Source organism: Schistocerca serialis, chromosome 6, assembly GCF_023864345.2.
Source record: "Schistocerca serialis cubense isolate TAMUIC-IGC-003099 chromosome 6, iqSchSeri2.2, whole genome shotgun sequence".
NCBI classification, from domain to species: Eukaryota; Metazoa; Arthropoda; class Insecta; order Orthoptera; family Acrididae; genus Schistocerca; species Schistocerca serialis.
This window is the reverse complement of record NC_064643.1, coordinates 18,159,473-18,303,651: the sequence shown is the minus strand read 5'-3', so window position 1 is coordinate 18,303,651 and position 144,179 is coordinate 18,159,473.

Genomic DNA, 144,179 nt, shown 5'->3' with positions numbered 1-144,179 from the left:
GGAAAGGTTCAATTCATAGACAGTAAGAAGAGCCAGTCCTCTTGTACTTGAGTCGGCATTGTGCCTTTTGTATTTAATTCCGATGCAATTTCTGTGTTTCATCGTCAATAAGAAGGTCAGAGGGATACAGTTAACCTGAAGTGATGCATTGGAATCTATAACTAGTGTCACAGGAATGGTTCAAAACATAGACAGTAAGAAGAGTCAGTTTTCTTTTACCTAACCCGGCATTGTGCCTTTTCTATTTAATTCCGATGCACTTTCTGTGTTTCGTCGTCAATAAGAAGGGCCAAGGGATACAGTAAACCTGAAGTGATGCATCGGAATCTAAAACCGGTCTCACAGGAAAGGTTCAAAACATAGACAGTAAGAGGAGCCAGTCTTCTTGAACTTGAGTCATCATTGTGCCTTTTGTATTTAATTCTGATGCAATTTCTGTGTTTCATCGTCAATAAGAAGGTCAATGGGATACAGTAATCCAGAAGTGAAGCATCGGAATCTATAACTAGTGTCACAGGAATGGGTCAGAACATAGGCAGTAATAAGAGTCTGTCTTCTTGTACTTTAGTCGGCATTGTGCCTTTTGTTAGTATTCTGATGCAATTTCTGTGTTTCATCGTCAATATGAAGGTCAGAGGGATACAGTAAACCTGAAGTGAAGCATCGGAATCTATAACTAGTGTCTCAGGAATTGTTCAAAACATGGACAGTAAGAAGAGTTAGTTTTCTTGTACTTATGTCGGCATTGTGCCTTTTGTATATAATTGCGATGCAATTTCTGTGTTTCATCGTCAATAAAATGGTCAAAGGGATGCAGTAAACCTGAAGTGAAGCATCGGAATCTATAACTAGTGTCACAGGAGTGGTTCAAAACATAAACAGTAAGAAGCGTCAGTTTTCTTGTACTTAAGTCGGCATTGTGCCTTTTGTATTTAATTCCGATGCAATTTATGTGTTTCATCGTCAATAAGAAGGTCATAAGGATAAAGTAATCCTGAAGTGAAGCATCGGAATCTGTAACTAGTGTCACTGGAATGGTTCAAACCATAGAGAGTAAGAAGAATCAGTCTTCTTATACTTAAGTCGTCATTGTGCCTCTTGTATATAATTCCGATGCAATTTCTGTGTTTCACCGTCAATATAAAGGTCAGAGGGATACAGTAAACCTGAAGTGAAGCATCGGAACCTATAACTAGTGTCACAGAAATGGTTCAAGACACAGACAGTAAGAAGAGCCAGTCTTCTTGCACTTGAGTCGGCATTGTGCCTTTTGTATTTAATTCCTATGCAATTTCTGTGTTTCCCCGTCAATAAGACGGTCGGAGGGATACAGGAAACCTGAAGTGAAGCATCGGAAACTATAACTAGTGTCACAGGAATGGTTCAAAACATAGAGAGTAAGAAGAGTCAGTCATTTTGTACTTAAGCCGGCATTGTGCCTTTTGTATTTAATTCCAATGCATTTCCTGTGTTTTATCGTCAATAAGAAGGTCAGAATGATACAGTAAAGCTGAAGTGAAGCATCGGAAACTATAACTAGTGTCACAGGAACGGTTCAATAGATAGACAGTAAGAAAGGTCAGTCTTCTTGTACTTAAGTCGGCAATGTGCCTTTCGTATTTAATTCCGATAAAATTTCTGTGTGTCATCGAAAATACGTAGATCAGAGGGATACACTATACCTGAAGTGAAGCATTGGAATCTATAACTAGTGTCACAGGAATGGTTCAAAACATAGACAGTAAGAAGAGTCTGTTTACTTGTACTCAAGTCGGCATTGTGCCTTTTGTATTTAATTCCGATGCAATTTCTGTGTTTCATCGTCAATAAGAAGGTCAGAGGGATACAGTAAACCTTAAGTGAAGCATCGGAATCTGTAACTAGTGTCACAGGAATGGTTCAAAACATAGACAGTAAAAAGAGTCAGTCTTCTTGTACTTATGTCGGCATTGTGCGTTATGTATTTTATTCCGATGCAAATTCTGTGTTTCATCGTCAATAAGAAGGTCAGAGGGATACTTTAAACCCTGAAGTGATGCCACGGAATCTATAACTAGTGTCACAGGAATGGTTCAAGACATAGACTGTAAGAAGAGACAGTTTTCTTGTATTGAAGTCGGCATTGTGCCTTTTCTATTTACTTCCGATGCAATTTCTGTGTTTCGTCGTCAATAAGAAGATCCAAGGGATACAGTAAACCTGAAGTGAAGCATCGGAATCTAAAACCGGTCTCACAGGAAAGGATCAAAACATAGACAGTAAGAAGAGCCAGTCTTCTTGTACTTGAGTCGGCATTGTGAGTTTTCTTTTAATTCCGATGCAATTTCTGTGTTACATCGTCAATAAGACTGTCAGAGGGATACAACAAACCCAAAGTGAAGCATCGGAATCTGTAACTAGTGTCACAGGAATGGTTAAAAACATAGACAGTAAGAAGAGTCAGTTTTCTTGTACTTAAGTCGGCATTGTGCCTTTTCTATTTAATACTGATGCACTTTCTGTGTTTCGTCGTCAATAAGAAGGGCCATGGGATACAGTATACCTGAAGTGAAGCATCGCAATCTAAAACCGGTCTCACAGGAAAGGTTCAAATCATAGACAGTAAGAAGAGCCAGTCTTCTTGTACTTGAGTCGGCATTGTGCCTTTTGTATTTAATTCCGATGCCATTTCTGTGTTTCATCGTCAATAAGAAGGTCAGAGGGATACAGTAAACCTGAAGTGAAGCATCGGAATCTATAACTAGTGTCACAGAAATTGTTCAAAACATAGACAGTAAGAAGAGTCAGTCTTCTTGTACTTATGTCGGCATTGTGCCTTTTGTTTGTATTCCGATGCAATTTCTGTGTTTGATCGTCAATAAGAAGGTCAGAGGGATACAGTAAACCTGAAGTGAAGCATCGGATTTTATAACTAGTGTCACAGGAATGGTTCAAAACATAGACAGTAAGAAGAGTCAGATTTCTTGTACTTAAGTCGGCATTGTGCCTTTTGTATTTAATTCCGATGCAATTTCTGTGTTTAATCGTCAATAAGAAGGTCAGAGGGATACAGTAAACCTGAAGTGAAGCATCGGAATCTATAACTAGTGTCACAGGAATGGTTCAAGACATAGACAGTAAGAAGAGTCCGTTTTCTTGTACTTAAGTGGGCATTGGGCCTTTTGTATTTTATTCCGATGCCATTTCTGTGTTTCATCGTCAATATGAATGTCAGAGGGATACAGTAAACCTGAAAAGAAGCATCGGAATCTATAACTAGTGTCACAGGAATAGTTCAAATCATAGACAGTAAGAAGAGTCAGTTTACATGTACTTAATTCGGCATTGTGCCCTTTGTATTTAATTACGATGCATTTTCTGTGTTTCATCGTCAATAAGAAGGTCAGAGGGATACAGTAAACCTGATGTGAAGCATCGGAATCGATAACTAGTGTCACAGGAATGGTTCAAAGCATAGACAGTAAGAAGAGTCAGTTTACTTGTACATAAGTTGGCATTGTCAGTTTTGTATTTCATTCCAATGGAATTTCTGTGTTTTATTGTCAATAAGAAGTTCAGAGGGATACAGTAAACCTGAAGTGAAGCATCGGAATCTGTAACTAGTGTCACAGGAATGGTTCAAACATAGACAGTAAGAAGAGTCAATTTTCTTGTACTTAAGTGGGCTTTGGGCCTTTTGTATTTAATTCCGATGCACTTTTTGTGTTTCGTCGTCAATAAGAAGGGCCAAGGGATACAGTAAACCTGAAGTGAAGCATCGGAATCTAAAACCGGTCTCACAGGAAAGGTTCAAATCATAGACAGTAAGAAGAGCCAGTCTTCTTGAACCTGAGTCGGCATTGTGCTTTTGTATTTAATTCCGATGCAATTTTTGTGTTTCATCGTCAATACGAAGGTCGGAAGGGATACAGTAAACCTGAAGTGAAGCATCGGAATCTATAACTAGTGTCACAGGAATGGTTCAAATCATAGGCAGTAATAACAGTCAATCTTCTTGTACTTAAGTAGGCATTGTGCCTTTTGTTAGTATTCTGAAGCAATTTCTGTGTTTCATCGTCAATATGAAGGTCAGAGGGATACAGTAAACCTGAAGTGAAGCATCGGAATCTGTAACTTGTGTCACAGGAGTGGTTCAAAACATAAACAGTAAGAGGAGTCAGTTTTCTTGTACTTAAGTCGGCATTGTGCCTTTTGTATTTAATTCCGATGCAATTTCTGTGTTTCATCGTCAATAAGAAGGTCACAGGGATACAGTAAACCTGAAGTGAAGCATCGGACTCTATAACTAGTGTCACAGGAGTGGTTCAAAACATAAACAGTAAAAGGCGTCAGTTTTCTTGTACTTAAGTTGGCATTTTGCCTTTTGTATTTAATTCCGATGCAATTTCTAAGTTTCATCGTCAATAAGAAGGTCAGAGGGATACAGTAAACCTGAAGTGAAGCATCGGAATCTATAACTAGTGTCACAGGAATTGTTCAAATCATAGACAGTAAGAAGAGTCAGTTTACTTGTACTTAATTCGGCATTGTGCCTTTTGTATTTAATTACGATGCTATTTCTGTGTTTCATCGTCAATAAGAAGGTCAGAGGGATACAGTAAACCTGAAGTGAAGCATCGGAATCTATAAATAGTGTCACAGGAATGGTTCAAAGCATAGACAGTAAGACGAGTCAGTTTACCTGTACTTAAGTTGGCATTGTGAGTTTTGTATTTCATTCCGATGCTATTTCTGTGTTTCATCGTCATAAGAAGGTCAGAGGGATACAGTAACCCTGAAGTGATGCATCGGAATCTATAACTATTGTCACGGGAATGGTCCAAAACACAAACAGTAAGAAGCGTCAGTTTTCTTGTACTTAAGTCGGCATTCTGCCTTTTGTATTTAATTCCGAGGCAATTTCTGTGTTTCATCGTCAATAAGAAGGTCAGAGGGATACAGTAAACCTGAAGTGAAGCATCGGAATCTATAATTAGTGTCACAGGAATGGTTCAAAACACAGACAGTAAGAAGAGTCAGTTTCCTTGTACTTAAGTCGGCATTGTGCCTTTTGTATTTAAATCTGATGCAATTTCTGTGTTTCATCGTCAATAAGGTCAGAGGGATACAGTAAACCTGAGATGAAGCATCGGAATCTATAACAAGTGTCACAGGAATGGTTCAAAGTATAGACAGTAAGAAGAGTCAGTTTTCTTGTACTTAAGTCGGCATTGTGCCTTTTATATTTAATTTCGATGCAATTTCTGTGTTTCATCGTCAATAAGAAGGTCAGAGGGATACAGTAAACCTGAAGTGAAGTATCGGCATCTATAACTAGTGTCACAGGAATGTTTCAAAGCATAGACAGTAAGAAGAGTCAGTTTTCTTGTACTTAAGTTGGGATTGTGCCTTTTGTATTTAATTCCGATGCAATTTCTCTGTTTCATCGTCAATAAGAAGGTGAGAGGGATACAGTAAACCTGAAGTGAAGCATCGGAATCTATAACTAGTGTCACAGGAATGGTTAAAAACATAGAGAGTAGGAAGAGTCAGTTTTTTTGTACTTAAGTCGGCATTGTGCCTTTTGTATGTAATTCCGATGCAATTTCTGTGTGTCATCGTAATAAGAAGGTCAGAGGGATACAGTATACCTGAAGTGGAGCATCGGAATCTATAACTAGTGTCACCGGAATGGTTAAAACCATAGACAGTAAGAAAAGTCAGTTTACTTGTACTTAAGTCGGCATAGTGCCTTTTGTATTTAATTCCCATGTAATTTCTGTGTTTCATCGTCAATAACAAGGTCAGAGGGATACAGTAAACCTGAAGTGAAGCATCGGAATCTATAACTAGTGTCAGAGGAGATGTTCAAAACATAGACAGTAAGAAGAGTCAGATTTCTTGTACTTAAGTCGGCATTGTGCCTTTTGTATTTAATGCCGATTAAATTTCTGTGTTTCATCGTCAATAAGAAGGTCAGATGGATACAGTAAACCCGAAATGAAGCATCGGAATCTATAACTAGTGTCACAGGAATGGTTCAAAACATAGACAGTAAGAAGAGTCAGTTTTCTTTTTCTTAAGTCGAAATTGTGCTTTTCGTATTTAATTCCGATACAATTTCTGTGTTTCATCGTCAATAAGAAGGTCAGAGGGATACAGTAAACCTAAAGTGAAGCATCGGAATCTATAACTAGTGTCAAAGGAGATGTTCAAAACATGGACAGTAAGAAGAGTCAGATTTGTTGTACTTAAGTCGGCATTGTGCCTGTTGTATTTAATGCCGATTAAATTTCTGTGTTTCATCGTCAACAAGAAGGTCAGAGGGATACAGTAAACCTGAAGTGAAGCATCGGAATCTATAACTAGTGTCACAGGAATGGTCCGAAGCATAGACAGTAAGAAGAGTCAGTTTTCTTTTACTTAAGTCGGCATTGTGCCTTTCGTATTTAATTCCGATGCAATTTCTGTGTTTCATCGTCAATAAGAATGTCAGAGGGATACAGTATTCCTGAAGTGAGACATCGGAATCTATAACTAGTGTCACAGGAATGGTTCAAAACATAGGCAATAAGAAGAATCAATTTTCTTGTACTTAAGTCGGCATTGTGCCTTTTGTATATAATTCCGATGCAATTTCTATGTTTCATCGACAATAAGAAGGTCAGAGGGATACAGCGAACCAGAAGTGAAGCATCGGAATCTATAACTAGTGTCACAGGAATGGTTCAAAACATAGACAGTAAGAAGAGTCAGTCTTCTTGTACTTAAGTCGGCATTGTGCCTTTTGTATTCAATTCCGATGCAATTTCTCTGTTTCATCGCCAATACAAAGGTCAGAGGGTTACAGTAAACCTGAAGTGAAGCATCGGAATCTATAACTAGTGTCACACAAATGGTTCAAATCATAGACAGTAAGAAGAGTCAGTTTACTTGTGCTTAAGTCGGCATTGTGCCTTTTGTATTTAATTCCGATGCAATTTCGGTGTTTCATCGTCAATAAGAAGGTCAGAAGGATACAGTAAACCTGAAGTGAAGCATCAGAGTCTATAACTAGCGCCACAGGAATGGTTCAAAGCATAGACAGTAAAAGAGTCAGTTTTATTATAATGAAGTCGGCATTGTGCCTTTTGTATTTAATTCCGATGCAATATCTGTGTTTCATCGTCAATAAGACGGTCAGAGTGATACAGCAAACCTGAAGTGAAGCATCGGAATCTCTAACTAGTGTCACAGCAATGGTTGAAAACATAGACAGTAAGAGGAGTCAGTTTTCTTGTATTTAAGTCGGCATTGTGCCTTTTCTATATAATTCCGATGCAATATCTGTGTTACGTCGTCAATAAGAAGGGCCAAGGGATACAGTAAACCTGAAGTGAAGCATCTGAATCTAAAACCGGACTCACAGGAAAGGTTCAAAATATAGACAGTAAGAAGAGCCAGTCTTCTTGTACTTGAGCCGTCATTGTGCCTTTTGTATTTAATTCCGATGCAATTTCTGTGTTTCATCGTCAATAAGAAGGTCAGAGGGATACAGTATACCTGAAGTGAAGCACCGTAATCTATAACTAGTGTCACAGGAATGGTTCAAAACATGGACATTAAGAAGAATCAGTTTTCTTGACCTTAAGTCGGCAATGTGCCTTTCCTATTTAATTGCGATGCAATTTCTGTGTTCCGTCGTCAATATGAATGTCCAAGGGATACAGTAAACCTGAAGTCAAGCATCGGAATCTAAAACTGGTCTCACAGGAAAGGTTCAAAACATAGACAGTAAGAAGAGCCAGTCTTCTTGTACTTGAGTGTGCATTGTGCCTTTTGTATTTAATTCCGATGTTATTTCTGTGATTGTTCGTCAATAAGAAGGTCAGAGGGATACTGTAAACCTGAAGTGAAGCATCGGAATCTAAAACCGGTCTCACAATAAAGGTTAAAAACATAGACAGTAAGAAGAGCCAGTCTTCTTGTACTTGGGTCGGCATTGTGCTTTTCTATTTATTTCCGCAGCAATATCTGTGTTTCGTCGTCAATAAGAAGGTCAGAACGGTACAGGGAACCTGAAGTGATGCGTCGGAATCTATAACTGGTCTCACAGGAATGGTTCAAAACATAGACAGTAAGGAGAGTCAGTTTTCATGTACATATGTCGGCATTGTGCCTTTTCTATTTAATTCCGATGCAGTTTCTGTGTTTCGTCGTCAATAAGAAGGTCCAAGGGATATAGTAAACCTGAAGTGAAGCATTGGAATCTAGAACCGGTCTCACAGGAAAGGTTCAAAACATAGACAGTAAGAAGAGCCAGTCTTCTTGTACTTAAGTCGGCATTGTGCTTTTCTATTTAATTCGGATGCAATTTCTGTGTTTAATCGTCAATAAGAAGGTCAGAGGGATACAGTGAACCTGAAGTGAAGCATCAGAATCTATAACTAGTGTCACAGGAATGGTTAAAACCATAGACAGTAAGAAGAGTCGGTTTTCTTGTACTTAAGTCGGCATTGTGCATTTTCTGTATAATTCCGATGCAATTTCCGTGTTTCATCATCAATTACTGGGTGGGAGGGATACAGTACACCTGAAGTGAAGCATCGGAATCTATAACTAGTGTCACAGGAATGGATCAAAGCATAGACAGTAAGAAGAGTCAGTTTTCTTGTATTTAAGTCGGCATTGTGCCTTTTCTATACAAATCCGATGCAATTTCTGTGTTTCGTCGTCAATAAGAAGGGCCAAGGGATACAGGAAACCTGAAGTGAAGCATCGGAATCTAAAACCGGCTCACAGGAAAGGTTCAAAACATAGACAGTAAGAAGAGCCAGTCTTCTTGTACTTGAGTCGGCGTTGTGCCTTTTGTATTTAATTCCGATGCAATTTCGGTGTTTCATCGTCAATAAGAAGGTAAGAGGGATACAGTAAACCTGAAGTGAAGCTTCGGAATCTATAACTAGTGTTACAGGAATAGTTCAAAACATAGACAGTAAGAAGAGTCAGTCTTCTTGTACTTAAGTCGGCATTGTGCCATTTGTTTATATTCCGATGCAATTTCTGTGTTTCATCGTCCATATGAAGGTCAGAGGGATACAGTAAACCTGAAGTGAAGCATCGGAATCGACAACTAGTGTCACAGGAGTGGTTCAAAACACAAACAGTAAGAAGCGTCAGTTTTCTTGTACTTAAGTCGGCATTGTGCCTTTTGTATTTAGTTCCGAGGCGATTTCTGTGTTTCATCGTCAATAAGAAGGTCAGAAGGATACAGTAAACCTGAAGTGAAGCATCGGAATCTATAACTAGTGTCACAGGAATGGTTCAAAACGCAGACAGCAAGAAGAGTCAGTTTCCTTCTACTTAAGTCGGCATTGTGCCTTTTGTATTTAATTCCGATGCAATTTCTGTGTTTCATCGTCAATAAGGTCAGAGGGATACAATAAACCTGAGATGAAGCATCGGAATCTATAACAAGTGTCACAGGAATGGTTCAAAGAATAGACAGTAAGAAGAGTCAGTTTTCTTGTACTTAAGTCGGCATTGTGCCTTTTATATTTAATTTCGATGCAATTTCTGTGTTTCATCGTCAATAAGAAGGTCAGAGGGATACAGTAAACCTGAAGTGAAGTATCGGCATCTATAAATAGTGTCACAGGAATGTTTCAAAACATAGACAGTAAGAGGAGTCAATTTTCTTGTACTAAAGTTGGCCTAGTGCCTTTTGTATTCAATTCCGATGCAATTTCTGTAATTCATCGTCAATAAGAAGGTCAGAGGGATACAGTAAACCTGAAGTGAAGCATCGGAATCTATAACTAGTGTCACAGGAATGGTTAAAAACATAGAGAATAGGAAGAGTCAGTTTTCTTGTACTTATGTCGGCGTTGTGCCTTTTGTATGTAATTGCGATGCAATTTCTGTTTGTCATCGTCAATAAGAAGGTCAGAGGGATACAGTATACCTGAAGTGGAGCATCGGAATCTATAACTAGTGTCACAGGAATGGCTAAAACCATAGACAGTAAGAGAAGTCAGTTTACTTGTACTTAAGTCGGCATAGTGCCTTTTGTATTTAATTCCCATGTAATTTCTGTGTTTCATCGTCAATAAGAAGGTCAGAGGGATACAGTAAACCTGAAGTGAAGCATCGGAATCTATAACTAGTGTGAAAGGAGATGTTCAAAACATAGACAGTAAGAAGAGTCAGATTTCTTGTACTTAAGTCGGCATTGTGCCTTTTGTATTTAATGCCGATTAAATTTCTGTGTTTCATCGTCAATAAGAGGGTCAGAGGGATACAGTAAACCTGAAGTGAAGCATCGGAATCTATAACTAGTGTCACAGGAATGGTTCAAAACATAGACAGTAAGAAGAGTCAGTTTTCTTTTACTTAAGTCGGCATTGTGCCTTTCGTATTTAATTCCGATGCAATTTCTGTGTTTCATCGTCAATAAGAATGTCAGAGGGATACAGTAAACCAAAAGTGAAGCATCGGAAACTATAACTAGTGTCAAAGGAGATGTTCAAAACATGGACAGTAAGAAGAGTCAGATTTGTTGTACTTAAGTCGGCATTGTGCCTTTTGTATTTAATGCCGATTAAATTTCTGTGTTTCATCGTCAATAAGAAGGTCAGAGGGATACAGTAAACCTGATGTGAAGCATCGGAATCTGTAACTAGTGTCACAGGAATGGTCCAAAACATAGTCAGTAAGAAGAGTCAGTTTTCTTTTACTTAAGTCGGCATTGTGCCTTTCGTATTTAATTCCGATGCAATTTCTGTGTTTCATCGTCAACAAGAAGGTCAGAGGGATACAGTATTCCTGAAGTGAGGCATCGGAATCTATAACTAGTGTCACAGGAATGGTTCAAAACATAGGCAATAAGAAGAATCAATTTTCTTGTACTTAAGTCGGCATTGTGCCTTTTGTATATAATTCCGATGCAATTTCTATGTTTCATCGACAATAAGAAGGTCAGAGGGATACAGTGAACCTGAAGTGAAGCATCGGAATCTATAACCAGTGTCACAGGAATGGTTCAAAACATAGACAGTAAGAAGAGTCAGTCTTCTTGTACTTAAGTCGGCATTGTGCCTTTTGTAGTCAATTCCGATGCAATTTCTCTGTTACATAGTCAATACGAAGGTCAGAGGGTTACAGTAAACCTGAAGTGAAGCATCGGAATCTATAACTAGTGTCACACAAATGGTTCAAATCATAGACAGTAAGAAGAGTCAGTTTACTTGTACTTAAGTCGGCATTGTGCCTTTTGTATTTAATTCCGATGCAATTTCGGTGTTTCATCGTCAATAAGAAGGTCAGAAGGATACAGTAAACCTGAAGTGAAGCATCGGAGTCTATAACTAGTGCCACAGGAATGGTTCAAAGCATAGACAGTAAGAAGAGTCAGTTTTACTATAATGAAGTCGGCATTGTGCCTTTTGTATTTAATTCCGATGCAATTTCTGTGTTTCATCGTCAATAAGACGGTCAGAGTGGTACAGCAAACCTGAAGTGAAGCATTGGAATCTGTAACTAGTGTCACAGCAATGGTTCAAAACATAGACAGTAAGAGGAGTCAGTTTTCTTGTATTTAAGTCGGCATTGTGCCTTTTCTATATAATTCCGATGCAATATCTGTGTTACGTCGTCAATAAGAAGGGCCAAGGGATACAGTAAACCTGAAGTGAAGCATCTGAATCTAAAACCGGACTCACAGGAAAGGTTCAAAATATAGACAGTAAGAAGAGCCAGTCTTCTTGTACTTGAGTCGTCATTGTGCCTTTTGCATTTAATTCCGATGCAATTTCTGTGTTTCATCGTCAATAAGAAGGTCAGAGGGATACAGTAAACCTGAAGTGAAGCATCGGAATCTATAACTAGTGTCACAGGAATGGTTCAAAACATGGACACGAAGAAGAATCAGTTTTCTTGACCTTAAGTCGGCATTGTGCCTTTTCTATTTAATTCCTATGCATTTCCTGTGTTTCGTCGTCAATATGAAGGTCCAAGGGATACAGTAAACCTGAAGTCAAGCATCGGAATCTAAAACTGGTCTCACAGGAAAGGTTCAAAACATAGACAGTAAGAAGAGCCAGTCTTCTTGTACTTGAGTGTGCATTGTGCCTTTTGTATTTAATTCCGATGTTATTTCTGTGTTTGTTCGTCAATAAGAACCTCAGAGGGATACTGTAAACCTGAAGTGAAGCATCGGAATCTAAAACCGGACCCGCAGGAAAGGTTCAAAACATAGACAGTAAGAAGAGCCAGTATTCTTGTACTTGAGTCGGCATTGTGCTTTTCTATTTATTTCCGCAGCAATTTCTGTGTTTCGTCGTCAATAAGAAGGTCAGAACGATACAGGGAACCTGAAGTGATGCGTCGGAATCTATAACTGGTCTCAAAGGAATGGTTCAAAACATAAACAGTAAGAAGAGTCAGTTTTCATGTACTTAAGTCGGCATTGTGCCGTTTCTATTTAATTCCGATGCAGTTTCTGTGTTTCGTCGTCAATAAGAAGGTCCAAGGGATATAGTAAACCTGAAGTGAAGCATTGGTATCTAGAACCGGTCTCACAGGAAAGGTTCAAAACATAGACAGTAAGAAGAGTCAGTCTTCTTGTACTTAAGTCGGCATTGCGCCTTTTGTATTCAATTCCGATGCAATTTCTCTGTTTCATCGTCAAAACGAAGGTCAGAGGGTTACAGTAAACCAGAAGTGAAGCATCGGAATGTATAACTAGTGTCACACAAATGGTTCAAATCATAGACAGTAAGAAGAGTCAGTTTACTTGTACTTAAGTCGGCATTGTGCCTTTTGTATTTAATTCCGATGCAATTTCGGTGTTTCATCGTCAATAAGAAGGTCAGAAGGATACAGTAAACCTGAAGTGAAGCATCGGAGTCTATAACTAGTGCCACAGGAATGGTTCAAGGCATAGACAGTAAGAAGAGTCAGTTTTATTATAATGAAGTCGGCATTGTGCCTTTTGTATTTAATTCCGATGCAATTTCTGTGTTTCATCGTCAATAAGAAGGTCAGAGGGATACATTAAACCTGAAGTGAAGCATCGGAATCTATAACTAGTGTCACAGGAATGGTTAAAAACATAGAGCATAGGAAGAGTCAGTTTTCTTGTACTTAAGTCGGCATTGTGCCATTTGTATGTAAATGCGATGCAATTTTTTGTGTCATCGTCAATAAGAAGGTCAGAGGGATACAGTATACCTGAAGTGGAGCATCGGAATCAATAACTAGTGTCAAAGGAGATGTTCAAAACATAGACAGTAAGAAGAGTCAGATTTCATGTACTTAAGTCGGCATTGTGCCTTTTGTATTTAATGCCGATTAAATTTCTGTGTTTCATCGTCAATAAGAAGGTCAGAGGGATACAGTAAACCAGAAGTGAAGCATCGGAATCTATAACTAGTGTCACAGGAATGGTTCAAAACATAGACAGTAAGAAGAGTCAGTTTTCTTTTACTTAAGTCGGCATTGTGCCTTTCGTATTTAATTCCGATGCAATGTCTGTGTTTCATTGTCAATAAGAAGGTCAGAGGGATACAGTAAACCTAAAGTGAAGCATCGGAATCTATAACTAGTGTCAAAGGAGATGGTCAAAACATGGACTGTAGAAGAGTCAGATTTGTTGTACTTAAGTCGGCATTGTGCCTTTTGTATTTAATGCCGATTAAATTTCTGTGTTTCATCGTCAATAAGAAGGTCAGAGGGATACAGTAAACCTGATGTGAAGCATCGGAATCTATAACTAGTGTCACAGGAATTGTCCAAAGCATAGTCAATAAGAAGAATCATTTTTCTTGTACTTAAGTCGGCATTGTGCCTTTTGTATTTAATTCCGAGGCAATTTCTGTGTTTCATCGTCAATAAGAAGGTCAGAGGGATACAGTAAACCTGAAGTGAAGCATCGGAACCTATAACTAGTTTCACAGGAATGGTTAAAACACAGACAGTAAGAAGAGTCAGTTTCCTTGTACTTAAGTCGGAATTGTGCCTTTTGTATTTAATTCCGATGCAATTTCTGTGTTTCATCGTCAATAAGGTCAGAGGGATACAGTAAACCTGAGATGAAGCATCGGAATCTATAACAAGTGTCACAGGAATGGTTCAAAGTATAGACAGTAAGAAGAGTCAGTTTTCTTGTACTTAAGTCTGCATTGTACCTTTTATATTTAATTTCGATGCAATTTCTGTGTCTCATCGTCAATAAGAAGGTCAGAGGGATACAGTATACCTGAAGGGAAGTATCGGCATCTATAACTAGTGTCACAGGAATGTTTCAAAACATAGACAGTAAGAAGAGTCAGTTTTCTTGTACTTAAGTTGGCATTGTGCCTTTTGTATTTAATTCCGATGCAATTTCTGTGTTTCATCGTCAATAAGAAGGTCAGAGGGATACAGTAAACCTGAAGTGAAGCATCGTAACCTATAACTAGTGTCACAGGAATAGTTAAAAGCATAGAGAGTAGGAAGTGCCAGTTTTCTTGTACTTAAGTCGGCATTATGCCTTTTGTATTTAATTCGGATGCAATTTCTGTGTGTCATCGTCAATAACAAGGTCAGAGGGATACAGTATACTTGAAGTGGAGCATCGGAATCTGTAACTAGTGTCACAGGAATGGTTAAAACCATAGACAGTAAGAAAAGTCAGTTTACTTGTACTTAAGTCGGCATAGTGCCTTTTGTATTTAATTCCCATGCAATTTCTGTGTTTCATCGTCAATAAGAAGGTCAGACGGATACAGTAAACCTGGAGTGAAGCATCGGAATCTATAACTAGTGTCAAAGGAGATGTTCAAAACAGAGACAGTAAGAAGAGTCGGATTTGTTGCACTTAAGTCGGCATTGTGCCTTTTGTATTTAATGCCGATCCACTTCCTGTGTTTCGTCGTCAATAAGGAGGGCCAAGGGATACAGTAAACCTGAAGTGAAGCATCGGAATCTACAACTAGTGTCACAGGAGTGGTTCAAAACACAAACAGTAAGTAGCGTTAGTTTTCTTGTACTTAAGTTGGCATTGTGCCTTTTGTATTTAATTCCGAGGCAATTTCTGTGTTTCATCGTCAATAAGAAGGTCAGAGGGATACAGTAAACCTGAAGTGAAGCATCGGAATCTATAACTAGTGTCACAGGAATGGTTCAAAACACAGACAGTAAGAAGAGTCAGTTTCCTTGTACTTAAGTCGGCATTGTGCCTTTTGTATTTAATTCCGATGCAATTTCGGTGTTTCATCGTCAATAAGGTCAGAGGGATACAGTAAACCTGAGATGAATCATCGGAATCTATAACAAGTGTCACAGGAATGGCTCAAAGTATAGACAGTAAGAAGAGTCAGTTTTCTTGTACTTAAGTCGGCATTGTGCCTTTTATATTTAATTTCGATGCAATTTCTGTGTTTCATCGTCAATAAGAAGGTCAGAGGGATACAGTAAACCTGAAGTGAAGTATCGGCATCTATAACTAGTGTCACAGGAATGTTTCAAACATAGACAGTAAGAAGAGTCAGTTTTCTTGTACTTAAGTTGGTATTGTGCCTTTTGTATTTAATTCCGATGCAATTTCTGTGTGTCATCGTCAATAAGAAGGTCAGAGGGATACAGTATACCTGAAGTGGAGCATCGGAATCTATAACTAGTGTCACAGGAATGGTTAAAACCATAGACAGTAAGAAAAGTCAGTGTACTTGAACTTAACTCGGCATAGTGCCTTTTGTATTTAATTCCCATGTAATTTCTGTGTTTCATCGTCAATAAGAAGGTCAGAGGGATACAGTAAACCTGAAGTGAAGCATCGGAATCTATAACTAGTGTCAAAGGAGATGTTCAAAACATACACAGTAAGAAGAGTCAGATTTCTTGTACTTAAGTCGGCATTGTGCATTTTGTATTTAATGCCGATTAAATTTCTGTGTTTCATCGTCAATAAGAAGGTCAGAGGGATACAGTAAACCTGAAGTGAATCATCGGAATCTATAACTAGTGTCACAGGAATGGTTCAAAACATAGACAGTAAGAAGAGTATGTTTTCTTTTACTTAAGTCGACATTGTGCCTTTCGTATTTAATTCCGATGCAATTTCTGTGTTTCATCGTCAATAAGAAGGTCAGAGGGATACAGTAAACCTAAAGTGAAGCATCGGAATCTATAACTAGTGTCAAAGGAGATGTTCAAAACATGGACAGTAAGAAGAGTCAGATTTGTTGTACTTAAGTCGGCATTGTGCCTTTTGTATTTAATGCCGATTAAATTTCTGTGTTTCATCGTCAATAAGAGGGTCAGAGGGATACAGTAAACCTGAAGTGAAGCATCGGAATCTATAACTAGTGTCACAGGAAAGGTCCAAAACATAGACAGTAAGAAGAGTCAGTTTTCTTTTACTTAAGTCGGCATTGTGCCTTTCGTATTTAATTCCGATGCAATTTCTGTGTTTCATCGTCAATAAGAAGGTCAGAGGGATACAGTATTCCTGAAGTGAGGCATCGGAATCTATGACTAGTGTCACAGGAATGGTTCAAAACATAGGCAATAAGAAGAATCAATTTTCTTGTACTTGAGTCGGCATTGTGCCCTTTGTATATAATTCCGATGCAATTTCTATGTTTCATCGACAATAAGAGGTTCAGAGGGATACAGTGAACCTGAAGTGAAGCATCGGAATCTATAACTAGTGTCACAGGAATTGTTCAAAATATAGACAGGAAGAAGAGTCAGTCTTCTCGTACTTAAGTCGGCATTGTGCCTTTTGTATTCAATTCCGATGCAATTTCTCTGTTTCATCGTCAATACGAAGGTCAGAGGGTTACAGTAAACCTGAAGTGAAGCATCGGAATCTATAACTAGTGTCACACAAATGGTTCAAATCATAGACAGTAAGAAGAGTCAGTTTACTTGTACTTAAGTCGGCATTGTGCCTTTCGTATTTAATTCCGATGCAATGTCTGTGTTTCATCGTCAATAAGAAGGTCAGAGGGATACAGTAAACCTAAAGTGAAGCATCGGAATCTATAACTAGTGTCAAAGGAGATGGTCAAAACATGGACAGTAGAAGAGTCAGATTTGTTGTACTTAAGTCGGCATTGTGCGTTTTGTATTTAATGCCGATTAAATTTCTGTGTTTCATCGTCAATAAGAAGGTCAGAGGGATACAGTAAACCTGATGTGAAGCATCGGAATCTATAACTAGTGTCACAGGAATGGTCCAAAACATAGTCAGTAAGAAGAGTCAGTTTTCTTTTACTTAAGTCGGCATTGTGCCTTTCGTATTTAATTCCGATGCAATTTCTGTGTTTCATCGTCAACAAGAAGGTCAGAGGGATACAGTATTCCTGAAGTGAGGCATCGGAATCTATAACTAGTGTAACAGGAATGGTTCAATACATAGGCAATAAGAAGAATCATTTTTCTTGTACTTAAGTCGGGATTGTGCCTTTTGTATTTAATTCCGAGGCAATTTCTGTGTTTCATCGTCAATAAGAAGGTCAGAGGGATACAGTAAACCTGAAGTGAAGCATCGGAACCTATAACTAGTTTCACAGGAATGGTTAAAACACAGACAGTAAGAAGAGTCAGTTTCCTTGTACTTAAGTCGGCATTGTGCCTTTTGTATTTAATGTCGATGCAATTTCTGTGTTTCATCGTCAATAAGGTCAGAGGGATACAGTAAACCTGAGATGAAGCATCGGAATCTATAACAAGTGTCACAGGAATGGTTCAAAGTATAGACAGTAAGAAGAGTCAGTTTTCTTGTACTTACGTCTGCATTGTGCCTTTTATATTTAATTTCGATGCAATTTCTGTGTCTCATCGTCAATAAGAAGGTCAGAGGGATACAGTATACCTGAAGGGAAGTATAGGCATCTATAACTAGTGTCACAGGAATGTTTCAAAACATAGACAGTAAGAAGAGTCAGTTCTCTTGTACTTAAGTTGGCATTGTGCCTTTTGTATTTAATTCCGATGCAATTTCTGTGTTTCATCGTCAATAAGAAGGTCAGAGGGATACAGTAAAACTGAAGTGAAGCATCGTAACCTATAACTAGTGTCACAGGAATGGTTAAAAGCATAGAGAGTAGGAAGTGCCAGTTTTCTTGTACTTAAGTCGGCATTATGCCTTTTGTATTTAATTCGGATGCAATTTCTGTGTGTCATCGTCAATAACAAGGTCAGAGGGATACAGTATACTTGAAGTGGAGCATCGGAATCTGTAACTAGTGTCACAGGAATGGTTAAAACCATAGACAGTAAGAAAAGTCAGTTTACTTGTACTTAAGTCGGCATAGTGCCTTTTGTATTTAATTCCCATGCAATTTCTGTGTTTCATCGTCAACAAGAAGGTCAGACGGATACAGTAAACCTGAAGTGAAGCATCGGAATCTATAACTAGTGTCAAAGGAGATGTTCAAAACAGAGACAGTAAGAAGAGTCGGATTTGTTGCACTTAACTCGGCATTGTGCTTTTGTATTTAATGCCGATTAAATTTCTGTGTTTCATCGTCAATAAGAAGGTCAGAGGGATACAGTAAACCTGAAGTGAAGCATCGGAATCTATACCTAGTGTCACAGGAATGGTTCAAAACATAGACAGTAAGAAGAGTCAGTTTTCTTTTACTTAAGTCGGCATTGTGCCTTTCGTATTTGATTCCGATGCAATTTCTGTGTTTCATCGTCAATGAGAAGGTCAGAGGGATACAGTAAACCTGAAGTGAAGCATCGGAATCTATAACTAGTGTCAAAGGAGATGTTCCAATCATGGACAGTGAGAAGAGTCAGATTTCTTGTACTTAAGTCGGCATTGTGCCTTTTGTACTTAATTCCGATCCACTTTCTGTGTTTCGTCGTCAATAAGGAGGGCCAAGGGATACAGTAAACCTGAAGTGAAGCATCGGAATCTACAACTAGTGTCACAGGAGTGGTTCAAAACACAAACATTAAGAAGTGTCAGTTTTCTTGTACTTAAGTTGGCATTGTGCCTTTTGTATTTAATTCCGATGCAATTTCTGTGTTTCGTCGTCAATAAGGTCAGAGGGATACAGTAAACCTGAGATGAAGCATCGGAATCTATAACAAGTGTCACAGGAATGGTTCAAAATATAGACAGTAAGAAGAGTCAGTTTTCTTGTACTTAAGTCGGAATTGGGCCTTTTATATTTAATTTCGATGCAATTTTTGTGTTTCATCGTCAATAAGAAGGTCAGAGGGATACAGTATACCTGAAGTGAAGTATCGGCATCTATAACTAGTGTCACAGGAATGGTTAAAACCATACACAGTTAGAAAAGTCCGTTTACTTGTACTTAAGTCGGCATAGTGCCTTTTGTATTTAATTCCCATGCAATTTCTGTGTTTCATCGTCAAAAAGAAGGTCAGAGGGATACAGTAAAGCTGAAGTGAAGCATCGGAATCTATAACTAGTGTCACAGGAAAGGTTCAAAGCATAGACAGTAAGAAGATCCAGTCTTCTTGTACTTAGTTCGGCATTGTGCTTTTCTATTTAATTCGGATGCAATTTCTGTGTTTAATCGTCAATAAGAAGGTCAGAGGGATACAGTAAACCTGAAGTGAAGCATCGGAACCTATAACTAGTGTCACAGGAGGGGTTCAAAACACAAACAGTAAGAAGCGTCAGTTTTCTTGTACTTAAGTCGGCATTGTGCCTTTTGTGTTTAATTCCGAGGCAATTTCTGTGTTTCATCATCAATTAGAGGGTCGGAGGGATACAGTAAACCTGAAGTGAAGCATCGGAATCTATAACTAGTGTCACAGGAATGGATCAAAGCATAGACAGTAAGAAGAGTCAGTTTTCTTGTACTTAAGTCGGCATTGTGCCTTTTCTATAAAATCCGATGCAATTTCTGTGTTTCGTCGTCAATAAGGGCCAAGACATACAGTAAACCTGAAGTGAAGCATCGGAATCTAAAACCGGACTCACAGGAAAGGTTCAAAACATAGACAGTAAGAAGAGCCAGTCTTCTTGTACTTGAGTCGACATTGTGCCTTTTGTATTTAATTCCGATGCAATTTCTGTGTTTCGTCGTCAATAAGAAGGTCAGAGGGATACAGTAAATCTGAAGTGAAGCTTCGGAATCTATAACTAGTGTCACAGGAATAGTTCAAAACATAGACAGTAAGAAGAGGCAGTCTTCTTGTACTTAAGTCGGCATTGTGCCTTTCGTATTTAATTCCGATGCAATGTCTGTGTTTCACCGTCAATAAGAAGGTCAGAGGGATACAGTAAACCTAAAGTGAAGCACCGGAATCTATAACTAGTGTCAAAGGAGATGGTCAAAACATGGACAGTAGAAGAGTCAGATTTGTTGTACTTAAGTCGGCATTGTGCCTTTTGTATTTAATGCCGATTAAATTTCTGTGTTTCATCGTCAATAAGAAGGTCAGAGGGATACAGTAAACCTGATGTGAAGCATCGGAATCTATAACTAGTGTCACAGGAATGGTCCAAAACATAGTCAGTAAGAAGAGTCAGTTTTCTTGTACTTAAGTCGGCATTGTGCCTTTTGTATTTAATTCCGAGGCAATTTCTGTGTTTCATCGTCAATAAGAAGGTCAGAGGGATACAGTAAACCTGAAGTGAAGCATCGGAACCTATAACTAGTTTCACAGGAATGGTTAAAACACAGACAGTAAGAAGAGTCAGTTTCCTTGTACTTAAGTCGGCATTGTGCCTTTTGTATTTAATTCCGATGCAATTTCTGTGTTTCATCGTCAATAAGGTCAGAGGGATACAGTAAACCTGAGATGAAGCATCGGAATCTATAACTAGTGTCACAGGAATGTTTCAAAACATAGACAGTAAGAAGAGTCAGTTTTCTTGTACTTAAGTTGGCATTGTGCCTTTTGTATTTAATTCCGATGCAATTTCTGTGTTTCATCGTCAATAAGAAGGTCAGAGGGATACAGTAAACCTGAAGTGAAGCATCGTAACCTATAACTAGTGTCACAGGAATGGTTAAAAGCATAGAGAGTAGGAAGTGCCAGTTTTCTTGTACTTAAGTCGGCATTATGCCTTTTGTATTTAATTCGGATGCAATTTCTGTGTGTCATCGTCAATAACAAGGTCAGAGGGATACAGTATACTTGAAGTGGAGCATCGGAATCTGTAACTAGTGTCACAGGAATGGTTAAAACCATAGACAGTAAGAAAAGTCAGTTTACTTGTACTTAAGTCGGCATAGTGCCTTTTGTATTTAATTCCCATGCAATTTCTGTGTTTCATCGTCAATAAGAAGGTCAGACGGATACAGTAAACCTGAAGTGAAGCATCGGAATCTATAACTAGTGTCAAAGGAGATGTTCAAAACAGAGACAGTAAGAAGAGTCGGATTTGTTGCACTTAAGTCGGCATTGTGCTTTTGTATTTAATGCCGATTAAATTTCTGTGTTTCTTCGTCAATAAGAAGGTCAGAGGGATACAGTAAACCTGAAGTGAAGCATCGGAATCTATACCTAGTGTCACAGGAATGGTTCAAAACATAGACAGTAAGAAGAGTCAGTTTTCTTTTACTTAAGTCGGCATTGTGCCTTTCGTATTTGATTCCGATGCAATTTCTGTGTTTCATCGTCAATGAGAAGGTCAGAGGGATACAGTAAACCTGAAGTGAAGCATCGGAATCTATAACTAGTGTCAAAGGAGATGTTCCAATCATGGACAGTGAGAAGAGTCAGATTTCTTGTACTTAAGTCGGCATTGTGCCTTTTGTATTTAATGCCGATCCACTTTCTGTGTTTCGTCGTCAATAAGGAGGGCCAAGGGATACAGTAAACCTGAAGTGAAGCATCGGAATCTACAACTAGTGTCACAGGAGTGGTTCAAAACACAAACAGTAAGAAGCGTCAGTTTTCTTGTACTTAAGTTGGCATTGTGCCTTTTGTATTTAATTCCGATGCAATTTCTGTGTTTCGTCGTCAATAAGGTCAGAGGGATACAGTAAACCTGAGATGAAGCATCGGAATCTATAACAAGTGTCACAGGAATGGTTCAAAATATAGACAGTAAGAAGAGTCAGTTTTCTTGTACTTAAGTCGGAATTGGGCCTTTTATATTTAATTTCGATGCAATTTTTGTGTTTCATCGTCAATAAGAAGGTCAGAGGGATACAGTATACCTGAAGTGAAGTATCGGCATCAATAACTAGTGTCACAGGAATGGTTAAAACCATAGACAGTTAGAAAAGTCCGTTTACTTGTACTTAAGTCGGCATAGTGCCTTTTGTATTTAATTCCCATGCAATTTCTGTGTTTCATCGTCAATAAGAAGGTCAGAGGGATACAGTAAACCTGAAGTGAAGCATCGGAATCTATAACTAGTGTCACAGGAAAGGTTCAAAGCATAGACAGTAAGAAGATCCAGTCTTCTTGTACTTAGTTCGGCATTGTGCTTTTCTATTTAATTCGGATGCAATTTCTGTGTTTAATCGTCAATAAGAAGGTCAGAGGGATACAGTAAACCTGAAGTGAAGCATCGGAACCTATAACTAGTGTCACAGGAGTGGTTCAAAACACAAACAGTAAGAAGCGTCAGTTTTCTTGTACTTAAGTCGGCATTGTGCCTTTTGTGTTTAATTCCGAGGCAATTTCTGTGTTTCATCATCAATTAGAGGGTCGGAGGGATACAGTAAACCTGAAGTGAAGCATCGGAACCTATAACTAGTGTCACAGGAATGGTTCAAAACACAGACAGTAAGAAGAGTCAGTTTCCTTGTACTTAAGTCGGCATTGTGCCTTTTGTATCTAATTCCGATGCAATTTCTGTGTTTCATCGTCAATAAGGTCAGAGGGATACAGTAAACCTGAGATGAAGCATCGGAATCTATAACAAGTGTCACAGGAATGGTTCAAAGTATAGACAGTAAGAAGAGTCAGTTTTCTTGTACTTAAGTCGGAAGTGTGCCTTTTGTATTTAATGACGATTGAATTTCTGTGTTTCATCGTCAATACGAAGGTCAGAGGGATACAGTAAACCTGAAGTGAAGCATCGGAATCTGTAACTAGTGTCACACAAATGGTTCAAATCATAGACAGTAAGAAGAATCAGTTTATTTGTACATAAGTCGGCATTGTGCTTTTTGTATTTAATTCCGATGCAATTTCGGTGTTTCATCGATAATAAGAACGTCAGAGGGATACAGAAAACCTGAACTGAAGCATCGGAATCTATAACAAGTGTCACAGGAATGGTTCAAAGTGTAGACAGTAAGAAGAGTCAGTTTTCTTGTACTTAAGTCGGAAGTGTGCCTTTTATATTTAATTTCGATGCAATTTCTGTGTTTCATCGTCAATAAGAAGGTCAGAGGGATACAGTATACCTGAAGTGAAGTATCGGCATCTATAACTAGTGTCACAGGAATGGTTACAACCATAGACAGTAAGAAAAGTCAGTTTACTTGTACTTAAGTCGGCATAGTGAAATTTGTATTTAATTCCCATGCAATTTCTGAGTTTCATCGTCAATAAGAAGGTCAGAGTTATACAGTAAACCTGAAGTGAAGCATCGGAATCTATAACTAGTGTCACAGGAATTATTCAAAACATAGACAGGAAGAAGAGTCAGTTTTCTTTTACTTAAGTCGGCATTGTGCCTTTCGTATTTAATTCCGATGCAATTTCTGTGTTTCATCGTCAATGAGAAGGTCAGAGGGATACAGTAAACCTGAAGCGAAGCATCGGAATCTATAACTAGTGTCAAAGGTGATGTTCAAAACATGGACAGTAAGAAGAGTCTGATTTCTTGTACTTAAGTCGGCATTGTGCCTTTTGTATTTAATGACGATTGAATTTCTGTGTTTCATCGTCAATAAGAAGGTCAGAGGGATACAGTAAACCTGAAGTGAAGCATCGGAATCTATAACTAGTGTCACAGGATTGGTTTCTAAACATAGACAGTAAGAAGAGTTAGTTTTATTTTACTTAAGTCGGCATTGTGCCTTTTGTATTTAATTCCGATGCAATTTCTGTGTTTCATCGTCAATAAGGAGGTCAGAGGGATACAGTATTACTGAAGTGAGGCATCGGAATCTATAACTAGTGTCACAGGAATGGTTCAAAACATAGACAATAAGAAGAATCAATTTTCTTGTACTTAAGTCAGCATTGTGCCTTTTGTATATAATTCCGATGCAATTTCTATGTTTCATCGACAATAAGAAAGTCACAGGGATACAGTGAACCTGAAGTGAAGCATCGGAATCAATAACTAGTGTCACAGGAATGGTTCAAAACATAGACAGTAAGAAGAGTCAGTCTTCTTGTACTTAAGTCGGCATTGCGCCTTTTGTATTCAATTCCGACGCAATTTCTCTGTTTCATCGTCAATACGAAGGTCGGAGGGTTACAGTAAACCTGAAGTGAAGCATCGGAATCTGTAACTAGTGTCACACAAATTGTTCAAATCATAGACTGTAAGAAGAGTCAGTTTATTTGTACTTAAGTCGGCATTGTGCTTTTTGTATTTAATTCCGATGCAATTTCGGTGTTTCATCGTCAATATGAAGGTCAGAGGGATACAGAAAACCTTAAGTGAAGCATCGGAGACTATAACTAGTGCCACAGGAATGGTTCAAAACATAGACAGTAGGAAGAGTCAGTTTTATTAAAATTAAGTCGGCATTGTGCCTTTTGTATTTAATTCCGATGCAATTTCTGTGTTTCATCGTCAATAAGACGGTCAGAGTGATACAGAAAACCTGAAGTGAAGCATTTGGAATCTATAACTAGTGTCACAGCAATGGTTCAAAACATAGACAGTAAGAGGAGTCAGTATTCTTGTATTTAAGTCGGCATTGTGCCTTTTCTATATAATTCCGATGCAATATCTGTGTTACGTCGGCAATAAGAAGAACCAAGGGATACAGTAAACCAGAAGTGAAGCATCGGAATCTAAAACCGGACTCACAGGAAAGGTTCAAAATATAGACAGTAAGAAAAGCCAGTCTCCTTGTACTTAAGTCGTCATTGTGCCTTTTGTATTTAATTCCGATGCAATTTCTGGGATTCATCGTCAATAGGAAGGTCAGAGGGATACAGTAAACCTGAAGTGAAGCATCGGAATCTATAACTAGTGTCACAGGAATGGTTCAAAACATGGACATTAAGAAGAATCAGTTTTGTTGACCTTAAGTCGGCATTGTGCCTTTTCTATTTAATTCCGATGCAATTTCTGTGTTTCGTCGTCAATATGAAGGTCCACGGGATGCAGTAAACCTGAAGTCAAGCATCGGAATCTAAAACTGGTCTCACAGGAAAGGTTCAAAACATAGACAGTAAGACGAGTCAGTTTTCTTGTACTTGAGTCGTCATTGTGCCTTTTGTATTTAATTCCGATGCATTATCTGTGTTTCATCGTCAGTAAGAAGGTCAGAGGGATACAGTAAACCTGAAGTCAAGCATCGGAATCCAAAACTGGTCTCACATGAATGGTTCAAAATATAGACAGTAAGAAGAGCCAGTCTTCTTGTACTTGAGTCGTTATTGTGCCTTTTGTATTTAATTCCGATGCAATTTCTGTGTTTCATCGTCAATAAGAAGGGATACAGTAAACCTGAAGTGAAGCATCGGAGTCTATAACTAGTACCACAGGAGTGGTTCAAACCATAGGCAGTAAGAAGAGTCAGTTTTCTTATAATTAAGTCGGCATTGTTCCTTTTGTATTTAATTCCGAAGCAATTTCTGTGTTTCATCGTCAATAAGACGGTCAGAGTGATACAGCAAACCTGAAGTGAAGCATCGGAATCTATAACTAGTGTCACAGTAACTGTTCAAAACATAGACAGTAAGAAGAGTCAGTTTTCTTGTACTTATTTCGGCATTGTGCCTTTTCTATTTAATTCCGATGCAATTTCTGTGTTTCGTCGGCAATAAGAAGGTCCAAGGATTATAGTAAACCTGAAGCGATGCATCGGAATCTAAAACCGGTCCCACAGGAAAGGTTCAAATCATAGACAGTAAGAAAAGCCAGTCTTCTTGTACTTGAGTCCGCATTATGCCTTTTGTATTTAATTACGGTGCAATTTCTGTGTTTCATCGTCAATAAGACGGTCGTAGGGATACCATAAACCTGAAGTGGAGCATCGGAATCTATAACTAGTGTCACAGGAACTGTTCAAACATAGACTGCAAGAAGACTTAGTTTCCGTATGCTTATGTCGGCATTGTACCTTTTCTATTTAATTCCGATGCGATTTCTGTGTTTCGTCGTCAATAAGAAGGTCCAAAGAATACAGTAAACCTGTAGCGAAGCATCGGAATCTAAAACCGGTCTCACAGGAAAGGTTCAAAGCATAGACAGTAAGAAGAGCCAGTCTTCTTGTACTAGAGTCGGCATTGTGCCTTTTTATTTAATTCCGATGCAACTTCTGTGTTTCATCGTCAATAAGAAGGTCAAGAGGCATACAGTAAACCTGAAGTGAACCATCGGAATCTATAACTAGTGTCACAGGAATGGTTCAAACCATAGACAGTAAGAAGAGTCAGTCTTCTTGTACTTAGGTCGGCATTGTGCATTATGTTTGTATTCCGATGCAATTTCTGTGTTTCATCGTCAATAAGAAGGTCAGAGGGATAAAGTAAACCTGAAGTGATGCATCGGAATCTATAACTAGTCTCACAGGAATGGTTCAAAACATAGACAGTAAGAAGAGTCAGTTTTAATGTACTTAAGTCGGCATTGTGCCTTTTCTATTTAATTCCGATGCAGTTTCTGTGTTTCGTCGTCAATAAGAAGTGCAAGGGATACAGTAAACCTGAAGTGAAGCATTGGAATCTACAGCCGGTCTCACAGGAAAGGTTCAAAACATAGACAGTAAGAAGAGCCAGTAAACTTGTACTTGAGTCGGCTTTGTGCCTTTTGTATTTAATTCCGATGCAATTTCTATGTTTCATGGTCAATAAGACGGTCAGAGGTATACAGTAAACCTGAAGTGAAGCATCGGAATCTATAACTAGTGTCACAGGAGTGGTTCAAAACATAGACTGTAAGAAGAGTCAGTTTTCTTGTACCTAAGTCGGCATTGTGCTTATCTATTTAATTCCGATGCAATTTCTGTGTTTCGTCGTCAATACTAAGGTCCAAAGGATACAGTAAACCAGCAGTGAGGCTTTGGAATCTATAACTAGTGTCACAGGATTGGTTTAAAACATAGACAGTAAGAAGAATCAGTTTTCTTATACTTACGTCGGCATTGTGCATTTTGTATTTAATTCCGATGCAATTTCTGTGTTTCCTCGATAATAAGAACGTCAGAGGGATACAGAAAACCTGAACTGAAGCATCGGAATCTATAACAAGTGTCACAGGAATGGTTCAAAGTGTAGACAGTAAGAAGAGTCAGTTTTCTTGTACTTAAGTCGGAAGTGTGCCTTTTATATTTAATTTCGATGCAATTTCTGTGTTTCATCGTCAATAAGAAGGTCAGAGGGATACAGTATACCTGAAGTGAAGTATCGGCATCTATAACTAGTGTCACAGGAATGGTTACAACCATAGACAGTAAGAAAAGTCAGTTTACTTGTACTTAAGTCGGCATAGTGAAATTTGTATTTAATTCCCATGCAATTTCTGAGTTTCATCGTCAATAAGAAGGTCAGAGTTATACAGTAAACCTGAAGTGAAGCATCGGAATGTATAACTAGTGTCACAGGAATTATTCAAAACATAGACAGTAAGAAGAGTCAGTTTTCTTTTACTTAAGTCGGCATTGTGCCTTTCGTATTTAATTCCGATGCAATTTCTGTGTTTCATCGTCAATGAGAAGGTCAGAGGGATACAGTAAACCTGAAGCGAAGCATCGGAATCTATAACTAGTGTCAAAGGTGATGTTCAAAACATGGACAGTAAGAAGAGTCTGATTTCTTGTACTTAAGTCGGCATTGTGCCTTTTGTATTTAATGACGATTGAATTTCTGTGTTTCATCGTCAATAAGAAGGTCAGAGGGATACAGTAAACCTGAAGTGAAGCATCGGAATCTATAACTAGTGTCACAGGATTGGTTTCTAAACATAGACAGTAAGAAGAGTTAGTTTTATTTTACTTAAGTCGGCATTGTGCCTTTTGTATTTAATTCCGATGCAATTTCTGTGTTTCATCGTCAATAAGGAGGTCAGAGGGATACAGTATTACTGAAGTGAGGCATCGGAATCTATAACTAGTGTCACAGGAATGGTTCAAAACATAGACAATAAGAAGAATCAATTTTCTTGTACTTAAGTCAGCATTGTGCCTTTTGTATATAATTCCGATGCAATTTCTATGTTTCATCGACAATAAGAAAGTCACAGGGATACAGTGAACCTGAAGTGAAGCATCGGAATCAATAACTAGTGTCACAGGAATGGTTCAAAACATAGACAGTAAGAAGAGTCAGTCTTCTTGTACTTAAGTCGGCATTGCGCCTTTTGTATTCAATTCCGACGCAATTTCTCTGTTTCATCGTCAATACGAAGGTCGGAGGGTTACAGTAAACCTGAAGTGAAGCATCGGAATCTGTAACTAGTGTCACACAAATTGTTCAAATCATAGACTGTAAGAAGAGTCAGTTTATTTGTACTTAAGTCGGCATTGTGCTTTTTGTATTTAATTCCGATGCAATTTCGGTGTTTCATCGTCAATATGAAGGTCAGAGGGATACAGAAAACCTTAAGTGAAGCATCGGAGACTATAACTAGTGCCACAGGAATGGTTCAAAACATAGACAGTAAGAAGAGTCAGTTTTATTAAAATTAAGTCGGCATTGTGCCTTTTGTATTTAATTCCGATGCAATTTCTGTGTTTCATCGTCAATAAGACGGTCAGAGTGATACAGAAAACCTGAAGTGAAGCATTTGGAATCTATAACTAGTGTCACAGCAATGGTTCAAAACATAGACAGTAAGAGGAGTCAGTATTCTTGTATTTAAGTCGGCATTGTGCCTTTTCTATATAATTCCGATGCAATATCTGTGTTACGTCGGCAATAAGAAGAACCAAGGGATACAGTAAACCAGAAGTGAAGCATCGGAATCTAAAACCGGACTCACAGGAAAGGTTCAAAATATAGACAGTAAGAAAAGCCAGTCTCCTTGTACTTAAGTCGTCATTGTGCCTTTTGTATTTAATTCCGATGCAATTTCTGGGATTCATCGTCAATAGGAAGGTCAGAGGGATACAGTAAACCTGAAGTGAAGCATCGGAATCTATAACTAGTGTCACAGGAATGGTTCAAAACATGGACATTAAGAAGAATCAGTTTTGTTGACCTTAAGTCGGCATTGTGCCTTTTCTATTTAATTCCGACGCAATTTCTGTGTTTCGTCGTCAATATGAAGGTCCACGGGATGCAGTAAACCTGAAGTCAAGCATCGGAATCTAAAACTGGTCTCACAGGAAAGGTTCAAAACATAGACAGTAAGAGGAGTCAGTTTTCTTGTACTTGAGTCGTCATTGTGCCTTTTGTATTTAATTCCGATGCATTATCTGTGTTTCATCGTCAGTAAGAAGGTCAGAGGGATACAGTAAACCTGAAGTCAAGCATCGGAATCCAAAACTGGTCTCACATGAATGGTTCAAAACATAGACAGTAAGAAGAGCCAGTCTTCTTGTAATTGAGTCGTTATTGTGCCTTTTGTATTTAATTCCGATGCAATTTCTGTGTTTCATCGTCAATAAGAAGGGATACAGTAAACCTGAAGTGAAGCATCGGAGTCTATAACTAGTACCACAGGAGTGGTTCAAACCATAGGCAGTAAGAAGAGTCAGTTTTCTTATAATTAAGTCGGCATTGTTCCTTTTGTATTTAATTCCGATGCAATTTCTGTGTTTCATCGTCAATAAGACGGTCAGAGTGATACAGCAAACCTGAAGTGAAGCATCGGAATCTATAACTAGTGTCACAGCAATGGTTCAAAACATAGACAGTAAGAGGAGTCAGTTTTCTTGTATTTAAGTCGGCATTGTGCCTTTTCTGTATAATTCCGATGCAATTTCTGTGTTTCGTCGTCAATAAGAAGGTCCAAGGTATACAGTAAACCTGAAGTGAAGCATCGGTATCTAAAACCGGACTCACAGGAAAGGTTCAAAACATAGACAGTAAGAAGAGCCAGTCTTCTTGTACTTGAGTCGTCATTGTGCCTTTTGAATTTAATTCCGATGCAATTTCTGTGTTTCATCGTCAATAAGAAGGCCAGAGGGATACAGTAAACCTGAAGTGAAGCATCGGAATCTTTAACTAGTGTCACAGGAATGGTTCATAACATGGACATGAAGAAGAATCAGTTGTCTTGACCTTAAGTCGGCATTGTGCCTCTTCTATTTATTTCCGATGCAATTTCTGTGGTTCGTCGTCAATATGAAGGTCCAAGGGATACAGTAAACCTGAAGTCAAGCATCGGAATCTAAAACTGGTCTCACAGGAAAGGTTCAAATCATAGACAGTAAGAAGAGCCAGTCTTCTAGTACTTGAGTGTGCATTGTGCCTTTTGTATTTAATTCCGATGCAATTTCTGTGTTTGATCGCCAATAAGAAGCTCAGAGGGATACAGTAAAACTGAAGTGAAGCATCGGAATGTATAACTAGTGTCACAGGAATGGATCAAAGCATAGACAGTAAGAAGAGTCAGTTTTCTTGTACTTAAGTCGGCATTGTGCCTTTTGTATTTAATTCCGATGCAATATCTGTGTTTTATCGTCAATAAGAAGGTCAGAGGGATACAGTAAACCTGAAGTGATGCATCGGAATCTATAACTAGTCTCACAGGAATGGTTCAAAACATAGACAGTAAGAAGAGTCAGTTTTCATGTACTTAAGTCGGCATTGTGCCTTTTCCATTTAATTCCGATGCAGTTTCTGTGTTTCGTCGTCAATAAGAAGATCCAAAGGATATAGTAAACCTGAAGTGAAGCATTGGAATCTAAATCCGGTCTCACAGGAAAGGTTCAAAACATAGACAGTAAGATGAGCCAGTCTTCTTGTACTTAAGTCGGCATTGTGCATTTTCTGTATAATTCCGATGCAATTTCTGTGTTTCATCGTCAGTAAGAAGGGATACAGTAAACCTGAAGTGAAGCATCGGAATCTATAACTAGTGCCACAGGAAATGTTCAAAGCATAGACAGTAAGAAGAGTCACTTTTCTTATAATTAAGTCGGCATTGTGCTTTTTTTGTTTGATTCCGATGCAATTTCTGTGTTTCATCGTCAATAAGAAGGTGAAAGTGTTACAGTAAACCTGAAGTCAAGCATCGGAATCTATAACTAGTGTCACAGGAATTGTTCAAAACTTAGACAGTAAGAAGAGTCAGTTTTCTTGTACTTATGTCGGCATTGTGCCTTTTCTATTTAATTCCGATGCAATTTCTGTGTTTCGTCGGCAATAAGAAGGTCCAAGGATTACAGTAAACCTGAAGCGATGCATCGGAATCTAAAACCGGTCCCACAGGAAAGGTTCAAATCATAGACAGTAAGAAGAGCCAGTCTTCTTGTACTTGAGTCCGCATTGTGCCTTTTGTATTTAATTACGGTGCAATTTCTGTGTTTCATCGTCAATAAGACGGTCGTAGGGATACAATAAACCTGAAGTGGAGCATCGGAATCTATAACTAGTTACACAGGAATGGTTCAAACATAGACTGTAAGAAGACTCAGTTTCCGTATGCTTATGTCGGCATGGTACCTTTTCTATTTAATTCCGATGCGATTTCTGTGTTTCGTCGTCAATAAGAAAGTCCAAAGAATTAAGTAAACCTGTAGCGAAGCATCGGAATCTAAAACCGGTCTCACAGGAAAGGTTCAAAGCATAGACAGTAAGAAGAGCCAGTCTTCTTGTACTAGAGTCGGCATTGTGCCTTTTTATTTAATTCCGATGCAACTTCTGTGTTTCATCGTCAATAAGAAGGTCAAGAGGCATACAGTAAACCTGAAGTGAACCATCGGAATCTATAACTAGTGTCACAGGAATGGTTCAAAACATAGACAGTAAGAAGAGTCAGTCTTCTTGTACTTGGGTCGGCATTGTGCATTATGTTTGTATTCCGATGCAATTTCTGTGTTTCATCGTCAATAAGAAGGTCAGAGGGATAAAGTAAACCTGAAGTGATGCATCGGAATCTATAACTAGTCTCACAGGAATGGTTCAAAACATAGACAGTAAGAAGAGTCAGATTTAATGTACTTAAGTCGGCATTGTGCCTTTTCTATTTAATTCCGATGCAGTTTCTGTGTTTCGTCGTCAATAAGATGTGCAAGGGATACAGTAAACCTGAAGTGAAGCATTGGAATCTACAGCCGGTCTCACAGGAAAGGTTCAAAACATAGACAGTAAGAAGAGCCAGTAAACTTGTACTTGAGTCGGCTTTGTGCCTTTTGTATTTAATTCCGATGCAATTTCTATGTTTCATGGTCAATAAGACGGTCAGAGGTATACAGTAAACCTGAAGTGAAGCATCGGAATCTATAACTAGTGTCACATGAGTGGTTCCAAACATAGACTGTAAGAAGAGTCAGTTTTCTTGTACCTAAGTCGGCATTGTGATTATCTATTTAATTCCGATGCAATTTCTGTGGTTCGTCGTCAATACTAAGGTCCAAAGGATACAGTAAACCAGCAGTGAGGCTTTGGAATCTATAACTAGTGTCACAGGATTGGTTAAAAACATAGACAGTAAGAAGAATCAGTTTTCTTATACTTAAGTCGGCATTGTGCATTTTGTATTTAATTCCAATGCAATTTCTGTGTTTCCTCGATAATAAGAACGTCAGAGGGATACAGAAAACCTGAACTGAAGCATCGGAATCTATAACTAATGTCACAGGAATGGTTCAAAACATAGAAAGTAAGAAAAGTGAGTTTTCTTGTACTTAAGTCGGCAATGTGCCTTTTGTATTTAATTCCGATGCAATGTCTGCGTTTCATCGTCAATAAGAAGGTCAGAGGGGTACAGTAAACCTGAAGTGAAGCATGGGAATCTATAACTAGTGTCACAGGAATGGTTAAAACCATAGACAGTAAGAAGAGTCAGTTTTGGTGTACTTAAGTCGGCATTGTGCCTTTTCTATTTAATTCCGATGCAATATCTGTGTTTCATCGTCAATAAGTAGGTCGGAGGGATACAATAAACGTGAAGTGAAACATAGGAATCTATAACTAGTGTCACAGGAAAGGTTCAAAGCATAGCCAGTTAGAAGAGTCAGTTTTCTTGTACTGAAGTTGGCATTGTGCCTTTTTTAATTAATTCCGATGCAATTTCTGTGTTACATCGTCAATAAGAAGGTCAGAGGGATACAGTAAAACCTGAAGTGAAGCACCGGAATCTATAACTAGTGTCACAGGAATGGTTAAAACCATAGACAGTAAGAAGAGTCAGTTTTCGTGTACTTAAGTCGGCATTGTGCCTTTTCTATTTAATTCCGATGCAATATCTGTGTTTCATCGTCAATAAATAGGTCTGAGGGATACAGTAAACGTGAAGTGAAACATCGGAATCTATAACTAGTGTCACAGGAAAGGTTCAAAGCATAGACAGTAAGAAGAGTCAGTTTTCTTGTACTTAAGACGGCAATGTGCCCTTTGTATTTAATTCCGATGCAATTTCTGTGTTTCATCGTCAATAAGAAGGTCAGAGGGATACAGTAAACCTGAAGTGAAGCATCGGAATCTATAACTAGTGTCACAGGAATGGTTAATACCATAGACAGTAAGAAGAGTCAGTTTTCTTGTACTTAAGCCGGCATTGTGGCTTTTGTATTTAATTCCGATGCAAATTCTGTGTTTCATGGTCAATAAGACTGTCAGAGGGATACAGTGGACCTGAAGTGAAGCATCGGAATTTATGTGTAGTGTCACAGGATTGGTTCAAAACATAGACAATAAGAAGAGTCAGTTTTCTTGTACTTAAGTCAGCATTGTGCCTTTTGTATTTAATTCCGATGCAATTTCTGTGTTTCATCGTCAATAAGAAGGTCAGAGGGATACAGTAAACCTGAAGTGATGCATCGGAATCTATAACTAATGTCACAGGAATGGTTCAAAACATAGCCAGTTAGAAGAGTCAGTTTTCTTGTACTTAAGTTGGCATTGTGCCTTTTTTAATTAATTCCGATGCAATTTCTGTGTTACATCGTCAATAAGAAGGTCAGAGGGATACAGTAAAACCTGAAGTGAAGCACCGGAATCTATAACTAGTGTAACAGGAATTGTTAAATCCATAGACAGTAAGAAGAGTCAGTTTACTTGTACTTAAGTCGGCATTGTGCCTTTTCTGTTTAATTCCGATGCAATTTCTGTGTTAGAACATCAATAAGAAAGTCGGAGTGGTACAGTAAACCTGAAGTGAAGCATCGGAATCTATAACTAGTGTCACAGGAATGGTTCAAAACATAGACAGTAAGAAGAGTCAGTTTTCTTGTACTTAAGTCGGCATTGTGCCTTTTGTTTGTATTCCGATGCAATTTCTGTGTTTCATCGTCAATAAGAAGGTCAGACGGATACAGTAAACCTGAAGTGAAGCATCGGAATCTATAACTAGTGTCACAGGAGTGGTTCAAATCATAGACAGTAAGAAGAGTCAGATTTCTTGTACTTAAGTCAGCATTGTGCCTTTTCTGTTTAATTCCGATGCAAATACTGTGTTTCATCATCAATAAGAAGGTCGGAGGGGTACAGTTAACCTGAAGTGAAGCATCGGAATCTATAACTAGTGTCACAGGAATGGTTCAAAACATAGACAGTAAGAAGAGTCAGTTTTCTTGAACTTAAGTCCGCATTGTGCCTTTTGTATTTAATTCCAATGCAATTTCTGTGTTCCATCGTCAATAAGAAGGTCCAAGGGATTCAGTAAACCTGAAGTGAAGCATCGGAATCTATAACTAGTGACACAGGAATGGTTCAAAGCATAGACAGCAAGAAGAGTCAGTTTTCTTAAAGTTAAGTCGGCATTGTGTCTTTTGTGTTTAATTCCGATGCAATTTCTGTGTTTCATCGGCAATAAGAAGATGAGAGGGATACAGTAAACCTGAAGTGAAGCATCGGAATCTATAACTAGTGTCACAGGAATGGTTCGAACCATAGACAGTAAGAAGAGTCAGTTTTCTAGAACTTAAGGTGACATTGTGCCTTTTCTATTTAATTCCGATGCAATTTCAGTGTTTCGTCGTCAATAAGAGGGTCCAAGGGATACAGTAAACCTGTAGTGAAGCATTGGGAATCTAAAACTGGTCTCACAGGAAAGGTTCAAACATAGACAGTAAGAAGAGCCAGTCTTCTTGTACTAGAGTCGGCATTGTGCCATTTGTATTTAATTCCAATGCAATTTCTGTGTTTCATCGTCAATAAGAAGGTCAGAGGCATACAGTAAACCTGAAGTGAACCATCGAAATCTATAACTAGTGTCACAGGAATGGTTCAAAGCATAGACAGTAAGAAGAGTCAGTCTTCTTGTACTTAAGTCGGCATTGTGCCTTTTGTTTGTATTCCGATGCAATTTCTGTATTTTATCGTCAATAAGAAGGTCAGAGTGATAGAGTAAACCTGATGTGAAGCATCGGAATCTATAACTAGTGTCACAGGAGTGGTTCAAAACATAGACAGTAAGAAGAGTCTGTTTTCTTGTACTTACGTCGGCATTGTGCTTTTCTATTTAATTCCGATGCAATTTCTGTGTTTCGTCGTTAATAAGAAGGTCCAAGGGATACAGTAAACCTGAAGTGATGCATCGGAATCTATAACTAATGACACAGAAATGATTCAAATCATAGACAGTAAGAAGAGTCAGTTTTCTGTACTTAAGTCGGCATTGTGCCTTTTTTAATTAATTCCGATGCAATTTCTGTGTTTCATCGTCAATAAGAAGGTCCGAAGGATACAGTAAACCTGAAGTGAAGCATCGGAATATATAACTAGTGTCACAGGACAGGTTAAAACCATAGACAGTAAAAAGAGTCAGTTTTCTGGTACTTAAGTCGGCATTGTGCCTTTTCTGTTTAATTCCGATGCAAATTCTGTGTTTCATCATCAATAAGAACGTCGGAGGGGTACAGTAAACCTGAAGTGAAGCATCGGAATCTATAACTAGTGTCACAGGAATGGTTAAAACCATAGACAGTAAGAAGAGTCAGTTTTCTTGTACTTAAGTCAACATTGTGCCTTTTCTGTTTAATTCCGATGCAAATTCTGTGTTTCAACATCATTAAGAAGGTCGGAGGGGTACAGTTAACCTGAATTGAAGCATCGGAATCTATAACTAGTGTCACAGGAATGGTTCAAAACATAGACAGTAAGAAGAGTCAGTTTTCTTGTACTTATGTCGGCAATGTGACTTTTGTATTTAATTCCGATGCAATTTCTGTGTTTCATCGTCAATAAGAAGGTCCAACGGATACATTAAACCTGAACTCAAGCATCGGAATCTAAAACTGGTCTCACAGGAGAGGTTCAAAACATAGACAGTAAGAAGAGCCAGTCTTCCTGTACTTGAGTCGTGACTGTGCCTTTTGTATTTAATTACGATGCAATTTCTGTGTTTCATCGTCAATAAGACGGTCAGAGGGATATAGTAAACCTGAAGTGAAGCATCGGAATCTAAAACCTGTCTCACAGGAAAGGTTCAAATCATAGACAGTAAGAAGAGCCAGTCTTATTGTACTTGAGTCGGCATTGTGCCTTTTGTATGTAATTCCGGTGCAATTTCTGTGTTTCATCGTCAATAAGACGGTCAGAGGGATACATTAAACATGAAGTGAAGCATCGGAATCCATAACTAGTGTCACAGGAATGGTTCAAATCATAGAGAGTAAGAAGAGTGAGTTTCCGTTTGCTTATGTCGGCATTGTGCCTTTTGTATTTAATTCCGATGCAATTTCTGTATTTCATCGTCAATAAGAAGGACATAGGGATACAGTAAACCTGAAGTGAAACATCGGAATCTATAACTAGTGTCACAGGAATGGTTCAAAACATATACAGTAAGAAGAGTCAGTCTTCTGTACTTGAGTTGGCTTTGTGCCTTTTGTATTTAATTCCGGTGCAGTTTCTGTGTTTCATCGTCAATAAGACGGTCAGAGGGATACATTAAACCTGAAGTGAAGCATCGGAATCTCTAACTAGTGTCACAGGAATGGTTCGAACCATAGACAGTAAGAAGAGTCAGTTTTCTTGAACTTAAGTCGACATTGTGCCTTTTCTATTTAATTCCGATGCAATTTCAGTGTTTCGTCGTCAATAAGAAGGTCCAAGGGATACAGTAATCTTGTAGTGAAGCATCGGAACCTAAAACTGGTCTCACAGGAAAGGTTCAGAACATAGACAGTAAGAAGAGGCAGTCTTCTTGTACTAGAGTCGGCATTGTGCCTTTTGTATTTAATTCCTATGAAATTCCTGTGTTTCATCGTCAATAAGAAGGTCAGAGGGATACAGTAAACCTGAAGTGAACCATCGGAATCTATAACTAGTGTCACAGGAATGGTCCAAAGCATAGACAGTAAGAAGAGTCAGTCTTCTTGTACTTAAGTCGGCATTGTGCCTTTTCTTTGTATTCCGATGCAATTTCTGCGTTTCATCGTCATTAAGAAAGTCAGAGCGATGCAGTATACCTGAAGCGAAGCATTGGAATCTAAAACCGGTCTCACAGGAAAGGTACAGAATATAGACAGTAAGAAGAGCCAGTCTTCTTGTACAAGAGTCGGGATTGTGCCTTTTGTATTTAATTCCGATCAATTTTTGTGTTTCATCGTCAATAAGAAGGTCAGAGGGATACAGTAAACCTGAAGTGAAGCATCGGAATCCATAACTAATGTCACAGGAGCGGTTCAAAGCATAGACAGTAAGAAGAGTAAGTTTTCTTGTACTTAAGTCGGCATTGTGCCTTTTGTAATTAATTACGATGCAATTTCTGTGTTTCATCGTCAATAAAAAGGCCAAAGGGGTACGGTAAAACCTGAAGTGAAGCATCGGAATCTATAACTAGTGTCACAGGAATGGTTCGAACCATAGACAGTAAGAAGAGTCAGTTTTCTTGAACTTAAGTCGACATTGTGCCTTTTCTATTTAATTCCGATGCAATTTCAGTGTTTCGTCGTCAATAAGAAGGTCCAAGGGATACAGTAATCCTGTAGTGAAGCATCGGAATCTAAAACTGGTCTCACAGGAAAGGTTCAAAACATAGACAGTAAGAAGAGCCAGTCTTCTTGTACTAGAGTCGGCATTGTGCCTTTTGTATTTAATTCCTATGCAATTCCTGTGTTTCATCGTCAATAAGAAGGTCAGAGGGATACAGTAAACCTGAAGTGAACCATCGGAATCTATAACTAGTGTCACAGGAATGGTTCAAAGCATAGACAGTAAGAAGAGTCAGTCTTCTTGTACTTAAGTCGGCATTGTGCCTTTTGTTTGTATTCCGATGCAATTTCTGCGTTTCATCGTCATTAAGAAAGTCAGAGCGATGCAGTATACCTGAAGCGAAGCATCGGAATCTAAAACTGGTCTCACAGAAGAGGTTCAAACATAGACAGTAAGAGGAGCCAGTCTTCCTGTACTTGAGTCGTGACTGTGCCTTTTGTATTTAATTCCGATGCAATTTCTGTGTTTCATCGTCAATAAGAAGGTCAGAGGGATATAATAAACCTGAAGTGAAGCATCGGAATCTAAAACCGGTCTCACAGAAAAGGTTCAAATAATAGACAGTAAGAAGAGCCAGTCTTATTGTACTTGAGTCGGCATTGTGCCTTTTGTATTTAATTCCGGTGCAATTTCTGTGTTTCATCGTCAATAAGACGGTCAGAGAGATACAGTAAACCTGAAGTGAAGCATCGGAATCCATAACTAGTGTCACAGGAATGGTTCGAATCATAGCAGTAAGAAGAGTGAGTTTCCGTGTGCTTAAGTCGGCATTGTGCCTTTTCTATTTAATTCCGATGCAATTTCTGTGTTTCGTCGTCAATAAGAAGGTCGGAGGGATACAGTAAACCTGAAGTGAAGAATCGGAATCTATAACTAGTGTCACGGGAATGGTTCAAGACATACACAGTAAGAAGAGTCAGTTTTCTTGTACTGAAGTCGGCATTGTGCCTTTTGTATTTAATTCCCATGCAATTTCTGTACTTCATCGTCAATAAGAAGGTCATAGGGATACAGTAAACCTGAAGTGAAACATCGGAATCTATAACTAGTGTCACAGGAATGGTTCAAAACATAGACAGTAAGAAGAGTCAGTCTTCTTGTACTTGAGTTGGCTTTGTGCCTTTTGTATTTAATTCCGATGCAATTTCTGTGTTTCATCGTCAATAAGAGGGTCAGAGGGATACAGTAATCCTGAAGTGAACCATCGGAATCAATAACTCGTGTCACAGGAATGGTTCAAAACATAGGTTGTAAGAAGAGTCAGTCTTCTTGTACTTAAATCGGCATTGTGCCTTTTGTTTGTATTCCGATGCTATTTCTGTGTTTTATCGTCAATAGGAAGGTCAGAGTGATAGAGTAAACCTGATGTGAAGCATCGGAATCTATAACTAGTGTCACAGAAGTGGTTCAAAACATAGACATTAAGAAGAGTCAGTTTTCTTGTACTTACGTCGGCATTGTGCTATTCTATTTAATTCCGATGCAATTTCTGTGTTTCATGGGCAATACGACGGTCAGAGGGATACAGTAAACCTGAAGTGAAGCATCGGAATCTATAATAAGTGTCACAGGAGTGGTTCAAAACATAGACAGTAAGAAGAGTCAGTTTTCTTGTACTTAAGTCGGCATTGTGCTTTTCTATTTATTTCCGATGCAATTTCTGTGTTTCGTCGCCAATAAGAACGTCCAAGGGGTACAGTAAACCTGAAGTGAAGCATCGGAATCTATAACTAGTGTCACAGGAATGGTTAAAACATAGACAGAAAGATGAATCAGTTTTCTTGTACTTAAGTCGGCATTGAGCTTTTCTGTTTAATTCCGATGCAATTTCTGTGTTTCGTCGTCAATAAGAAGGTCCATGGGATACAGTAAACCAGAAGTGAAGCATCGGAATATATAACTAGTGTCACAGGATAGGTTAAAACCATAGACAATAAGAAGAGTCAGTTTTCTGGTACTTAAGTCGGCGTTGTGCCTTTTCTGTTTAATTCCGATGCAAATTCTGCGTTTCATCATCAATAAGAAGGTCGGAGGGGTACAGTAAAAATGAAGTGAAGCATCGGAATCTATAACTAGTGTCACAGGAATGGTTTAAAACATAGACAGTAAGAAGAGTCAGCTTTCTTGTACTTAAGTCTGCATTGTGCCTTTTGTATTTATTTCCGATGCAATTTCTGTGTTCCATCGTCAATAATAAGGTCCAAGGGATTTAGTATACCTGAAGTGAAGCATCGGAATCTATAACTAGTGTCACAGAAGTGGTTCAAAGCATAGACAGTAAGAAGAATCATTTTTCTTGTACTTAAGTCAGCATTGTGCCTTTTGTATTTAATTCCGATGCAATTTCTGTGTTTCATCGTCAATATGAAGATCAGAGGGATACAGTAAACCTGAAGTGAAGCATCGGAATCTATAACTAGTGTCACAGGAATGGTCAAAACCATAGACAGTAAGAAGAGTCAGTTTTCTTGTACTTAAGTCGGCATTGTGCCTTTTCTGTTTAATTCCGATGCAATTTCTGTGTTACATCATCAATAAGAAGGTCGGAGGGGTACGGTAAACCTGAAGTGAAGCATCGGAATCTATAACTAGTGTCACAGGAAAGGTTCAAAACATAGACAGTAAGAAGAGTCAGTTTTCTTGTACTTAAGTCGGCATTGTGCCTTATGTATTTAATTCCGATGCAATTTCTGTGTTTCATCGTCAATAAGAAGGTGCAAGGGATACATTAAACCTGAAGTCAAGCATCGGAATCTAAAACCGGTCTCACAGGAGAGGTTCAAAGCATAGACAGTAAGATGAGCCAGTCTTCTTGTATTTAGTCTTTATTGTGCCTTTTGTATTTAATTCCGATGCAATTTCTGTGTTTCACGTCAATAAGAAGGTCAGAGGGATACAGTAAACGTGAAGTGAAACATCGGAATCTATAACTAGTGTCACAGGAATGGTTCAAAACATAGACAGTAAGAAGAGTCAGTCTTCTTGTACTTGAGTTGGCATTGTGCCTTTTGTATTTAATTCCGATGCAATTCCTGTGTTTCATCGTCAATAAGAAGGCCAGAGGGATACAGTAAACCTGAAGTGAAACATCGGAATCAATAACTCGTGTCACAGGAATGCTTCAAAACATAGACAGTAAGAAGAGTCAGTCTTCTTGTCCTTAAGTCGGCATTGTGCCTTTTGTATGTGTTCCGATGCAATTTCTGTGTTTCATCGTCAATAAGAAGGTCAGAGGGAAACAGTAAACCTGAAGTGAAGCATCGGAATCCATAACTAGTGTCACGGGAGTGGTTCAAAACATAGACAGTAAGAAGAGTCAGTTTTCTTGTACTTACGTCGGCATTGTGCTTTTCTATTTAATTCCGTTGCAATTTCTGTGTTTCATGGGCAATAAGACGGTCAGAGGGATACAGTAAACATGAAGTGAAGCATCAAAATTTATAATAAGTGTCACAGGAGTGGTTCAAAATATAGACAGTAAGAAGAGTCAGTTTTCTTGTACTTAAGTCGGCAATGTGCTTTTCTATTTAATTCCGATGCAATTTCTGTGTTTCGTAGTCAATAAGAAAGTCCAAGGGGTACAGTAAACCTGAAGTGAAGAATCGGAATCTATAACTAGTCACAGGAATGGTTAAAGACATAGACAGTAAGAAGAATCAGTTTTCTGTACTTAAGTCGCCATTGTACCTTTTTTAATTAATTCCGATGCAATTTCTGTGTTTCATCGTCAATAAGATGGTCAGAGGGATACAGTATACCTGAAGTGAAGCATCGGAATATATAACTAGTGTCACAGGAATAGTTAAAACCATAGACAGTAAGAAGAGTCAGTGTTCTTGTATTTAAGTCAACATTGTGCCTTTTCTGTTCAATTCCGATGCAAATTCTGTGTTTCATCATCAATAAGAAGGTCGGAGGGGTACAGTAAACCTGAAGTGAAGCATCGGAATCTATAACTAGTGTCACAGGAATGGTTCAAAACATAGACAGTAAGAAGAGTCAGTTTTCTTTTACTTAAGTCTGCATTGTGCCTTTTGTATTTAATTCCGATGCAATTTCTGTGTTTCATCGTCAATAAGAAGGTCGGAGGGATACAGTAAACCTGAAGTGAAGCATCGGAATCCATAACTAGTGTCACAGGAATGGTTAAAAGCATAGACAGTAAGAAGAGTCAGTTTTCTTGTACTTAAGTCGGCATTGTGCCATTTCTATTTAATTCCGATGCAATTTCCGTGTTCATCATCAATAAGAAGGTCGGAGGGATACAGTAAACCTGAAGTGAAGCTTCGGAACCTATTACTAGTGTCACGGGAATGGTTCAAAACATAGACAGTAAGAGGAGTCAGTTTCCGTGTACTTAAGTCGGCATTGTGCCTTTTGTATTTGATTCCGATGCAATTTCTGTGTTTAATCATCAATACGAAGGTCAGAGGGATACCGTAAACCTGAAGTGAACCATCGGAATCTATAACTAATGTCACAGGAATAGTTCAAAACATAGACAGTAATAAGAGTCAGTCTTCTTGTACTTAAGTCGGCAATGTGCCTTTTGTTTCTATTCCGATGCAATTTCTGTGTTTCATCGTCAATAAGAAGGTCAGAGGGATACAGTAAACCTGAAGTGAAGCATCGGAATCTGTAACTAATGTCACAGGAAAGGTTCAAAACATAGACAGTAAGAAGAGTCAGTTTTCTTGTACTTAGGTCGGCATAGTGCCTTATGTATTTAATTCCGATGCAATTTCTGTGTTTCATCGTCAATAAGAAGGTGCAAGGGATACATTAAACCTGAAGTCAAGCATCGGAATCTAAAACCGGTCTCACAGGAGAGGTTCAAAGCATAGACAGTAAGATGAGCCAGTCTTCTTGTATTTAGTCTTTATTGTGCCTTTTGTATTTAATTCCGATGCAATTTCTGTGTTTCACGTCAATAAGAAGGTCAGAGGGATACAGTAAACGTGAAGTGAAACATCGGCATCTATAACTAGTGTCACAGGAATGGTTCAAAATATAGACAGTAAGAAGTGTCAGTCTTCTTGTACTTGAGTTGGCATTGTGCCTTTTGTATTTAAATCCGATGCAATTTCTGTGTTTCATCGTCAATAAGAAGGTCAGAGGGATACAGTAAACCTGAAGTGAAACATCGGAATCAATAACTCGTGACACGGGAGTGGTTCAAAACACAGACAGTAAGAAGGGTCAGTTTTCTTGTACTTACGTCGGCATTGTGCTGTTCTATTTAATTCCGATGCACTTTCTGTGTTTCATGGGCAATAAGACGGTCAGAGGGATACAGTAAACATGAAGTGAAGCATCAAAATCTATAATAAGTGTCACAGGAGTGGTTCTAAATATAGACAGTAAGAAGAGTCAGTTTTCTTGTACTTAAGTCGGCATTGTGCTTTTCTTTTTAATTCCGATGCAGTTTCTGTGTTTCGTCGTCAATAAGAAAGTCCAAGGGGTACAGTAAACCTGAGGTGAAGAACCGGAATCTATAACTAGAGTCACAGGAATGGTTAAAGACATAGACAGTAAGAAGTATCAGTTTTCTTGTATTGAAGTCAGCATTGAGCTTTTATATTTATTTCCGATGCAATTTCTGTGTTTCGTCGTCAATAAGAAGGTTCAAGGGATACAGTAAACCTGAAGTGAAGCATCGGAATCTATAACTAATGACACAGGAATGGTTCAAAACATAGACAGTAAGAAGAGTCAGTTTTCTGTACTTGCCATTGTACTTTTTTAATTAATTCCGATGCAATTTCTGTGTTGCATCGTCAATAAGAAGGTGAGAGGGATACAGTAAACCTGAAGTGAAGCATCGGAATGTATAAGTAGTGTCACAGGAATGGTTCGAACCATAGACAGTAAGAAGAGTCAGTTTTCTTGAACTTAAGTCGACATTGTGCCTTTTCTATTAAATTCCGATGCAATTTCAGTGTTTCGTCGTCAATGAGAAAGTCCAAGGGATACAGTAAACCTGAAGTGAAGCATCGGAATCTAAAACTGGTCTCACAGGAAAGGTTCAAAACATAGACAGTTAGAAGAGGCAGTCTTCTTATACTTGGGTCGGCATTGAGCCTTTTCTTTTTAATTCCGATGCAATTTCTGTGTTTCATCGTCAATACGAAAGTCAGAGGGATACAGTAAACCTAAAGTGAAGCATCGGAATCTATAACTAGTGTCACAGGAATGGTTCAAGGCATAGACAGTAAGAAGAATCATTTTTCTTGTACTTAAGTCAGCATTGTGCCTTTTGTATTTAATTCCGATGCAATTTCTGTGTTTCATCGTCAATAAGAAGATTAGAGGGATACAGTAAACCTGAAGTGAAGCATCGGAATCTATAACTAATGTCACAGGAATGGTTCAAAGCATAGACAGTAAGAAGAGTCAGTTTTCTTGTACTTAAGTCGGCATTGTGCGTTTTTTAATTAGTTCCGATGCAATTTCTGTGTTTCATCGTCAATAAGAAAGTCAGAGATATACAGTAAACCTGAAGTGAAGCATCGGAATCTATAACTAGTGTCACAGGAATGGTTAAAACCATAAACAGTATAAGAGTCAGTTTTCTTGTACTTAAGTCGGCATTGTGGCTTTTCTGCTAAATTCCGATGCAATTTCTGTGTTACATCATCAATAATAAGGTCGGAGGGGTACGGTAAACCTGAAGTGAAGCATCGGAATCTATAACTAGTGTCACAGGAAAGGTTCAAAGCATAGACAGTAAGAAGAGTCAGTTTTCTTGTACTTAAGTCGGCATTGTGCCTTATGTATTTAATTCCGATGCAATTTCTGTGTTTCATCGTCAATAAGAAGGTGCAAGGGATACATTAAACCTAAAGTCAAGCATCGGAATCTAAAACCGGTCTCACAGGAGAGGTTCAAAGCATAGACAGTAAGATGAGCCAGTCTTCTTGTATTCAGTCTTTATTGTGCCTTTTGTATTTAATTCCGATGCAATTTCTGTGTTTCACTTCAATAAGAAGGTCAGAGGGATACAGTAAACGTGAAGTGAAACATCGGAAACTATAACTAGTGTCACAGGAATGGTTCAAACCATAGACAGTAAGAAGAGTCAGTTTTCTTGTTCTTAAGTCGGCATTGTGCCTTTTCTATTGAATTCCGATGCAATTTCTGTGTTTCGTCGTCAATGAGAAAGTCCAAGGGATACAGTAAACCTGAAGTGAAGCATCGGAATCTAAAACCGGTCTCACAGGAAAGGTTCAAAACATAGACAGTAAGAAGAGACAGTCTTCTTGTCCTTAAGTCGGCATTGTGCCTTTTGTTTGTATTCCGATGCTATTTCTGTGTTTCATCGTCAATAAGAAGGTCAGAGGGAAACAGTAAACCTGAAGTGAACCATCGGAATCTATAACTAGTGTCACAGGAATGGTTCAAAGCACGACAGTAAGAAGAGTCAGTCTTCCTTTACTTAAGTCGGCATTGTGCCTTTTGTTTGTATTCCGATGCAATTTCTGCGTTTCATCGTCATTAAGAAGGTCAGAGCGATGCAGTATGCCTGAAGCGAAGCATCGGAATCTAAAACCGGTCTCACAGGTAAGGTACAGAACATAGACAGTAGGAAGAGCCTGCCTTCTTGTACTAGAGTCGGGATTGTGCCTTTTGTATTTAATTCCGATGCAATTTCTGTGTTTCAATGTCAATAAGAAGGTCAGAGGGATACAGTAAACCTGAAGTGAAGCATCGGAATCCATAACTAGTGTCACAGGGATGGTTAAAAACATAGACAGTAAGAAGAGTCAGTTTTCTTGTACTTAAGTCGGCATTGTGCCTTTTGTATTTGATTCCGATGCAATTTCTGTGTTTAATCATCAATAAGAAGGTCAGAGGGATACCGTAAACCTGAAGTGAACCATCGGAATCTATAACTAATGTCACAGGAATAGTTCAAAACATAGACAGTAATAAGTGTCAGTCTTTTTGTACTTAAGTCGGCATTGTGCCTTTTGTTTCTATTCCAATGCAATTTCTGTGTTTCATCGTCAACAAGAAGGTCAGAGGCATACCGTAAACCTGAAGTGAAGCATCCGAATCTAAAACTAGTGTCACAGGAATGGTTCAAAACATAGGCAGTAGGAAGAGTCAGTCTTCTTGTACTTAAGACGGCATTCAGCTTTTTGTATTTAATTCCGATGCAATTTCTGTGTTTCATCGTCAATAAGAAGGTCAGAGGGATACAGTAAAACTGAAGTGAAGCATCGGAATCTATAACTTGTGTCACAGGAGTGATTCAAAACATAGACAGTAAGATGAGTCAGTCTTCTTGTACTTAAGTAGGGCATTGTACCTTTTGTATTTAATTCCGATGCAATTTCTGCGTTTCATCGTCAATAAGAAGGTCAGCTGGAGACAGTAAACCTGAAGTGAAGCATCGGAATCTATAACTAGTGTCACAGGAATGGTTCAAAACATAGACAGTAAGAAGAGCCACTCTTCTTGTATTTGAGTCGGCATTGTGCCTTTCGTATTTAATTCCGATCAATTTTCTGTGTTTGATCGTCAATAAGAAGGTAAGAGGGATACAGTAAACCTGAAGTGAAGCATCGGAATCTATAACTAGTGCCACAGGAATGATTCAGAAAATACACAGTAAGAAGAGTCAGTCTTCTTGTACTTAAGTCGGCATTGTGCCTTTTGTATATAATTCCGATGCAATTTCTGTGTTTCATCGTCAATAAGAAGGTCAGAGGGATACTGTAAACCTGAAGTGAAGCATCGAAATCTATAACTAGTGTCACAGGATTGGTTCAACACATAGACAGTAAGAAGAGCCAATCTTCTTGTGGTTGAGTCGGCATTGTTCCATTTGTATTTAATTCCGATGCAATTTCTGTGTTTCATCGTCAATAAGAAGGTCAGAAGGATACAGTAAACCTGAAGTGAAGCATCGAAATCTATAACTAGTGTCACAGGAATGGTTAAAAACATAGACAGTAAGAACAGTCAGTTCTCTTGTACTAAGGTCGGCATTGTGCCTTTTGTATTTCATTCCGATGCAATTTCTGCGTTTCATCGTCAATGAGACGGTCAGAGGGATACAGTAAACCTGAAGTGAAGCATCGGAATCTATAACTAGTGTCACAGGAATGGTTAAAAACATAGACAGTAGCAAGAATCAGTTTTCTTGTACTTAAGTCGGCATTGTGCCTTTTGTATTTAGTTCCGATGCAATTTCTGTGTTTTATCGTCAATAAGAAGGTCAGAGGGATACAGTAAACCTGAAGTGAAGCATCGGAATCTATAACTAGTGTCACAGGAATGTTTCGTAACATAGACAGTAAGAAGAGTCAGTTTCTTGTACTTAAGTCGGCATTGTGCCTTTTGTATTTAATTCCGATTCAATTTCTGTGTTTCGTCGTCAATAAGAAGGTCCAAGGGATACAGTAAACCTGAAGTGAAGCATCGGAATCTAAAACTAGTGTCTCAGGAATTGTTCAAATCATAGACAGTAAGAAGAGTCAGTTTTCCTGTACTTAAGTCGACATTGTGCCTTTTCTATTTACTTCCGATGCAGTTTCTGTGTTTCGTTGTCAATAAGAAGGTCCAAGGGATACAGTAAACCTGAAGTGAAGGGCCGGAATCTAAAACCGGTAACCCAGGAAAGGTTCAAAACATAGACAGTAAGAAGAGCCTGTCTTCTAGTACTTGAGTCGGCATTGTGCCTTTTGTATTTAATTCCGATGCAATTTCTGTGTTTCGTCGTCAATAAGAAGGTCCAAGGGATGCTGTAAACCTGAAGTCAAGCATCAAAATCAAAGACTGGTCTCACAGGAAAGGTTCAAAACATAGACAGTAAGAAGAATCAGTTTTCTTGTACTTAAGTCGGCATTGTGCCTTTTGTATTTAATTCCGATGCAATTTCTGTATTTCATCGTCAATAAGAAGGTCAGAGGGATACAGTAAGCCTGAAGTGAAGCATCGGAATCTATAACTAGTGTCACAGGAATGGTTCAAAGCATAGACAGTAAGAAGAGTCAGTCTCCTTGTACTTAAGTCGGCATTGTGCCTTTTCTATTTAATTCCGATGCAATTTCTGTATTTTTCGTCGTCAATAAGAAGGTCCAAGGGATACAGTAAACCTGAAGTCAAGCATCGGAATCTAAAACCGGTCTCACAGGAAAGGTTCAAAACATAGGCTGTAAGAAGAGCCGGTCTTCTTGTGCTTGAGTCGGCATTGTGCTTTTGAATTTAATTCCGATGCAATTTCGGTGTTTCATCGTCAATACGACGCCAGAGGGATACAGTAAACCTGAAGTGAAGCATCAGAATCTATAACTAGTGTCACAGGAATGGTTCAAAACATAGACAGTAAGAAGAGTCAGTCTTCTAGTACTTGATTTGGCTTTGTGCCTTTTGTATATAATTCCGGTGCAATATCTGTGTTTCATCGTCAATACGAAGGTCAGAGGGATACAGTAAAACTGAAGTGAAGCTTCGGAATCTATAACTAGTGTCACAGGAATGGTTCAAAGCATAGACAGTAAGAAGCGTCAGTCTTCTTGTACTTAAGTCGGCATTGTGCCATTTGTATTTATTTCCGATGCAATTTCTGTGTTTCATCGTCAATAAGAAGGTCAGCTGGATACAGTAGTCCTGAAGTGAAGCATCGGAATCTATCACTAGTGTCACAGGAATGGTTCAAAACATAGACAGGAAGAAGAGCCAGTCTTCTTATACTCGAGTCGGCATTGTGCCTTTTGTATTTAATTCCGATGCAATTTCTGTGTTTCATCGTCAATACAACGGTCTGAGGGATACAGTAAACCTGATGTGAAGCATCGGAGTCTATAACTAGTGTCACAGGAATGGTTCAAAACATAGGCAGTAAGAAAAGTCAGTCTTCTAGTACTTGAGTCGGCATTGTGCCTTTTGTATTTATTTCCGATGCAATTTCTGTGTTTCATCGTCAATATGAAGGTGAGGGGGATACAGTAAACCTGAAGTGAAGCATCCGAATCTAAAACTAGTGCCACAGGAATGGTTCAAAACATAGGCAGTAGGAAGAGTCAATCTTCTTGTACTTAAGACGGCATTCTGCGTTTTGTATTTAATTCCGATGCAATATCTGTGTTTCATCGTCAATAAGAAGGTCAGAGGGATACAGTAAAACTGAAGTGAAGCATCGGAATCTATAACTTGTGTCACAGGAGTGATTCAAAACATAGACAGTAAGATGAGTCAGTCTTCTTGTACTTAAGTAGGGCTTTGTACCTTTTGTATTTAATTCCGATGCAATTTCTGCGTTTCATCGTCAATAAGAAGGTCAGCTGGATACAGTAAACCTGAACTGAAGCATCGGAATCTATAACTAGTGTCACAGGAATGGTTCAAAACATAGACAGTTAGAAGAGCCAGTCTTCTTGTACTTGAGTCGGCATTGTGCCTTCAGTATTTAATTCCGATCAATTTTCTGTGTTTGATCGTCAATAAGAAGGTAAGAGGGATACAGTAAACCTGAAGTGAAGCATCGGAATCTATAACTAGTGCCACAGGAATGATTCAAAACATAGACAGTAAGAAGAGTCAGTCCTCTTGTACTTAAGTCGGCATTGTGCCTTTTGTATATAATTCCGATGCAATTTCTGTGTTTCATCGTCAATAAGATGGTCCGAGGGATACTGTAAACCTGAAGTGAAGCATCGGAATCTATAACTAATGTCACAGGAATGGTTCAAAACATAGACAGTAAGAAGAGCCAGTCTTCTTGTGCTTGAGTCGGCATTGTTCCTCTTGTATTTAATTCCGATGCAATTTCTGTGTTTCATCGTCAATAAGATGGTCAGACGGATACTGTAAACCTGAAGTGAAGCATCGGAATCTATAACTGGTGTCACAGGAATGGTTCAAAACATAGACAGTAAGAAGAGTCAGTTTTCTTGTACTAAAGTCGGCATTGTGCCTTTTGTATTTAATTCCGATGCAATTTCTGTGTTTCATCCTCAATAAGAAGGTCAGAGGGATACAGTAAACCTGAAGTGAAGTATCGGAATCTATAACTAGTGGCACAGGAATGGTTCAAAATATAGAGAGTAAGAAGAGTCAGTCTTTTGGTACTTATGTCGGCATTGTGCCTTTTGTATTTAATTCCGATGCAATTTCTGTGTTTCGTTGTCAATAAGAAGGTCCAAGGGATACAGTAAACCTGAAGTGAAGCATCGGAATCTAAAACCGGTCTCACAGGAAAGGTTCAAAACATAGAAAGTAAGTAGAGCCAGTCTTCTTGTACTTTAGTCGGCATTGTGCCTTTTGTATTTAATTCTGATGCAATTTCTGTGTTTCATCGTCAATAAGAAGGTCAGAGGGATACAGTAAACCTGAAGTGAAGCATCGGAATCTATAACTAGTGTCACAGGAATGGTTCAAACATAGACAGTAAGAAGACTCTGTTTTCTTGTTCTAAAGTCGGCATTGTGCCATTTCTATTTAATTCCGATGCAATTTCTGTGTTTCGTCGTCAATACGAAGGTCCAAGGGATACTGTAAACCTGAAGTCAAGCATCAAAATCAAAGACGGGTCTCACAGGAAAGGTTCAAAACATAGACAGTAAGAAGAATCAGATTTCTTGTACTTAAGTCGGCATTGTGCGTTTTGTATTTAATTCCGATGCAATTTCTGTATTTCATCGTAAATAAGAAGGTCCAAGGGATACAGTAAACCTGAAGTGAAGCATCGGAATCTATAACTAGTGTCACAGGAATGGTTCAAAGCATAGACAGTAAGAAGAGTCAGCCTTCTTGTACTTAAGTCGGCATTGTGCCTTTTGTATTTAATTCCGATGCGATTTCTGTGTTTGATCGTCAATAAGAAGGTCCAAGGGATACAGTAAACCTGAAGTGAAGCATCGGAATCTAAAACCGAACTCACAGGAAAGGTTCAAAACATAGACAGTAAGAAGAGCCAGTCTTCTTGTACTTGAGTCGGCATTGTGCCTTTTGTATTTAATTCAGATGCAATTTCTGTGTTTCATCGTCAATAAGAATGTCAGAGGGAAACAGTAAACTTGAAGTGAAGCATCGGAACCTATAACTAGTGTCACAGGAATAGTTCAAAACATAGACGGTAAGAAGAGTTAGTTTTCTTGTACTTAAGTCGGTATTGTGCCTTTTCTATTTAATTCCGATGCAATTTCTGTATTTTTCGTCGTCAATAAGAAGGTCCAAGGGATACAGTAAACCTGAAGTGAAGCATCGGAATCTATAACTAGTGTCACAGGAATAGTTCAAAACATAGGCAGTAAGAAAAGTCAGTCTTCTAGTACTTGAGTCGGCATTGTGCCTTTTGTATTTAATTCCGATGCAATTTCTGTGTTTCATCGTCAATATGAAGGTGAGGGGGATACAGTAAACCTGAAGTGAAGCATCCGAATCTAAAACTAGTGTCACAGGAATGGTTCAAAACATAGGCAGTAGGAAGAGTCAGTCTTCTTGTACCTAAGACGGCATTCTGCGTTTTGTATTTAATTCCGATGCAATTTCTGTGTTTCATCGTCAATAAGAAGGTCAGAGGGATACAGTAAAACTGAAGTGAAGCATCGGAATCTATAACTTGTGTCACAGGAGTGATTCAAAACATAGACAGTAAGATGAGTCAGTCTTCTTGTACTTAAATAGGGCTTTGTACCTTTTGTATTTAATTCCGATGCAATTTCTGCGTTTCATCGTCAATAAGAAGGTCAGCTGGATACAGTAAACCTGAAGTGAAGCATCGGAATCTATAACTAGTGTCACAGGAATGGTTCAAAACATAGACAGTTAGGAGAGCCAGTCTTCTTGTACTTGAGTCGGCATTGTGCCTTTGGTATTTAATTCCGATCAATTTTCTGTGTTTGATCGTCAATAAGAAGGTAAGAGGGATACAGTAAACCTGAAGTGAAGCATCGGAATCTATAACTTGTGCCACAGGAATGATTCAAAACATAGACAGTAAGAAGAGTCAGTCTTCTTGTACTTAAGTCGGCATTGTGCCTTTTGTATATAATTCCGATGCAATTTCTGTGTTTCATCGTCATTAAGAAGGTCAGAGGGATACTGTAAACCTGAAGTGAAGCATCGGAATCTATAACTAGTGTCACAGGAATGGTTCAAAACATAGACAGTAAGAAGAGTCAGTTTTCTTGTACTAAAGTCGGCATTGTGCCTTTTGTATTTAATTCCGATGCAATTTCTGTGTTTTATCGTCAATAAGAAGGTCAGAGGGAACAGTAAGCCTGAAGTGAAGCATCGGAGTCTATAACTAGTGTCACAGGAATAGTTCAAAACATAGACAGTAAGAAGAGTTAGTTTTCTTGTACTTAAGTCGGCATTGTGCCTTTTCTATTAAATTCCGATGCAATTTCTGTATTTTTCGTCGTCAATAAGAAGGTCCAAGGGATACAGTAAACCTAAAGTGAAGCATCGGAATCTAAAACCGGTCTCACAGGAAAGGTTCAAAACATAGGCAGTAAGAAGAGTCAGTCTTCTAGTACTTGATTTGGCTTTGTGCCTTTTGTATATAATTCCTGTGCAATAACTGTGTTTCATCGTCAATACGAAGGTCAGAGGGATACAGTGAAACTGAAGTGAAGCTTCGGAATCTATAACTAGTGTCACAGGAATGGTTCAAAGCATAGACAGTAAGAAGCGTCAGTCTTCTTGTACTTAAGCCGGCATTGTGCCATTTGTATTTATTTCCGATGCAATTTCTGTGTTTCATCGTCAATAAGAAGGTCAGCTGGATACAGTAGTCCTGAAGTGAAGCAGCGGAATCTATAACAAGTGTCGCAGGAATGGTTCAAAACATAGACAGGAAGAAGAGCCAGTCTTCTTGTACTCGAGTCGGCATTTTGCCTTTTGTATTTAATTCCGATGCAATTTCTGTGTTTCAGCGTCAATACAACGGTCTGAGGGATACAGTAAACCTGATGTGAAGCATCGGACTCTATAACTAGTGTCACAGGAATGGTTCAAAACATAGGCAGTAAGAAAAGTCAGTCTTCTAGTACTTGAGTCGGCATTGTGCCTTTTGTATTTAATTCCGATGCAATTTCTGTGTTTCATCGTCAATATGAAGGTGAGGGGGATACAGTAAACCTGAAGTGAAGCATCCGAATCTAAAACTAGTGTCACAGGAATGGTTCAAAACATAGGCAGTAGGAAGAGTCAGTCTTCTTGTACTTAAGACGGCATTCTGCGTTTTGTATTTAATTCAGATGCAATTTCTGTGTTTCATCGTCAATAAGGTCAGAGGGATACAGTAAAACTGAAGTGAAGCATCGGAATCTATAACTTGTGTCACAGTAGTGATTCAAAACATAGACACTAAGATGAGTCAGTCTTCTTGTACTTAAGTAGGGCTTTGTACCTTTTGTATTTAATTCCGATGCAATTTCTGCGTTTCATCGTCAATAAGAGGGTCAGCTGGATACAGTAAACCTGAAGTGAAGCATCGGAATCTATAACTAGTGTCGCAGGAATGGTTCAAAACATAGACAGTTAGAAGAGCCAGTCTTCTTGTACTTGAGTCGGCATTGTGCCTTTAGTATTTAATTCCGATGAATTTTCTGTGTTTGATCGTCAATAAGAAGGTCAGAGGGATGCAGTAAACCTGAAGTGAAGCATCGGAATCTATAACTAGTGCCACAGGAATGATTCAAAACATAGACAGTAAGAAGAGTCAGTCTTCTTGTACTTAAGTCGGCATTGTGCCTTTTGTATATAATTCCGATGCAATTTCTGTGTTTCATCGTCATTGAGAAGGTCAGAGGGATACTGTAAACCTGAAGTGAAGCATCGGAATCTATAACTAGTGTCACAGGAATGGTTCAAAACATAGACAGTAAGAAGAGCCAGTCTTCTTGTGCTTGAGTCGGCATTGTTCCTCTTGTATTTAATTCCGATGCAATTTCTGTGTTTCATCGTCAATAAGAAGGTCAGACGGATACAGTAAACCTGAAGTGAAGCATCGGAATCTATAACTAGTGTCACAGGAATGGTTCAAAACATAGACAGTAAGAAGAGTCAGTTTTCTTGTACTAAAGTCGGCATTGTGCCTTTTGTATTTAATTCCGATGCAATTTCTGTGTTTCATCCTCAATAAGAATGTCAGAGGGACACAGTAAACCCGAAGTGAAGTATCGGAATCTGTAACTAGTGTCACAGGAATGGTTCAAAATATAGAGAGTAAGAAGAGTCAGTCTTTTGGTACTTATGTCGGCATTGTGCCTTTTGTATTTAATTCCGATGCAATTTCTGTGTTTCGTCGTCAATAAGAAGGTCCAAGGGATACAGTTAACCTGAAGTGAAGCATCGGAATCTAAAACCGGTCTCACAGGAAAGGTTCAAAACATAGAAAGTAAGTAGAGCCAGTCTTCTTGTACTTGAGTCGGCATTGTGCCTTTTGTATTTAATTCTGATGCAATTTCTGTGTTTTATCGCCAATAAGAAGGTCAGAGGGAAACAGTAAGCCTGAAGTGAAGCAGCGGAGTCTATAACTAGTGTCACAGGAATAGTTCAAAACATAGACAGTAAGAAGAGTTAGTTTTCTTGTACTTAAGTCGGCATTGTGCCTTTTCTATTTAATTCCGATGCAATTTCTGTATTTTTCGTCGTCAATAAGAAGGTCCAAGGGATACAGTAAACCTGAAGTGAAGCATCGGAATCTAAAACCGGTCTCACAGGAAAGGTTCAAAACAAAGGCAGTAAGAAGAGCCAGTCTTCTTGTGCTTGAGTCGGCATTGTGCTTTTGAATTTAATTCCGATGCAATTTCGGTGTTTCATCGTTAATACGACGGTCAGAGGGATACAGTAAACCTGAAGTGAAGCATCAGAATCTAGAACTAGTGTCACAGGAATGGTTCAAAACATAGACAGTAAGAAGAGTCAGTCTGCTAGTACTTGATTTGGCTTTGTGCCTTTTGTATATAATTCCGGTGCAATATCTGTGTTTCATCGTCAATACGAAGGTCAGAGGGATACAGTAAAACTGAAGTGAAGCTTCGGAATCTATAACTAGTGTCACAGGAATGGTTCAAAGCATAGACAGTAAGAAGCGTCAGTCTTCTTGTACTTAAGTCGTCATTGTGCCATTTGTATTTATTTCCGATGCAATCTCTGTGTTTCATCGTCAATAAGAAGGTCAGCTTGATACAGTAGTCCTGAAGTGTAGCATCGGAATCTATCACTAGTGTCGCAGGAATGGTTCAAAACATAGACAGGAAGAAGAGCCAGTCTCCTTGTACTCGAGTCGGCATTGTGCCTTTTGTATTTAATTCCGATGCAATTTCTGTGTTTCATCGTCAATACAACGGTCTGAGGGATACAGTAAACCTAATGTGAAGCATCGGAGTCTATAAGTAGTGTCACAGGAATGGTTCAAAACATAGGCAGTAAGAAAAGTCAGTCTTCTAGTACTTGAGTCGGCATTGTGCCTTTTGTATTTAATTCCGATGCAATTTCTGTGTTTCATCGTCAATATGTCCGCCCCAGTAGCTGAGTGGTCAGCGTGACGGATTGCCGTCCTCTGGGCCCGGGTTCGATTCCCGGCTGGGTCGGAGATTTTCTCCGCTCAGGGACTGGGTGTTGTGTTGTGTTCATCATCATTTCATCCCCATCCGGCGTGCAGGTCGCCCAATGTGGCGCCGAATGTAATAAGACCTGCGGTATGGCGCCCGGACCAGCCCCACGAGGGGCCTCCCGTCCAATGACGCCAAACGCTCATTTCCATTCCATTTCCATCGTCAATATGAAGGTGAGGGGGATACAGTAAACCTGAAGTGAAGCATCCGAATCTAAAACTAGTGTCACAGGAATGGATCAAAACATAGGCAGTAGGAAGAGTCAGTCTTCTTGTACTTAAGACGGCATTCTGCGTTTTGTATTTAATTCCGATGCAATTTCTGTGTTTCATCGTCAATAAGAAGGTAAGAGGGATACAGTAAACCTGAAGATAAGCATCAGAGTCTATAACTAGTGCCACAGGAATGATTCAAAACATAGACAGTAAGAAGAGTCAGTCTTCTTGTACTTAAGTCGGCATTGTGCCTTTTGTATATAATTCCGATGCAATTTCTGTGTTTCATCGTCATTAAGAAGGTCAGAGGGATACTGTAAACCTGAAGTGAAGCATCGGAATCTATAACTAGTGTCACAGGAATGGTTCAAAACATAGACGGTAAGAAGAGCCAGTCTTCTTGTGCTTGAGTCGGCATTGTTCCTCTTGTATTTAATTCCGATGCAATTTCTGTGTTTCATCGTCAATAAGATGGACAGACGGATACAGTAAACCTGAAGTGAAGCATCGGAATCTATAACTAGTGTCACAGGAATGGTTCAAAACATAGACAGTAAGAAGAGTCACTTTTCTTGTACTAAAGTCGGCATTGTGCCTTTTGTATTTAATTCCGATGCAATTTCAGTGTTTCATCCTCAATAAGAAGGTCAGAGGGATACAGTAAACCTGAAGTGAAGTATCGGAATCTATAACTAGTGTCACAGGAATGGTTCAAAATATAGAGAGTAAGAAGAGTCAGTCTTTTGGTACTAATGTCGGCATTATGCCTTTTGTATTTAATGCCGATGCAATTTCTGTGTTTCGTCGTCAATAAGAAGGTCCAAGGGATACAGTAAACCTGAAGTGAAGCATCGGAATCTAAATCCGGTCTCACAGGAAAGGTTCAAAACATAGACAGTAAGAAGACTCTGTTTTCTTGTTCTAAAGTCGGCATTGTGGCTTTTCTATTTAATTCCGATGCAATTTCTGTGTTTCGTCGTCAATAAGAAGGTCCAAGGGATACTGTAAACCTGAAGTGAAGCATCGGAATCTAAAACCGGTCTCACAGGAAAGGTTCAAAACATAGACAGTAAGAAGAGCCAGTCTTCTTGTACTTGAGTCGGCATTGTGCCTTTTGTATTTAATTCCGATGCAATTTCTGTATTTTTCGTCGTCAATAAGAAGGTCCAAGGGATACAGTAATCCTGAAGAGAAGCATCGGAATCTAAAACCGGTTTCACAGGAATGGTTCAAAACATAGACAGTAAGAAGAGTCAGTCATCTAGTACTTGATTTGGCTTTGTGCCTTTTGTATATAATTCCGATGCAATATCTGTGTTTCATCGTCAATACGAAGGTCAGAGGGATACAGTAAAACTGAAGTGAAGCTTCGGAATCTAAAACTATTGTCGCAGGAATGGTTCAAAGCATAGAAAGTAAGAAGAGTCAGTCTTCTTGTACTTAAGTCGGCATTGTGCCTTTTGTATTTAATTCCGATGCAATTTCTGTGTTTTATCGTCAATAAGAAGATCATCTGGATACAGTAGACCTGAAGTGAAGCATCGGAATCTATAACTAGTGTCACAGGAATGGTTCAAAACATAGACAGGAAGAAGAGCCAGTCTTCTTGTACTCGAGTAGGCATTGTGCCTTTTGTATTTTATTCCGATGCAATTTCTGTGTTTCATCGTCAATACGACGGTCTGAGGGATACAGTAAACCTGATGTGAAGCATCGGAGTCTATAACTAGTGTCTCAGGAATGGTTCAAAACATAGGCAGTAAGCAAAGTCAGTCTTCTAGTACTTGAGTCGGCATTGTGCCTTTTGTATTTAATTCCGATGCAATTTCTGTGTTTCATCGTCAATATGAAGGTCAGGGGGATACAGTAAACCCAAAGTGAAGCATCCGAATCTAAAACTAGTGTCACAGGAATGGTTCAAAACATAGGCAGTAGGAAGAGTCAGTCTTCTTGTACTTAAGACGGCATCCTGCTTTTTGTATTTAATTCCGATGCAATTTCTGTGTTTCATCGTCAATAAGAAGGTCAGAGTGATACAGTAAAACTGAAGTGAAGCATCGGAATCTATAACTTGTGTCACAGGAGTGATTCAAACATAGACAGTAAGACGAGTCAGTCTTCTTCTACTTAAGTAGGGCATTGTACCTTTTGTATTTAATTCCGATGCAATTTCTGCGTTTCATCGTCAATAAGAAGGTCAGATGTATACAGTTAACCTGAAGTGAAGCATCGGAATCTATAACTATTGTCACAGGAATGGTTCAAAACATAGACAGTAAGAAGAGCAAGTCTTCTTGTACTTGAGTCGGCATTGTGTCTTTCGTATTTAATTCCGATCAATTTTCTGTGTTGGATCGTCAAAAAGAAGGTAAGAGGGATACAGTAAACCTGAAGTGAAGCATCGGAATCTATAACTAGTGCCACGGGAATGATTCAAAACATAGACAGTAAGAAGAGTCAGTCTCCTTGTACTTAAGTCGGCATTGTGCCTTTTGTACATAATTCCGTTGCAAGTTCTGTGTTTCATCGTCAATAAGAAGGTCAGAGGGATACTGTAAACCTGAAGTGAAGCATCGGAATCTATAACTAGTGTCACAGGAATGGTTCAAAACATAGACAGTAAGAAGAGTCAGTTTTCTTGTACTAAAGTTAGCATTGTGCCTTTTGTATTTAATTCCGATGCAAATTTCTGTGTTTCATCCTCAATAGGAAGGTCAGAGGGATACAGTAAACCTGAAGTGAAGTATCGGAATCTATAACTAGTGTCACAGGAATGGTTCAAAATATAGAGAGTAAGAAGAGTCGGTCTTTTGGTACTTAAGTCGGCATTGTGCCTTTTGTATTTAACTTCGATGCAATTTCTGTGTTTCGCCGTCAATAAGAATGTTAGAGGGAAACAGTAAACCTGAAGTGAAACATCGGAATCTATATCTAGTGTCACAGGAATGGTTCAAAACATAGACAGAAAGAAGAGTCAGTCATCTTGTACTTAAGTCGGCATTATGCCTTTTGTATTTAATTCCGATGCAATATCTGTGTTTCATCGTCAATAAAAAGATCAGAGGGATACAGTAAACCTGAAGTGAAGCATGGGAATCTGTAACTAGTGTCACAGGAATGGTTAAAAGCATAGACAGTAGCAAGAATCAGTTTTCTTGTACTTAAGTCGGCATTGTGCCTTTTGTATTTAGTTCCGATGCAATTTCTGTGTTTTATCGTCAATAAGAAGGTCTGAGGGATACAGTAAACCTGAAGTGAAGCATCGGAATCTATAACTAGTGTCACAGGAATGTTTCGTAACATAGACAGTAAGAAGAGTCAGTTTCTTGTACTTAAGTCGGCATTGTGCCTTTTGTATTTAATTCCGATTCAATTTCTGTGTTTCGTCGTCAATAAGAAGGTCCAAGGGATACAGTAAACCTGAAGTGAAGCATCGGAATCTAAAACTAGTGTCTCAGGAATTGTTCAAATCATAGACAGTAAGAAGAGTCAGTTTTCTTGTACTTAAGTCGACATTGTGCCTTTTCTATTTACTTCCGATGCAGTTTCTGTGTTTCGTTGTCAATAAGAAGGTCCAAGGGATACAGTAAACCTGAAGTGAAGGGCCGGAATCTAAAACCGGTAACCCAGGAAAGGTTCAAAACATAGACAGTAAGAAGAGCCTGTCTTCTAGTACTTGAGTCGGCATTGTGCCTTTTGTATTTAATTCCGATGCAATTTCTGTGTTTCGTCGTCAATAAGAAGGTCCAAGGGATGCTGTAAACCTGAAGTCAAGCATCAAAATCAAAGACTGGTCTCACAGGAAAGGTTCAAAACATAGACAGTAAGAAGAATCAGTTTTCTTGTACTTAAGTCGGCATTGTGCCTTTTGTATTTAATTCCGATGCAATTTCTGTATTTCATCGTCAATAAGAAGGTCAGAGGGATACAGTAAGCCTGAAGTGAAGCATCGGAATCTATAACTAGTGTCACAGGAATGGTTCAAAGCACAGACAGTAAGAAGAGTCAGTCTCCTTGTACTTAAGTCGGCATTGTGCGTTTTGTATTTAATTCCGATGCAATTTCTGTGTTTGATCGACAATAAGAAGGTCCAGGGATACAGTAAACCTGAAGTGAAGCATCGGATTCTAAAACCGGTCTCACAGGAAAGGTTCAAAACATTGACAGTAAGAAGAGCCAGTCTTCTTGTATTTGAGTCGGCATTGTGCCTTTTGTATTTAATTCAGATGCTATTTCTGTGTTTCATCGTCAATAAGAAGGTCAGAGGGAAACAGTAAGCCTGAAGTGAAGCATCGGAGTCTATAACTAGTGTCACAGGAATAGTTCAAAACATAGACAGTAAGAAGAGTTAGTTTTCTTGTACTTAAGTCGGCATTGTGCCTTTTCTATTTAATTCCGATGCAATTTCTGTATTTTTCGTCGTCAATAAGAAGGTCCAAGGGATACAGTAAACCTGAAGTGAAGCATCGGAATCTAAAACCGGTCTCACAGGAAAGGTTCAAAACATAGGCAGTAAGAAGAGCCGGTCTTCTTGTGCTTGAGTCGGCATTGTGCTTTTGAATTTAATTCCGATGCAATTTCCGTGTTTCATCGTTAATACGACGGTCAGAGGGATACAGTAAACCTGAAGTGAAGCATCAGAATCTAGAACTAGTGTCACAGGAATGGTTCAAAACATAGACAGTAAGAAGAGTCAGTCTGCTAGTACTTGATTTGGCTTTGTGCCTTTTGTATATAATTCCGGTGCAATATCTGTGTTTCATCGTCAATACGAAGGTCAGAGGGATACAGTAAAACTGAAGTGAAGCTTCGGAATCTATAACTAGTGTCACAGGAATGGTTCAAAGCATAGACAGTAAGAAGCGTCAGTCTTCTTGTACTTAAGTCGTCATTGTGCCATTTGTATTTATTTCCGATGCAATTTCTGTGTTTCATCGTCAATAAGAAGGTCAGCTTGATACAGTAGTCCTGAAGTGTAGCATCGGAATCTATCACTAGTGTCGCAGGAATGGTTCAAAACATAGACAGGAAGAAGAGCCAGTCTCCTTGTACTCGAGTCGGCATTGTGCCTTTTGTATTTAATTCCGATGCAATTTCTGTGTTTCATCGTCAATACAACGGTCTGAGGGATACAGTAAACCTAATGTGAAGCATCGGAGTCTATAAGTAGTGTCACAGGAATGGTTCAAAACATAGGCAGTAAGAAAAGTCAGTCTTCTAGTACTTGAGTCGGCATTGTGCCTTTTGTATTTAATTCCGATGCAATTTCTGTGTTTCATCGTCAATATGTCCGCCCCAGTAGCTGAGTGGTCAGCGTGACGGATTGCCGTCCTCTGGGCCCGGGTTCGATTCCCGGCTGGGTCGGAGATTTTCTCCGCTCAGGGACTGGGTGTTGTGTTGTGTTCATCATCATTTCATCCCCATCCGGCGTGCAGGTCGCCCAATGTGGCGCCGAATGTAATAAGACCTGCGGTATGGCGCCCGGACCAGCCCCACGAGGGGCCTCCCGTCCAATGACGCCAAACGCTCATTTCCATTCCATTTCCATCGTCAATATGAAGGTGAGGGGGATACAGTAAACCTGAAGTGAAGCATCCGAATCTAAAACTAGTGTCACAGGAATGGATCAAAACATAGGCAGTAGGAAGAGTCAGTCTTCTTGTACTTAAGACGGCATTCTGCGTTTTGTATTTAATTCCGATGCAATTTCTGTGTTTCATCGTCAATAAGAAGGTAAGAGGGATACAGTAAACCTGAAGATAAGCATCAGAGTCTATAACTAGTGCTACAGGAATGATTCAAAACATAGACAGTAAGAAGAGTCAGTCTTCTTGTACTTAAGTCGGCATTGTGAATTTTGTATATAATTCCGATGCAATTTCTGTGTTTCATCGTCATTAAGAAGGTCAGAGGGATACTGTAAACCTGAAGTGAAGCATCGGAATCTATAACTAGTGTCACAGGAATGGTTCAAAACATAGACGGTAAGAAGAGCCAGTCTTCTTGTGCTTGAGTCGGCATTGTTCCTCTTGTATTTAATTCCGATGCAATTTCTGTGTTTCATCGTCAATAAGATGGACAGACGGATACAGTAAACCTGAAGTGAAGCATCGGAATCTATAACTAGTGTCACAGGAATGGTTCAAAACATAGACAGTAAGAAGAGTCAGTTTTCTTGTACTAAAGTCGGCATTGTGCCTTTTGTATTTAATTCCGATGCAATTTCAGTGTTTCATCCTCAATAAGAAGGTCAGAGGGATACAGTAAACCTGAAGTGAAGTATCGGAATCTATAACTAGTGTCACAGGAATGGTTCAAAATATAGAGAGTAAGAAGAGTCAGTCTTTTGGTACTAATGTCGGCATTATGCCTTTTGTATTTAATGCCGATGCAATTTCTGTGTTTCGTCGTCAATAAGAAGGTCCAAGGGATACAGTAAACCTGAAGTGAAGCATCGGAATCTAAATCCGGTCTCACAGGAAAGGTTCAAAACATAGACAGTAAGAAGACTCTGTTTTCTTGTTCTAAAGTCGGCATTGTGGCTTTTCTATTTAATACCGATGCAATTTCTGTGTTTCGTCGTCAATAAGAAGGTCCAAGGGATACTGTAAACCTGAAGTGAAGCATCGGAATCTAAAACCGGTCTCACAGGAAAGGTTCAAAACATAGACAGTAAGAAGAGCCAGTCTTCTTGTACTTGAGTCGGCATTGTGCCTTTTGTATTTAATTCCGATGCAATTTCTGTATTTTTCGTCGTCAATAAGAACGTCCAAGGGATACAGTAATCCTGAAGAGAAGCATCGGAATCTAAAACCGGTTTCACAGGAATGGTTCAAAACATAGACAGTAAGAAGAGTCAGTCATCTAGTACTTGATTTGGCTTTGTGCCTTTTGTATATAATTCCGATGCAATATCTGTGTTTCATCGTCAATACGAAGGTCAGAGGGATACAGTAAAACTGAAGTGAAGCTTCGGAATCTAAAACTATTGTCGCAGGAATGGTTCAAAGCATAGAAAGTAAGAAGAGTCAGTCTTCTTGTACTTAAGTCGGCATTGTGCCTTTTGTATTTAATTCCGATGCAATTTCTGTGTTTTATCGTCAATAAGAAGATCATCTGGATACAGTAGACCTGAAGTGAAGCATCGGAATCTATAACTAGTGTCACAGGAATGGTTCAAAACATAGACAGGAAGAAGAGCCAGTCTTCTTGTACTCGAGTAGGCATTGTGCCTTTTGTATTTTATTCCGATGCAATTTCTGTGTTTCATCGTCAATACGACGGTCTGAGGGATACAGTAAACCTGATGTGAAGCATCGGAGTCTATAACTAGTGTCTCAGGAATGGTTCAAAACATAGGCAGTAAGCAAAGTCAGTCTTCTAGTACTTGAGTCGGCATTGTGCCTTTTGTATTTAATTCCGATGCAATTTCTGTGTTTCATCGTCAATATGAAGGTCAGGGGGATACAGTAAACCCAAAGTGAAGCATCCGAATCTAAAACTAGTGTCACAGGAATGGTTCAAAACATAGGCAGTAGGAAGAGCCAGTCTTCTTGTACTTAAGACGGCATCCTGCTTTTTGTATTTAATTCCGATGCAATTTCTGTGTTTCATCGTCAATAAGAAGGTCAGAGTGATACAGTAAAACTGAAGTGAAGCATCGGAATCTATAACTTGTGTCACAGGAGTGATTCAAACATAGACAGTAAGACGAGTCAGTCTTCTTCTACTTAAGTAGGGCATTGTACCTTTTGTATTTAATTCCGATGCAATTTCTGCGTTTCATCGTCAATAAGAAGGTCAGATGTATACAGTTAACCTGAAGTGAAGCATCGGAATCTATAACTATTGTCACAGGAATGGTTCAAAACATAGACAGTAAGAAGAGCAAGTCTTCTTGTACTTGAGTCGGCATTGTGTCTTTCGTATTTAATTCCGATCAATTTTCTGTGTTGGATCGTCAAAAAGAAGGTAAGAGGGATACAGTAAACCTGAAGTGAAGCATCGGAATCTATAACTAGTGCCACGGGAATGATTCAAAACATAGACAGTAAGAAGAGTCAGTCTCCTTGTACTTAAGTCGGCATTGTGCCTTTTGTACATAATTCCGTTGCAAGTTCTGTGTTTCATCGTCAATAAGAAGGTCAGAGGGATACTGTAAACCTGAAGTGAAGCATCGGAATCTATAACTAGTGTCACAGGAATGGTTCAAAACATAGACAGTAAGAAGAGTCAGTTTTCTTGTACTAAAGTTAGCATTGTGCCTTTTGTATTTAATTCCGATGCAAATTTCTGTGTTTCATCCTCAATAGGAAGGTCAGAGGGATACAGTAAACCTGAAGTGAAGTATCGGAATCTATAACTAGTGTCACAGGAATGGTTCAAAATATAGAGAGTAAGAAGAGTCGGTCTTTTGGTACTTAAGTCGGCATTGTGCCTTTTGTATTTAACTTCGATGCAATTTCTGTGTTTCGCCGTCAATAAGAATGTTAGAGGGAAACAGTAAACCTGAAGTGAAACATCGGAATCTATATCTAGTGTCACAGGAATGGTTCAAAACATAGACAGAAAGAAGAGTCAGTCATCTTGTACTTAAGTCGGCATTATGCCTTTTGTATTTAATTCCGATGCAATATCTGTGTTTCATCGTCAATAAAAAGATCAGAGGGATACAGTAAACCTGAAGTGAAGCATGGGAATCTATAACTAGTGTCACAGGAATGGTTAAAAGCATAGACAGTAGCAAGAATCAGTTTTCTTGTACTTAAGTCGGCATTGTGCCTTTTGTATTTAGTTCCGATGCAATTTCTGTGTTTTATCGTCAATAAGAAGGTCTGAGGGATACAGTAAACCTGAAGTGAAGCATCGGAATCTATAACTAGTGTCACAGGAATGTTTCGTAACATAGACAGTAAGAAGAGTCAGTTTCTTGTACTTAAGTCGGCATTGTGCCTTTTGTATTTAATTCCGATTCAATTTCTGTGTTTCGTCGTCAATAAGAAGGTCCAAGGGATACAGTAAACCTGAAGTGAAGCATCGGAATCTAAAACTAGTGTCTCAGGAATTGTTCAAATCATAGACAGTAAGAAGAGTCAGTTTTCTTGTACTTAAGTCGACATTGTGCCTTTTCTATTTACTTCCGATGCAGTTTCTGTGTTTCGTTGTCAATAAGAAGGTCCAAGGGATACAGTAAACCTGAAGTGAAGGGCCGGAATCTAAAACCGGTAACCCAGGAAAGGTTCAAAACACAGACAGTAAGAAGAGCCTGTCTTCTAGTACTTGAGTCGGCATTGTGCCTTTTGTATTTAATTCCGATGCAATTTCTGTGTTTCGTCGTCAATAAGAAGGTCCAAGGGATGCTGTAAACCTGAAGTCAAGCATCAAAATCAAAGACTGGTCTCACAGGAAAGGTTCAAAACATAGACAGTAAGAAGAATCAGTTTTCTTGTACTTAAGTCGGCATTGTGCCTTTTGTATTTAATTCCGATGCAATTTCTGTATTTCATCGTCAATAAGAAGGTCAGAGGGATACAGTAAGCCTGAAGTGAAGCATCGGAATCTATAACTAGTGTCACAGGAATGGTTCAAAGCATAGACAGTAAGAAGAGTCAGTCTCCTTGTACTTAAGTCGGCATTGTGCGTTTTGTATTTATTTCCGATGCAATTTCTGTGTTTGATCGACAATAAGAAGGTCCAGGGATACAGTAAACCTGAAGTGAAGCATCGGATTCTAAAACCGGTCTCACAGGAAAGGTTCAAAACATTGACAGTAAGAAGAGCCAGTCTTCTTGTATTTGAGTCGGCATTGTGCCTTTTGTATTTAATTCAGATGCTATTTCTGTGTTTCATCGTCAATAAGAAGGTCAGAGGGAAACAGTAAGCCTGAAGTGAAGCATCGGAGTCTATAACTAGTGTCACAGGAATAGTTCAAAACATAGACAGTAAGAAGAGTTAGTTTTCTTGTACTTAAGTCGGCATTGTGCCTTTTCTATTTAATTCCGATGCAATTTCTGTATTTTTCGTCGTCAATAAGAAGGTCCAAGGGATACAGTAAACCTGAAGTGAAGCATCGGAATCTAAAACCGGTCTCACAGGAAAGGTTCAAAACATAGGCAGTAAGAAGAGCCGGTCTTCTTGTGCTTGAGTCGGCATTGTGCTTTTGAATTTAATTCCGATGCAATTTCCGTGTTTCATCGTCAATACGACGGTCAGAGGGATACAGTAAACCTGAAGTGAAGCATCAGAATCTATAACTAGTGTCACAGGAATGGTTCAAAACATAGACAGTAAGAAGAGTCAGTCTTCTAGTACTTGATTTGGCTTTGTGCCTTTTGTATATAATTCCGGTGCAATATCTGTGTTTCATCGTCAATACGAAGGTCAGAGGGATACAGTAAAACTGAAGTGAAGCTTCGGAATCTATAACTAGTGTCACAGGAATGGTTGAAAGCATAGACAGTAAGAAGCGTCAGTCTTCTTGTACTTAAGTCGGCATTGTGCCATTTGTATTTATTTCCGATGCAATTTCTGTGTTTCATCGTCAATAAGAAGGTCAGCTGGATACAGTAGTCCTGAAGTGAAGCATCGGAATCTATAACTAGTGTCACAGGAATGGTTCAAAACATAGACAGGAAGAAGAGCCAGTCTTCTTGTACTCGAGTCGGCATTGTGCCTTTTGTATTTAATTCCGTCGCAATTTCTGTGTTTCATCGTCAATACAACGGTCTGAGGGATACAGTAAACCTGATGTGAAGCATCGGAGTCTATAACTAGTGTCACAGGAATGGTTCAAAACATAGGCAGTAAGAAAAGTCAGTCTTCTAGTACTTGAGTCGGCATTGTGCCTTTTGTATTTATTTCCGATGCAATTTCTGTGTTTCATCGTCAATATGAAGGTGAGGGGGATACAGTAAACCTGAAGTGAAGCATCCGAATCTAAAACTAGTGTCACAGGAATGGTTCAAAACATAGGCAGTAGGAAGAGTCAATCTTCTTGTACTTAAGACGGCATTCTGCGTTTTGTATTTAATTCCGATGCAATTTCTGTGTTTCATCGTCAATAAGAAGGTCAGAGGGATACAGTAAAACTGAAGTGAAGCATCGGAATCTATAACTTGTGTCACAGGAGTGATTCAAAACATAGACAGTAAGATGAGTCAGTCTTCTTGTACTTAAGTAGGGCATTGTACCTTTTGTATTTAATTCCGATGCAATTTCTGCGTTTCATCGTCAATAAGAAGGTCAGCTGGATACAGTAAACCTGAACTGAAGCATCGGAATCTATAACTAGTGTCACAGGAATGGTTCAAAACATAGACAGTTAGAAGAGCCAGTCTTCTTGTACTTGAGTCGGCATTGTGCCTTTAGTATTTAATTCCGATCAATTTTCAGTGTTTCATCGTCAATAAGAAGGTAAGAGGGATACAGTAAACCTGAAGTGAAGCATCGGAATATATAACTAGTGCCACAGGAATGATTCAAAACATAGACAGTAAGAAGAGTCAGTCTCCTTGTACTTAAGTCGGCATTGTGCCTTTTGTATATAATTCCGATGCAATTTCTGTGTTTCATCGTCAATAAGATGGTCAGAGGGACACTGTAAACCTGAAGTGAAGCATCGGAATCTATAACTAGTGTCACAGGAATGGTTCAAAACATAGACAGTAAGAAGAGCCAGTCTTCTTGTGCTTGAGTCGGCATTGTTCCTCTTGTATTTCATTCCGATGCAATTTCTGTGTTTCATCGTCAATAAGATGGTCAGACGGATACAGTAAACCTGAAGTGAAGCATCGGAATCTATAACTGGTGTCACAGGAATGGTTCAAAACATAGACAGTAAGAAGAGTCAGTTTTCTTGTACTAAAGTCGGCATTGTGCCTTTTGTATTTAATTCCGATGCAATTTCTGTGTTTCATCCTCAATAAGAAGGTCAGAGAGATACAGTAAACCTGAAGTGAAGTATCGGAATCTATAACTAGTGTCACAGGAATGGTTCAAAATATAGAGAGTAAGAAGAGTCAGTCTTTTGGTACTTATGTCGGCATTGTGCCTTTTGTATTTAATTCCGATGCAATTTCTGTGTTTCGTTGTCAATAAGAAGGTCCAAGGGATACAGTTAACCTGAAGTGAAGCATCGGAATCTAAAACCGATCTCACAGGAAAGGTTCAAAACATAGAAAGTAAGTAGAGCCAGTCTTCTTGTACTTTAGTCGGCATTGTGCCTTTTGTATTTAATTCTGATGCAATTTCTGTGTTTCATCGTCAATAAGAAGGTCAGAGGGATACAGTAAACCTGAAGTGAAGCATCGGAATCTAAAACCGAACTCACAGGAAACGTTCAAAACATAGACAGTAAGAAGAGCCAGTCTTCTTGTACTTGAGTCGGCATTGTGCCTTTTGTATTTAGTTCAGATGCAATTTCTGTGTTTCATCGTCAATAAGAAGGTCAGAGGGAAACAGTAAACTTGAAGTGAAGCATCGGAATCTATAAGTAGTGTCACAGGAATAGTTCAAAACATAGACAGTAAGAAGAGTTAGTTTTCTTGTACTTAAGTCGGCATTGTGCCTTTTCTATTTAATTCCGATGCAATTTCTGTATTTTTCATCGTCAATAAGAAGGTTCAAGGGATACAGTAAACCTGAAGTGAAGCATCGGAATCTAAAACCGGTCTCACAGGAAAGGTTCAAAACATAGGCAGTAAGAAGAGCCGGTCTTCTTGTGCTTGAGTCGGCATTGTGCTTTTGAATTTAATTCCAATGCAATCTCGGTGTTTCATCGTCAAACGACGGTCAGAGGGATACAGTAAACCTGAAGTGAAGCATCAGAATCTATAACTAGTGTCACAGGAATGGTTCAAAGCACAGACAGTAAGAAGCGTCAGTCTTCTTGTACTTAAGTCGGCATTGTGCCATTTGTATTTATTTCCGATGCAATTTCTGTGTTTCATCGTCAATAAGAAGGTCAGCTGGATACAGTAGTCCTGAAGTGAAGCAGCGGAATCTATAACTAGGGTCGCAGGAATGGTTCAAAACATAGACAGGAAGAAGAGCCAGTCTTCTTGTACTCGAGTCGGCATTGTGCCTTTTGTATTTAATTCCGATGCAATTTCTGTGTTTCATCGTCAATACAACGGTCTGAGGGATACAGTAAACCTAATGTGAAGCATCGGAGTCTATAACTAGTGTCACAGGAATGGTTCAAAACATAGGCAGTAAGAAAAGTCAGTCTTCTAGTACTTGAGTCGGCATTGTGCCTTTTGTATTTAATTCCGATGCAATTTCTGTGTTTCATCGTCAATATGAAGGTGAGGGGGATACAGTAAACCTGAAGTGAAGCATCCGAATCTAAAACTAGTGTCACAGGAATGGTTCAAAACGTAGGCAGTAGGAAGAGTCAGTCTTCTTGTACCTAAGACGGCATTCTGCGTTTTGTATTTAATTCCGATGCAATTTCTGTGTTTCATCGTCAATAAGAAGGTCAGAGGGATACAGTAAAACTGAAGTGAAGCATCGGAATCTATAACTTGTGTCACAGGAGTGATTCAAAACATAGACAGTAAGATGAGTCAGTCTTCTTGTACTTAAATAGGGCTTTGTACCTTTTGTATTTAATTCCGATGCAATTTCTGCGTTTCATCGTCAATAAGAGGGTCAGCTGGATACAGTAAGCCTGAAGTGAAGCATCGGAATCTATAACTAGTGTCACAGGAATGGTTCAAAACATAGACAGTTAGAAGAGCCAGTCTTCTTGTACTTGAGTCGGCATTGTGCCTTTGGTATTTAATTCCGATCAATTTTCTGTGTTTGATCGTCAATAAGAAGGTAAGAGGGATACAGTAAACCTGAAGTGAAGCATCGGAATCTATAACTTGTGCCACAGGAATGATTCAAAACATAGACAGTAAGAAGAGTCAGTCTTCTTGTACTTAAGTCGGCATTGTGCCTTTTGTATATAATTCCGATGCAATTTCTGTGTTTCATCGTCATTAAGAAGGTCAGAGGGATACTGTAAACCTGAAGTGAAGCATCGGAATCTACAACTAGTGTCACAGGAATGGTTCAAAACATAGACAGTAAGAAGAGTCAGTTTTCTTGTACTAAAGTCGGCATTGTGCCTTTTGTATTTAATTCCGATGCAATTTCTGTGTTTCATCCTCAATAAGAAGGTCAGAGGGACACAGTAAACCTGAAGTGAAGTATCGGAATCTATAACTAGTGTCACAGGAATGGTTCAAAATATAGAGAGTAAGAAGAGTCAGTCTTTTGGTACTTATGTCGGCATTGTGCCTTTTGTATTTAATTCCGATGCAATTTCTGTGTTTCGTCGTCAATAAGAAGGTCCAAGGGATACAGTAAACCTGAAGTGAAGCATCGGAATCTAAAACCGGTCTTACAGGAAAGGTTCAAAACATAGAAAGTAAGTAGAGCCAGTCTTCTTGTACTTGAGTTGGCATTGTGCCTTTTGTATTTAATTCTGATGCAATTTCTGTGTTTTATCGTCAATAAGAAGGTCAGAGGGAAACAGTAAGCCTGAAGTGAAGCATCGGAGTCTATAACTAGTGTCACAGGAATAGGTCAAAACATAGACAGTAAGAAGAGTTAGTTTTCTTGTACTTAAGTCGGCATTGTGCCTTTTCTATTTAATTCCGATGCAATTTCTGTATTTTTCGTCGTCAATAAGAAGGTCCAAGGGATACAGTAAACCTAAAGTGAAGCATCGGAATCTAAAACCGGTCTCACAGGAAAGGTTCAAAACATAGGCAGTAAGAAGAGCCAGTCTTCTTGTGCTTGAGTCGGCATTGTGCTTTTAAATTTAATTCCGATGCAATTTCGGTGTTTCATCGTCAATACGACGGTCAGAGGGATGCAGTAAACCTGAAGTGAAGCATCAGAATCTATAACTAGTGTCACAGGAATGGTTCGAAACATAGACAGTAAGAAGAGTCAGTCTTCTAGTACTTGATTTGGCTTTGTGCCTTTTGTATATAATTCCTGTGCAATAACTGTGTTTCATCGTCAATACGAAGGTCAGAGGGATACAGTGAAACTGAAGTGAAGCTTCGGAATCTATAACTAGTGTCACAGGAATGGTTCAAAGCATAGACAGTAAGAAGCGTCAGTCTTCTTGTACTTAAGTCGGCATTGTGCCATTTGTATTTATTTCCGATGCAATTTCTGTGTTTCATCGTCAATAAGAAGGTCAGCTGGATACAGTAGTCCTGAAGTGAAGCAGCGGAATCTATAACTAGTGTCGCAGGAATGGTTCAAAACATAGACAGGAAGAAGAGCCAGTCTTCTTGTACTCGAGTCGGCATTGTGCCTTTTGTATTTAATTCCAATGCAATTTCTGTGTTTCGGCGTCAATACAACGGTCTGAGGGATACAGTAAACCTGATGTGAAGCATCGGACTCTATAACTAGTGTCACAGGAATGGTTCAAAACATAGGCAGTAAGAAAAGTCAGTCTTCTAGTACTTGAGTCGGCATTGTGCCTTTTGTATTTAATTCCGATGCAATTTCTGTGTTTCATCGTCTATATGAAGGTGAGGGGGATACAGTAGACCTGAAGTGAATCATCCGAATCTAAAACTAGTGTCACAGGAATGGTTCAAAACATAGGCAGTAGGAAGAGTCAGTCTTCTTGTACTTAAGACGGCATTCTGCGTTTTGTATTTAATTCAGATGCAATTTCTGTGTTTCATCGTCAATAAGGTCAGAGGGATACAGTAAAACTGAAGTGAAGCATCGGAATCTATAACTTGTGTCACAGTAGTGATTCAAAACATAGACAGTAAGATGAGTCAGTCTTCTTGTACTTAAGTAGGGCTTTGTACCTTTTGTATTTAATTCCGATGCAATTTCTGCGTTTCATCGTCAATAAGAAGGTCAGCTGGATACAGTAAACCTGAAGTGAAGCATCGGAATCTATAACTAGTGTCACAGGAATGGTTCAAAACATAGACAGTTAGAAGAGCCAGTCTTCTTGTACTTGAGTCGGCATTGTGCCTTTAGTATTTAATTCCGATGAATTTTCAGTGATTGATCGTCAATAAGAAGGTAAGAGGGATGCAGTAAACCTGAAGTGAAGCATCGGAATCTGTAACTAGTGCCACAGGAATGATTCAAAACATAGACAGTAAGAAGAGTCAGTCTTCTTGTACTTAAGTCGGCATTGTGCCATTTGCATATAATTCCGATGCAATTTCTGTGTTTCATCGTCATTTAGAAGGTCAGAGGGATACTGTAAACCTGAAGTGAAGCATCGGAATCTATAACTAGTGTCACAGGAATGGTTCAAAACATGGACAGTAAGAAGAGCCAGTCTTCTTGTGCTTGAGTCGGCATTGATCCTCTTGTATTTAATTCCGATGCAATTTCTGTGTTTCATCGTCAATAAGAAGGTCAGACGGATACAGTAAACCTGAAGTGAAGCATCGGAATCTATAACTAGTGTCACAGGAATGGTTCAAAACATAGACAGTAAGAAGAGTCAGTTTTCTTGTACTAAAGTCGGCATTGTGCCTTTTGTATTTAATTCCGATGCAATTTCTGTGTTTCATCCTCAATAAGAAGGTCAGAGGGACACAGTAAACCCGAAGTGAAGTATCGGAATCTATGACTAGTGTCACAGGTATGGTTCAAAATATAGAGAGTAAGAAGAGTCAGTCTTTTGGTACTTATGTCGGCATTGTGCCTTTTGTATTTAATTCCGATGCAATTTCTGTGTTTCGTCGCCAATAAGAAGGTCCAAGGGATACAGTAAACCTGATGTGAAGCATCGGAATCTAAAACCGGTCTCACAGGAAAGGTTCAAAACATAGAAAGTAAGTAGAGCCAGTCTTCTTGTACTTGAGTCGGCATTGTGCCTTTTGTATTTAATTCTGATGCAATTTCTGTGTTTTATCGCCAATAAGAAGGTCAGAGGGAAACAGTAAGCCTGAAGTGAAGCAGCGGAGTCTATAACTAGTGTCACAGGAATAGTTCAAAACATAGACAGTAAGAAGAGTTAGTTTTCTTGTACTTAAGTCGGCATTGTGCCTTTTCTATTTAATTCCGATGCAATTTCTGTATTTTTCGTCGTCAATAAGAAGGTCCAAGGGATACAGTAAACCTGAAGTGAAGCATCGGAATCTAAAACCGGTCTCACAGGAAAGGTTCAAAACAAAGGCAGTAAGAAGAGCCAGTCTTCTTGTGCTTGAGTCGGCATTGTGCTTTTGAATTTAATTCCGATGCAATTTCGGTGTTTCATCGTCAATACGACGGTCAGAGGGATACAGTAAACCTGAAGTGAAGCATCAGAATCTAGAACTAGTGTCACAGGAATGGTTCAAAACATACACAGTAAGAAGAGTCAGTCTTCTAGTACTTGATTTGGCTTTGTGCCTTTTGTATATAATTCCGGTGCAATATCTGTGTTTCATCGTCAATACGAAGGTCAGAGGGATACAGTAAAACTGAAGTGAAGCTTCGGAATCTATAACTAGTGTCACAGGAATGGTTCAAAGCATAGACAGTAAGAAGCGTCAGTCTTCTTGTACTTAAGTCGTCATTGTGCCATTTGTATTTATTTCCGATGCAATTTCTGTGTTTCATCGTCAATAAGAAGGTCAGCTGGATACAGTAGTCCTGAAGTGTAGCATCGGAATCTATCACTAGTGTCGCAGGAATGGTTCAAAACATAGACAGGAAGAAGAGCCAGCCTTCTTGTACTCGAGTCGGCATTGTGCCTTTTGTATTTAATTCCGATGCAATTTCTGTGTTTCATCGTCAATACAACGGTCTGAGGGATACAGTAAACCTAATTTGTAGCATCGGAGTCTATAACTAGTGTCACAGGAATGGTTCAAAACATAGGCAGTAAGAAAAGTCAGTTTTCTAGTACTTGAGTCGGCATTGTGCCTTTTGTATTTAATTCCGATGCAATATCTGTGTTTCATCGTCAATAAGAAGGTCAGAGTGATACAGTAAAACTGAAGTGAAGCATCGGAATCTATAACTTGTGTCACAGGAGTGATTCAAAACATAGACAGTAAGATGAGTCAGTCTTCTTGTACTTAAGTAGGGCATTGTACCTTTTGTATTTAATTCCGATGCAATTTCTGCGTTTCATCGTCAATACGAAGGTCAGCTGTATACAGTTAACCTGAAGTGAAGCATCGGAATCTATAACTATTGTCACAGGAATGGTTCAAAACATAGACAGTAAGAAGAGCCAGTCTTCTTGTACTTGAGTCGGCATTGTGTCTTTCGTATTTAATTCCGATCAATTTTCTGTGTTGGATCGTCAAAAAGAAGGTAAGAGGGATACAGTAAACCTGAAGTGAAGCATCGGAATCTATAACTAGTGCCACGGGAATGATTCAAACATAGACAGTAAGAAGAGTCAGTCTTCTTGTACTTAAGTCGGCATTGTGCCTTTTGTACATAATTCCGTTGCAAGTTCTGTGTTTCATCGTCAATAAGAAGGTCAGAGGGATACTGTAAACCTGAAGTGAAGCATCGGAATCTATAACTAGTGTCACAGGAATGGTTCAAAACATAGACAGTAAGAAGAGTCAGTTTTCTTGTACTAAAGTTAGCATTGTGCCTTTTGTATTTAATTCCGATGCAATTTCTGTGTTTCATCCGCAATAGGAAGGTCAGAGGGACACAGTAAACCTGAAGTGAAGTATCGGAATCTATAACTAGTGTCACAGGAATGGTTCAAAATATAGAGAGTAAGAAGAGTCGGTCTTTTGGTACTTAAGTCGGCATTGTGCCTTTTGTATTTAACTTCGATGCAATTTCTGTGTTTCGCCGTCAATAAGAAAGTTAGAGGGAAACAGTAAACCTGAAGTGAAACATCGGAATCTATATCTAGTGTCACAGGAATGGTTCTAAACATAGACAGAAAGAAGAGTCAGTCATCTTGTACTTAAGTCGGCATTATGCCTTTTTTATTTAATTCCGATGCAATATCTGTGTTTCATCGTCAATAAAAAGATCAGAGGGATACAGTAAACCTGAAGTGAAGCATATGAATCTATAACTAGTGTCACAGGAGTTGTTCAAAACATAGACAGTAAGAAGAGCCAGTCTTCTTGTACTTACGTCGGCATTGTGCCTTTTGTATTTAATTCCGATGCAATTTCTGTGTTTCATCGTCAATAAGAAGGTCAGAGGGATACAGTAAACCTGAAGTGAAGCATCGGAATCTATAACTAGTGTCACAGGAATGGTTCAAAATATAGACAGTAAGAAGAGTCAGTTTTATTGTACTTAAGTCGGCATTGTGCCTTTTGTAATTAATTCCGATGCAATTTCTGTGGTTCATCGTCAATAAGAAGGTCAGCTGGATACAGTAAACCTGAAGTGATGCATCGGAACCTATAACTAGTGTCACAGTAGTGGTTCAAAACATAGACAGGAAGAAGATTCGGTTCTCTTGCACTTAAGTCGGCATTGTGCCTTTTCTATTTAATTCCGATGCAATTTCTGTGTTTCGTCGTCATTAAGAAGGTCCAAGGGATACAGTAAACCTGAGGGGAAGCATCGGAATATAGAACCGGTATCACAGGAAAGGTTCAAAATATAGACAGTAAGAAGAGCAAGACTGCTTGTATTTCACTCTTCATTGTGCCTTTTGTATTTAATTCCGATGCAATGTCTGTGTTTCATCGTCAATATGAACGTCAGAGGGATACAGTAAACCTGAAGTGAAGCATCGGAATCTATAACTAGTGTCACAGGAATGGTTTAAAACATAGACAGTAAGAAGAATCAGTTTTCTTGTACTTAAGTCGACATTGGGCCTTTTGTATTTAATTCCGATGCAATTTCTGTGTTTCATCGTCAATAAGAACGTCAGAGGGATACAGTGAACCTGAAGTGATGCATCGGAATCTATAACTAGTGTCACAGTAGTGGTTCAAAATATAGACAGGAAGAATATTCAGTTCTCTTGCACTTAAGTCGGCATTGTGCCTTTTCTATTTTATTCCGATGCAATTTCTGTGTTTCGTTGTCATTAAGAAGGTCCAAGGGATACAGTAAACCTGAAGTGAAGCATCGGAATATAGAACCGGTATCACAGGAAAGGTTCAAAATATAGACAGTAAGAAGAGCAAGACTGCTTGTACTTCACTCTTCATTGTGAGTTTTGTATTTAATTCCGATGCAATTTCTGTGTTTCATCGTCAATAAGACTGTCAGAGGGATACAGTAAACCTGAAGTGAAGCATCGGAATCTATAACTAGTGTCACAGGAATGGTTCAAAGCATAGACAGTAAGAAGAGCCAGTCTTCTTGTACTTGAGTCGGCATTGTTTCTTTTGTATTTAATTCCGACCAATTTTCTGTGTTTGATCGTCAATAAGAAGGTCAGAGGGATACAGTAAACCTGAAGTGAAGCATCGGAATCTAAAACTAGTGTCACAGGAATTGTTCAAATCATAGACAGTAAGAAGAGTCAGTTTTCTTGTACTTAAGTCGACATTGTGCCTTTTGTATTTAATTCCGATGCAATTTCTGTGTTTAGTCGTCAATAAGACGGTCAGAGGGATACAGTAAACCTGAAGTGAAGCATCGGAAACTTTAACTAGTGTCACAGGAATGGTTAAAAACATAGACAGTAAGAAGAATCAGTTTTCTTGTACTTAAGTCTGCATTGTGCCTTTTGTATTTAATTCCGATGCAATTTCTGTGTTTCAGCGTCAATAAGAAGGTCAGAGGGATACAGTAAACCTGAAGTGAAGCATCGGACTCTATAACTAGTGTCACGGGAATGGTTCATAACATAGACGGTAAGAAGAGTCAGTTTTCTTGTACTTAAGTCGCCATTGTGCCTTTTGTATTTAATTCCAATGCAATTTGTGTGTTTCGTCGTCAATAAGAAGGTCCAAGGGATACAGTAAACCTATAGTGAAGCATCGGAATCTAAACCGGTCTCACAGGAAATGTTAAAAACATAGAAAGTAAGTAGAGCCAGTCTTCTTGTACTTGAGTCGGCATTGTGCCTTTTGTATTTAATTCTGATGAAATTTCTGTGTTTCATCGTCAATAAGAAGGTCAGAGGGATACAGTAAACCTGAAGTGAAGCATCGGAATCTATAACTAGTGTCACAGGAATGGTTCAAACATAGGCAGTAAGAAGACTCTCTTTTCTTGTTCTAATTTCGGCATTGTGCCTTCTCTATTTAATTCCGATGCAATTTCTGTGTTTCGTCGTCAATAAGAAGGTCCAAGGGATACTGTAAACCTGAAGTCAAGCATCAAAATGAAAGACTGCTCTCACAGGAACGGTTCAAAACATATACAGTAAGAAGAATCAGTTTTCTTGTACTTAAGTCGTAATTGTGCCTTTTGTATTTAATTCCGATGCAATTTCTGTATTTCATCGTCAATAAGAAGGTCAGAGGGATACAGTAAACCTGAAGTGAAGCATCGGAATCTATAACTAGTATCACAGGAATGGTTCAAAGCGTAGACAGTAAGAAGAGTCAGTCTCCTTGTACTTAAGTCGGCATTGTGCGTTTTGTATTTAATTCCGATGCAATTTCTGTGTTTGATCGTCAATAACAAGGTCGAGGGATACAGTAAACCTGAAGTGAAGTATCGGAATCTAAAACCGGTCTCACAGGAAAGGTTCAAAACATAGACAGTAAGAAGAGCCAGTCTTCTTGTACTTGAGTCGGCATTGTGCCTTTTGTATTTAATTCAGATGCAATTTCTGTGTTTCATCGTCAATAAGAAGGTCAGAGGGAAACAGTAAACCTGAAGTGAAGCATCGGAGTCTATAACTAGTGTCACAGGAATAGATCAAAACATAGACAGTAAGAAGAGTTAGTTTTCTTGTACTTAAGTCGGCATTGTGCCCATTCTATTTAATTCCGATGCAATCTCTGTATTTTTCGTCGTCAATAAGAAGGTCCAAGGGATACAGTAAACCTGAAGCGAAGCATCGGAATCTAAAACCGGTCTCACAGGAAAGGTTCAAAACATAGGCAGTAAGAAGAGCCAGTCTTCTTGTGCATGAGTCGGAATTGTGCGTTTGAATTTAATTCCGATGCAATTTCGGTGTTTCATCGTCAATACGACGGTCAGAGGGATACAGTAAATCCGAAGTGAAGCTTCAGAATCTATAACTAGTGTCACAGGAATGGTTCAAAACATAGACAGTAAGAAGAGTCAGTCTTCTAGTACTTGATTTGGCTTTGTGCCTTTTGTATATAATTCCGGTGCAATATTTGTGTTTCATCGTCAATACGAAGGTCAGAGGGATACAGTAAAATTGAAGTGAAGCTTCGGAATCTATAACTAGTGTCACAGGAATGGTTCAAAACATAGACAGTAAGAAGCGTCAGTCTTCTTGTACTTAAGCCGGCATTGTGCCATTTGTATTAACTTCCGATGCATTTCTGTGTTTCATCGTCAATAAGAAGGTCAGCTGGATACAGTAGTCCTGAAGTGAAGCATCGGAATCTATAACTAGTGTCGCAGGAATGGTTCAAAACATAGACAGGAAGAAGAGCCAGTCTTCTTGTACTCGAGTCGGCATTGTGCCTTTTGTATTTAATTCCGACGCAATTTCTGTGTTTCATCGTCAATACAACGGTCTGAGAGATACAGTAAACCTGATGTGAAGCATCGGAGTCTATAACTAGTGTCACAGGAATGGTTCAAAACATAGGCAGTATGAAAAGTCAGTCTTCTAGTACTTGAGTCGGCATTGTGCCTTTTGTATTTAATTCCGATGCAATTTCTGTGTTTCATCGACAATATGAAGGTGAGGGGGATACAGTAAACCTGAAGTGAACCATCCGAATCTAAAACTAGTGTCACATTAATGGTTCAAAACATAGGCAGTGGGAAGAGTCAGTCTTCTTGTACTTAAGACGGCATTCTGCGTTTTGTATTTAATTCCGAGGCAATTTCTGTGTTTCATCGTCAATAAGAAGGTCAGAGGGATACAGTAAAACTGAAGTGAAGCATCGGAATCTATAACTTGTGTCACAGGAGTAATTCAAAACATAGACAGTAAGATGAGTCAGTCTTCTTGTACTTAAGTAGGGCATTGTACCTTTTGTATTTAATTCCGATGCAATTTCTGCGTTTCATCGACAATAAGAAGGTCATCTGGATACAGTAAACCTGAAGTGAAACATCGGAATCTATAACTAGTGTCACAGGAATGGTTCAAAACATAGACAGTTAGAAGAGGCAGTCTTCTTGTATTTGAGTCGGCATTGTGCCTTTAGTATTTAATTCCGATCAATGTTCTGTGTTTGATCGTCAATAAGAAGGTAAGAGGGATACAGTAAACCTGAAGTGAAGCATTGGAATCTATAAATAGTGCCACAGGAATTATTCAAAACATAGACAGTAAGAAGAGTCAGTCTTCTTGTACTTAAGTCGGCATTGTGCCTTTTGTATATAATTCCGATGCAATTTCTGTGTTTCATCGTCAATAAGAAGGTCAGAGGGATTCTGTAAACCTGAAGTGAAGCATCGGAATCTATAACTAGTGTCACAGGAATGGTTCAAAACATAGACAGTAAGAAGAGCCAGTCTTCTTGTGCTTTAGTCGGCATTGTTCCTCTTGTATTTAATTCCGATGCAATTTCTGTGTTTCATCGTCAATAAGAAGGTCACAGGGAAACAGTAAACCTGAAGGGAAGCTTCGGAATCTATAACTAGTGTCACAGGAATGGTTCAAAACATAGACAGTAAGAAGAGTCAGTTTTCTTGTACTAAAGTCGGCATTGTGCCTTTTGTATTTAATTCCGATGCAATTTCTGTGTTTCATCCTCAATAAGAAGGTCAGAGGGATACAGTAAGCCTGAAGTGAAGTATCGGAATCTATAACTAGTGTCACAGGACTGGTTCAAAATATAGAGAGTAAGAAGAGTCAGTCTTTTGGTACTTAAGTCGGCATTGTGCCTTTTGTATTTAATTCCGATGCAATTTCTGTGTTTCGTCGTCAATAAGAAAGTCCAAGGGATACAGTAAACCTGAAGTGAAGCATCGGAATCTAAAACCGGTCTCACAGGAAAGGTTCAAAACATAGAAAGTAAGTAGAGCCAGTCTTCTTGTACTTGAGTCGGCATTGTGCCTTTTGTATTTAATTCTGATGCAATTTCTGTGTTTCATCGTCAATAATAAGGTCAGAGGGATACAGTAAACCTGAAGTGAAGCATCGGAATCTATAACTAGTGTCACAGGAATGGTTCAAACATAGACAGTAAGAAGACTCTGTTTTCTTGTTCTAAAGTCGGCATTGTGCCTTTTCTATTTAATTCCGATGCAATTTCTGTGTTTCGTCGTCAATAATAAGGTCCAAGGGTATACTGTAAACCTGAAGTCAAGCATCAAAATCAAAGACTGGTCTCACAGGAAAGGTTCAAAACATAGACAGTAAGAAGAATCAGATTTCTTGTACTTAAGTCGGCATTGTGCCTTTTGTATTTAATTCCGATGCAATTTCTGTATTTCATCGTCAATACGAAGGTCAGAAGGATACAGTACAACTGAAGTGAAGCTTCGGAATCTAAAACTAGTGTCACAGGAATGGTTCAAAGCATAGACAGTAAGAAGAGTCAGTCTTCTTGTACTTAAGTCGGCATTGTGCCATTTGTATTTAATCCCGATGCAATTTCTGTGTTTCATCGTCAATAAGAAGGTCATCTGGATACAGTAGACCTGAAGTGAAGCATCGGAATCTATAACTAGTGTCACAGGAATGGTTCAAAACATAGACAGGAAGAAGAGCCAGTCTTTTTGTTCTCGAGTCGGGATTGTGCCTTTTGTATTTAATTCCGATGCAATTTCTGTGTTTCATCGTCAATACGACGGTCTGAGGGATACAGTAAACCTGATGTGAAGCATCGGAGTCTATAACTAGTGTCACAGGAATGGTTCAAAACATAGGCAGTAAGCAAAGTCAGTCTTCTAGTACTTGAGTCGGCATTGTGCCTTTTGTATTTAATTCCGATCCAATTTCTCTGTTTCATCGTTAATATGAAGGTGAGGGGGATACAGTAAATCCGAAGTGAAGCATCCGAATCTAAAACTAGTGTCACAGGAATGGTTCAAAACATAGGCAGTAGGAAGAGTCAGTCTTCTTGTACTTAAGACGGTATTCTGCTTTTTGTATTTAATTCCGATGCAATTTCTGTGTTTCATCGTCAATAAGAAGGTCAGAGGGATACAGTAAAACTGAAGTGAAGCATCGGAATCTATAACTTGTGTCACAGGAGTGATTCAAAACATAGACAGAAAGATGAGTCAGTCTTCTTGTACTTCAGTAGGACATTGTACCTTTTGTATTTAATTCCGATGAAATTTCTGCGTTTCATCGTCAATAAGAAGGTCAGCTGTATACAGTAAACCTGAAGTGAAGCATCGGAATCTATAACTAGTGTCACAGGAATGGTTCAAATCATAGACAGTAAGTAGAGCCAGTCTTCTTGTACTTGAGTCGGCATTGTGTCTTTCGTATTTAATTCCGATCAATTTTCTGTGTTTGATCGTCAATAAGAAGGTAAGAGGGATACAGTAAACCTGAAGTGAAGCATCGGAATCTATAACTAGTGCCACAGGAATGATTCAAAACAAAGACAGTAAGAAGAGTCAGTCTTCTTGTACTTAAGTCGGCATTGTGCCTTTTGTATATAATTCCGATGCAATTTCTGTGTTTCATCGTCAATAAGAAGGTCAGAGGGATAGTGTAAACCTGATGTGAAGCATCGGAATCTATAACTAGTGTCACAGGGATAGTTCAAAACATAGACAGTAAGAAGAGTCAGTTTTCTTGTACTAAAGTTAGCATTGTGCCTTTTGTATTTAATTCCGATGCAATTTCTGTTTTCATCCTCAATAAGAAGGTCAGAGGGATACAGTAAACCTGAAGTGAAGTATCGGAATCTATAACTAGTGTCACAGGAATGGTTCAAAATATAGAGATTAAGAAGAATCAGTCTTTTGGTACTTAAGTCGTCATTGTGCCTTTTGTATTTAATTTCGATGCAATTTCTGTGTTTCGTCGTCAATAAGAATGTTAGAGGGAAACAGTAAACTTGAAGTGAAACATCGGAATCTATAACTAGAGTCACAGGAATGGTTCAAAACATAGACAGTAAGAAGAGTCAGTCATCTTGTACTTAAGTCGGCATTATGGTCTTTTGTATTTAATTCCGATGCAATATCTGTGTTTCATCGTCAATAAAAAGATCAGAGGGATACAGTAAACCTGAAGTGAAGCATCGGAATCTATAACTAGTGTCACAGGAGTGGTTCAAAACATAGACAGTAAGAAGAGCCAGTCTTCTTGTACTTATGTCGGCATTGTGCCTTTTGTATTTAATTCCGATGCAATTTCTGTGTTTCATCGTCAATAAGAAGGTCAGAGGGATAGAGTAAACCTGAAGTGAAGCATCGGAATCTATAACTAGTGTCACAGGAATACTTCAAAATATAGACAGAAAGAAGAGTCAGTTTTCTTGTACTTAAGTCGGCATTGTGCCTTTTGTAATTAATTCCGAAGCAATTTCTGTGGTTCATCGTCAATAAGAAGGTCAGCGGGATACAGTAAACGTGAAGTGATGCATCGGAACCTATAACTAGTGTCACAGTAGTGGTTCAAAACATAGACAGGAAGAAGATTCAGTTCTCTTGCACTTAAGTCGGCATTGTGCCTTTTATATTTAATTCCGATGCAATTTCTGTGTTTCGTCGTCATTAAGAATGTCCAAGGGATACAGTAAACCTGAGGTGAAGCATCGGAATATAGAACCGGTATAACAGGAAAGGTTCAAAATATAGACAGTAAGAAGAGCAAGACTGCTTGTACTTCACTCTTCATTGTGCCATTTGTATTTAATTCCGATGCAATTTCTGTGTCTCATCGTCAATATGAAGGTCAGAGGGATACAGTAAACCTGAAGTGAAGCATCGTAATCTATAACTAGTGTCACAGGAATGGTTTAAAACATAGAAAGTAAGAAGAATCAGTTTCCTTGTACTTAAGTCGACATTGGGCTTTTGTATTTAATTCCGATGCAATTTCTGTGTTTCATCGTCAATAAGAAGGTCAGAGGGATACAGTGAACCTGAAGTGATGCATCGGAATCTATAACTAGTGTCACAGTAGTGGTTCAAGACATAGACAGGAAGAAGATACAGTTCTCTTGCACTTAAATCGGCATTGTGCCTTTTCTATTTAATTCCGATGCAATTTCTGTGTTTCGTTGTCATTAAGAAGGTCCAAGGGATACAGTAAAGCTGAAGATAAGCATCGGAATATAGAACCGGTATCACAGGAAAGGTTCAAAATATAGACAGTAAGAAGAGCAAGACTGCTTGTACTTCACTCTTCATTGTGCCTTTTGTATTTAATTCCGATGCAATTTCTGTGTTTCATCGTCAATAAGACTGTCAGAGGGATACAGTAAACCGGAAGTGAAGCATCGGAATCTATAACTAGTGTCACAGGAATGGTTCAAAACATAGACTGTAAGAAGAGTCAGTCTTCTTGTACATAAGTCGACATTGTGCCTTTAGTATTTAATTCCGATGCAATTTCTGTGTTTCAACGTCAATAAGAAGGTCAGCTGGATACAGTAAACCTGAAGTGAAGCATCAGAATCTATGACTAGTGTCACAGGAATGGTTCAAAACATAAACAGTAAGAAGAGCCAGTCTTCTTGTACTTAAGTCGGCATTGTGCCTTTTGTAATTAATTCCGATGCAATTTCTGTGTTTTATCGTCAATAAGAAGGTCTGAGGGATACAGTAAACCTGAAGTGAAGCATCGGAATCTATAACTAATGTCACAGGAATGGTTCAAAATATAGACAGCAAGAAGAGTCAGTTTTCTTGTACTTAAGTCGGCATTGTTCCTCTTGTATTTAATTCCGATGCAATTTCTGTGTTTCATCGTCAATAAGAAGGTCAGAGGGATACAGTAAACCTGAAGGGAAACATCGGAATCTATAACTAGTTTCACACGAATGGTTCAATATATAGAGAGGAAGAAGAGTCAGTCTTTTGGTACTCAAGTCGGCATTGTGCCTTCTGTATTTAATTCCGATGCAATTTCTGTGTTGCGTCGTCAATAAGAAGGTCCAAGGGATACAGTAAACCTGAAGTGAAGCATCGGAATCTAAAACCGGTCTCACAGGAAAGGTTCAAAACATAGAAAGTAAGTAGAGCCAGTCTTCTTGTACTTGAGTTGGCATTGTGCCTTTTGTATTTAATTCTGATGTAATTTCTGTGTTTCATCGTCAATAATAAGGTCAGAGGGATACAGTAAACTTGAAGTGAAGCATCGGAATCTATAACTAGTGTCACAGGAATGGTTCAAACATAGACAGTAAGAAGACTCTGTTTTCTTGTTCTAAAGTCGGCATTGTGATTTTTCTATTTAATTCCGATGCAATTTCTGTGTTTCGTCGTCAATAATAAGGTCCAAGGGATACTGTAAACCTGAAGTCAAGCATCAAAATCAAAGACTGGTCTCACAGGAAAGGTTCAAAACATAGACAGTAAGAAGAATCAGATTTCTTGTACTTAAGTCGGCATTGTGCCTTTTGCATTTAATTCCGATGCAATTTCTGTATTTCATCGTCAATAAGAAGGTAGGAGGGATACAGTAAACCTGAAGTGAAGCATCGGAATCTATAACTAGTGTCACAGGAATGGTTCAAAGCATAGACAGTAAGAAGAGTCAGTCTTCTTGTACTTAAGTCGGCATTGTGCATTTTGTATTTAATTCCGATGCGATGTCTGTGTTTGATCGTCAATAAGAAGGTCCAAGGGATACAGTAAACCTGAAGTGAAGCATCGGAATCTAAAACCGGTCTCACAGGAAAGGTTCAAAACATAGACAGTAAGAAGAAACAGTCTTCTTGTACTTGAGTCGGCATTGTGCCTTTTGTATTTAATTGAGATGCAATTTCTGTGTTTCATCGTCAATAAGAAGGTCAGAGGGAAACAGTAAACCTGAAGTGAAGCATCGGAATCTATAACTAGTGTCACAGGAATAGTTCAAAACATAGACAGTAAGAAGAGTTAGTTTTCTTGTACTTAAGTCGGCATTGTGCCTTTTCTATTTAATTCCGATGCAATTTCTGTATTTTTCGTCGTCAATAAGAAGGTCCAAGGGATACAGTAAACCTGAAGTGAAGCATCGGAATCTAAACCCGGTCTCACAGGAATAGTTCAAAACATAGACAGTAAGAAGAGTCTGCCTTCTAGTACTTGATTTGGCTTTGTGCCTTTTGTATATAATTCCGATGCAATACCTGTGTTTCATCGTCAATACGAAGGTCAGAGGGATACAGTAAAACAGAAGTGAAGCTTCGGAATCTATAACTAGTGTCACAGGAATGGTTTAAAGCATAGACAGTAAGAAGAGTCAGTCTTCTTGTACTTAAGTCGGCATTGTGCCATTTGTATTTAATCCCGATGCAATTTCTGTGTTTCATCGTCAATAAGAAGGTCATCTGGATACAGTAGACCTGAAGTGAAGCATCGGAATCTATAACTAGTGTCACAGGAATGGTTAAAAACATAGACAGGAAGAAGAGCCAGTCTTTTTGTTCTCGAGTCGGCATTGTGCCTTTTGTATTTAATTCCGATGCAATTTCTGTGTTTCATCGTCAATACGACGGTCTGAGGGATACAGCAAACCTGATGTGAAGCATCGGAGTCTATAACTAGTGTCACAGGAATGGTTCAAAACATAGGCAGTAAGCAAAGTCAGTCTTCTAGTACTTGAGTCGGCATTGAGCCTTTTGCATTTAATTCCGATCCAATTTCTGTGTTTCATCGTCAATATGAAGGTCAGGGGGATACAGTAAACCCGAAGTGAAGCTTCCGAATCTAAAACTAGTGTCACAGGAATGGTTCAAAACGTAGACAGTAAGAAGAGCCAGTCTTCTTGTACTTATGTCGGCATTGTGCCTTTTGTATTTAATTCCGATGCAATTTCTGTGTTTCATCGTCAATAAGAAGGTCAGAGGGATACAGTAAACCTGAAGTGAAGCATCGGAATCTATAACTAGTGTCATAGGAATGGTTCAAAATATAGACAGTAAGAAGAGTCAGTTTTCTTGTACTTAAGTCTGCATTGTGCCTTTTGTAATTAATTCCGATGCAATTTCTGTGGTTCATCGTCAATAAGAAGGTCAGCGGGATACAGTAAACCTGAAGTGATGCATCGGAACCTATAACTAGTGTCACAGTAGTGGCTCAAAACATAGACAGGAAGAAGATTCAGTTCTCTTGCACTTAAGTCGGCATTGTGCCTTTTCTATTCAATTCCGATGCAATTTCTGTGTTTCGTCGTCATTAAGAATGTCCAAGGGATACAGTAAACCTGAGGTGAAGCATCGGAATATAGAACCGGTATCACAGGAAATGTTCAAAATATAGACAGTAAGAAGAGCAAGACTGCTTGTACTTCACTATTCATTGTGCCTTTTGTATTTAATTCCGATGCAATTTCTGTGCTTCATCGTCAATATGAAGGTCAGAGGGATACAGTAAACCTGAAGTGAAGCATCGGAATCTATAACTAGTGTCACAGGAATGGTTTAAAGCATAGACAGTAAGAAGAATCAGTTTTCTTGTACTGAAGTCGACATTGGGCCTTTTGTATTTAATTCCGAGGCAATTTCTGTGTTTCATCGTCAATAAGAAGGTCAGAGGGATACAGTGAACCTGAAGTGATGCATCGGAATCTATAACTAGTGTCACAGTATTGGTTCAAGACATAGACAGGAAGAAGATTTAGTTCTCTTGCACTTAGTCGGCATTGTGCCTTTTCTATTTAATTCCGATGCAATTTCTGTGTTTCCTTGTCATTAGGAAGGTCCAAGGGATACAGTAAACCTGAAGTGAAGCATCGGAATATAGAACCGGTATCACAGGAAAGGTTCAAAATATAGACAGTAAGAAGAGCAAGACTGCTTGTACTTCACTCTTCATTGTGCCTTTTGTATTTAATTCCGAAGCAATTTCTGTGTTTCATCGTCAATAAGACTGTCAGAGGGATACAGTAAACCTGAAGTGAAGCATCGGAATCTATAACTAGTGTCACAGGAATGGTTCAAAGCACAGACAGTAAGAAGAGCCAGTCTTCTTGTACTTGAGTCGGCATAGTGCCTTTTGTATTTAATTCCGATCAATTTTCTGTGTTTGATCGTCAATAAGAAGGTCAGAGGGATACAGTAAACCTGAAGTGTCGCATCGGAATCTATAACTAGTGTCACAGGAATGGTTCAAAGCATAGACAGTAAGAAGAGTCAGTCTTCTTGTACATAAGTCGGCATTGTGCCTTTTGTATTTAATTCCGATGCAATTTCTGTGTTTCATCGTCAATAAGAAGGTCAGCTGCATACAGTAAACCTGCAGTGAAGCATCAGAATCTATGACTAGTGTCACAGGAATGGTTCAAAACATAGATAGTAAGAAGAGCCAGTCTTCTTGTACTTGAGTCCGCATTGTGCCTTTTGTATTTTATTCCGATCAATTTTCTGCGTTTGATCAACAATAAGAAGGTCAGAGGGATATAGTAAACATGAAGTGAAGCATCGGAATCTAAAACTAGAGTCACAGGAATGGTTCAAAACATAGACAGTAAGAAGAGTCAGTCTTCTTGTACTTAAGTCGGCATTGTGCCTTTTGCATATAATTCCGATGCAATATCTGTATTTCATCGTCAATAAGAAGGTCAGAGGGATTCAGTAAACCTGAAGTGAAGCATCGGAATCTATAACTACTGTCACAGGAATGGTTCAAAACATAGACAGTAAGAAGAGCCAGTCTTCTTGTACTCCAGTCGGCATTGTGCCTTTTGTATTAAATTCCGATGCAATTTCTGTTTTTCATCGTCAGTACGACGGTCAGAGGGATACAGTAAACCTGAAGTGAAGCATCGGAATCTAAAACTAGTGTCACAGGAATGGTTCAAAGCATAGGCAGTAGGAAGAGTCAGTCTTCTTGTACTTAAGTCGGCATTGTGCCTTTTGTATTTAATTCCGATGCAATTTCTGTGTTTCATCGTCAATATGAAGGTCAGAGGGATACAGTAAACCTGAAGTGATGCATTGGAACCTATTACTAGTGTCACAGGAATGGTTCAAAACATAGACAGTAAGAAGAGTCAGTTTTCTTGTACAAAAGTCGGCATTGTGCCATTTGTATTTAATTCCGATGCAGTTTCTGTGTTTCGTCGTCAATAAGAAGGGCCAAGGGATACAGTAAACCTGACGTGAAGCATCGGAATCTAAAACCGGTATCACAGGAAAGGTTCAAAACATAGACAGTAAGAAGCGCCAGTCTTCTTGTACTTTAGTCGGCATTGTGCCTTTTGTATTTAATTCCGATGCAATTTCTGTGTTTCTTGGTCAATAAGACGGGCAGAGTGATACAGTAAACGTGAAGTGAAGCATCGGAATCAATAACTAGTGTCACAGGAATGGTTCAAATCGTAGACAGAAAGAAGAATCAGTTTTCTTGCACTTAAGTCGACATTGTGCATTTTGTATTTAATTCCGATGCAATTTCTGTGTTTCATCGTCAATAAGAAGGTCAGAGGGATACAGTAAACCTGAAGTGATGCATCGGAATCTAAAACCAGTCTCACAGGAAAGGTTCAAAGTATAGACGGTAAGAAGAGCCAGTCTTCTTGTACTCGAGTCGGCATTGTGCCATTTGTATTTAATTCCGTTACAATTTCTGTGTTTCATCGTCAATACGACGGTCAGAGGGATGCAGTAAACCTGAAGTGAAGCATCGGACTCTATAACTAGTGTCACAGGAATGGGTAAAACATAGACAGTTAGAAGAGTCAGTCTTCTAGTACTTGAGTCGGCATTGTGCCGTTTGTATTTAATTCCGATGCAATTTCTGTGTTTCATCGGCAATAAGAAGGTCAGAGGGATACAGTAAAACTGAAGTGAAGCATCGGAATCTATAACTAGTGTCACAGGAATGGTTCAAAACATGGTCAGTAAGAAGAGTCAGTGTTCTTGTACTTAAGTCGCCATTGTGCCTTTTGTATATAATTCCGATGCAATTTCTGTGTTTCATCGTCAATAAGAAGGTCAGAGAGATACAGTAAACCTGAAGTGAAGCATCGGAATCTATAACTAGTGTCACAGGAATGGTTCAAAATATAGACAGTAAGAAGAGTCAGTTTTCTTGTACTTAAGTCGGCATTGTGCCTTTTGTAATTAATTCCGATGCAATTTCTGTGGTTCATTGTCAATAAGAACTTCAGCGGGATACAGTAAACCTGAAGTGATGCATCGGAACCTATAACTAGTGTCACAGTAGTGGTTCAAAACATGGACAGGAAGAAGATTCAGTTCTCTTGCACTTAAGTCGGCATTGTGCCTTTTCTATTTAATTCCGATGCAATTTCTGCGTTTCGTCATCGTTAAGAAGGTCCAAGGGATACAGTAAACCTGAAGTAAAGCATCGGAATATAGAACCGGTATCACAGGAAAGGTTCAAAATATAGACAGTAAGAAGTGCAAGACTGCTTGTACTTCACTCTTCATTGTGCCTTTTGTATTTAATTCCGATGCAATTTCAGTGTTTCATCGTCAATATGAAGGTCAGAGGGATACAGTAAACCTGAAGTGAAGCATCGGAATCTATAACTAGTGTCACAGGAATGGTTTAAAACTAGACAGTAAGAAGAATCAGTTTTCTTGTACTTAAGTCGACATTGGGCCTTTTGTATTTAATTCCGAGGCAATTTCTGTGTTTCATCGTCCATAAGAAGGTCAGAGGGATACAGTGAACCTGAAGTGATGCATCGGAATCTATAACTAGTGTCACAGTAGTGGTTCAAAACGTAGACAGGAAGAAGATTCAGTTCTCTTGCACTTAAGTCGGCATTGTGCCTTTTCTATTTAATTCCGATGCAATTTCTGTGTTTCGTTGTCATTAAGAAGGTCCAAGGGATACAGTAAACCTGAAGTGAAGCATCGGAATATAGAACCGGTATCACAGGAAAGGTTCAAAATATAGACAGTAAGAAGAGCAAGACTGCTTGTATTTCTCTCTTCATTGTGCCTTTTGTATTTAATTCCGATGCGATTTCTGTGATTCATCATCAGTAAGACTGTCAGAGGGATACAGTAAACCTGAAGTGAAGCATCGGAATCTATAACTAGTGTCACAGGAATAGTTCAAAGCATAGACAGTAAGAAGAGCCAGTCTTCTTGTACTTGGGTCGGCATTGTGCCTTTTGTATTTAATTCCGATCAATTTTCTGTGTTTGATCGTCAATAAGAAGGTCAGAGGGATACAGTAAACCAGAAGTGTCGCATCGGAATCTATAACTAGTGTCACAGGTATGGTACAAAGCATAGACAGTAAGAAGAGTCAGTCTTCTTGTACATAAGTCGGCATTGTGCCTTTTGTATTTTATTCCGATGCAATTTCTGTGTTTCATCGTCAATAAGAAGGTCAGCTGGATACAGTAAACCTGAAGTGAAACAACAGAATCTATGACTAGTGTCACAGGAATGGTTCAAAACATAGACAGTAAGAAGAGCCAGTCTTCTTGTACTTGAGTCCGCATTGTGCCTTTTGTATTTTATTCCGATGCAATTTCTGTGTTTCATCGTCAGTACGACGGTCAGAGGGATACAGTAAACCTGAAGTGAAGCATCGGAATCAAAAACTAGTGTCACAGGAATGGTTCAAAGCATAGGCAGTAGTAAGAGTCAGTCTTCTTGTACTTAAGTCGGCATTGTGCCTTTTGTATTTAATTCCGATGCAATTTCCGTGTTTCATCGTCATTAAGATGGTCAGAGGGATACAGCAAATCTGAAGTGAAGCATCGGAATCTATAACTTGTGTCACAGGAAGGTTCAAAACATAGTCGCTTTAGAAGAGTCGGTTTTCTTGTACTTAAGTCGGCATTGTGCCTATTGTATTTAATGCTGATGCAATTTCTGTGTTTCATCGTCAATAAGAATGTCAAAGGGATACAGTAAACCTGAAGTGATACATCGGAATCTATAACTAGTGTCGTAGGAATGGTTCATAACATAGACATTAAGAAGAGTCAGTCTTCTTGTACTTAAGTCGGCATTGTGCTTTTTGTATTTAATTCCGATGCAATTTCTGTGTTTCATCGTCAATGAGAAGGTCAGAGTGATACAGTAAACCTGAAGTGAAGCATCGCAATCTATAATTAGTGTCACAAGGAATGGTTCAAAGCATAGACAGTAAGAAGAGTCAGTTTTCTTATATATAAGTCGGCATTGTGCCTTTTGTATTTAATTCCGATGCAATTTCTGTGTTTCATCGTCTATAAGAAGGTCAGCTGGATACAGTAAACATGAAGTGAAGCATCGGAATCTATGACTAGTGTCACAGGAATGGTTCAAAACATAGAGAGTAAGAAGAGCCAGTCTTCTTGTACTAGAGTCGGCATTGTGCCTTTTGTATTTAATTCCGGTCAATTTTCTGTGTTTGATTGTCAATAAGAAGGTCAGAGGGATACAGTAAACCTGAAGTGAAGCATCGGAATCTAAAACTAGTGTCACAGGAATGGTTCAAAACATAGACAGGAAGAAGAGTCAGTTTTCTTGTACTTAAGTCGCCATTGTGCCTTTTGTATTTAATTCCGATGCACTTTTTGTGTTTCATCGTCAATAAGAAGGTCAGCTGGATACAGTAAACCTGAGGTGAAGCATCGGAATCTATAACTTGTGTCACAGGAATGGTTCAAAACATAGACAGTAAGAAGAGTCAGTCTCCTTGTACTTAAGTCGCCATTGTGCCTTTTGTATTTAATTCCGATGCAATTTTTGTGTTTCATCGTCAATAAGAAGGTCAGCTGGATACAGAAAACCTGAGGTGAAGCATCGGAACCTATAACTTGTGTCACAGGAATGGTTCAAAACATAGATATCAAGAAGAGTCAGTTTTCTTGTACTTAAGTCGGCATTGTGCCTTTTCAATTTAATTCCGATGCAATTTCTGTGTTTCGTCGTCAATAAGAAGAACCAAGGGATACAGTATACCAGAAGTGAAGCATCGGAATCTAAAACCGGTCTCACAGGAAAGGTTCAAAACATAGACAGGAAGAAGAGCCAGACCTCTTGTACCTGAGTCGGCATTGTGCATTCTGTACTTAATTCCGATGCAATCTCTGTGTTTCATCGTCAAAAAGACGGTCAGAGGGATACAGTAAACCTGAAGTGAAGCATCGGAATCTATAACTAGTGCCACAGGAATGGTTCAAAACATAGACAGTAAGAAGAGTCAGTTTTCTTGTACAAAAGTCTGCATTGTGCCTTTTGTATTTAATTCCAATGCAGTTTCTGTGTTTCGTCGTCAATAAGAAGGACTAAGGGATACAGTAAACCTGTCGTGAAGCATCGGAATCTAAAACCGGTATCACAGGAAAGGTTCAAAACATAGACAGTAAGAAGCGCCAGTCTTCTTGTACTTTAGTCGGCATTGTGCTTTTTGTATTTAATTCCGATGCAATTTCTGTTTTTCTTCGTCAATAAGACGGTCTGAGGGATACAGTAAACCTGAAGTGAAGCATCGGAATCAATAACTAGTGGCACAGGAATGGTTCCAATCGTAGACAGTAAGTAGAATCAGTATTCTTGTACTTAAGTCGACATTGTGCATTTGTGTTTAATTCCGTTACAATTTCTGTGTTTCATCGTCAATACGACGGTCAGAGGGTTGCAGTAAACCTGAAGTGAAGCATCGCATTCTATACCTAGTGTCACAGGAATGGGTAAAACGTAGACAGTAAGAAGAGTCAGTCTTCTAGTACTTGAGTCGGCATTGTGCCGTTTGTATTTAATTCCGATGCAATTTCTGTGTTTCATCGTCAATAAGAAGGTCAGAAGGATACAGTAAAACTGAAGTGAAGCATCGCAATCTATAACTAGTGTCACAGGAATGGTTCAAAACATGGACAGTAAGAAGAGTCAGTCTTCTTGTACTTAAGTCGGCATTGTGCCTTTTGTATTTAATTACGATGCAATTTCTGTAATTCGTCGTCAATAAGAAGGTCAGAGGGATACAGTAAACCTGAAGTGAAGCATCGGAATCTATAACTAGTGTCACAGGAATGGTTCAAATCATAGACAGAAAGAAGAGTCAGTCTTCTTGTACTTAAGTCGGCATTGTGCCTTTTGTATATAATTCCGATGCAATTTCTGTGTTTCATCGTCTAGAAGAAGGTCTGAGGGATACAGTAAACCTGAAGTGAAGCATCGGAATCTAAAACTAGTAACACAGGAATGGTTCAAAACAGAGACAGTAGGAAGAGTCAGTCTTCTTGTACTAAAGTCGGCATTGTGCCTTTTGTATTTAATTCCGATGCAATTTCTGTGTTTCATCGTCTATAAGAAGGTCAGCTGGATACAGTAAACATGAAGTGAAGCATCGGAATCTATGACTAGTGTCACAGGAATGGTTCAAAGCATAAAGAGTAAGAAGAGCCAGTCTTCTTGTACTAGATACGGCATTGTGCCTTTTGTATTTAATTCCGGTCAATTTTCTGTGTTTGATTGTCAATAAGAAGGTCAGAGGGATACAGTAAACCTGAAGTGAAGCATCGGAATCTAAAACTAGTGTCACAGGAATGGTTCAAAACATAGACAGGAAGAAGAGGCAGTCTTCTTGTACTTAAGTCGCCATTGTGCCTTTTTTATTTAGTTCCGATGCAATTTTTGTGTTTCATCGTCAATAAGAAGGTCAGCTGGATACAGTAAACCTGAGGTGAAGCATCGGAATCTATAACTTGTGTCACAGGAATGGTTCAAAACATAGACAGTAAGAAGAGTCAGTCTCCTTGTACTTAAGTCGCCATTGTGCCTTTTGTATTTAATTCCGATGCAATTTTTGTGTTTCATCGTCAATACGAAGGTCAGCTGGATACAGTAAACCTGAGGTGAAGCATCGGAACCTATAACTTGTGTCACAGGAATGGTTCAAAACATAGATATTAAGAAGAGTCAGTTTTCTTGTACTTAAGTCGGCATTGTGCCTTTTCAATTTAATTCCGATGCAATTTCTGTGTTTCGTCGTCAATAAGAAGAACCAAGGGATACAGTAAACCAGAAGTGAAGCATCGGAATCTAAAACCGGTCTCACAGGAAAGGTTCAAAACATAGACAGGAAGAAGAGCCAGACCTCTTGTACCTGAGTCGGCATTGTGCATTCTGTATTTAATTCCGATGCAATCTCTGTGTGTCATCGTCAATAAGACGGTCAGAGGGATACAGTAAACCTGAAGTGAAGCATCGGAATCTATAACTAGTGTCACAGGAAAGGTTCAAAACATAGACAGTAGGAAGAGTCAGTCTTCTTGTACTTAAGTCGGCATTGTGCCTTTTGTATTTCATTCCGATGCAATTGCTGTGTTTCATCGTCAATAATAAGGTCAGCTGGATACAGTAAACCTGAAGTGAAGCATCGGAATCTATAACTAGTGTCACAGGAATGGTTCAAAATATAGACAGGAAGAAGAGTCAGCTTTCTTCTACATAAGTCGGCATAGTGCCTTTTCTATTTAATTCCGATGCAATTTCTGTGTTTCGTCGTCAATAAGAAAGTCCAAGTGATACAGTAAACCTGAAGTGAAGCATCGGAATCGAAAACCGGTCTCACAGGAAAGGTTCAAAACATAGGCAGTAAGAAGAGTCAGACTTCTTGTTCTTGAGTCGGCATTGTGCCTTTTGTATTTAATTCCGATGCTATTTCTGCGTTTCATCATCAATAAGACGGTCAAAGGGATACAGTAAAACTGAAGTGAAGCATCGGAATCTATAACTAGTGTCACAGGAATGGTTCAAAACATAGACAGTAAGAAGAGTCACTCAACTTTTACTTAAGTCGCCATTGTGCCTTTTGTATTTAATTCCGATGCAATTTCTGTGTTTCATCGTCAATAAGAAATTCAGCTGGATACAGTAAAGCTGAAGTGAAGCATCGGAATCTATAACTAGTGTCACAGGAATGGTTCAAAACACAGTCAGTAAGAAGATTCAGTCTTCTAGTACTTGAGTCGGCATTGTGCCTTTTGTATTTAATTCCGATGCAATTTCTGTGTTTCATCGTCAATAAGAAGGTCCAAGGGAGACAGTAATCCAGAAGTGAGTCATCGGAATCTAAAACCGGTCTCACAGGAGAGGTTCAAAACATAGACAGTAATAAGAGCCAGACTTCTTGTACCTGAGTCGGCATTGTGCCTTTTGTATTTATTTCCGTGTCAATCTCTGAGTTTCAACGTCAATAAGACGGTCAGAGGGATACAGTAAACCTGAAGTGAAGCATCGGAATCTATAACTAGTGCCACAGGAAAGATTCAAAACATAGACAGTAAGTAGAGCCAGTCTTCTTGTACTTGAGTCGGCATTGTGCCTTTTGTATTTAATTCCGATGCAATTTCTGTGTTTCATCGTCTAGAAGAAGGTCTGAGGGATACAGTAAACCTGAAGTGAAGCATCGGAATCTAAAACTAGTAACACAGGAATGGTTCAAAACAGAGACAGTAGGAAGAGTCAGTCTTCTTGTACTAAAGTCGGCATTGTGCCTTTTGTATTTAATTCCGATGCAATTTCTGTGTTTCATCGTCTATAAGAAGGTCAGCTGGACACAGTAAACATGAAGTGAAGCATCGGAATCTATGACTAGTGTCACAGGAATGGTTCAAAGCATAAAGAGTAAGAAGAGCCAGTCTTCTTGTACTAGATACGGCATTGTGCCTTTTGTATTTAATTCCGGTCAATTTTCTGTGTTTGATTGTCAATAAGAAGGTCAGAGGGATACAGTAAACCTGAAGTGAAGCATCGGAATCTAAAACTAGTGTCACAGGAATGGTTCAAAACATAGACAGGAAGAAGAGGCAGTCTTCTTGTACTTAAGTCGCCATTGTGCCTTTTTTATTTAATTCCGATGCAATTTTTGTGTTTCATCGTCAATAAGAAGGTCAGCTGGATACAGTAAACCTGAGGTGAAGCATCGGAATCTATAACTTGTGTCACAGGAATGGTTCAAAACATAGACAGTAAGAAGAGTCAGTCTCCTTGTACTTAAGTCGCCATTGTGCCTTTTGTATTTAATTCCGATGCAATTTTTGTGTTTCATCGTCAATACGAAGGTCAGCTGGATACAGTAAACCTGAGGTGAAGCATCGGAACCTATAACTTGTGTCACAGGAATGGTTCAAAGCATAGATATTAAGAAGAGTCAGTTTTCTTGTACTTAAGTCGGCATTGTGCCTTTTCAATTTAATTCCGGTGCAATTTCTGTGTTTCGTCGTCAATAAGAAGAACCAAGGGATACAGTAAACCAGAAGTGAAGCATCGGATTCTAAAACCGGTCTCACAGGAAAGGTTCAAAACATAGACAGGAAGAAGAGCCAGACCTCTTGTACCTGAGGCGGCATTGTGCATTCTGTATTTAATTCCGATGCAATCTCTGTGTGTCATCGTCAATAAGACGGTCAGAGGGATACAGTAAACCTGAAGTGAAGCATCGGAATCTATAACTTGTGTCACAGGAATGGTTCAAAACATAGACAGTAAGAAGAGTCAGTCTTGTTGTACTTAAGTCGCCATTGTGCCTTTTGTATTTCATTCCGATGCAATTGCTGTGTTTCATCGTCAATAATAAGGTCAGCTGGATACAGTAAACCTGAAGTGAAGCATCGGAATCTATAACTAGTGTCACAGGAATGGTTCAAAACATAGACAGGAAGAAGAGTCAGCTTTCTTCTACATAAGTCGGCATAGTGCCTTTTCTATTTAATTCCGATGCAATTTCTGTGTTTCGTCGTCAATAAGAAAGTCCAAGTGATACAGTAAACCTGAAGTGAAGCATCGGAATCGAAAACCGGTCTCACAGGAAAGGTTCAAAACATAGACAGTAAGAAGAGCCAGACTTCTTGTTCTTGAGTCGGCATTGTGCCTTTTGTATTTAATTCCGATGCTATTTCTGCGTTTCATCATCAATAAGACGGTCAAAGGGATACAGTAAAACTGAAGTGAAGCATCGGAATCTATAACTAGTGTCACAGGAATGGTTCAAAACATAGACAGTAAGAAGAGTCACTCAACTTTTACTTAAGTCGCCATTGTGCCTTTTGTATTTAATTCCGATGCAATTTCTGTGTTTCATCGTCAATAAGAAATTCAGCTGGATACAGTAAAGCTGAAGTGAAGCATCGGAATCTATAACTAGTGTCACAGGAATGGTTCAAAACACAGTCAGTAAGAAGATTCAGTCTTCTAGTACTTGAGTCGGCATTGTGCCTTTTGTATTTAATTCCGATGCAATTTCTGTGTTTCATCGTCAATAAGAAGGTCCAAGGGAGACAGTAATCCAGAAGTGAGTCATCGGAATCTAAAACCGGTCTCACAGGAGAGGTTCAAAACATAGACAGTAATAAGAGCCAGACTTCTTGTACCTGAGTCGGCATTGTGCCTTTTGTATTTAATTCCGTGGCAATCTCTGAGTTTCAACGTCAATAAGACGGTCAGAGGGATACAGTAAACCTGAAGTGAAGCATCGGAATCTATAACTAGTGCCACAGGAAAGATTCAAAACATAGACAGTAAGTAGAGCCAGTCTTCTTGTACTTGAGTCGGCATTGTGCCTTTTGTATTTAATTCCGATGCAATTTCTGTGTTCATCGTCAATACGACGGTCAGGGGGATACAGTAAATATGAAGTGAAGCATCGGAATGGTTCAAAACTTAGACAGTAAGAAGAGTCAGTCTTCTAATACTTGATTCGGCATTGTGCCTTTTGTATTTAATTCCGATGCAATTTCCGTGTTTCATCGTCAATAAGAAGGTCAGGGTGATACAGTAAAAATGAAGTGAAGCATCGAAATCTATAACTTGTGTCACAGGAATGGCTCAAAGCATAGACAGTAAGAAGAGTCAGTCTTCTTGTACTTAACTCGGCATTGTGCCTTTTGTATATAATTCCGATGCAATTTCTGTGTTTCATCGCCAGTAAGAAGGTCAGCTGGATACAGTAAATCTGAAGTAAAGCATCGGAATCTATAACTAGGGTCACAGGAATGGTTCAAAATATAGACGGTTAGAAGAGCCAGTCTTCTTGTACTCGAGTCGGCATTGTGCCATTTGTATTTAATTCCGTTACAATTTCTGTGTTTCATCGTCAATACGACGGTCAGAGGGATGCAGTAAACCTGAAGTGAAGCATCGGACTCTATAACTAGTGTCACAGGAATGGGTAAAACATAGACAGTAAGAAGAGTCAGTCTTCTAGTACTTGAGTCGGCATTGTGCCTTTTGTATTTAATTCCGATGCAATTTCTGTGTTTCATCGTCAATATGAAGGTCAGAGGGATACAGTAAACCTGAAGTGAAGCATCGGAATCTATAACTAGTGTCACAGGAATGGTTTAAAACTAGACAGTAAGAAGAATCTGTTTTCTTGTACTTAAGTCGACATTGGGCCTTTTGTATTTAATTCCAAGGCAATTTCTGTGTTTCATCGTCCATAAGAAGGTCAGAGGGATACAGTGAACCTGAAGTGATGCATCGGAATCTATAACTAGTGTCACAGTAGCGGTTCAAAACATAGACAGGAAGAAGATTCAGTTCTCTTGCACTTAAGTCGGCATTGTGCCTTTTCTATTTAATTCCGATGCAATTTCTGTGTTTCGTTGTCATTAAGAAGGTCCAAGGGATACAGTAAACCTGAAGTGAAGCATCGGAATATAGAACCGGTATCACAGGAAAGGTTCAAAATATAGACAGTAAGAAGAGCAAGACTGCTTGTATTTCACTCTTCATTGTGCCTTCTGTATTTAATTCCGATGCGATTTCTGTGATTCATCGTCAATAAGACTGTCAGAGGGATACAGTAAACCTGAAGTGAAGCATCGGAATCTATAACTAGAGTCACAGGAATGGTTTAAAACATAGACAGTAAGAAGAATCAGTTTCCTTGTACTTAAGTCGACATTGGGCCTTTTGTATTTAATTCCGATGCAATTTCTGTGTTTCATCGTCAATAAGAAGGTCAGAGGGATACAGTGAACCTGAAGTGATGCATCGGAATCTATAACTAGTGTCACAGGAATGGTTTAAAACATAGACAGTAAGAAGAATCAGTTTCCTTGTACTTAAGTCGACATTGGGCCTTTTGTATTTAATTCCGATGCAATTTCTGTGTTTCATCGTCAATAAGAAGGTCAGAGGGATACAGTGAACCTGAAGTGATGCATCGGAATCTATAACTAGTGTCACAGTAGTGGTTCAAAACATACACAGGAAGAAGATTCAGTTCTCTTGCACTTAAGTCGGCATTGTGCCTTTTCTATTTAATTCCGATGCAATTTCTTTGTTTCGTTGTCATTAAGAAAGTCCATGGGATACAGTAAACCTGAAGTGAAGCATCGGAATATGGAACCGGTATCACAGGAAAGGTTCAAAATATAGACAGTAAGAAGAGCAAAACTGCTTGTACTTCACTCTTCATTGTGCCTTTTGTATTTAATTCCAATGCAATTTCTGTGTTTCATCGTCAATAAGACTGTCAGAGGGATACAGTAAACCTGAAGTGAAGCATCGGAATCTATAAGTAGTGTCACAGGAATGGTTCAAAGCATAGACAGTAAGAAGAGCCAGTCTTCTTGTACTTGAGTCGACATTTTGCCTTTTGTATTTAATTTCGATCAATTTTCTGAGTTTGATCGTCAATAAGAAGGTCAGAGTGATACAGTAAACCTGAAGTGTCGCATCGGAATCTATAACTAGTGTCACAGGAATGGTTCAAAGCATAGACAGTAAGAAGAGTCAGTTTTCTTGTACATAAGTCGGCATTGTGCTTTTTTTTTTAATTCCGATGCAATTTCTGTGTTTCATCGTCAATAAGAAGGTCAGCTGGATACAGTAAACCTAAAGTGAAGCACCAGAATCTATGACTAGTGTCACAGGAATGGTTCAAAAATAGACAGTAAGAAGAGCCAGTCTTATTGTACTTAAGTCGGCATTGTGCCTTTTGTATTTAATTCCGATGCAATTTCTGTGTTTCAGCGTCAATAAGAAGGTCTGAGGGATACAGTAAACCTGAAGCGAAGCATCAGAATCTATAACTAGTGTCACAGGAATAGTTCAAAATATAGACAGCAAGAAGAGTCAGTTTTCTTGTACGTAAGTCGGCATTGTGCTCTTTGTAATTAATTCCGATGCAATTTCTTTGTTTCATCGTCAATAAGAAGGTCAGCGGGACACAGTAAACCTGAATTGATGCATCGGAACCTATAACTAGTGTCACAGTAGTGGTTCAAAACGTAGACAGGAAGAAGATTCAGTTCTCTTGCACTTAAGTCGGCATTATGCCTTTTCTATTTAATTCCGATGCAATTTCTGCGTTTCGTCGTCGTTAAGAAGGTCCAAGGGATACAGTAAACCTGAAGTGAAGCATCGGATTATAGAACCGGTATCACAGGAAAGGTTCAAAATATAGACAGTAAGAAGAGCAAGACTGCATGTATTTCACTCTTCATTGTGCCTTTTGTATTTCATTCCGATGCGATTTCTGTGATTCATCGTCAATAAGACTGTCAGAGGGATACAGTAAACCTGAAGTGAAGCATCGGAATCGATAACTAGTGTCCCAGGAATAGTTCAAAGCATAGACAGTAAGAAGAGCCAGTCTTCTTGTACTTGGGTCGGCATTTTGCCTTTTGTATTTAATTCCGATCAATTTTCTGTGTTTGATCGTCAATAAGAAGGTCAGAGGGATAGAGTAAACCTGAAGTGTCGCATCGGAATCTATAACTAGTGTCACAGGTATGGTTCAAAGCATAGACAGTAAGAAGAGTCAGTCTTCTTGTACATAAGTCGGCATTGTGCCTTTTGTATTTAATTCCGATGCAATTTCTGTGTTTCATCGTCAATAAGAAGGTCAGCTGGATACAGTAAACCTGAAGTGAAGCATCAGAATCTATGACTAGTGTCACAGGAATGGTTCAAAACATAGACAGTAAGAAGAGCCAGTCTTCTTGTACTTGAGTCCGCATTGTGCCTTTTGTATTTAATTCCGATGCAATTTCCGTGTTTCATCGTCAAAAAGAAGGTCAGAGGGATACAGCAAAACTGAAGTGAAGCATCGGAATCTATAACTTGTGTCACAGGAATGGTGCAAAACATAGTCGCTAAGAAGAGTCGGTTTTCTTGTACTTAAGTCGGCATTGTGCCTATTGTATTTAATGCTGATGCAATTTCTGTGTTTCATCGTCAATAAGAATGTCAAAGGGATACAGTAAACCTGAAGTGATACATCGGAATCTATAACTAGTGTCGTAGGAATGGTTCATAACATAGACAGTAAGAGTCAGTCTTCTTGTACTTAAGTCGGCATTGTGCTTTTTGTATTTAATTCCGATGCAATTTCTGTGTTTCATCGTCAATGAGAAGGTCAGAGTGATACAGTAAACCTGAAGTGAAGCATCGCAATCTATAATTAGTGTCACAGGAATGGTTCAAAGCATAGACAGTAAGAAGAGTCAGTTTTCTTATACATAAGTCGGCATTGTGCCTCATGTATTTAATTCCGATGCAATTTCTGTGTTTCATCGTAAATATGAAGGTCAGAGGGATACAGTAATCCTGAAGTGATGCATTGGAACCTATTACTAGTGTCACAGGAATGGTTCAAAACATAGACAGTAAGAAGAGTCAGTTTTCTTGTACAAAAGTCTGCATTGTGCCTTTTGTATTTAATTCCGATGCAGTTTCTGTGTTTCGTCGTCAATAAGAAGGACCAAGGGATACAGTAAACCTGACGTGAAGCATCGGAATCTAAAACCGGTATCACAGGAAAGGTTCAAAACATAGACAGTAAGAAGCGCCAGTCTTCTTGTACTTTAGTCGGCATTGTGCTTTTTGTATTTAATTCCGATGCAATTTCTGTGTTTCTTCGTCAATAAGACGGTCTGAGGGATACAGTAAACCTGAAGTGAAGCATCGGAATCAATAACTAGTGTCACAGGAATGGTTCAAATCGTAGACAGTAAGAAGAATCAGTTTTCTTGTACTTAAGTCGACATTGTGCATTTGTGTTTAATTCCGTTACAATTTCTGTGTTTCATCGTCAATACGACGGTCAGAGGGATGCAGTAAACCTGAAGTGAAGCATCGCATTCTATACCTAGTGTCACAGGAATGGGTAAAACGTAGACAGTAAGAAGAGTCAGTCTTCTAGTACTTGAGTCGGCATTGTGCCGTTTGTATTTAATTCCGATGCAATTTCTGTGTTTCATCGTCAATAAGAAGGTCAGAAGGATACAGTAAAACTGAAGTGAAGCATCGCAATCTATAACTAGTGTCACAGGAATGGTTCAAAACATGGACAGTAAGAAGAGTCAGTCTTCTTGTACTTAAGTCGGCATTGTGCCTTTTGTATTTAATTACGATGCAATTTCTGTATTTCATCGTCAATAAGAAGGTCAGAGGGATACAGTAAACCTGAAGTGAAGCATCGGAATCTATAACTAGTGTCACAGGAATGGTTCAAATCATAGACAGAAAGAAGAGTCAGTCTTCTTGTACTTAAGTCGGCATTGTGAATTTTGTATATAATTCCGATGCAATTTCTGTGTTTCATCGTCTAGAAGAAGGTCTGAGGGATACAGTAAACCTGAAGTGAAGCATCGGAATCTAAAACTAGTGTCACAGGAATGGTTCAAAACATAGACAGTAGGAAGAGTCAGTCTTCTTGTACTCAAGTCGGCATTGTGCCTTTTGTATTTAATTCCGATGCAATTTCTGTGTTTCATCGTCTATAAGAAGGTCAGCTGGATACAGTAAACATGAAGTGAAGCATCGGAATCTATGACTAGTGTCACAGGAATGGTTCAAAACATAGAGAGTAAGAAGAGCCAGTCTTCTTGTACTAGAGTCGGCATTGTGCCTTTTGTATTTAATTCCGGTCAATTTTCTGTGTTTGATTGTCAATAAGAAGGTCAGAGGATACAGTAAACCTGAAGTGAAGCATCGGAATCTAAAACTAGTGTCACAGGAATGGTTCAAAACATTGACAGGAAGAAGAGTCAGTCTTCTTGTACTTAAGTCGCCATTGTGCCTTTTGTATTTAATTCCGATGCAATTTTTGTGTTTCATCGTCAATAAGAAGGTCAGCTGGATACAGTAAACCTGAGGTGAAGCATCGGAATCTATAACTTATGTCACAGGAATGGTTCAAAACATAGACAGTAAGAAGAGTCAGTCTCCTTGTACTTAAGTCGCCATTGTGCCTTTTGTATTTAATTCCGATGCAATTTCCGTGTTTCATCGTCAATAAGAAGGTCAGAGGGATACAGCAAAACTGAAGTGAAGCATCGGAATCTATAACTTGTGTCACAGGAATGGTGCAAAACATAGTCGCTATGAAGAGTCGGTTTTCTTGTACTTAAGTCGGCATTGTGCCTATTGTATTTAATGCTGATGCAATTTCTGTGTTTCATCGTCAATAAGAATGTCAAAGGGATACAGTAAACCTGAAGTGATACATCGGAATCTATAACTAGTGTCGTAGGAATGGTTCATAACATAGACAGTAAGAGTCAGTCTTCTTGTACTTAAGTCGGCATTGTGCTTTTTGTATTTAATTCCGATGCAATTTCTGTGTTTCATCGTCAATGAGAAGGTCAGAGTGATACAGTAAACCTGAAGTGAAGCATCGCAATCTATAATTAGTGTCACAGGAATGGTTCAAAGCATAGACAGTAAGAAGAGTCAGTTTTCTTATACATAAGTCGGCATTGTGCCTCAGGTATTTAATTCCGATGCAATTTCTGTGTTTCATCGTCAATATGAAGGTCAGAGGGATACAGTAAACCTGAAGTGATGCATTGGAACCTATTACTAGTGTCACAGGAATGGTTCAAAACATAGACAGTAAGAAGAGTCAGTTTTCTTGTACAAAAGTCTGCATTGTGCCTTTTGTATTTACTTCCGATGCAGTTGCTGTGTTTCGTCGTCAATAAGAAGGACCAAGGGATACAGTAAACCTGACGTGAAGCATCGGAATCTAAAACCGGTATCACAGGAAAGGTTCAAAACATAGACAGTAAGAAGCGCCAGTCTTCTTGTACTTTAGTCGGCATTGTGCTTTTTGTATTTAATTCCGATGCAATTTCTGTGTTTCTTCGTCAATAAGACGGTCTGAGGGATACAGTAAACCTGAAGTGAAGCATCGGAATCAATAACTAGTGTCACAGGAATGGTTCAAATCGTAGACAGTAAGAAGAATCAGTTTTCTTGTACTTAAGTCGACATTGTGCATTTGTGTTTAATTCCGTTACAATTTCTGTGTTTCATCGTCAATACGACGGTCAGAGGGATGCAGTAAACCTGAAGTGAAGCATCGCATTCTATACCTAGTGTCACAGGAATGGGTAAAACGTAGACAGTAAGAAGAGTCAGTCTTCTAGTACTTGAGTCGGCATTGTGCCGTTTGTATTTAATTCCGATGCAATTTCTGTGTTTCATCGTCAATAAGAAGGTCAGAAGGATACAGTAAAACTGAAGTGAAGCATCGCAATCTATAACTAGTGTCACAGGAATGGTTCAAAACATGGACAGTAAGAAGAGTCAGTCTTCTTGTACTTAAGTCGGCATTGTGCCTTTTGTATTTAATTACGATGCAATTTCTGTATTTCATCGTCAATAAGAAGGTCAGAGGGATACAGTAAACCTGAAGTGAAGCATCGGAATCTATAACTAGTGTCACAGGAATGGTTCAAATCATAGACAGAAAGAAGAGTCAGTCTTCTTGTACTTAAGTCGGCATTGTGCCTTTTGTATATAATTCCGATGCAATTTCTGTGTTTCATCGTCTAGAAGAAGGTCTGAGGGATACAGTAAACCTGAAGTGAAGCATCGGAATCTAAAACTAGTGTCACAGGAATGGTTCAAAACATAGACAGTAGGAAGAGTCAGTCTTCTTGTACTAAAGTCGGCATTGTGCCTTTTGTATTTAATTCCGATGCAATTTCTGTGTTTCATCGTCTATAAGAAGGTCAGCTGGATACAGTAAACATGAAGTGAAGCATCGGAATCTATGACTAGTGTCACAGGAATGGTTCAAAACATAGAGAGTAAGAAGAGCCAGTCTTCTTGTACTAGAGTCGGCATTGTGCCTTTTGTATTTAATTCCGGTCAATTTTCTGTGTTTGATTGTCAATAAGAAGGTCAGAGGGATACAGTAAACCTGAAGTGAAGCATCGGAATCTAAAACTAGTGTCACAGGAATGGTTCAAAACATTGACAGGAAGAAGAGTCAGCCTTCTTGTACTTAAGTCGCCATTGTGCCTTTTGTATTTAATTCCGATGCAATTTTTGTGTTTCATCGTCAATAAGAAGGTCAGCTGGATACAGTAAACCTGAGGTGAAGCATCGGAATCTATAACTTATGTCACAGGAATGGTTCAAAACATAGACAGTAAGAAGAGTCAGTCTCCTTGTACTTAAGTCGCCATTGTGCCTTTTGTATTTAATTCCGATGCAATTTTTGTGTTTCATCGTCAATAAGAAGGTCAGCTGGATACAGTAAACCTGAGGTGAAGCATCGGAAAATATAACTTGTGTCACAGGAATGGTTCAAAACATAGATATTAAGAAGAGTAAGTTTTCTTGTACTTAAGTCGGCATTGTGCCTTTTCAATTTAATTCCGATGCAATTTCTGTGTTTCGTCGCCAATAAGAAGATCCAAGGGATACAGTAAACCTGAAGTGAAGCATCGGAATCTAAAACCGGCCTCACAGGAAAGGTTCAAAACATAGACAGGAAGAAGAGCCAGTCCTCTTGTACCTGAGTCGGCATTGTGCATTCTGTATTTAATACCGATGCAATCTCTGTGTTTCATCGTCAATAAGACGGTCAGAGGGATACAGTAAACCTGAAGTGAAGCATCGGAATCTATAACTAGTGTCACAGGAAAGGTTCAAAACATAGACAGTAGGAAGAGTCAGTCTTCTTGTACTTAAGTCGGCGTTGTGCCTTTTGTATTTAATTCCGATGCAATTGCTGTGTTTCATCGTCAATAATAAGGTCAGCTGGATACAGTAAACCTGAAGTGAAGCATCGGAATCTATAACTAGTGTCACAGGAATGGTTCAAAACATAGACAGGAAGAAGAGTCAGCTTTCTTCTACATAAGTCGGCATATTGCCTTTTCTATTTAATTCCGATGCAATTTCTGTGTTTCGTCGTCAATACGAAAGTCCAAGTGATACAGTAAACTTGAAGTGAAGCATCGGAATCGAAAACCGGTCTCACAGGAAAGGTTCAAAACATAGACAGTAAGAAGAGCCAGACTTCTTGTTCTTGAATCGGCATTGTGCCTTTTGTATTTAATTCCGATGCTATTTCTGCGTTTCATCATCAATAAGACGGTCAAAGGGATACAGTAAAACTGAAGTGAAGCATCGGAATCTATAACTAGTGTCACAGGAATGGTTCAAAGCATAGGCAGTAGTAAGAGTCAGTCTTCTTGTACTTAAGTCGGCATTGTGCCTTTTGTATTAAATTCCGATGCAATTTCCGTGTTTCATCGTCAATAAGAAGGTCAGAGGGATACAGCAAAACTGAAGTGAAGCATCGGAATCTATAACTTGTGTCACAGGAATGGTTCAAAACATAGTCGCTAAGAAGAGTCGGTTTTCTTGTACTTAAGACGGCATTGTGCCTATTGTATTTATGGTGATGCAATTTCTGTGTTTCATCGTCAATAAGAATGTCAAAGGGATACAGTGAACCTGAAGTGATACATCGGAATCTATAACTAGTGTCGTAGGAATGGTTCATAACATAGACAGTAAGAAGAGTCAGTCTTCTTGTACTTAAGTCGGCATTGTGCTTTTTGTATTTAATTCCGATGCAATTTCTGTGTTTCTTCGTCAATAAGACGGTCTGAGGGATACAGTAAACCTGAAGTGAAGCATCGGAATCAATAACTAGTGTCACAGGAATGGTTCAAATCGTAGACAGTAAGAAGAATCAGTTTTCTTGTACTTAAGTCGACATTGTGCATTTGTGTTTAATTCCGTTACAATTTCTGTGTTTCATCGTCAATACGACGGTCAGAGGGATGCAGTAAACCTGAAGTGAAGCATCGCATTCTATACCTAGTGTCACAGGAATGGGTAAAACGTAGACAGTAAGAAGAGTCAGTCTTCTAGTACTTGAGTCGGCATTGTGCCGTTTGTATTTAATTCCGATGCAATTTCTGTGTTTCATCGTCAATAAGAAGGTCAGAAGGATACAGTAAAACTGAAGTGAAGCATCGCAATCTATAACTAGTGTCACAGGAATGGTTCAAAACATGGACAGTAAGAAGAGTCAGTCTTCTTGTACTTAAGTCGGCATTGTGCCTTTTGTATTTAATTACGATGCAATTTCTGTATTTCATCGTCAATAATAAGGTCAGAGGGATACAGTAAACCTGAAGTGAAGCATCGGAATCTATAACTAGTGTCACAGGAATGGTTCAAATCATAGACAGAAAGAAGAGTCAGTCTTCTTGTACTTAAGTCGGCATTGTGCCTTTTGTATATAATTCCGATGCAATTTCTGTGTTTCATCGTCTAGAAGAAGGTCTGAGGGATACAGTAAACCTGAAGTGAAGCATCGGAATCTAAAACTAGTGTCACAGGAATGGTTCAAAACATAGACAGTAGGAAGAGTCAGTCTTCTTGTACTAAAGTCGGCATTGTGCCTTTTGTATTTAATTCCGATGCAATTTCTGTGTTTCATCGTCTATAAGAAGGTCAGCTGGATACAGTAAACATGAAGTGAAGCATCGGAATCTATGACTAGTGTCACAGGAATGGTTCAAAACATAGAGAGTAAGAAGAGCCAGTCTTCTTGTACTAGAGTCGGCATTGTGCCTTTTGTATTTAATTCCGGTCAATTTTCTGTGTTTGATTGTCAATAAGAAGGTCAGAGGATACAGTAAACCTGAAGTGAAGCATCGGAATCTAAAACTAGTGTCACAGGAATGGTTCAAAACATTGACAGGAAGAAGAGTCAGTCTTCTTGTACTTAAGTCGCCATTGTGCCTTTTGTATTTAATTCCGATGCAATTTTTGTGTTTCATCGTCAATAAGAAGGTCAGCTGGATACAGTAAACCTGAGGTGAAGCATCGGAATCTATAACTTATGTCACAGGAATGGTTCAAAACATAGACAGTAAGAAGAGTCAGTCTCCTTGTACTTAAGTCGCCATTGTGCCTTTTGTATTTAATTCCGATGCAATTTCCGTGTTTCATCGTCAATAAGAAGGTCAGAGGGATACAGCAAAACTGAAGTGAAGCATCGGAATCTATAACTTGTGTCACAGGAATGGTGCAAAACATAGTCGCTATGAAGAGTCGGTTTTCTTGTACTTAAGTCGGCATTGTGCCTATTGTATTTAATGCTGATGCAATTTCTGTGTTTCATCGTCAATAAGAATGTCAAAGGGATACAGTAAACCTGAAGTGATACATCGGAATCTATAACTAGTGTCGTAGGAATGGTTCATAACATAGACAGTAAGAGTCAGTCTTCTTGTACTTAAGTCGGCATTGTGCTTTTTGTATTTAATTCCGATGCAATTTCTGTGTTTCATCGTCAATGAGAAGGTCAGAGTGATACAGTAAACCTGAAGTGAAGCATCGCAATCTATAATTAGTGTCACAGGAATGGTTCAAAGCATAGACAGTAAGAAGAGTCAGTTTTCTTATACATAAGTCGGCATTGTGCCTCATGTATTTAATTCCGATGCAATTTCTGTGTTTCATCGTCAATATGAAGGTCAGAGGGATACAGTAAACCTGAAGTGATGCATTGGAACCTATTACTAGTGTCACAGGAATGGTTCAAAACATAGACAGTAAGAAGAGTCAGTTTTCTTGTACAAAAGTCTGCATTGTGCCTTTTGTATTTAATTCCGATGCAGTTTCTGTGTTTCGTCGTCAATAAGAAGGACCAAGGGATAAAGTAAACCTGACGTGAAGCATCGGAATCTAAAACCGGTATCACAGGAAAGGTTCAAAACATAGACAGTAAGAAGCGCCAGTCTTCTTGTACTTTAGTCGGCATTGTGCTTTTTGTATTTAATTCCGATGCAATTTCTGTGTTTCTTCGTCAATAAGACGGTCTGAGGGATACAGTAAACCTGAAGTGAAGCATCGGAATCAATAACTAGTGTCACAGGAATGGTTCAAATCGTAGACAGTAAGAAGAATCAGTTTTCTTGTACTTAAGTCGACATTGTGCATTTGTGTTTAATTCCGTTACAATTTCTGTGTTTCATCGTCTATACGACGGTCAGAGGGATGCAGTAAACCTGAAGTGAAGCATCGCATTCTATACCTAGTGTCACAGGAATGGGTAAAACGTAGACAGTAAGAAGAGTCAGTCTTCTAGTACTTGAGTCGGCATTGTGCCGTTTGTATTTAATTCCGATGCAATTTCTGTGTTTCATCGTCAATAAGAAGGTCAGAAGGATACAGTAAAACTGAAGTGAAGCATCGCAATCTATAACTAGTGTCACAGGAATGGTTCAAAACATGGACAGTAAGAAGAGTCAGTCTTCTTGTACTTAAGTCGGCATTGTGCCTTTTGTATTTAATTACGATGCAATTTCTGTATTTCATCGTCAATAAGAAGGTCAGAGGGATACAGTAAACCTGAAGTGAAGCATCGGAATCTATAACTAGTGTCACAGGAATGGTTCAAATCATAGACAGAAAGAAGAGTCAGTCTTCTTGTACTTAAGTCGGGATTGTGCCTTTTGTATATAATTCCGATGCAATTTCTGTGTTTCATCGTCTAGAAGAAGGTCTGAGGGATACAGTAAACCTGAAGTGAAGCATCGGAATCTAAAACTAGTGTCACAGGAATGGTTCAAAACATAGACAGTAGGAAGAGTCAGTCTTCTTGTACTAAAGTCGGCATTGTGCCTTTTGTATTTAATTCCGATGCAATTTCTGTGTTTCATCGTCTATAAGAAGGTCAGCTGGATACAGTAAACATGAAGTGAAGCATCGGAATCTATGACTAGTGTCACAGGAATGGTTCAAAACATAGAGAGTAAGAAGAGCCAGTCTTCTTGTACTAGAGTCGGCATTGTGCCTTTTGTATTTAATTCCGGTCAATTTTCTGTGTTTGATTGTCAATAAGAAGGTCAGAGGGATACAGTAAACCTGAAGTGAAGCATCGGAATCTAAAACTAGTGTCACAGGAATGGTTCAAAACATTGACATGAAGAAGAGTCAGCCTTCTTGTACTTAAGTCGCCATTGTGCCTTTTGTATTTAATTCCGATGCAATTTTTGTGTTTCATCGTCAATAAGAAGGTCAGCTGGATACAGTAAACCTGAGGTGAAGCATCGGAATCTATAACTTATGTCGCAGGAATGGTTCAAAACATAGACAGTAAGAAGAGTCAGTCTCCTTGTACTTAAGTCGCCATTGTGCCTTTTGTATTTAATTCCGATGCAATTTTTGTGTTTCATCGTCAATAAGAAGGTCAGCTGGATACAGTAAACCTGAGGTGAAGCATCGGAAAATATAACTTGTGTCACAGGAATGGTTCAAAACATAGATATTAAGAAGAGTAAGTTTTCTTGTACTTAAGTCGGCATTGTGCCTTTTCAATTTAATTCCGATGCAATTTCTGTGTTTCGTCGTCAATAAGAAGATCCAAGGGATACAGTAAACCTGAAGTGAAGCATCGGAATCTAAAACCGGCCTCACAGGAAAGGTTCAAAACATAGACAGGAAGAAGAGCCAGACCTCTTGTACCTGAGTCGGCATTGTGCATTCTGTATTTAATTCCGATGCAATCTCTGTGTTTCATCGTCAATAAGACGGTCAGAGGGATACAGTAAACCTGAAGTGAAGCATCGGAATCTATAACTAGTGTCACAGGAAAGGTTCAAAACATAGACAGTAGGAAGAGTCAGTCTTCTTGTACTTAAGTCGGCGTTGTGCCTTTTGTATTTAATTCCGATGCAATTGCTGTGTTTCATCGTCAATAATAAGGTCAGCTGGATACAGTAAACCTGAAGTGAAGCATCGGAATCTATAACTAGTGTCACAGGAATGGTTCAAAACATAGACAGGAAGAAGAGTCAGCTTTCTTCTACATAAGTCGGCATATTGCCTTTTCTATTTAATTCCGATGCAATTTCTGTGTTTCGTCGTCAATACGAAAGTCCAAGTGATACAGTAAACTTGAAGTGAAGCATCGGAATCGAAAACCGGTCTCACAGGAAAGGTTCAAAACATAGACAGTAAGAAGAGCCAGACTTCTTGTTCTTGAATCGGCATTGTGCCTTTTGTATTTAATTCCGATGCTATTTCTGCGTTTCATCATCAATAAGACGGTCAAAGGGATACAGTAAAACTGAAGTGAAGCATCGGAATCTATAACTAGTGTCACAGGAATGGTTCAAAGCATAGGCAGTAGTAAGAGTCAGTCTTCTTGTACTTAAGTCGGCATTGTGCCTTTTGTATTAAATTCCGATGCAATTTCCGTGTTTCATCGTCAATAAGAAGGTCAGAGGGATACAGCAAAACTGAAGTGAAGCATCGGAATCTATAACTTGTGTCACAGGAATGGTTCAAAACATAGTCGCTAAGAAGAGTCGGTTTTCTTGTACTTAAGACGGCATTGTGCCTATTGTATTTAATGGTGATGCAATTTCTGTGTTTCATCGTCAATAAGAATGTCAAAGGGATACAGTAAACCTGAAGTGATACATCGGAATCTATAACTAGTGTCGTAGGAATGGTTCATAACATAGACAGTAAGAAGAGTCAGTCTTCTTGTACTTAAGTCGGCATTGTGCTTTTTGTATTTAATTCCGATGCAATTTCTGTGTTTCTTCGTCAATAAGACGGTCTGAGGGATACAGTAAACCTGAAGTGAAGCATCGGAATCAATAACTAGTGTCACAGGAATGGTTCAAATCGTAGACAGTAAGAAGAATCAGTTTTCTTGTACTTAAGTCGACATTGTGCATTTGTGTTTAATTCCGTTACAATTTCTGTGTTTCATCGTCAATACGACGGTCAGAGGGATGCAGTAAACCTGAAGTGAAGCATCGCATTCTATACCTAGTGTCACAGGAATGGGTAAAACGTAGACAGTAAGAAGAGTCAGTCTTCTTGTACTTAAGCCGGCATTGTGCCTTTTGTATTTAATTACGATGCAATTTCTGCATTTCATCGTCAATAAGAAGGTCAGAGGGATACAGTAAGCCTGAAGTGAAGCATCGGAATCTATAACTAGTGTCACATTAATTGTTCAAATCATAGACAGAAAGAAGAGTCAGTCTTCCTGTACTTAAGTCGGCATTGTGCCTTTTGTATATGATTCCGATGCAATTTCTGTGTTTCATCGTCTAGAAGAAGGTCTGAGGGATACAGTAAACCTGAAGTGAAGCATCGGAATCTAAAACTAGTGTCACAGGAATGGTTCAAACATAGACAGTAGGAAGAGTCAGTCTTCTTGTACTAAAGTCGGCATTGTGCCTTTTGTATTTAATTCCGATGCAATTTCTGTGTTTCATCGTCTATAAGAAGGTCAGCTGGATACAGTAAAACTGAAGTGAAGCATTGGAATCTATAACTAGTGTCACAGGAATGGTTCAAAACATAGACAGTAAGAAGAGTCACTCAACTTTTACTTAAGTTGCCATTGTGCCTTTTGTATTTAATTCCGATGCAATTTCTGTGCTTCATCGTCAATACGAAATTCAGCTGGATACAGTAAAGCTGAAGTGAAGCATCGGAATCTATAACTAGTGTTACAGGAATGGTTCAAAACATAGTCAGTAAGAAGTTTCAGTCTTCTAGTACTTGAGTCGGCATTGTGCCTTTTGTTTTTAATTCCGATGCAATTTCTGTGTTTCATCGTCAATAAGAAGGTCCAAGGGAGACAGTAATCCAGAAGTGAGGCATCGGAATCTAAAACCGGTCTCACAGGAGAGGTTCAAAACATAGACAGTAATAAGAGCCAGACTTCTTGTACCTGAGTCGACATTGTGCCTTTTGTATTTAATTCCGTGGCAATCTCTGAGTTTCAACGTCAATAAGACGGTCAGAGGGATACAGTAACCCTGAAGTGAAGCATCAGAATCTATAACTAGTGCCACAGGAATGGTTCAAATCTTAGAAAGTAAGAAGAGTCAGTCTTCTAATACTTGAGTCGGCATTGTGCCATTTGTATTTAAATCCGATGCAATTTGTGTGTTTCATCGTCAATAAGAAGGTCAGGGTGATACAGTAAAAATGAAGTGAAGCATCGGAATCTATAACTAGTGTCACAGGGATGGTTCAAAACTTAGACAGTAGGAAGAGTCAGTCTTCTTGTACGTAAGTCGGCATTTTGCCTTTTGTATTTAATTCCGATGCAATATCTGTGTTTCGTCGTCAATAAGAAAGTCCAAAGGATACAGTAAACCTGAAGTGAAACATCGGAATCAAAAACCGGGCTCACAGGAAAGGTTCAAAACACAGACAGTAAGAAGAGCCGGACTTTTTGTACTTGTATTTAATTCCGATTCAATTTCTGTGTTTCATCATCAATAACACGGTCAGAGGGATACAGTAAAACTGAAGTGAAGCATCGAAATTTATAACTAGTGTCACAGGAATGGTTCAAATCATAGAAAGTAAGAAGAGTCAGTTTTCTTGTACATAAGTCGCCATTGTGCCTCATGTATTTAATTCCGATGCAATTTCTGTGTTTCATCGTCAATATGAAGGTCAGTGGGATACAGTAAACCTGAAGTGATGCATTGGAACCTATTACTAGTGTCACTGGAATGGTTCAAAGCATAGACAGTAAGAAGAGTCAGTTTTCTTGTACAAAAGTCTGCATTGTGCCTTTTGTATTTAATTCCGATGCAGTTTCTGTGTTTCGTCGTCAATAAGAAGGACCAAGGGATACAGTAAACCTGACGTGAAGCATCGGAATCTACAACCGGTATCACAGGAAAGGTTCAAAACATAGACAGTAAGAAGCGCCAGTCTTCTTGTACTTTAGTCGGCATTGTGCTTTTTGTATTTAATTCCGATGCAATTTCTGTGTTTCTTCGTCAATAAGACGGTCTGAGGGATACAGTAAACCTGAAGTGAAGCATCGGAATCAATAACTAGTGTCACAGGAATGGTTCAAATCGTAGACAGTAAGAAGAATCAGTTTTCTTGTACTTAAGTCGACATTGTGCATTTGTGTTTAATTCCGTTACAATTTCTGTGTTTCATCGTCAATACGACGGTCAGAGGGATGCAGTAAACCTGAAGTGAAGCATCGCATTCTATACCTAGTGTCACAGGAATGGGTAAAACGTAGACAGTAAGAAGAGTCAGTCTTCTAGTACTTGAGTCGACATTGTGCCGTTTGTATTTAATTCCGATGCAATTTCTGTGTTTCATCGTCAATAAGAAGGTCAGAGGGATACAGTAAAACTGAAGTGAAGCATCGCAATCTATAACTAGTGTCACAGGAATGGTTCAAAACATGGACAGTAAGAAGAGTCAGTCTTCTTGTACTTAAGCCGGCATTGTGCCTTTTGTATTTCATTACGATGCAATTTCTGTATTTCATCGTCAATAAGAAGGTCAGAGGGATACAGTAAACCTGAAGTGAAGCATCGGAATCTATAACTAGTGTCACAGGAATGGTTCAAATCATAGACAGAAAGAAGAGTCAGTCTTCCTGTACTTAAGTCGGCATTGTGCCTTTTGTATATGATTCCGATGCAATTTCTGTGTTTCATCGTCTAGAAGAAGGTCTGAGGGATACAGTAAACCTGAAGTGAAGCATCGGAATCTAAAACTAGTGTCACAGGAATGGTTCAAATCATAGACAGTAGGAAGAGTCAGTCTTCTTGTACTAAAGTCGGCATTGTGCCTTTTGTATTTAATTCCGATGCAATTTCTGTGTTTCATCGTCTATAAGAAGGTCAGCTGGATACAGTAAAACTGAAGTGAAGCATTGGAATCTATAACTAGTGTCACAGGAATGGTTCAAAACATAGACAGTAAGAAGAGTCACTCAACTTTTACTTAAGTCGCCATTGTGCCTTTTGTATTTAATTCCGAAGCAATTTCTGTGCTTCATCGTCAATAAGAAATTCAGCTGGATACAGTAAAGCTGAAGTGAAGCATCGGAATCTATAACTAGTGTTACAGGAATGGTTCAAAACATAGTCAGTAAGAAGATTCAGTCTTCTAGTACTTGAGTCGGCATTGTGCCTTTTGTATTTAATTCCGATGCAATTTCTGTGTTTCATCGTCAATAAGAAGGTCCAAGGGAGACAGTAATCCAGAAGTGAGGCATCGGAATCTAAAACCGGTCTCACAGGAGAGGTTCAAAACATAGACAGTAATAAGAGCCAGACTTCTTGTACCTGAGTCGACATTGTGCCTTTTGTATTTAATTCCGTGGCAATCTCTGAGTTTCAACGTAAATAAGACGGTCAGAGGGATACAGTAAACCTGAAGTGAAGCATCGGAATCTATAACTAGTGCCACAGGAATGGTTCAAAACATAGACAGTAGGAAGAGTCAGTCTTCTTGTACTGAAGTCGGCATTTTGCCTTTTGTATTTAATTCCCATGCAATTTCTGTGTTTCATCGTCAATAAGAAGGTCAGCTGGATACAGTAAACCTGAAGTGAAGCATCAGAATCTATAACTAGTGTCACAATAATGATTCAAAACATAGACAGTAAGAAGAGTTAATTGTCTTGTACTTAAGTCGGCATTGTGCATTTTCTATTTAATTCGGATGCAATTTCTGTGTTTCGTCGTCAATAAGAAAGTCCAAGGGAAACAGTAAACCTGAAGTGAAGCATCGGAATCGAAAACTGGTCTCACAGGAAAGATTCAAAACATAGACAGTAAGAAGAGCCAGTCTTCTTGTACTTGAGTCGGCATTGTGCCTTTTGTATTTAATTCCGATGCAATTTCTGTGTTCATCGTCAATACGACGGTCAGGGGGATACAGTAAATCTGAGGTGAAGCATCGGAATGGTTCAAAACTTAGACAGTAAGAAGAGTCAGTCTCCTAATACTTGAGTCGGCATTGTGCCTTTTGTATTTGATTCCGATGCAATTTCTGTGTTTCATCGTCAATAAGAAGGTCAGGGTGATACAGTAAAAATGAAGTGAAGCATCGAAATCTATAACTTGTGTCACAGGAATGGCCCAAAGCATAGACAGTAAGAAGAGTCAGTCTTCTTGTACTTAACTCGGCATTGTGCCTTTTGTATATAATTCCGATGCAATTTCTGTGTTTCATCGTCAATGAGAAGGTCAGAGTGATACAGTAAACCTGAAGTGAAGCATCGCAATCTATAATTAGTGTCACAGGAATGGTTCAAAGCATAGACAGTAAGAAGAATCAGTTTTCTTATACATAAGTCGCCATTGTGCCTCATGTATTTAATTCCGATGCAATTTCTGTGTTTCATCGTCAATACGAAGGTCAGAGGGATACAGTAAACCTGAAGTGATGCATTGGAACCTATTACTAGTGTCACTGGAATGGTTCAAAGCATAGACAGTAAGAAGAGTCAGTTTTCTTGTACAAAAGTCTGCATTGTGCCTTTTGTATTTAATTCCGATGCAGTTTCTGTGTTTCGTCGTCAATAAGAAGGACCAAGGGATACAGTAAACCTGACGTGAAGCATCGGAATCTACAACCGGTATCACAGGAAAGGTTCAAAACATAGACAGTAAGAAGCGCCAGTCTTCTTGTACTTTAGTCGGCATTGTGCTTTTTGTATTTAATTCCGATGCAATTTCTGTGTTTCTTCGTCAATAAGACGGTCTGAGGGATACAGTAAACCTGAAGTGAAGCATCGGAATCAATAACTAGTGTCACAGGAATGGTTCAAATCGTAGACAGTAAGAAGAATCAGTTTTCTTGTACTTAAGTCGACATTGTGCATTTGTGTTTAATTCCGTTACAATTTCTGTGTTTCATCGTCAATACGACGGTCAGAGGGATGCAGTAAACCTGAAGTGAAGCATCGCATTCTATACCTAGTGTCACAGGAATGGGTAAAACGTAGACAGTAAGAAGAGTCAGTCTTCTAGTACTTGAGTCCACATTGTGCCGTTTGTATTTAATTCCGATGCAATTTCTGTGTTTCATCGTCAATAAGAAGGTCAGAGGGATACAGTAAAACTGAAGTGAAGCATCGCAATCTATAACTAGTGTCACAGGAATGGTTCAAAACATGGACAGTAAGAAGAGTCAGTCTTCTTGTACTTAAGCCGGCATTGTGCCTTTTGTATTTAATTACGATGCAATTTCTGTATTTCATCGTCAATAAGAAGGTCAGAGGGATACAGTAAACCTGAAGTGAAGCATCGGAATCTATAACTAGTGTCACAGGAATGGTTCAAATCATAGACAGAAAGAAGAGTCAGTCTTCCTGTACTTAAGTCGGCATTGTGCCTTTTGTATATGATTCCGATGCAATTTCTGTGTTTCATCGTCTAGAAGAAGGTCTGAGGGATACAGTAAACCTGAAGTGAAGCATCGGAATCTAAAACTAGTGTCACAGGAATGGTTCAAATCATAGACAGTAGGAAGAGTCAGTCTTCTTGTACTAAAGTCGGCATTGTGCCTTTTGTATTTAATTCTGATGCAATTTCTGTGTTTCATCGTCTATAAGAAGGTCAGCTGGATACAGTAAAACTGAAGTGAAGCATTGGAATCTATAACTAGTGTCACAGGAATGGTTCAAAACATAGACAGTAAGAAGAGTCACTCAACTTTTACTTAAGTCGCCATTGTGCCTTTTGTATTTAATTCCGAAGCAATTTCTGTGCTTCATCGTCAATAAGAAATTCACTGGATACAGTAAAGCTGAAGTGAAGCATCGGAATCTATAACTAGTGTTACAGGAATGGTTCAAAACATAGTCAGTAAGAAGATTCAGTCTTCTAGTACTTGAGTCGGCATTGTGCCTTTTGTATTTAATTCCGATGCAATTTCTGTGTTTCATCGTCAATAAGAAGGTCCAAGGGAGACAGTAATCCAGAAGTGAGGCATCGGAATCTAAAACCGGTCTCACAGGAGAGGTTCAAAACATAGACAGTAATAAGAGCCAGACTTCTTGTACCTGAGTCGACATTGTGCCTTTTGTATTTAATTCCGTGGCAATCTCTGAGTTTCAACGTCAATAAGACGGTCAGAGGGATACAGTAAACCTGAAGTGAAGCATCGGAATCTATAACTAGTGCCACAGGAATGGTTCAAAACATAGACAGTAGGAAGAGTCAGTCTTCTTGTACTTAAGTCGGCATTGTGCCTTTTGTATTTAATTCCGATGCAATTTCTGTGTTCATCGTCAATACGACGGTCAGGGGGATACAGTAAATCTGAGGTGAAGCATCGGAATGGTTCAAAACTTAGACAGTAAGAAGAGTCAGTCTCCTAATACTTGAGTCGGCATTGTGCCTTTTGTATTTAATTCCGATGCAATTTCTGTGTTTCATCGTCAATAAGAAGGTCAGGGTGATACAGTAAAAATGAAGTGAAGCATCGAAATCTATAACTTGTGTCACAGGAATGGTTCAAAACATAGACAGTAAGAAGAGTCAGTCTTCTTGTACTTAAGTCGGCATTGTGCCTTTTGCATTTACTTCCGATGCAATTTCTGTGCTTCATCGTCAATAAGATGCTCAGCTGGATACAGTAAACCTGAAGTGAAGCATCGGAATCTATAAATAGTGTCACAGGAATGGTTCAAAACATAGACAGTAAGAAGAGCCAGTCTTCTTTTACTTGAGTCGGCATTCTGCCTTTTGTATTTAATTAAAATGCAATTTCAGTGTTTTATCGTCAATAAGAAGGTCAGAGGGATACAGTAACCCTGAAGTGAAGCATCGGAATCCATAACTAGTGTCACAGGAATGGTTCAAAACATAGACAGTACGAAGAGTCAGTCTTCTTGTACTTAAGTCGGCATTGTGCCTTTTGTATATAATTCCGATGCAATATCTGTGTTTCATCGTCAATAAGAAGGTCAGCTGAATACAGTAAACCTGAAGTGAAGCATCGGAAATTATAAAGAGTGCCACAGGAATGGTTCGAAACATAGGTAGTAAGAAGAGCCAGTTTTCTTGTACTTGAGTCGGCATTGTGCCTTTTGTATTTAATTCCGATCAATTTTCTGTGTTTGATCGTCGATACTAAGGTCAGAGGGATACAGTAAACCTGAAGTGAAGCATCGGAATTAATAACTAGTGTCACAGGAATGGTAGAAATCATTGACAGTAGGAAGAGTCAGTCTTCTTGTACTTAAGTAGGCATTGTGTCTTTTGTATTTAATTAAGATGCAATTTCTGTGTTTCATCGTCAATAAGGAGGTCAGAGGTATACAGAAAACCTGAAGTGAATCATCGGAATCTATAACTAGTGTCACAGGAATAGTTCAAAACATAGACAGTGGGAAGAGTCAGTCATCTTTTACTTAAGTCGGCATTGTGCCTTTTGTATTTAATTCCGATGCAATTTCTGTGCTTCATCGTCAATAAGAAGGTGACCTGGATACAGTAAACCTGAAGTGAAGCATCGGAATCTATAAGTAGTGTCACAGGAATGGTTCAAAACGTAGACAGTAAGAAGAGCCAGTCTTCTTGTACATGAGTCGGCATTGTGCCTTTTGTATTTAATTTCGATGCAATTTCTGTGTTTCATCGTCAATAAGAAGGTCAGAGGGGTACAGTAAGCCTGAAGTGAAGCATCGGAATCTATAACTAGTGTCACAGGAATGGTTCAAAACATAGACAGAATGAAGAGTTGGTTTCCTTGTACTTATGTCGGCATTGTGACTTATGAATTTATTTCCGATGCAATTTCTGTGTTTGATCATCAATAAGAAGATCAGAGGGATACAGTAAACCTGAAGTGAAGCATCGGAATCTATAACTATAATCACAGGAATGGTTCAAAACATAGACAGTAAGAAGAGTCAGTTTTCTTGTAGTTAAGTCGGCATTGTGCCTTTTGTATTTAATTCCGATTCTATTTATGTGTTTCATCGTCAATAATAAGGTCACAGGGATACAGTAAACCTGAAGTGAAGCATCGGAATTTATAACTAGTGTCACAGGAATGGTTCAAAACATAGACAGTAAGAGGAGTTAGTCTTCTCGTACTTACGTCTGGATTGTGCTTTTTGTATTTAATTATGATGCAATTTCTGTGTTTCATCGTCAATAATAAGGTCAGAGGGGTACATTAAACCTGAAGTGAAGCATCGGAATCTATAACTAGTATCACAGGAATGGTTCAAAACATAGACAGTAAGAAGAGTCAGTTTTCTTGTAGTTAATTCGGCATTCTGCCTTTTGTATTTAATTCCGATGCTATTTATGTGTTTCATCGACAATAAGAAGGTCAGAGTGATGCGGTAAACCTGAAGTAAAGCATCGGAATCTATAACTAGTGTCACAGAAATGGTTCAAAACATAGACAGTAAGAAGAGCCAGTCTTCTTGTACTTGAGTCGGCATTGTGCCTTTTGTATTTAATTCCTATGCAAGTTCTGTGTTTCATCGTCAATAAGAAGGTCAGAGGGATACAGTAAACCTGAAGTAAAGCATCGGAATCTATAACTAGTGTCACAGGAATGTTTCAAAACATAGACGGTAAGAAGAGTCAGTCTTCTTGTACTTAAGTCGGCATTGAGCCTTTTGTATTTAATTCCGATGCAATTTACGTGTTTCATCGTCAATAAGAAGGTCAGAGGGATACAGTAAACCTGAAGTGAAGCATCGGAATCTATAACTGGTGTCACAGGAATGGTTCAAAACATAGTCAGTAAAGAGAGTCACTTTTCTTGTACTTAAGTCGTCATTGTGAATTTTGTATTTAATTCCGATGCAATTTCTGTGTTTCATCGTCAATAAGAAGGTCACAGGGATACAGTAAACCTGAAGTGAAGCATCGGAATCTATAACTAGTGTCACAGGAATGGTTCAAAACATAGACAGTAAGAAGAGTCAGTTTTCTTGTACTTAAGTCGGCATTGTGCCTTTTGTATGTAATTCCAATGCAATTTCTGTGTTTCATCGTCAATAAGAAGGTCAGAGGGATACAGTAAACATGAAGTGAAGAATCGGAATCTATAACTAGTGTCGCAGGAATGGTTCAAACATAGACAGTAAGAAGAGTCAATTTTCTTGTACTTAAGTCGGCATTATGCCTTTTCTATTTAATTCCGATGCAATTTCTGTGTTTCGGCGTCAATAGGAAGGTCAGCTGGATACAGTAAACCTGAAGTGAAGCATCGGAATCTATAACTAGTGTCACAGGAATGGTTCAAAACATAGACAGTAAGAAGGGTCAGTCTTATTGTACTTAAGTCGGCATTGTGCCTTTTGAATTTAATTCCGATGCAATATCTGTGTTTCTTCGTCAATAAGAAGGTCAGAGGGATACAGTAAGCCTGAAGTGAAGCATCGGAATCTATAACTAGTGTCACAGGAATGGTTCAAAACATAGACAGTAAGAAGAGTCAGTCTTCTTGTACTTAAGTCGGCATTGTGCCTTTTGTATTTAATTCCGATGCAATTTCTGTGCTTCATCGTCAATAAGAAGCTCAGCTGGATACAGTAATCGTGAAGTGAAGGATCGGAATCTATAACAAGTGTCACAGGAATGGTTCAAATCATAGACAGTAAGGAGAGCCAGTCTTCTTGTACATGAGTCGGCATTGTGCCTTTTTTTTTTAATTCTGATGAATTTTCTGTGTTTGATCGTCAATAAGAAGGTCAGAGGGATACAGTAAACCTGAAGTGACGCATCGGAATCTATAACTAGCGCCAAAGGATTAATTCAAAACATAGGCAGTAAGAAGAGCCAGTCTTCTTGTACTTAAGTCGGTATTGTGCCTTTTGTATTTAATTCCGATGCAATTTCTGTGTTTCATCGTCAGTACGACGGTCAGAGGGATACAGTAAACCTGAAGTGAAGCATCGGAATCAATAACTAGTGTCACAGGAATGGTACAAAACATAGACAGTAAGAAGAGTCAGTCTTCTTGCACTTAAGTTGGCATTGTGCCTTTTGTATATAACTCCGATGCAATTTCTGTGTCTCATCGTCAATAAGAAGCTCAGAGGGATACAATAAACCTGAAGTGAAGCATCAGAATCTATAACTAGTGTCACAGGAATGGTTCAAAACATAGACAGTAAGAAGAGTCAGTTTTCTTGTACTTAAGTCGGCATTGTGTCTTTTGTATTTAATTCCGATGCAATTTCTGTGTTTCATCGTCAATGAGATGGTCAGAGGGGTACAGAAAACCTGACGTGAAGCATCGGAATCTATAACTAGTGTCACAGGAATGGTTCAAACCATAGACAGTAAGATGAGCCGGTCTTCTTGTACTTGAGTCGGCATTGTGAGTTTTGTAATTAATTCCGATGCAATTTCTGTGTATCATCGTCAATAAAAAGGTCATAAGGATACAGTAAACCTGAAGTGAAGCATCGGAATCTATAACTAGTGTCACAGGAATGGTTCAAAACATTGATATTAAGAAGAGTCTGTTTTCTTGTACTTAGGTCGGCATTGTGCCTTTTGTATTTAATTCCGATGCAACTTCTGTGTTTCATCGTCAATAAGAAGGTCAGCTGGATACAGTAAACCTGAAGTGAAGCATCAGAATCTATAACTAGTGTCACAGGAATGGTTTCAAACATTGACATGAGGTATAGCCAGTCTTCTTGTACTTGAGTCGGCATTGTGCCTTTTGTATTTAATTCCGATGCAATTTCTGTGTTTCATCGTCAATACGAAGGTCAGAGGGATACTGTAAACCTGAAGTGAAGCATCGAAATCTATAACTAGTGTCACAGGAATGGTTCAAACTATAGACAGTAAGAAGAGTCTTTCTTTTTGTACTTAAGTCGGCATTGTGCATTTTGTATTTAATTCCGATGCATTTTCTGTGTCTCATCGTCAATACGAAGGTCAGAGGGATACAGAAAACCTGAAGTGAAGCATCGGAATCTATAACTAGTGTCACAGGAATGGTTCAAAACATAGACAGTAAGAAGAGTCAGTCTTCTTGTACTTAAGTCGGCATCGTGCCTTTTCTATTTAATTCCGATGTAATTTACGTGTTTCATCGTCAATAAGAAGGTCAGAGGGATACAGTAACCTGAAATGAAGCATCGGAATCTATAAATAGTGTCACAGGTATGGTTCAAGACATTGACAGTAAGAAGAGTCAGTTTTCTTGTCAGAGGGATACAGTAAACCTCTTGTATGTAATTCCGATGCGATTTCTGTGTTTCATCGTCAATAAGAAGGTCAGAGGTATTCAGTAAACCTGAAGTGAAGCATCGGAATCTATAACTAGAGTCACAGGAATGGTTCAAAACATAGACAGTAAGAAGAGTCAATTTGCTTGTACGTAAGTCGGCATTGTGCCTTTTCTATTTAATTCCGATGCAGTTTCTGTGTTTCATCGTCAATTCGACGGTCAGAGGGATACAGTAAACCTGAAGTGAAGCATCCGAATCTATAACTAGTGTCACAGGAATGGTTCAAACTATAGACAGTAAGAAGAGTCTTTCTTTTTGTACTTAAGTCGGCATTGTGCCTTTTGTATTTAATTCCGATGCATTTTCTGTGTCTCATCGTCAATAAAGGGTCAGAGGGATACAGTAAACCTGAAGTGATGCATCGGAATCTATAACTAGTGTCACAGGAATGGTTCAAAACATAGTTATTAAGAAGAGTCTGTTTTCTTGTACATAAGTCGGCATTGTGCCTCTTCTATTTAATTCCGATGCAATTTCTGTATTTCGTCGTCAATAACAAGGTCCAAGGGATACAGTAAACCTGAAGTGAAGCATCAGAATCTAAAACCGGTCTCACAGGAAAGGTTCAAAACATAGACAGTAAGAAGAGCAAGTCTTCTTGTACTTGAGTCGGCATTGTGCATTTTGTATTTAATTCCGATGCAAGTTCTGTGCTTCATCGTCAATAAGAAGGTGAGCTGGGTACAGTAAACCTGAAGTGATGGATCGGAATCTATAACTAGTGTCACAGGAATGGTTCAAAGCATAGACAGTAAGAAGGGTCAGTTTTCTTGTACTGAAGTCGGCATTGTGTCTTTTGTATTTAATTCCGATGCAATTTCTGTGTTTCATCGTCAATAAGAAGGTCAGTGGGGTACAGTAAACCTGAAGTGAAGATTCGGAACCTATAACTAGTGTCACCGGAATGGTTCATAACATCGATAATAGAAAGAGTCAGTCTTCTTGTACTGAAGTCGGCATTGTGCCTTTTGTATTTAATTCCGATCCAATTTCTGTGCTTCATCGTCAATAAGAAGGTCAGCTGGATATAGTAAACCTGAAGTGAAGCATCGGAATCTATAACTAGTGCCACATTAATGGTTCAAAACGTAGACAGTAAGAAGGGCCAGTCTTCTTGTACAGGAGTCGGCATTGTGCCTTTTGTATTTAATTCCGATGAATCTTCTGTGTTTGATCGTCAATACGAAGGTCAGAGGGATACAGTAAACCTGAAGTGAAGCATCGGAATCTATAACTAGTGGCACAGGAATGGTTCAAACCATAGACAGTAAGAAGAGACAGTGTTCTTGTACTGAAGTCGGCATTCTGCCTTTTGTGTTTAATTAAAATGCAATTTCGGTGTTTCATCGTCAATAAGAAGGTCAGAGGGATACAGTAAACCTGAAGTGAAGCATCGGAATCTATAACTAGTGTCACAGGAATGGTTCAAAACATAGACAGTAAGAAGAGTCAGTCTTCTTGTACTTAAGTCGGCATTGTGCCTTTTGTATATAATTCCGATGCAATTTCTGTGTTTCATCGTCAATAAGAAGGTCAGCTGGATATAGTAAACCTGAAGTGAAGCATCGGAATCTATAACTAGTACCACAGGAATGTTTCAAAACATAGGCAGTAAGAAGAGCCAGTATACTTGTACTTGAGTCGGAATTGTGCCTTTTGTATGTAATTCCGATGAATTTTCTGTTTTTGATCGACAATAGTAAGGTCAGAGGGATACAGTAAACCTGAAGTGAAGCATCGGAATTTATAACTAGTGCCACAGGAATGGTAGAAAACATTGACAGTATGAAGAGTCAGTCTTCTTGTACTTAAGTCGGCATTGTGCCTTTTGTGTTTAATTAAGATGCAATTTCTGTGTTTCATCATCAATAAGGAGGTCAGAGGGATACAGAAAACCTGAAGTGAATCACCGGAATCTATAACTAGTGTCACAGGAATGGTTCAAAACATAGACAGTGGGAGGAGTCAGTCGTCTTGTACTTAAGTCGGCATTGTGCCTTTTGTATTTAATTCCGATGCAATTTCTGTGCTTCATCGTCAATAAGAAGGTGAGCTGGATACAGTAAACCTGAAGTGAAGCATCGGAATCTATAACTAGTGTCACAGGAATGGTTCAAAACGTAGACAGTATGAAGGGCCAGTCTTCTTGTACAGGAGTCGGCATTGTGCCTCTTGTATTTAATTTCGATGCAATTTCTGTGTTTCATCGTCAATAAGAAGGTCACAGGGATACAGTAAGCCTGAAGCGAAGCAGCGGAATCTATAACTAGTGTCACAGGAATGTTTCAAAACATAGACAGTATGAAGAGTTAGTTTTCTTGTGCTTATGTCGGCATTGTGCATTTTGTATTTAATTCCGATGCAATTTCTGTGTTTCATCGTCAGTACGACGGTCAGAGGGATACAGTAAACCTGAAGTGAAGCATCGGAATCAAAAACATGTGTCACAGGAATGGTTCAAAACATAGACAGTAAGAAGAGTCAGTCTTCTAGTACTTAAGTCGGCATTGTGCCTATTGTATTTAATTCAGATGCATTTTCTGTGTCTCATCGTCAATAAGAGGGTCGGAGGGATACAGTAAACCTGAAGTGATGCTTCGGAATCTATGACTAGTGTCACAGAAATGGTTCAAAACATAGTTATTAAGAAGAGTCTGTTTCCTTGTACATAAGTCGGCATTGTGCCTCTTCTATTCAATTCCGATGCAATTTCTGTGTTGCGTCGTCAGAATCAAGGTCCAAGGGACACAGTAAACCTGAAGTGAAGCATCGGAATCTAAAGCCGGTCTCACAGGAAAGCTTCAAAACAAAGACAGTAAGAAGAGCCAGTCTTCTTGTACTTGAGTCGGCATTGTGCATTTTGTATTTAATTCCGATGCAATTTCTGTGTTTCATCGTCAGTACGACGGTCAGAGGGATACAGTAAACCTGAAGTGAAGCATCGGAATCAAAAACATGTGTCACAGGAATGGTTCAAAACATAGACAGTAAGAAGAGTCAGTCTTTTTGTACTTAAGTCGGCATTGTGCCTTTTGTACATAACTCCGATGCAATTTCTGTGTTTCATCGTCAATAAGAAGCTCAGAGGGATACAATAAACCAGAAGTGAAGCATCAGAATCTATTACTAGTGTCACAGGAATGGTTCAAAACATAGGCAGTAGGAAGAGTCGGTTTTCTTGTACTTAAGTCGGCATTGTGTCTTTTGTATTTAATTCCGATGCAATTTTTGTGTTTCGTCGTCAATAAGAAGGTCAGTGGGATACAGTAAACCTGAAGTGAAGCATCGGAATCTGTAACTAGTGTCACAGGAATTGTTCAAAACATAGACAGTAAGAAGAGTCAGTCTTTTTGTACTTAAGTCGGCATTGTGCCTTTTTTATTTAATTCCGATGCAATTTCTGTGTTCGTCGTCAATAAGAAGGTCCAAGGGATACAGTAAACCTGAAGTGAAGCATCGGAATCTAAAACCGGTCTCAGAGGAAAGGTTTAAATCGTAGACAGTAAGAAGAACCAGTCTTCTTGTACATGGGTCAGCATTGTGCCTTTTGTATTTAATTCCGATGCAATTTCTGTTTTTCATCGTCAATAAGATGGTCAGCTGGATACAGTAAACCTGAAGTGAAGCATCGGAATCTATAACTAGTGTCACAGGAATAGTTCAAAACATAGACTGAAAGAAGAGTCAGTCTTCTAGTACTTAAGTCGGCATTGTGCCTTTTGTATTTAATTCCGATGCAATTTCTGTGCTTCATCGTCAATAAGAAGGTCAGCTGGATATAGTAAACCTGAAGTGAAGCATCGGAATCTATAACTAGTGCCACAGGAATGGTTCAAAACGTAGACAGTAAGAAGGGCCAGTCTTCTTGTAAAGGAGTCGGCATTGTGCCTTTTGTATTTAATTCCGATGAATCTTCTGTGTTTGATCGACAATACGAAGGTCAGAGGGATACAGTAAACCTGAAATGAAGCATCGGAATCTATAACTAGTGGCACAGGAATGGTTCAAACCATAGACAGTAAGAAGAGAAAGTGTTATTGTACTGAAGTCGGCATTCTGCCTTTTGTATTTAATTAAAATGCAATTTCGGTGTTTAATCGTCAATAAGAAGGTCAGAGGGATACAGGAAACCTGAAGTGAAGCATCGGAATCTATAACTAGTGTCACAAGAATTGTTCAAACATAGACAGTAAGAAGAGTCAGTCTTTTTGTACTTAAGTCGGCATTGTGCCTTTTTTATTTAATTCCGCTGCAATTTCTGTGTTCGTCGTCAATAAGAAGGTACCAGGGATACAGTAAACCTGAAGTGAAGCATCGGAATCTAAAACCGGTCTCAGAGGAAAGGTTTAAATCATAGACAGTAAGAAGAGCCATTCTTCTTGTACATGGGTCAGCATTGTAAAACTGAAGCGAAGCATCGGAATCTATAACTAGTGTCACAGGAATGGTTCAAAACATAGAGAGTAAGAAGAGTCAGTCTTCTTGTACTTGAGTCGGCATTGTGCCTTTTGTATTTAATTCCGATGCAATTTCTGTGTTTCATCGTCAATAAGAAGGTCAGAAGGATACAGTAAAACTGAAGTGAAGCATCGGTATCTATAACTAGTGTCACAGGAGTGGTTCAAAACATAGACAGTAAGAAGAGCCTGTCCTCTTGTACTTGAGTCGGCATTGTGCCTTTTGTATTTAATTCCAATGCAATTTCTGTGTTTCATCGTCAGTAAGACGGTCAGAGGGATACAGTAAACCTGAAGTGAAGCATCGGAATCTATAACTAGTGTCTCAAAGTGGTTCAAAACATATCCAGTAGGAAGAGTCAGTTTTCTTGGCTTAAGTCCTCATTGTGCGTTTTGTATTTAATTCCGATGCAATTTCTGTGTTTCATCAACAATAAGAAGGTCACAGGGATACATTAAAACTGAAGTGAAGCATCGGAATTTATAACTAGTGTCACAGGATTGGTTCAAAACATAGGCAGTAAGAAGAGTCAGTTTTCTAGTACTTAAGTCTGCATTGTGCCTTTTATATTAATTGCCGATGCAACTTCTGTGATTCATCGTCAATAAGAAGGTCAGCTGGATACAGTAAACCTGTAGTGAAGCATCGGAAACTATAACTAGTGTCACAGGAATGGCTCAAAACATAGACAGTAGGAAGAGTCAGTTTTCTTGTACTTAAGTCGGCATTGTGCCTTTAGTATTTAATTCCGTTGCAATTTCTGTGTTTCATCAACAATAAGATGGTCAGAAGGATACAGTAAAACTGAAGTGAAGCATCGGAATCTATAACTAGTGTCACAGGAATGGTTCAAAGCATAGACAGTAAGAAGTGTCAGTCTTCTTGTACTTGAGTCGGCATTGTGTCTTTTGTATTTATTTCTGATGCAATTTCTGTGTTTCATCGTCAATAACAAGGTCAGCTGGATACAGTAAACCTGTAGTGAAGCATCGGAAACTATAACTAGTGTCACAGGAATGGCTCAAAACATAGACAGTAGGAAGAGTCAGTCTTCTTGTACTTGATTCGGCATTGTGCCTTTTGTCTTTAATTCCAATGCAATTTCTGTGTTTCATCGTCAGTACGACGGTCAGAGGGATACAGTAAACCTGAAGTGAAGCATCGGAATCTATAACTAGTGTCACAGGAGTGGTTCAAAACATAGACAGTAAGAGGAGTCAGTCTTCTTGTACTTGAGTAGGCATTGTGCCTTTTGTGTTCAATTCCGATGCAATTTATGTGTTTCATCGTCAATAAGAAGGTCAGAAGGATACAGTAAAACTGAAGTGAAGCATCGGAATCTATAACTAGTGTCACAGGAATGGTTCAAAACATAGACAGTAAGAAGTGTCAGTCTTCTTGTACTTGAGTGGGCATTGTGCCTTTTGTATTTATTTCTGATGCAATTTCAGAGTTTCATCGTCAATAAGAAGGTCAGAAGGATAAAGTAAAACTGAAGTGAAGCATCGGAACCTATAACTAGTGTCACAGGAATGGTTCAAAACATAGAAAGTGAGAAGAGTCAGTCTTCTTGTACTTGAGTCGGCATTGTGCCTTTTGTATTTAATTCCGATGCAATTTCTGTGTTTCATCGTCAATAAGAGGGTCAGCTGGATAAGGTAATCTTGAAGTGAAGCATCGGAATCCATAACTAGTGTCACAGGAATGGTTCAAAACAAAGACAGGAAAAAGAGACAGTTATGTTGTACTGAAGTCGGCATTGTGCATTTTCTATATAATTCCGATGCAATTTCTGTGTTCGTCGTCAATAAGAATGTCCAAGGGATACAGTAAACCTGAAGTGAAGCATCGGAATCTGAAACCGGTCTCACAGGAAATGTTCAAAACATAGACAGTAAGAAGAGCCAGACTACTTGTACTTGGGTCGGCATTGTGAATTTTGTATTTAATTCCGATGCAATTTGTGTGTTTCATCGTCAATAAGACGGTCAGAGGGATTCATTAAAACTGAAGTGAAGCATCGGAATTTATAACTAGTGTCACAGGAATGGTTCAAAGCATAGACAGTAAGAAGAGTCAGTTTTCTTGTACTTAAGTCGGCATTGTGCATTTTGCATTTCATTCCGATGCAATTTCTGTGATTCATCGTCAATAAGAAGGTCAGCTGGATACAGTAAACCTGTAGTGAAGCATCGGAATCTATAACTAGTGTCACAGGAATGGTTAAAACATAGATAGTAGGAAGAGTCAGTCTTCTTGTACTTAAGTCGGCATTGTGCCTTTGGTATCTAATTCCGATGTAATTTCTGTGTTTCATCGTCAATAACAAGGTCAGAGGGATACAGTAAACCTGAAGTAAAGCATCGGAATATATAACTAGTGTCACAGGAATGGTTCAAAACATAGACAGTAACAAGAGTCAGTTTTCTTGTACTGAAGTCGGCATTGTGCCTTTTGTATTTAATTCCGATGCAATTTCTGTGCTTCATCGCCAATAAGAAGGTCACAGGGATACAGTAAACATGATGTGAAGCATCGGAATCTATAACTAGTGTCACAGGAATCTTCAAAACATAAACAGTAAGAAGAGTCAGTTTTCTTGTACTTAAGTCGGCATTGTGCCTTTGTATTTAATTCCGATGCAATTTCTGTGTTTCATCGTCAATACGAAGGTCAGAGGGATGCAGTAAACCTGAAGTGAAGCATCTGAATCTATAACTAGTGTCACAGGAATGGTTCAAAACATAGACAGTAAGAAGAGTCAGTTTTCTTGTACTTACGTCGGCATTGTGCCTTTTCTATTTAATTCCGATGCAATTTCTGTGTTTTTCTGCGTCAATAAGAATGTCCAAGGGATACAGTAAACCTGAAGTGAAGCATCGGAATCTGAAACCGGTCCCACAGGAAAGGTTCAAAACTTAGACAGTAAGAAGAGCCAGACTACTTGTACTTGGGTCGGCATTGTGCCTTTTGTATTTAATTCCGATGCAATTTGTGTGTTTCATCGTCAATAAGACGGTCAGAGCGATTATTTAAAACTGAAGTGAAGCATCGGAATTTATAACTAGTGTCACAGAAATGGTTCAAACCATAGACGGTAAGAAGAGTCAGTTTTCTTGTACTTAGGTCGGCATTGTGCCTCTTCTATTGAATTCCGATGCAATTTCTGTGGTTCATCGTCAATAAGAAGGTCAGAGGGATACGGTAAACCTGAAGTGAAGCATCGGAATCAAAAACTAGTGTCACAGGAATGGTTCAAAACATAGACAGTAAGAAGAGTCAGTCTTTTTGTACTTAAGTCGGCATTGTGCCTTTTGTATATAACTCCGATGCAATTTCTGTGTTTCATCGTCAATAAGAAGCTCAGAGGGATACAATAAACCAGAAGTGAAGCATCAGAATCTATTACTAGTGTCACAGGAATGGTTCGAAACATAGACAGTAAGAAGAGTCGGTTTTCTTGTACTTAAGTCGGCATTGTGTCTTTTGTATTTAATTCCGATGCAATTTCTGTGTTTCGTCGTCAATAAGAAGGTCAGTGGGATACAGTAAACCTGAAGTGAAGCATCGGAATCTGCAACAAGTGTCACAGGAATTGTTCAAAACATAGACAGTAAGAAGAGTCAGTCATTTTGTACATAAGTCGGCATTTTTAATTCCGATGCAATTTCTGTGTTTCATCGTCAATACTGAGGTCAGAGGGATACAGTAAACCCGAAGGGATGCATCGGATTCTATAACTAGTGTCACAGGAATGGTTCAAAACATAGACAGTAAGAAGGGTCAGTCTTCTTGTACTTAAGTCGGCATTGTGCCTTTTGTATTTGATTCCGATGCAATATCTGTGTTTCTTCGTCAATAAGAAGGTCAGAGGGATATAGTAAACCTGAAGTGAAGCATCGGAATCTATAACTAGTGTCACAGAAATGGTTCAAACCATAGACAGTAAGAAGAGCCAGTCTTCTTGTACGTAAGGCGGCATTGTGCCGTTTGTATTTAATTCCGATGCAATTTCTGTGTTTCATCGTCAATAAGAAGGTCCGAGGGATACAGTAAGCCTGAAGTGAAGCATCGGAATCTATAACTAGTGTCACAGGAGTGGCTCAAAACATAGACAGTAAGAGGAGTCAGTCTTCTTGTACTTAAGTCGGCATTGTGCCTTTTGTATTTAATTCCGATGCAATTTATGTGTTTCATCGTCAATAAGAAGGTCACAGGGATACAGTAAACCTGAAGTGAAGCATCGGAATCTATAACTAGTGTCACAGGAATGGTTCAAAACATAGACAGTAAGAAGAGTCAGTTTTCTTGTACTTAAGACGGCATTGTGCCTTTTGTATTTAATTCCGATGCAATATCTGTGATTCATAGTCAATACGAAGGTCACAGGGATACAGTAAACCTGAAGTGAAGCATCGGGGTCTATAACTAGTGTCACAGGAATGGTTCAAAACATAAACAGTAACAAGAGTCAGTTTTCTTGACTTAGGTCGGCATTGTGCCTCTTGTATATAATTCCGATGCAATTTCTGTGGTTCATCGTCAATAAGAAGGTCAGAGGGATACAGTAAACCTGAAGAGAAGCTTCGGAATCTATAACTAGTGTCACAGGAATGGTTCAAAACATAGCCAGTAAGAAGAGTCAGTGTTCTTGTCAGAGGGATACAGTAAACCGTTTGTATGTAATTCCGATGCAATTTCTATGTTTCATCGTCAATAAGAAAGTCAGAGGGACACAGTAAACCTGAAGTGAAGCATCCGAATCTATAACTAGTGTCACAGGAATGGTTCAAAACATAGACACTAAGAAGAGTCAGTCTTCTAGTACTTAAGTCGGCATTGTGCCTTTTGTATTTAATTCCGATGCATTTTCTGTGTTTCATCGTCAATAAGAGGGTCAGAGGGATACAGTAAACCTGAAGTGATGCTTCGGAATCTATGACTAGTGTCACAGAAATGGTTCAAAACATAGTTATTAAGAAAAGTCTGTTTCCTTGTACATAAGTCGGCATTGTGCCTCTTCTATTCAATTCCGATGCAATTTCTGTGTTTCGTCGTCAGAAACAAGGTCTAAGGGACACTGTAAACCTGAAGTGAAGCATCGGAATCTAAAGCCGGGCTCACAGGAAAGGTTCAAAACATAGACAGTAAGAAGAGCCAGTCTTCTTGTACTTGAGTCGGCATTGTGCATTTTGTATTTAATTCCCATGCAATTTCTGTGTTTCATCGTCAGTACGACGGTCAGAGGGATACAGTAAACCTGAAGTGAAGCATCGGAATCAAAAACTAGTGTCACAGGAATGGTTCAAAACATAGACAGTAAGAAGAGTCTGTCTTTTTGTACATAAGTCGGCATTGTGCCTTTTGTATATAACTCCGATGCAATTTCTGTGTTTCATCGTTTATAAGAAGCTCAGAGGGATACAATAAATCAGAAGTGAAGCATCAGAATCTATTACTAGTGTCACAGGAATGGTTCGAAACATAGACAGTAAGAAGAGTCGGTTTTCTTGTACTTAAGTCGGCATTGTGTCTTTTTTATTTAATTCCGATGCAATTTCTGTGTTTCGTCGTCAATAAGAAGGTCAGTGGTATACAGTAAACCTGAAGTGAAGCTTCGGAATCTGTAACTAGTGTCACAGGAATTGTTCAAAACATAGACAGTAAGAAGAGTCAGTCTTTTTGTACATAAGTCGGCATTTTTAATTCCGATGCAATTTCTGTGTTTCATCGTCAATACTAAGGTCACAGGGATACAGTAAACCTGAAGGGATGCATCGGATTCTATAACTAGTGTCACAGGAATGGTTCAAACATAGACAGTAAGAAGGGTCAGTCTTCTTGTACTTAAGTCGGCATTGTGACTTTTGTATTTAATTCCGATGCAAAATCTGTGTTTCTTCGTCAATAAGAAGGTCAGAGGGATATAGTAAACCTGAAGTGAAGCATCGGAATCTATAACTAGTGTCACAGAAATGGTTCAAACCATAGACAGTAAGAAGAGCCAGTCTTCTTGTACGTACGGCGGCATTGTGCCTTTTGTATTTAATTCCGATGCAATTTCTGTGTTTCATCGTCAATAAGAAGGTCCGAGGGATACAGTAAGCCTGAAGTGAAGCATCGGAATCTATAACTAGTGTCACAGGAATGGTTCAAAACATAGACAGTAAGAAGAGTCAGTTTTCTTGTACATAAGACGGCATTGTGCCTTTTGCACTTAATTCCGATGCAATATCTGTGTTTCATAGTCAATAAGAAGGTCACAGGGATACAGTAAACCTGAAGTGAAGCATCGGGATCTATAACTAGTGTCACAGGAATGGTTCAAAACATAAACAGTAAGAAGAGTCAGTTTTCTTGTACTTAGGTCGGCATTGTGCCACTTGTATTTAATTCCGATGCAATTTCTGTGGTTCGTCGTCAATAAGAAGGTCAGAGGGATACAGTAAACCTGAAGTGAAGCTTCGGAATCTATAACTAGTGTCACAGGAATGGTTCAAATCATAGCCAGTAAGAAGAGTCAGTTTTCTTGTCAGAGGGATACAGTAAACCTTTTGTATGTAATTCCGATGCAATTTCTATGTTTCATCGTCAATAAGAAAGTCAGAGGGATACAGTAAACCTGAAGTGAAGCATCGGAATCTATAACTAGTGTCACAGGAATGGTTCAAAACATAGACAGTAAGAAGAGTCAATTTGCTTGTACTTAAGTCGGCATTGTGCCTTTTCTATTTAATTCCGATGCAATTTCTGTGTTTCTACGTCAATACGACGGTCAGAGGGATACAGTAAACCTGAAGTGAAGCATCCGAATCTATAACTAGTGTCACAGGAATGGTTCAAAACATAGACACTAAGAAGAGTCAGTCTTCTAGTACTTATGTCGGCATTGTGCCTTTTGTATTTAATTCCGATGCATTTTCTGTGTTTCATCGTCAATAAGAGGGTCGGAGGGATACAGTAAACCTGAAGTGATGCTTCGGAATCTATGACTAGTGTCACAGAAATGGTTCAAAACATAGTTATTAAGAAGAGTCTGTTTCCTTGTACATAAGTCGGCATTGTGCCTCTTCTATTCAATTCCGATGCAATTTCTGTGTTTCGTCGTCAGAAACAAGGTCTAAGGGACACTGTAAACCTGAAGTGAAGCATCGGAATCTAAAGCCGGGCTCACAGGAAAGGTTCAAAACATAGACAGTAAGAAGAGCCAGTCTTCTTGTACTTGAGTCGGCATTGTTCATTTTGTATTTAATTCCGATGCAATTTCTGTGTTTCATCGTCAGTACGACGGTCAGAGGGATACAGTAAACCTGAAGTGAAGCATCGGAATCAAAAACTAGTGTCACAGGAATGGTTCAAAACATAGACAGTAAGAAGAGTCAGTCTTTTTGTACTTAAGTCGGCATTGTGCCTTTTGTATATAACTCCGATGCAATTTCTGCGTTTCATCGTCAATAAGAAGCTCAGAGGGATACAATAAACCAGAAGTGAAGCATCAGAATCTATTACTAGTGTCACAGGAATGGTTCGAAACATAGACAGTAAGAAGAGTCGGTTTTCTTGTACTTAAGTCGGCATTGTCTCTTTTGTATTTAATTCCGATGCAATTTCTGTGTTTCGTCGTCAATAAGAAGGTCAGTGGTATACAGTAAACCTGAAGTGAAGCATCGGAATCTGTAACTAGTGTCACAGGAATTGTTCAAAACATAGACAGTAAGAAGGGTCAGTCTTTTTGTACATAAGTCGGCATTTTTAATTCCGATGGAATTTCTGTGTTTCATCGTCAATACCAAGGTCACAGGGATACAGTAAACCTGAAGGGATGCATCGGATTCTATAGCTAGTGTCACAGGAATGGTTTAAAACATAGACAGTAAGAAGGGTCAGTCTTCTCGTACTTAAGTCGGCATTGTGCCTTTTGTATTTAATTCCGATGCAATATCTGTGATTCTTCGTCAATAAGAAGGTCAGAGGGATATAGTAAACCTGAAGTGAAGCATCGGAATCTATAACTAGTGTCACAGAAATGGTTCAACCCATAGACAGTAAGAAGAGCCAGTCTTCTTGTACATAAGGCGGCATTGTGCCTTTTGTATTTAATTCCGATGAAATTTCTGTGTTTCATCGTCAATAAGAAGGTCCGAGGGATACAGTAAGCCTGAAGTGATGCATCGGAATCTATAACTAGTGTCACAGGAATGGTTCAAAACATAGACAGTAAGAAGAGTCAGTTTTCTTGTACATAAGACGGCATTGTGCCTTTTGTATTTAATTCCGATGCAATATCTGTGTTTCATAGTCAATACGAAGGTCACAGGGATACAGTAAACCTGAAGTGAGGCATCGGGATCTATAACTAGTGTCACAGGAATGGTTCAAAGCATAAACAGTAAGAAGAGTCAGTTTTCTTGTACTTAGGTCGGCATGGTGCCTCTTGTATTTAATTCCGATGCAATTTCAATGGGTTCATCGTCAATAAGAAGGTCAGAGGGATACAGTAAACCTGAAGTGAAGCTTCGGAGTCTATAACTAGTGTCACAGGAATGGTTCAAAACATAGCCAGTAAGAAGAGTCAGTTTTCTTGTCAGAGGGATACAGTAAACCTTTTGTATGTAATTCCGATGCAATTTCTATGTTTCACCGTCAATAAGGAAGTCAGAGGGATACAGTAAACCTGAAGTGACGCATCGGAATCTATAACTAGTGTCAGAGGAATGGTTCAAAACATAGACAGTAAGAAGAGTCAATTTGCTTGTACTTAAGTCGGCATTGTGGCTTTTCTATTTAATTCCGATGCAATTTCTGTGTTTCATCGTCAATACGACGGTCAGAGGGATACAGTCAACCTGAAGTGAAGCATCGGAATGTGTAACTAGTGTCACAGGAATTGTTCAAAACATAGACAGTAAGAAGAGTCAGTCTTTTTGTACTTAAGTCGGCATTGTGCCTTTTGTATTTAATTCCGATGCAATTTATGTGTTTCATCGTCAATACTAGGGTCAGAGGGATACAGTAAACCTGAAGGGAAGCATCGGATTCTATAACTAGTGTCACAGGAATGGATCAAAACATAGACAGTAAGAAGGGTCAGTCTTCTTGTACTTAAGTCGGCATTGTGCCTTTTGTATTTAATTCCGATGCAATATCTGTGTTTCTTCGACAATAAGAAGGTCAGAGGGATCTAGTAAACCTGAAGTGAAGCATCGGAATCTATAACTAGTGTCACAGAAATGGTTCAAACCACAGACAGTAAGAAGAGCCAGTCTTCTTGTACGTAAGGCGGCATTGTGCCTTTTCTATTTAATTCCGATGCAATTTCTGTGTTTCATCGTCAATAAGAAGGTCCGAGGGATACAGTAAGCCTGAAGTGAAGCTTCGGAATCTATAACTAGTGTCACAGGAGTGGTTCAAAACATAGACAGTAAGAGGAGTCAGTCTTCTTGTACTTAAGTCGGCATTGTGCCTTTTGTATTTAATTCCGATGCAATTTAAGTGTTTCATCGTCAATAAGAAGGTCAGAGGGATACAGTAAACCTGAAGTGAAGCATCGGAATCTATAACTAGTGTCACAGGAATGGTTCAAAACATAGACAGTAAGAAGAGTCAGTTTTCTTGTACTTAAGACGGCATTGTGCCTTTTGTATTTCATTCCGATGCAATATCTGTGTTTCATCGTCAATAAGAAGGTCAGACGGTTACAGTAAACCTGAAGTGAAGCATCGGAATCTATAACTAGTGTCACAGGAATCGTTCATAACATAGACTGTAAGAAGAGTCAGTTTTCTTGTACATAAGTCGGCATTGTGCCGTTTGTATTTAATTCCCATGCAATTTCTGTGTTTCATCGTCAATAAGAAGGTCAGAGGGATACAGTAAACCTGAAGTGAAGAATCTCAATCTATAGCTAGTGTCACAGGAATGGATCAAAACATATTCAGTAAGAAGAGTCACTTTTCTTGTACTTAAGTCGGCATTGTGCCGTTTGTATTTAATTCCCATGCAATTTCTGTGTTTCATCGTCAATAAGGAGGTCAGAGTGATACAGTAAACCTGAAATGAAGCATCGGAATCTATAACTACTGTCACAGGAATGGTTCAAACATAGACAGTAAGACGAGTCAGTTTTCTTTTACTTAAGTCCGCATTGTGCCTTTTTTATTGAATTCCCATGCAAATTCTGTGTTTCGTCGTCAATAAGATGGTCCAAGGGATACAGCAAACCTGAAGTCAAGTATCGGAATCTAAAACTGGTCTCACAGGAATGGTTCAAAGCATAGACAGTAAGAAGAGGCAGTCTTCTTCTACTTAAGTCGGTATTGTGCCTTTTGTATTTAATTCCGATGCATTTTCTGTGTTTCATCGTCAATTAGAAAGTCAGAGGGATACAGTAAACCTGAAGTGATGCATCGGAATCAATAACTAGTGTCACAGGAATGGTTCAAATCATAGACAGGAAGAAGAGTCAGTTTTCTTGTACTTATGTCGGCATTGTGCATTTTCTATTTAATTCCTATGCAATTTCCTTGTTTCGTCGTTAATAAGAAGGTCCAAGGGATACAGTAAACCTGAAGTGAAGCATCGGAATCTAAAACCGGTCTCACAGGAAAGGTTCAAAACATAGACAATAAGAAGAGCCAGTCTTCTTGTACTTGAGTCGACATTGTGCCTTTTGTATTTAATTCCGATGCAGTAATCTGTGTTTCATCGTCAATAAGACGGTCAGAGGGATACAGTAAACCAGAAGGGAAGCATCGGAATCTATAACTAGTGACACAGGAATGGATCAAAACATAGACAGTAAGAAGAGTCAGTCTTCTTGTACTTAAGTCAGCATTGTGCCTTTTGTATTTAATTCCGAAACAACTTCTGTGATTCATCGTCAATAAGAAGGTCAGAGGGATACAGTAAACCTGGAGTAAAGCATCGGAATCTATAACTAGTGTCACATGAATGGTTCAAAACATAGACAGTAAGAAGAGTCAGTTTTCTTGTACATAAGTCGGCATTGTGCCTTTTGTATGTAATTCCGATGCAATTTCTGTGTTTCATCGTCAATAAGAACTTCAGAGGGATACAGTAAACCTGAAGTGAAGCTTCGGAATCTATAACTAGTGTCACAGGAAAGGTTCAAAACATAGACAGTAAGAAGAGTCAGTTTTCTTGTACTTAAGTCGGCATTGTGCCTTTTGTATTTAACTCCGATGCAATTTCTGTGTTTCATCGTCAATAAGGTCAGAGGGATACAGTAAACCTGAAGGGAAGCATCGGAATCTATAACTAGTGTCACAGGAATGGTTCAAAACATAGACAGTATGAAGAGTCAGTTTTCTTGTACTTAAGTCGGCATTGTGCCTTTTGTATTTAACTCCGATGCAATTTCTGTGTTTTTGATCGTCAATAAGAAGGTCAGGGGGATACAGTAAACCTGAAGTGAAGCATCGGAATCTATAACTAGTGTCACAGGAATGGTTGAAAACATAGACAGTAAGAAGAGTCAATTTCCTTGTACTTAAGTCGGCATTGTGCCATTTGTATTTAACTCCGATGCAATTTCTGTGTTTCATCGTCAATAAGATGGTCAGAGGGACACAGTAAACCTGAATTGAAGCATCGGAATCTATAACTAGTGTCACAGGAATGGTTCAAACATAGACAGTAAGAAGAGTCAGTTTTCTTGTACTTAAGTCGGCACTGTGCCTTTTGTATTTAATTCCGATGCAATTTCTGTGTTTCATCGTGAATAAGAAGGTCAGAGGGATACAGTAAACCTGAAGTGAAGCATCGGAATCTATAACTAGTGTCACAGGAATGGTTCAAACATAAACAGTAAGAAGAATCAGTTTTCTTGTACATCAGTCGGCATTGTGCCTTTTGTATTTAATTCCGATTCAATTTCTTTGTTTCATCGTCAATAAGAAGGTCAGAGGGATACAGTAAACCTGAAGTGAAGCATCGGACTCTATAATTAGTGTCACATGAATGGTTCAAAACATAGACAGTAAGAAGAGTCAGTTTTCTTGTACTTAAGTCGGCATTGTGCCTTTTGTATTTAATTACGATGCAATTTCTGTGTTTCATCGTCAATAAGAAGGTCAGAGGGATACAGTAAACCTGAAGTGAAGCATCGGAAGCTATAACTAGTGTCACAGGAATGGTTCAAATCATAGACATTAAGAAGAGTCAGATTTCTTGTACTTAAGTCGGCATTGTGCCTTTTGTATTTAATTACGATGCAATTTCTGTGTTTCATCGTCAATAAGAAGGTCAGAGGGATACAGTAAAGCTGAAGTGAAGCTTCGGAATCTTTAAGTAGTGTCACAGGAATGGTTCAAAGCATAGACAGTAAGAGGAGTCAGTTTTCATGTACTTAAGTCGGCATTGTGCCTTTTGTATTAAATCCGATGCAATTTCTGTGTTTCATCGTCAATAAGAAGGTCAGAGGGATACAGTAACCCTGAAGTGAAGCATCGGAATCTATAACTAGTGTCTCAGGAATGGTTCAAAACATAGACAGTAAGAAGAGTCATTTTTCTTGTACTTAAGTCGACATTGTGCCCTTTGTATTTAATTCCGTTGCAATTTAAGTGTTTCATCGTCAATAAGAAGGTCAGAGGGATACAGCAAACCTGAGGCGAAGCATCGGATCTATAACTAATGTCACAGGAATGGTTCAAAACATGGACAGTAAGAAGAGTCAGTTTTCTTGTACTTAAGGCGGCATTGTGAACTTTGTATTTAATTCCGCGGAAATTTCTGTGTTTCTATGTCAATATGAAGGTCAGAGGGATACAGTGAACCTGAAGTGAAGCATCGAATCTATAACTAGTGTCACAGGAATGGTTCAAAGCATAGACAGTAAGAAGAGTCAGTTTTATTGTACTTAAGTCGGCATTGTGCCATTTCTATTTAATTCCGATGAAATTTCTGTTTGATCGTCAATAAGAAGGTCAGAGGGACACAGTAAACCTGAACTAAAGCATCGGAATCTATAACTAGTGTCACAGGAATGGTTCAAAGCATAGACAATAAGAAGAGTCAGTATTCTTGTACTTAAATTGGCATTGTGCTTTTGTATTTAATTAAGATGCAACATCTCTGTTTCATCGTCAATAAGGAAATCAGAGGTATACAGTAAACCCGAAGTGAAGCTTCGGAATCTAAAACTAGTGTCACAGGAATGGTTCAAAACATAGACAGTAGGAAGAGTCAGTCTTCTTGAGCTTGAGTCGGCATTGTGCCTTTTGTATTTAATTCCGATGCAATATCTGTGTTTCATCGTCATTAAGAAGGTCAGAGGGATACAGTAAAACTAAAATGAAGCATCGGAAACTATAACTAGTGTCACAGGAATGGTTTAAAACATAGACAGTAAGAAGAGTCAGTCTCCTTGTACTAAAGTCCGCATTGTGCCTTTTGTATTTAACTCCGATGGAATTTCTGTGCTTCATCATCAATAAGAAGGTCAGCTGGATACAGTGTTCCTGAAGTGCAGCATCTGAATCTATAACTAGTGTTACAGGAATGGTTCAAACCATAGACAGTAAGAAGAGTCAGTCTTCTTGTACTTAAGTCGGCATTGTGCCTTTTGTATCTAATTAAGACGCAATTTCTGTGTTTCATCGTCAATAAGAAGGTCTGAGGGATACAGTAAACCTGAAGTGACGCATCGGAATCTATAACTAGTGTCACAGGAATGGTTCAAACCGTAGACAGTAAGAAGAGTCAGTCTTCTTGTACTTAAGTCGGCATTGTGCCTTTTGTATATAGTTCCGATGCAATTTCTGTGTTTCATCGTCAATAACAAGGTCAGAGGGATACAGTAAACCTGAAGTGAAGCATCGGAAACTATAACTAGTGTCACAGGAATGGTTCAAACATAAAAAGTAAGAAGAATCAGTTTTCTTGTACTTATGTAGGCATTGTGCCTTTTGTATTTAATTCCGATGCTATATCTGTGTTTCATCAACAATAAGATGGTCAGAAGGATACAGTAAACCTGAAGGGAAGCATCGGAATCTATAACTAGTGACACAGGAATGGATCAAAACATAGACAGTAAGAAGAGTCAGTTTTCTTGTATTTAAGTCGGCATTGTGCTTTTTGTATTTAATTCCGAAACAATTTCTGTGATTCATCGTCAATAAGAAGGTCAGAGGGATACAGTAAACCTGGAGTAAAGCATCGGAATCTTCAACTAGTGTCACATGAATGGTTCAAAACATAGACAGTAAGAAGAGTCAGTTTTCTTGTACATAAGTCGGCATTGTGCCTTTTGTATGTAATTCCGATGCAAGTTCTGTGTTTCATCGTCAATAAGAAGGTCAGAGGGATACAGTAAACCTGAAGTGAAGCTTCGGAATCTATAACTAGTGTCACAGGAATGGTTCAAAACATAGACAGTAAGAAGAGTCAGTTTTCTTGTACTTAAGTCGGCATTGTGCCTTTTGTATTTAACTCCGATGCAATTTCTGTGTTTCATCGTCAATAAGAAGGTCGGAGGGATACAGTAAACCTGAAGTGAAGCATCGGAATCTATAACTAGTATCACAGGAATGGTTCAAAACATAGACAGTATGAAGAGTCAGTTTTCTTGTACTTAAGTCGGCATTGTGCCTTTTGTATTTAACTCCGATGCAATTTCTGTGCTTTGGATCGCCAATAAGAAGGTCAGGGGGATACAGTAAACCTGAAGTGAAGCATCGGAATCTATAACTAGTGTCACAGGAATGGTTGAAAACATAGACAGTTAGAAGAGTCAGTTTCCTTGTACTTAAGTCGGCATTGTGCCATTTGTATTTAACTCCGATGCAATTTCTGTGTTTCATCGTCAATAAGATGGTCAGAGGGACACAGTAAACCTGAATTGAAGCATCGGAATCTATAACTAGTGTCACAGGAATGGTTCAAACATAGACAGTAAGAAGAGTCAGTTTTCTTGTGCTTAAGTCGGCACTGTGCCTTATGTATTTAATTCCGATGCAATTTCTGTGTTTCATCGTGAATAAGAAGGTCAGAGGGATACAGTAAACCTGAAGTGAAGCATCGGAATCTATAACTAGTGTCACAGGAATGGTTCAAACATAAACAGTAAGAAGAATCAGTTTTCTTGTACATCAGTCGGCATTGTGCCTTTTGTATTTAATTCCGATGCAATTTCTTTGTTTCATCGTCAATAAGAAGGTCAGAGGGATACAGTAAACCTGAAGTGAAGCATCGGACTCTATAATTAGTGTCACATGAATGGTTCAAAACATAGACAGTAAGAAGAGTCAGATTTCTTGTACTTAAGTCGGCATTGTGCCTTTTGTATTTAATTACGATGCAATTTCTGTGTTTCATCGTCAATAAGAAGGTCAGAGGGATACAGTAAAGCTGAAGTGAAGCTTCGGAATCTTTAAGTAGTGTCACAGGAATGGTTCAAAGCATAGACTGTAAGAGGAGTCAGTTTTCATGTACTTAAGTCGGCATTGTGCCTTTTGTATTAAATCCGATGCAATTTCTGTGTTTCATCGTCAATAAGAAGGTCAGAGGGATACAGTAACCCTGAAGTGAAGCATCGGAATCTATAACTAGTGTCTCAGGAATGGTTCAAAACATAGACAGTAAGAAGAGTCATTTTTCTTGTACTTAAGTCGACATTGTGCCCTTTGTATTTAATTCCGTTGCAATTTAAGTGTTTCATCGTCAATAAGAAGGTCAGAGGGATACAGCAAACCTGAGGCGAAGCATCGGATCTATAACTAGTGTCACAGGAATGGTTCAAAACATAGACAGTAAGAAGAGTCAGTTTTCTTGTACTTAAGGCGGCATTGTGCCTTTTGTATTTAATTCCGCGGAAATTTCTGTGTTTATATGTCAATATGAAGGTCAGAGGGATACAGTAAACCTGAAGTGAAGCATCGAATCTATAACTAGTGTCACAGGAATGGTTCAAAGCATAGACAGTAAGAAGAGTCAGTTTTATTGTACTTAAGTCGGCATTGTGCCATTTCTATTTAATTCCGATGAAATTTCTGTTTGATCGTCAATAAGAAGGTCAGAGGGACACAGTAAACCTGAACTAAAGCATCGGAATCTATAACTAGTGTCACAGGAATGGTTCAAAGCATAGACAATAAGAAGAGTCAGTATTCTTGTACTTAAATTGGCATTGTGCTTTTGTATTTAATTAAGATGCAACATCTCTGTTTCATCGTCAATAAGGAAATCAGAGGTATACAGTAAACCCGAAGTGAAGCTTCGGAATCTAAAACTAGTGTCACAGGAATGGTTCAAAACATAGACAGTAGGAAGAGTCAGTCTTCTTGAACTTGAGTCGACATTGTGCCTTTTGTATTTAATTCCGATGCAACATCTGTGTTTCATCGTCATTAAGAAGGTCAGAGGGATACAGTAAAACTAAAATGAAGCATCGGAAACTATAACTAGTGTCACAGGAATGGTTTAAAACATAGACAGTAAGAAGAGTCAGTCTCCTTGTACTAAA